We start from the raw sequence: 132,472 nt of genomic DNA on the forward strand, positions 1-132,472 counted from the left end.
GCTCTGGCGAACCCATTCAAATATCTCCCAGCAAATCACTGTGGCCTACAGCCAACTCCTTTTCCGCTCATTGGCCGACTGGAAACTTCAACCACTCCACGCCTCCCGCCTCTCATCGGGAGCCAATAGGAAAGATTAGTTTTTCGTAACTTAGCGTCATCAAGTACAGTACTTGCAACTGGCTTTTGGAGCTACAGATCGAGAAGTAGGCGGGGCCGTGCCAGCCGGCCTATATAAGAAGAGGACAAAGGCGGCGCGCCGCCTGTGTCATCCGCCATCTTGTGCGAAGCAAGGTGGCCTCCACGTTCCCTGAACGTCTTCTTCGCTTCTGCCTCGACCGCCCCTTGATCACAGACATGTCTCGGGACCGGTTCCGAAGTCGGGGCGGTGGCGGTGGCGGTTTCCACCGACGCGGAGGGGGAGGCGGCCGCGGCGGCCTCCACGATTTCCGCTCCCCGCCACCCGGCATGGGCCTCAATCAGAACCGCGGACCTTTGGGGCCCGGCCCGGGCCAGGGTGGCCCCAAGCCTCCGATCCCGCCACCGCCTCCGCACCAGCAACAGCAGCAACCACCGCCGCAGCAGCCGCCACCACAGCAGCCGCCGCCGCTTCAGCCGCCGCCGCACCAGCCGCCGCACCCGCAGCCGCCGCATCAGCCGCCGCCGCCGCCACAGGACTCATCTAAGCCTGCCGTCCCTCAGGGACCCGGCCCGGCTCCCGGAGTAGGCAGCGCTCCCCCGGCCTCCGGCTCGGCGCCGCCCGCCACACCCCCGACTTCGGGGGCCCCCACGGGGCCAGGCCCCACCCCGACCCCGCCGCCCGCTGTCACCTCGGCGCCCCCCGGGGCGCCCCCGCCCGCGCCGCCGAGCAGCGGGGTCCCCACCACCCCCCCTCAGGCTGGCGGCCCGCCGCCTCCACCCGCGGGGGGCCCGGGCCCCGGGCCTAAGCAGGGCCCAGGAGCCGGCGGCCCCAAAGGCGGCAAAATGCCAGGCGGGCCGAAGCCCGGCGGCGGCCCGGGCCTAAGCACTCCTGGCGGCCACCCCAAGCCGCCGCACCGAGGCGGCGGGGAGCCCCGCGGGGGCCGGCAACACCACCCGCCCTACCACCAGCAGCACCACCAAGGGCTGCCGCCTGGCGGGCCCGGGGGCCGCGGCGAGGAGAAGATCTCTGACTCCGAGGTGAGTGTCTCCCTGCGTTACGGGTCGGTTTTCCTAAGATGGCGGCGGCCTCCCCCTTCCGCCCTCCATTTTGTTGGAGACCGGAAAAGGCGCCTGCGCGCGGGGGTGGGGGGGCGGGGCCGGCTGCTGGAGTGAGGGGCGGACGGCCCGGGTTTCCCGCCGGCCCCCCCCCCCCCCCCGCCCCGGGTTAGGCCTCCCGGCTGGCGGAGAACTGACGGAAGGAGGCGCTGAGAAGCTATGATGGGCTTTGTTAAAGCTAGTGGATCCTGGGAGCCAGAATAGGGTGGAGTACAGCGTGAAATATAGGATTGGAGAGATCGAGGTAGTCCTGGTCTTACACGCGCAGGCCCAGGGCTTGTCGACAACGGAATTTTGGTCGTTTTCTTTGTTTCATATCCCACCACCATTTTAACTTTTGCCTACTATGATTTTGATTTTGATACTAAACCGCTGACGAGGTTCCTGATATAGAGTCTACTCTATAGAGAGGTTTGTGGCTGTTCTCGAGAGTGTTCTGGATGGTTTAGGCTCTTTGATGTTCGGACTAATTACATTGGAAATCCCGTAAATGTAATAGCATCTTTGACTTTAAATGGAACAGGAGAGCAACTTGACTGTAACATACCCAGTTTGGGAAAAACGAAAATTATTATTGGGTCTTCCTATTTGCAGAGGTAACTGGTATCTGAAAATTCCTTTCCTTTTTCACTAGGGGTTTAAAGCCAACTTGTCTCTCTTGAGGAGGCCTGGAGAAAAAACTTACACGCAGCGTTGTCGGTTGTTTGTTGGTAATCTACCTGCTGATATCACGGAGGATGAGTTCAAAAGATTATTTGCTAAATATGGAGAACCAGGAGAAGTTTTTATCAACAAAGGCAAAGGATTTGGATTTATTAAGCTTGTGAGTTTTTTTGTTTTTGTTTGTTTGTTTTGGGTGGAATTAAAAGGGTCTTTTTTTCCTACAACAAACATAGTGTTTTTTAAACCAACAAGAATAAATTAGTTTTTAAATTTTTCATCACTCACACAAAAGTTGCAGCTGCTGTACAGTGCATAATTGTTGGTATCTAAGAAAGGAAGTGAGTGGGTGGGTAAGGTATTTACCTCCCTCCCCTGAATGGTGTCAGGGTGGGCTGCCTGGAGATAGTTGAGCTGAGAGCTGTCAGAAGAATAGGATCAGGAGTTAGGCTTATGGCAATTTTAGGGTGGGCAGTAGCCAGTTTTGAGGTCATTAACGTGACTGTATGTCTTGATGCTTTCAGGAATCTAGAGCATTAGCTGAAATTGCTAAAGCTGAACTTGATGATACACCCATGAGAGGTAGACAGCTTCGGGTTCGATTTGCCACACATGCTGCTGCCCTTTCTGTTCGAAATCTTTCACCTTATGTTTCCAATGAACTGTTGGAAGAAGCCTTTAGTCAGTTTGGTCCTATTGAAAGGGCTGTTGTAATTGTGGATGATCGTGGAAGATCTACAGGGAAAGGCATTGTTGAATTTGCTTCTAAACCAGCAGCAAGAAAAGCATTTGAAAGATGCAGTGAAGGTGTTTTCTTACTAACAACGTAAGTTTTTATGTTTATTCGAATAACTTTTATTTATTAACTTGTATGAAGAAAATGCAATGAAACTGGAACAAAATTAAGATGGAACCATTTTTGTTGTTAGAACTCCTCGTCCAGTCATTGTGGAACCCCTTGAACAGTTAGATGATGAAGATGGTCTTCCTGAAAAACTTGCACAGAAGAATCCAATGTATCAAAAGTAAGATCTGTTGAACTTTTGGGCAGTTCTTAATTTAAGTGTAAACGAGAACTTGCTAGAGTAATTTTTCAATTTTGCTTAAAATATGCAAAGTTCTTTGAAATGGATGGGCATAATGAAAACCTCAGGCTCAGAAAGCTAGAGGTTTTGAAGCAGTTACTCAAATACCTAGTGTTGTTTCTGAGGTAGGTATATTTCACATGCATTCTTGTTTTGTTCTTAATGGTTGTTAGGATGTGTTGTAGGGATCCTCTTTTTTTTTTTAATTAATTTATTTTTGTCTGCGTTGGGTCTTCGTTGCTGCATGCAGGTTTTCTCCAGTTGCGGCGAGTGGGGGCTGCTCTTTGTTGCGGTGCGTGGGCTTCACATTGTGGTGGCTTCTCTTGTTGTGGAGCAGAGGCTCTAGGTGCACAGGCTTCAGTAGTTGTGGCACACGGGTGCTAGAGCGCAGGCTCAGTAGTTGTGGCGCACGGGCTTAGTTGCTCCGCGGCATGTGGGATCTTCCCGGACCAGGGCTTGAACCTGTTTCCCCTGCGTTAGCAGGCGGGTTCTTAACCAGTGTGCCACCAGGGAAGCCCGGTATCCTCATTTTTAAGGGTTGAAAAAATATTCCTTGAATCAGAATTTGGCTAGGGAAATGAGTTAGAAAGTGAGGAAGGTAGGATTTATCTTCAGTGCCCATGTTACTGTTGACTATGTCGTTCTGGAACATGTATTGTTTTTGCTGTAAAAATACCTTATTAAGAATCAAGGTGATCTGTACCTTTCAGTATTTCTTAGCAGTAACAGGCCAGTGAAGTGACCAGTGTTTTTAGGGGAAATCAGATATATTTCTTGTGTGCATCTATAAATTGGTTCATATTTAAATATTGTCAGGGAGAGAGAAACCCCTCCTCGTTTTGCCCAGCATGGCACATTTGAGTATGAGTATTCTCAGAGGTGGAAGTCCCTGGATGAAATGGAAAAACAGCAGCGGGAACAAGTTGAAAAAAACATGAAAGATGCAAAGGACAAATTGGAAAGTGAAATGGAAGATGCCTATCATGAGCATCAGGCAAATCTTTTGCGTCAAGGTAAAGGACTCTGTGAAATATTACCGTTAGGGTCGTTTGCCTTTTGAACTTACTAGAATTTCATTAACATGAATGTATGACAAAATTTTCCAATGTTCAGATCTGATGAGACGCCAGGAAGAATTAAGACGCATGGAAGAACTTCACAATCAAGAAATGCAGAAACGTAAAGAGATGCAATTAAGGTAAAATCTTGTTAAATTAAGTCTTTGCTTCTGCATTAAATGTACCTAAATTTTGCAGGTGAGTCAGATGAAATACAGAGGTGTTAAATACTATGGCAGCTTTGGTTTAGTGCTTAAATTGAAATAGAGTGTAAGATTTTTGTTATAAGGCTCACTTACTTTGCTGAAATACCTTTAGGGCTCTTCTTAGTCACTGTCCCAGCCTTTGTGTGTATTTGCTCTAACCTAGACTTTGTAATGCTCTTAAGCAAACTACTAGTTTTTTTCAAATTGAATTTTTAAAATGTGGATAAAACTTTAGTTTTTATGTTTGATGAATGTTTCTAGGCAAGAGGAGGAACGACGTAGGAGGGAAGAAGAGATGATGATTCGTCAACGTGAGATGGAAGAACAAATGAGACGCCAAAGAGAGGAAAGTTACAGCCGGATGGGCTACATGGATCCGGTAAGTAAACTTCTTTTGCAGTATAATTGGAGTTTTCTACAAAGTTTGTAGACATCTAGGATGAAATTTTATTCAGTTAAATATAACCTTTCATATTATAGCTATTCTGCCATTTTTTCTCTTTTTAACCCAGGTGGTGTATTATGGTTGATACGCCTTTTCCTTTGAGTTTTATCTTTTCGTTGGGTGGGCCAAAAGATTTCATTCGTTGGGAAGAAGCTTGCTTTATAGGTCTTTTGATGATGGAGTCTCACCTGGTTTCAGGATACTGATTTTTAAAATTACCTTATTGTTGTTTTCCCTTAAGTTGAAAAACAATTTTTTTTTTAAGCTTTGGAAATTCTTTTGTATTCAAGAATGCTTGGTATGGGTTTAGTACAGGTGTATGAACGGGTTTTTTTTCTTTCAGAGAGAAAGAGACATGAGAATGGGTGGTGGAGGAGCAATGAACATGGGAGGTAAGAATGAAAATTAAATTAGTAATACCACTGAAGAGCAGTATTCTGGTTGAGTTGTAACCAGCATTTTTGTTTCCTAGATCCCTATGGTTCAGGAGGCCAGAAATTTCCACCTCTAGGTGGTGGTGGTGGCATAGGTTATGAAGCTAATCCTGGAGTTCCACCGGCAACAATGAGTGGTTCCATGATGGGAAGCGACATGGTAATGTATCCCGTGGGACATAGTTCAAAAGGAAATTCTCGTTTTCACAACTTATGTGTGTGTGTTTTTTTGTTTTTGTTTTTGTTTTTAAGTAGATGACTGGACCTCTTTTAGTTCCCCTATCATGTAAATCGTAGTATTAAGGAATACTTTGGCAACATAGAAGAACTCAATGTGGTAACCTAAACAGATAAGGTTGCCAACAAAAAATCAATGCTTTTAGTAGTATGTTGGAATTATCTTTGGCAATAAGTAGACTTAGGTGCTTTCCATTATATTGCTTGTGTACTTTTGCACTATAGCTCATGGCAAATCCAAATTCTAAATGTTAGATAATGTAACATTATTCTACATCCACGTGAGAGTAATCAAATGGCAAGCTGTCATTCGTTAAGCTGGTATTTGCCAAAAGTGTGAATCAGACTTGTTTGTAGCTTTAGGCATGTTTTAGCAATGTGTAGGACTTTGACCTATATTTGGTGTGACTTCTACCCATGAAAAAGGAATTGTTTAGTCTTCGGACTCGTCGTTTCCCACCTGTTGGGCCTGCCTATAGGTGTACCTTCTAAAATAAACTGACATCTCTGTTTTGCTACAGGGTAGCAAAAGTCAATGATAATTTTAAGCATACTAGTTGTGTGCATTTGATCTGAACCTTCTTGATGCTGTCATATTTTAGCTGTACAGGTAGTCTTCAGGATACTTTAGAACAACCAAGTGAGTTGGTCTGAGTGGCTGTATTAGGACTTTACAATCCTTAGAAGAACTGAGTATTGGCTGTAGAGGTGGGTTTGGAGAAAAGTACATTGTCACAACTGAATTGAATCTGATTAGTTCACCTACAGGCTTTTGGCAAAGGAGGGAAGCTGCAGCATATAGCTCACTAGATACATTTTACAAATAAGAACATAAGGATTTAGAATGGGGCCTCATCTATTTAAACTCTACTTAAGGCTTTTGAGAATTAGAATCATAAGTAGCCGGTTGGGTTAAACGTAGTGCTGTTAGCTTTCTTCAAATTGAATTTTAAAAATAATGTGGGTAACATTTTGGTTTATATCCTTCTTAATAGGCAGGTGTAGGTATGTATCAAATTTGTAACTGTAATTTGACATGATGTTCCCACAGTTCAGATTCTGTAGTCCATGGGACATGTAGCTCCTGGGTTCTAAGATACTGTAATAACATAATTGTAAAACCCCCAAATTTCCTCTTTACCTTTTTGAGATAAAACATACAATACAACGCGCTGAAAACCTAAGAATTTTAGGATTTTGAAATAGTTTGAAGGATTAGGATTTAGTATTTTTATAGTAACCCTGTAGTATTTTGTAGGAAGCATGCTGAAATCATTTATAGGAACATTTAAACCCTGATGCCGTTTTAGTTTCTGGGGGGTTTTTGTTCTGGTTTTCGGGTTTTGTTTTGTTTTTTTCCTAGCAATACTCAGAATAACTGGTCTGTTTTAAATAGAATTTGAAAGATAGTTCAGGCTGCTGTGTTTTTGCATATCTGTAGGGTTTTTCTGTTTGGGAACATAGGTTTCTAGGACTAGAAGTACCTAAAACTAGATGGAATAATGAAGTCCTGCTTTATTGCAGTCACTTAAGCTTGGTGTTAATGCTGTTTGGGAGACACCCAAAACACGGAATCATAACTGTCAGTGGACTTTTTACAGACCTAAGGGGAAAGTTGGGCTGTTATGAGGGTGGGCTGTATATTCAGTCAATTTGCAACTGTAGAGAACAGTACTGTGAACATAATTGTCTCTGGTTATACAGTGATGGCTCTGAAGGTGGTATACCTGTGAGAATATGGCAACACACTTTTAAATCAAGTTACTGTGCCGGTTAAGTGACTAAATCTATTAGTCTTTTATTCTTTTTCTTTTTGTAGTCTGGTAGCATTTTATTAAAACTTTGAACCTTTTAAGATTTCTGCAACTTAGCAGATGTGTCTTAAGATCTTGAAAAGCACAAGGTTTCTTACGCAGCACATACCACTAACTGGTGAGTAGGTCTTTGTCACTTCATTGAGTGAATTGAATCTGTCTGGTTGGGCTTGTTAGGCTTACTTGGAAATTAAATTTCCTGTTCAGACCTTGAAAGTGAGAAGTGTGTAAGCTTTTCAGTGGGTTAATCTGATGTGAAATTTCTTAAAACTCATTTTGGAATGGGTTTTCACATCTGCACTAATTCTTAAATTTTTTAGCACTACAGGGAAGATCTATTCTTTGAAACAGGTGTATGAGAATGGCTCAAGTGGGAACATACCACAAGGCATGTATTATCGTAAACTAATTTTCAAATTACCCTTTTTTCCTTTCTATGTTCCCGGTACCTGTGGATCGACTCATTGGTGATTGTATCGACGAACGTTGACTACGGAACCTTCTAAAATATTTACTTAACACACATGGACATCAACTACATATAATGAACTGTTACTTAACTGTTCCAATAGCGTACTGAGCGCTTTGGGCAGGGAGGTGCGGGACCTGTGGGTGGACAGGGTCCTAGAGGAATGGGGCCTGGAACTCCGGCAGGATATGGTAGAGGGAGAGAAGAGTATGAAGGCCCAAACAAAAAACCCCGATTTTAGATGTGATATCTAGGCTTTCATTCCAGTTTGTTTTTGTCTTTTCTTGTTTAGATAGCAATCTTTTAAATTCTTGCATTTTAGTAAGAAAGCTACCTTTTTATGGATGTTAGCAGTTTATTGACCTAATATTTGTAAATGGTCTGTTTAGGCAGGTAAAATTATGTAATGCAGTGTTTGAAACAGGGGAATTTTTTTTTCCTTTTTTTCCTTTTTTTTTTTTTTAACTGTATAATGTCCCTCAATTTATGGCAGTGTACCTTGTGCCACTGATTTCCAAAGTGTACCAATTTTTTTTTTTTACTGTGCTTCAAATAAATAGAAAAAATAGTTAAGATTTTGATCTTCAACTTTGCCATTCATGCTTCTATGCACATTAGGCTAGGTGTTCCACTTGGAAAGCATAAGAGTGTCTAGGCCTTTGAATGGCATATGCCATTTCTGGGAAATGTATTTGTAGGCTAAGTATTGCTTTCTACATTTAAGTACCCCCTTGTTTTAAAAAGAAGAAATGCATATTGAATAGTTTCATGATTTGATTTGTTTGGCATTATAGGAAGCAAGCCGGTGCTAAGTATTTTCAAATGGCTATGTAAGCAAAGCTGAACTGTAAATCTTCATTCAGGAATGTGTATTAAGATTATGGAATGGGTGTAAGGCTATTGGTAGGGGGAGAAAGTGGGTATGACTTAAATGGATCTTTTATGGCCCTATGATCTATCCTTTCCTTGAAAGTTTCTGAAGAACAAGTGGAAAGATCATTTTGTTGCATTCCTCCATTCTTGTTTTTTAAAGAACGAGTCCCAAGCCCTATGAACGGCTTGTATTGAACATTCACATCTGAATTAAAGATTGTTAAACATGAAGTCTTTTCATGTATTACTTCAAGTGATTTATAAAGATGGGGTTTAGTCTGAATAATTAAACTCGAAAGTAAGGTATAGTCATCATAAAGTAGGTTTGGCTATGTATACATTTGTACTCTAACTTTTACATCTCCTTGTGGTACTTCTGTTGGGCAAAAATCTGTAGGACTATAAAAAAAACTCATTTTCTTTTCTAAGAGCTGGTAGTGACTTAATAACAAATAGGGTTGCAGAGAACTATACTTACTGTGAAATATTTTTAACCTGTTTTTCCATAGTTTCCTTTTGATGTAGCACTAAATCTGGAGAGTTGCTTGTGCTACACAGTACAAATATCCCTTCCTCCCATCATAAAGCTTTGGAGCTTTTCGATGGTGTTGTCAGTTTATTGTCAACTTCATTGAATCTCCTTTCATTAGAGACATTTTGACTTATTAATAAAATAGATCGTTACTGTTGTCTGTTAGTACAATGGGAACCTGCTTTCCCATGTTTATATTGTTAGCAGAGGAATAACTTCCTAAAAGTAGTAGGTAAGGTAACTGAATGGTTTGGCTTTGTTCTTAGTTATGTTTCCATTCAAATTTGTACATTATAGAACTCTTACTATGGAATATGTCTTCCTCCTTTTCACCTCTGTTGGTGTTAATTGGCAAAAGTAAAATTCTAAACCAAATCTTTGTTTAAATACTGAAGGCTTAGTATTGTGCCTGAGTACAAAGGGAAACCTGTTGTTGAAACAATTGAGCACTCGTGCATAGGAAACCTGTTAATACTAAAAGTAAAACACTAGTGGAGTATAAAGGCATGCCACCGAATTCTGGTTGTGTGACTGACAGGTACCTGGTGTGCTAATTAAGGGAGAGAATCTCATTAGAAAATGTTCATTATTTCTGTTCACCAAGACACTTGGAAATGAGTAGTTCTACCAGAATTATATCAATGAGGAAGTTTTGTCCCAAGTCAAGTTATTAATTGGTGATAATGTATGAGATTTTCTGTACCGGAAACAAGGGTCTTGATTTGAAAGGAGTCCATTACAATTTGATTGAATTGTATGGTAGGGAGTCCACTAATGATAAGAAAATAAGGGGTGTTCATGGGACACCCACAGAGGGTGAACTTGAATGTGTGGGCGGGGGCTGGTGGGGAAATGGAAAAATCTGCCTATAAAATTAATGTTTCAGTTTATTTTTCAGATTACATGCCTTTCTTTATAAGGGATGCTGGCACAGACCCCTAAAATAAGCTTTTGGTAGTACTGTACCTTTGAAGAGTGGTGAAGGATGCTAATGGATAATCTCCTGAAAGTTGTGGTTTTGATAGCCTTATTGTGTAGAATTGCTAAACGTTGTTTAGCAAGTAATGTTGCTTAGTTTCAACTAAGTTTTGACTTTAATCACTGAAACAGCAGCGTACCAAGGGTCGTAAGCTACTCAAATAGACTTTCAACAAGTCTTGGAATGTATATGATAGTTTTTAGCCTAATGGGAATTTGAATCATCTTTAAAAGTAGATTCCTAAAAGCTGATTTATGAAACTTGGGGTGGGAAAGGGAAAGTAGTACTTTTGAAGTATTTTAGCCATTTTTCTCATTTGAAGAAGCCACCTGCCCCCGTTTCCTCTTCTCCACTTTCTCTCATAATTTTGTTTTAAGAGGAACACTGATTGTTTTTAAACTTATTACTCTTCTTATAATTCCTAATCTTTAAAAACTGCATTCTCTAAGAGATCCCAGTGTATTTAATAGGTGTTTTAGAAACTTAACCCATTGGCTCAACGTTTAGTGAAACCATAATCCTCTTTGCTTAGATAAACTTCTAAGAAATACTATAAGCCCCACCACTCTTTATTAGATGTATTATACCACTAATATAAACATAATAATTTGGGAAATTGTAATGTTACGCCTGTGCAATTTTTATAAGTGGCATATTATGGCAGATAAAAATTTAGATACTTGGCTTTTCTTGGGCAAGCCACTAAGTTGTGGCGGAATATTTTCTGGTGTTCTTGGACTGCAATTATGCACTATTAAAGTAGTCGCCTGCTACATAACTGCATTTAGCCAGCATTTCTGCAGTGCGTAACTGTGAGGAACGTAGTACCGCAAATGGCAATGGACATTAGGACCCGGATGTAGTATTCCTGCTTGCTCCGAGATTCTCATTGCCGACTGCATACAGGTAGGTAACAAGCAATATAATCTAACTTGGTGACTTGCTATGTACTTTTATTCCGTGGGCATTCTGACATCATACTTCTGACAATGAAATTACAGTGCAGCACCTAACACCTGTATGATAAAGCTAGCTTATATCAAAACTGCGTGGGTTTGGGTTTAGAGCTGTAATTTGTCAGGCAGAATTCAGTGCTGTTGCAGTTCTCAGATAAAAAGTGCAAACTTGATTATTTGGTATGTCTGATTCAGTTGTGTGGTTTTTAGTTGCATTGTAACTGAAGATAACATGAAATACATCAGTGGTGTGGGGGAGGGGACCATACCATACTTCGGAAGTAAGAGTGCTTTTTAAGCATCTCGACACAGACTGTATAGCATGTGATAATTAGTTTCTGTTGTAGCAAACTGACCTGCTCATAGGTCAGCAATATCAGTTTGAGTGTAATCTTGGTAATTACTCTGCAGGTTGAGTGAATTAAGACTAAAAGTACAGTTTTTTTTGTAATGTGATTTAAAAATCTTTTTAAATGGGCTCCATCGGAACACCTCTGTTACTAACTTGGGGCATAGATGGGAATCTAACATGAATAGTTCAAGTTCTGTGATTTGTCTAAATATGTTTATACTCTAAACCTGGGGGAAAGTGGTGTGGCATGTTGACTTGCCTATTGAATACATGTTGGGAATCATTTCCCAATCATAAGACTTCGTCGTATTCTGTAGGATAACTGCAAATGTTCAGAGTAGCTTTTTGAATTTGGTTCCCTTAGCTTTAGGGATGTGATGTTACAATCCAAACTGTTCGACTACCAAAACAGTAAGTCTTCAAAAGCACCTTCCTTTGTTGCTTAGGATTTAAGCTTTGCATCGACTGTTGTTCCAGACCTCAATTCAACTGAACTTTGGTCTATGAACTGGTTTTTAGCTAGCATGCATGAGAAACAGCTTTCGTGTATAATACTTTCTGCTCTGTAACTGGAAAGTTTGGTTTATTTTGCATAAATGTTGGTAAAACTCTTCATGACTATGAGAATTTTCTTTCATTGTATCAAGACAAATGGCTTGTTCTTTGGCAAGCGATTCACATGGTGGGGACAAATTTGTACTTTAATACGTAGTCCATTCAACCAAATGACTTGACTCTCCTGCTAGATGAAAGAGCAAATGGTGACTAGTTTAGCTCTCTATATTAGTAATACAGTGCACATCAAACATAATGCTCAGTATTAGTGACAAGAGTGTCACTAAATTGGCATGCATCCCTGATGGGGTTTTCCTGTGGCATAATCCATTAAGTCGGTGGCCAGCACTTGCTACCGTGGTTCAGTGATTGTTTAGAAATAAAAGCGCAGGTTTGTTTCTTAACAGTCAATAACAATTTTGAGAGAATGTACTTGTTACAATATATGGACATCATTGGGGTGGGGGGGTAATTTTGCTTCATTCTGCTTATCTCGAATAGGCTTTTGCACTTTCGATGAGAAACCTGTGACTTTAGTCAATTCTTACTAGTTTTGATTTGTATGTAGCTGTAATTTGTGAATCTTAGTGCAGAGGGTCTTAAAAAAATCACTCAGTCAAAAAGCTGGGGATAAATGGGTTTCAGTAATAACTCTATATACCGAGGTGCTCGCATTGTATTTCATAGTCTTTTCTTGTAATAAACCAAAATTATTTTTAATGAGAATGGTCAGAAGTTCAGAGGTGTGATGCCAGAATGCATTTTCGTACTGTTAGGCCCTTGGAACAGGTACCGGTGCTTTATGAAAGATAAAAGAAATGCAATGGGTGCTCTTCACATAAGGTTGCAAAACCTACAAAGAATGCATAATAGTTTCACTTTTCCCCAATAAAGAGATGCGTGTGACTAGTTTTGGACTTTTAACCTTAATGGGGGTTGCATGTTTCCTATTGTTAATCATTGTCAGCTGCAGTGACATGATACACAGTCCTGCATTTACTGCCTTTCCCTTAATGATTTTGGACAGGTTTTAGAGAGCCAGGATGTTTGTTCTGGGCCTTTATTTGGTTTTGGCTTTAGCTGATAATGTTTCAGTGCTCTGTCAGCTAGTGCAGTTCTCAAATGGCTGCCTATTAGGGAAAGAATTCAGAGGATTTGGCTGCTCCCAATCATCTGTCATTGCTGCTAGATAATGATTGGCAATTTTTAAGACTCAACTGTGGAAAGCTCACAGTTGGTAAACCATCAAACATAAAAATGTTGCTTTTGAACACCAGTGCTGAAAAGATTTATTTGGAGGGTGAAAAAGGGGCTGGATGCAGCATAGGATAATCTGGAGAATGGAGGAAGAATGCAAAACGATATAGTATCCCTTATGGATGGTACATGTGCAACAGGGAACTATTTCATATACCCTTGGCAGTCGCTGATAATCAGGGAGGAAGAAAAACCTGGAATTTGAATTAAGGCTGATCTTTCTGGTTTTTGTGCACTGTGGCCCTGCCAGGCATATATAGTGAAGGTGAATGTCTTCTCCCTCAGAAAAACTCAGGTTCCTTGCTGTCCCGATAAGGCATAGCTTCCCTGCCCTAACTTAAAACTCAGTGAGGACTTACGAGGGAAAGAATGAGGCAAATATATAGGATTGCAGGATAACAACTGCATTGTTGTGTACTGTGGAAGGGGGAGGGCTCTCTTGGTGGACTCCTGCTGAAGGTGGTCAGTCCACCTGAGAATGGAAGACATGCTTGGTGGGGAGCAGGGTACGTGCTTTTATATGAAAAGAGCCGATGTTAAAACTCATTTGGTAAGGTAAACGTTGTCACATACCTTCACATAAGGGATAGTATATTTTGGATTGCAGTCAAACTTCATTGTGGTCAGACTGGTGAAAATGCAGTTAGGCTTTTGTATTTTAAAGAGGATACAGTTCTCATTCGAATTCAGGTGTCTACTGCTACCTTACGTCAGAATGATTTTAGATTTTTCCCCCCATGAAGTCTCTTCCTATTTTTTATGCTGTAACTTGCCCCCAATCTTTGTCTCTGGAATTTACTCTTTAAATTTTGAAATTAACTAGCATTTTCAAATCTTTATGCCCTTGTCTTTTATATTAACTTTTTCTTATTATTCTTTAGGTAAGAATGATTGATGTTGGCTGATACTGGAGTGTTCATTCCGTTGAAGTAAGTTTCCTTGGAAGGTTTAACCTGTAGAGGATTTTGGGTTTGACTTCTATTTAATGGTTAAATAATTTGATTTAGCTATGTGGGGTGAAAACTGTTTGACTTTTTTTTAAGGTGTTCGCCTCTCGTAAGATAATACCCTTATTTATTATTTTAATGTGTGTGCATGCGTGTGGGTGTATGTGAGTTGGAAAGAGAAAAGATTGGGATTATTTATTACAAAGATGTCAGACAATAGAAGAAAAAGATGAAAGATTTAGATCAGAAAAGAAGGCTTGAATTAGTAGAGACATGTATTTTCAGTACTCTTAAAATGAACTTTGGACCAATTCAAAATCCCATTCCTTTTTACATAATAAATTGTGAGGAACAGTTGTCTAGTCATTGGTAGGAGGGAAAACCTGTTTTCAACAGGTTCATTCAACCTGTTGATGTCAGAATAAAATGTACATGTTAAAAATTAGTAAAAATGTAATATATGCTGAATATGTTATTTTAACACAGTTAATATTTTAATGATAGGTGGATAAGATATTTGTTCTCAAGACATCACACAGCATGAGCTGATCAAGAAGGAAAGCTACAACTTGTTAGACTGATGAAATATCTAGGTGAGTTGAGTGATTCTTACTCTGTAAACTGCCTTCAGGAGGACTCTTGGGTGGTATAAAAATAACTACTCGTGTGGATATCTCAATTTATTCTACATTAAAACTTTCTTACAGGAAATATGTTTTTATAGCACACACTTAAATATTTAAACATTTTTACAGCCTTCTGAGGTGTGGTATTGTCTGTTTGGCTAAAGCCTCACAAAAACAGGACTTAAGTTTTAAATAAAAATATATTATCTGTATTCACCTCTGGGTCCATAAGACCATGTAGAAGAAGGTTCAGAAGATTTGAAGTTCCCTGTTTATCAGATAGTTAAATGGTGGGATTACCTATAGTTGAGAATAGATGGAAGATAAAATAAATATAGATGATGATCTAGAAGGGTTGACAACTCAACTCTGCTGTTCTAGCTGGAAAGCAGTCGTAGACAGATGGACATGACTGTGTTCCAATAAAACTTTTTTACAAAAGTGACTTGTAGATGGTACCTTACTGTCCCTTCATCTTACAGAAATTGCATTCGTTCAAGGTATCACTTAGGTATAAAGGGCTGTCATAATCAGTTTGAAATTAACAAAAACGGAAGGATTGAGGCTATATCTTACAGCTAGAAAGAGGGTGCCAATTAATGGAGTGTCTTGAATGGTAGAGATCTGCCTTGTAAGAAAGTTCTTGTAGAAAATGGAAGTAAAATTTAATAAACTCATTGGGTGAGTCTGATATTAAAATCATTTCTGCTTCTTTAATCCTTAGTTATCTAAAGATCATTAAATACTATTACTACCACATTCCTTGATTAATGTTACTTTGCTGTTAGGAAGTTTACTTGGTTGATGCTGATAAATATTTGAGACCTTGATATGTGATTCTTAGGTCTTTTGGAGTAATTGTTTCCTTTAATTGACAGGATCAGGTGAACTATGTCCCGAAAACCAGTGTGGAAGAGAGCAAAGAGGAATAAACAACCTGTTGTTTAATAAAGACATTTTAAAATCAGATTGTCCTTCCATTTGTTTTGGTTTTGTTTTTAAGTAGAGGACTCTTCCGTTTTCCAGAATTTTCTGTATATGTCAGCAACTTGTTTCTAGGTGACATTAAAAAAGTCATTCCATGTTGTAAGTATAAAACTACATAATTTAGGCCTCTACTTCTTGAGGCCTTTTTGGCAGAGCTGCTTCAGCCTCTTAATTACTAATCAACCTGATGGCCCTACACTATCAAACTCACCTGATTTAGCCATCAGTATTTTAAAATTGCCTTCAGTCTTAGTAAGTTTTATTCCTGAGATTACCATGTGATTAGCAGTTAAAAAGCATTTTGTATATTACAAAAGGATTATCAGATTACAGTTATGGGTAGTCAGACATTACTTCACTAACGAGTAGAGACTGAATTGCGTCTTGCCAAATAACGATATTTTGGTTACCCTGAGTAGCAATTTCTTTAAAGTGGAGTTGAATTTTATACACAGTGTAAAATTCTGGAATTTGCTATAAAATCTGCTTGCCCCCTCCATTCTTGAAGCTCTCATTAAAACTTGACAAACTGCTAAAGGGATCTTTCACACCAAATTAATATGAGGTGCGTATTAAAAGTAATTCGGGGTTTGCTTTTTGGTGTTTTTTTTTTGGTTTTGTGATTTTGGGAGCCGTGCCACATGGCCTGCAGGATCTTAGTTTCCCTGACCAGGGATCATACCTGTGCCCCCTGCAGTGGAAGCACAGAGTCCTAATCACTGGATCACTGGGGAATTCCCTTGTAACTGCAAAGGGAGAGAGTTGAAAGCCACAGCAGTCACTGGTCCCATGGAATTTGCTTTGAAAAGCTGTGTGTAGTCAGTACCAGGGACGAGACCCAAGATCGTGCTCTAAGTGTTCATAATCATTCTGATTATCTGTGATTGGCGTATCTTCAGAGAGGCAAATGAGAGATCCCAAATCAAGAATCATCTGAGTCCATGTTTTGGTTCAACTGTTACTCCTTTCTGATTGCCAGCTTGCTTAGCATCTTTATGGGTCTCAAGGCAAAAATCTACAGTATAATATATTGGTTAGGAGTTACGGGGTCTTGCTACTGGAGTTCAAGTATTCTGAAATTTGCCCAGTTGCATTATCTGGCAAGTTGCCTGAATTGCAGTTTGCTCATCAATAGGATGAACATACTACTTTTTCTTCATTGGGGTAAAAGGTGGGTGTACATAAATGAAGTTGCACGGAGACAAAAACAAAAGGAGCATGTGGCATTTTCAAATAAATTTACTCTTCATCAGGGTTCACAGGCAACAGGTCCAGGATTTTTATATTTTATAGTGAATAGGAAATTGTTAATTTTGGTAAGCTTTTAGACCGTGGAGTCCATAAGGGGAAATTAGTAATAGATCCTTAGGACTGAGGATTGGGATTCGTGGGAGAGACCATTTAACTTGGACAAGTTGTATATTGGTTTGGCCAAAAAGTTTTTTTCCATAACCTCTTAACATGATGTTATAATAGGATTAAGAATCCCTGCCTAGGGGCTTACCTGGTGGTCCAGTGGCTAAGACTCTGCACCCTAAATGCAGGGGGCCCAGCTTCCATCCCTGTTCGGGGAACTAGATCCCACGTGCCACAACCAAGAGCTTGCATGCAGCAACTGAAGATCCTGCATGCCATAACTAAGACCCAGTGCAGCCAAAAAAAAATTAAAAATTCCCTGCCTAGCAGGGTTGTATGTTGACTAGTTGGTATTTTAAGTGTGTTGGGGAGTCGAGTGGGGAGCTTAAGCTCAAAACAAGTCCTCAAAGATTTTTTTTTTTTTTTTTCGGTATGCGGGCCTCTCACTGTTGTGGCCTCTCCCGTTGCGGGGCACAGGCTCCGGACGCGCAGGCTCAGCGGCCATAGCTCGTGGGCCTAGCCGCTCCGCGGCATGTGGGATCTTCCCGGACCGGGGCACGAACCCGTGTCCCCTGCATCGGCAGGCCGACCCTCAACCACTGCGCCACCAGGGAAGCCCCAGTCCTCAAGATTTTTAACAAGTGGTTTATCAGGCATGTAATGTTTTGCATCTAAAGTGGGTTGGGTTCTAAACGTGCTTGAGGTTAAGAGGGAATGAGGGGAAAAAGACAAAGATCCAAATAGAAATACATTCCGTGTTCATTGACATAGCATTCCCCAAAATAATTTACTCATTTACCATGTTCCAGCTGACTTATTGAAATTGATAACGCTGATTCTAAGTTTCATATGGACCCTTACTTCACACCTATACAAAAGTTAACTAAAAAAGAGTGAAATGCCTAAATGTAAGAATGAAATTATAAAACTTAGATTAAATGACACCAAAAACATGAACAACAAAAAAGGCAAATTGGATTTACCAAAATTAATCACTGCTTCAAAGGACATCAAGAAAGTGAAAACTCATGGAATGGAAGAAAATATTTGTAAATCATAACTGGTTAGGGACTTGTATCCAGAATATGTAAAAAACCCAATTGAGAAATAGGCAAAGGATTTAAATAGAAATTTCTGCAAGGAAGCTATACAAAAATGCCAATTAAGTACATGAAACGTTGCTTGGCATCATTAGTCAATAAGAAAGTGCAGGGAATTCCTTGGTGGTCCAGTGGTTAGGACTCTGAGCTTCCACTGCAGGGGTCCTGGGTTTGATTCCTGGTCGTGGAACTAAGATTCCAAAAGCTGCTCGGTCTGGCCAAAAACAAACAAAAAAAGCAAATCAAAACCCTGAAATACCACTTCAAACTTTCAGCTATAAGATGAATGTCTGAGGATCTAATGTATAACATGGTGACTCTAGTTACCAACACTGCTTTATAGAATTGCTTCGGTCACTTGATAATCAAAATTGCCTTCACTAGTTCAGCTGTCTTCATCATATACTAGATTTCTTTATATATCTGGCCCAGTGAACTATCCATTCCTACATAGATGTCATATTTTAAATTTCATTGCTTTATATGAGTTCCAGTTTTTTTTTTCTAAAGAAAAGATTTTCTTTGGTTTTCTATGGACTCATTTTATTTAGTGGAATAAGTATATACATCTTAGGTTTCTTCAGAGAAACAGAAGCAATAGGTTATACACACACATATATATTTTGGGGGGCATACTTTTGATTAAAAAGCAAAATATACCTTCCACATATTTGGAAGAAAACCAACTAACATTATAACTAGCATTAAGGAAGAACTGAGCAGATACTAATAAAGGTAATAAAACAAGATGGGTGTAAAAGCAAAGGTCTCTGGGGCGTGAAAGTGGGTAGTCCATGGAACTGGTATAGACTTCTACCGAGAGACATACTGGTGGACACTCAGGTGGAGTCAAGAGAAAAAGAAGAGAGGGCTTTTGGTTTTGTATGCATATATAAATTTAAACATGCGTGTTGGAGAACTTTCAGGGTATTGGAGCTGTGCTGCTTCTCCTGAGAACTCAAGTAATGTCATTTTAATTAATAAAGCACATAATTGTATACCCACCTTGTTTTGACTGTTTGCTATTTTGTAAGTATCACTGCATGAAAACCTTGAACTAAAGAAAAGGGGCAAGGAGGCTCACAGGGAGGCTCACTACCACTGTCCCATGTGAGCTGGCCTGGGATTGTAGTAATCTAGAAACATTTTTCAGCGTGCTTATTGCCCTTGCCATCTCCCTAGAAGATTTTGCCTGCCTAAAGAGGGAGCAGAATGAAGAGTTAACACCATTTCCTAGATATAAGAATGGATTGAGATAAGAAGTTTACTTTCAATACTTTGCTACTTTTTAACGTTCCTAGTAGATGGTAAGCACTCGGGAAACTGGTAGATACTTAATACTGATAAGTTTAATTTGGCATTGCATACATTCTAACTCCTCTGCCTTCCTTCTGCTTAATTGAACTCATCTGCCAAAAATCAAAGTCATGATAAAATCCAATTCTCTGTCTAATCCATATACATTGACTGTCTTTAAAGTCTGCTTACTGATCTCTAGGGATCCCTTTTTGCTGCCCAGCAATCACAAGATTTTCATCTTTATTAAATTCTATTTCATGCCGTATCCTCTTTCTTCAAAGCTCCAATGCCTCTTCTTTCATCCTCATTTTCAGAAGATGACCTTTTCTGTTTCACTGAGAAAATAGAAACACTCAGAACTTTCACAAGCTTCTACAGTCATATCTCCCCACCTACCTACATCTGTACCTACATATTCCTTTTTAAAAAAAAAATATACTTATTCATTTTGGCTGTGCCGGGTCCCAGTTGCATCATGTGGGATCTTCGTTGTGGCATGCAGGATCTTTAGTTGTGGCGTCTGGGCTCATAGTTGCAGCATGCGGACTCTTAGTTGCGGCATGCATGTGGGATCCAGTTCCCTGACCAGGGATCGAACCCCAGCCCCCTGCATGAGAAGTGCAGAGTCTTACCCACTGGACCACCAGGGAAGTCCCTGTACCTACATATTCTTTTTCTTCTGTTATAATGGATGAACTGTCCATATTTCTAGCTGAGGCCAACTTCTCCACCAAAGAGGATGGCAAATAACCACATGGAAATATTCCCAACATCATTACCTTAAGAGAAATGCAAATTAATGGGGGTATATCTATCTATCTATCTATCACCATCTATCATCTTATCTCCAGTGGGATATAACTACACACCTATCAGAATGGCTAAAATAAAAAGTAGTGACATCATCAAATGTTGCAAGGGATGCAGAGAATCTGGATCGCTCATACATTGCGGGTGGAATGTAAAATGGTACAGCCACTTTGGAAAATAGTTTGGCATTTTTTTTGGTTGGTTTCTTTTTTATACCAGCAATTTTTTTTTGTTTTTTTGTTTGTACCAGCAATGGTACTGCTGGGCATTTAGACTAGAAAAATGAAAATTTATGTTTACACAAAAATCATGTATACAAATGTTAATAGCAGCTTTATTTGTAATAGTCTAAAACTGGAAACAATCCAAATGTCCTTCAAAGCGTGAACTGTAAAAAGAAAAAATAGTGAACTGTTAAACAAGTACATCAATAACATTATTCAGGGACAAACAGGAGTGGACTATTTAGACACGTTAACAACTTGGGTAGATTTTAAGGGTATTATGCTGAGTGAAAAAAGCAGTCCCAAAAGGCTATATGCTCTATGATTCCATTCATTCTTGAAAAGACAAAATTATAGAGATGGAGTATAGATTAGTAGTTGCCAATGGTTAGGGATAGAAGGGAGAGAGGAAGGTTGGTGTACTTATAAAAGTATCACAAGGGAGCACTGTGTTGGTGGAATTGTTTCGTATCTTGACTATAGTGGTGATTACATAAATCCATACATGATAAAACTGCAAAAAAGTAAACACAAGTACACGAGTACATGTAAAACTGGTGAATCTGAATAAGATCAGTGGATGGTATCAATGTTTAAATTCCTGTTGTGATACTGTATTATAGTTATGCAAGATGTTACCATAGGGGGAACGATATATGAGATCTTTCTGTATTATTTCTTGCTACTTTATCTAAAAATATCTTAATTTAAAAGTGTTACGTAAGATGGTTGATAGTATCTATGGCTTGTTTCTGATACTTTTGTGGTAGTGCTCCTAATATTTCACCTTTAAGCATGATGTTATACATACTATTGTCTAGGTCTATACATACACATTAATAAATATATTACCAACATTTTATTGTTAACAGAAAAAACCTTTAATTCTAATTTTACCAAGGTTTTAAAAATCAGGCACAAAAGTTAAAGCTTTATCAATGCTTTTATTGTATATATTGATATCATTTTCTTAATTTGATATATTTTGTTGCATTTCATAAATAAATTTCCTAATATTGAAACACCTTTACATTCTTGACATGAACTGCAATGGGTAATAGTGCATCACTTAAAAATTTTTTTATAATAGAAAACTTCACATGTAAAAGCTGAGTAACAGGGACTTCCCTGGTGGCGCAGTGGTTAAGAATCCGCCTGCCAATGAAGGGGACACGGGTTCGAGCCTTGGTCCGGGAAGATCGATCCCACGTGCCGCGTAGTAGCCAAGCCTGTGCGCCACAACTACTGAGCCTGTGCTCTACAGCCTGTGAGCCACAACTACTGAGGCCCGTGCACCAAAACCCCATGCTCTGCAATAAAAGAAGCCACTGCAGGGAGAAGCCCGCTCACCGCAATGAAGAGTAGCCCCCGCTCACCACAATTAGAGAAAGTCCGTGCGCAGCAATGAAGACCCAATGCAGCCAAAAAAAAAAGCTGAGTAACAATACATTGAATCCCTATGTACCTATCACCTAGATTCAACAACTATGAAATCACGGACAATCTTGTTTCATCTTGACCCTCAAGTACTCCCCCTCTCCCGTTATTATTTTGAAGCCCTAGATTTCATGTAATTTCATCCACTAATTCCTGAAGTATTTTTGTCTAAAAGTGACTTTTTATTTATTGGCTGCGTTGGGTCTTCGTTGCTGCACCCGGGCTTTCTCTAGTGTGGCAAGGGGGCTACTCTTCGTTGTGGTGTGTGGGCTTCTCATTGCAGTGGTTTCTCTTTGGTGCAGAGCATGGGCTCTAGGCACGCGGGCTTCAGTAGCTGTGGCACGCAGGCTCAGTAGTTGTGGCTTGTGGGCTCTAGAACGCAGGCTCATTAGTTGTGGTGCACGGGCTTAGTTGCTCCGCGGCATGTGGGATCGTCCTGGACCAGGACTCGAACCTGTGTCCCCTGCATCGGCAGGCAAATTGTTAACCACTGCACCACCAGGGAAGTCCCTAAAAGTGACTTAAAAAAAAACACATAGCCACAACGTCATTACAAATATCCATTGTTCACAGTTGCTTAAAGATCTAAACATGGTTTACACACTGCAATTCATTGACATGACTCCTACTTCTTTAATCTATAGGATGCTCTGCCATCTTATTTTTTCCTTGTAAGTTTTTGTTAAAGTTTTTTGTTTATCCTGTGCAGTCTCCTAGGATTTGGATTTTGCTGGTTAATCCCATTGATGTTGTTTAATATGTTCCTCTGACCCACTGTATTTCCAGTAAACATGCAGCTAGATCTAGGGTCTTGATAAGATTCAAGATCAAATTATTTGGCAAGATTACTTCATAGGTAGTGCTATATCAGTCAAAGTCCAGCCAGGAGACTGGAACCACATGTTATTTGAACTATAGAACTAGAAGGCTAGAGCACTAAGGTATTACAGCAGCAGCAACTGTAGGAAGCTGCTAGGACTGGGAGGAAAAAGAGAAGTTGGAATTATTAATACTTAGAAGCCTGGAAGAAGAGTCCTTAATTCAGACCTCTGAGAAGGATGCATATCTCAGCTGGTGAATATGTCCATTAGAAGTACACAATGTCTGGCTGTATTAGCAGCCATTGATGATCATTGCCTAGATGCATTAATTAAACAAGGTACTATTTTAATTTTATTCGTCATTTAATACTTGCAAAACTTTACCATGCTTTACATCAATGCCTCTCAGTCAATCTGGTTATCTGAACCTTATTCTAATACATTCCTCAGGTAGGGGTCATGGAAACAATGTTCCATGAATTTGCATATTGATGATAGCCTGTGACTCTTACGCTTTAAAGTCCATTTGGTTGGATATAAAATCCTGAGTAAGTTCATATTACTTCATTGTCTTTTGGCATAGAGCGGCATTATGGAAAAGTGTGAACATAATCGGATTTACCTTCCCTATACCTGCTTTTTTTTCTTTTTTGGCATGGACTCTCAAAGGACTTTTTCTTCAAAAAACCCTTTATAAATTTTTTCATTCTTTTTTTAGGCCATTACTCAGCACTGACCATCCTGGGTCAGTGTTCCTAGGTGCAGTGTGTCTTTTCAATACATAAAGTCTTTCTAATTTCAAGCAAGTTCTCTTGAATTCAGTGCATCAGCCAGGGTTCAGTCAGGAAGCAGAAGCCATACTAGTTATCTGAACAGAGAGAATGTAAAAACACATTAAGTATAAAGTTAACTAAGTTACTGAAAGGATAAAGAGAACATCAAGATGTTATGGAGGTAGCAGCTAATATCCTGAGATGAGAGAACAAAGAAAGGAGATAGGAATTTAAATTTAGAGGGGTCTCATGGAGCTGGAAGTTACAGCTCTGAGGAGGGATGATGCTGGTGCTGGTCTCTGAGCTTGGGCCTAAGACCTAGATCCCTGAAGAGGGGCTGTGGGTGTCTCTGACAGAAGGAAGCATGACGATAAGGCTTCTGCAAGTGTAATAGAAACTGCAACCAGATTTAGCTGCTGCTAGGGAAGGAAGTGCTGGATGAAAACAGCATTGCTGGCATAATGCTCACAAGAACCACAAGCAGACATAAAGCTCACAGAAAGTAGACAGGATGGAACAAATCCTTTCCTTCAGACTTGCAGTCTCCCTCTAGTGACTCCTATTGGCAGAGGCTAACATGAATCCTGCTAAAGCAGAAATGATCACCACAAAGCCGAGTTATAGAGGGGTGGGTGCATAGACAATAGCATAATAACTGGCACATAGTTTTTAGTATTTGCTCTTTTCCATTGCTTTGGATTTCTTTGCAGACTCTATTTATATGGATATCAGGTTTTCAATATGTGATATCACTCTTCTCTTGATTTAAAACATTTTCCTTCTTTCCATTCCCACCCTCTACTTCTCTTAGGGATTATCAATTGTTTATTCACTTTTGAGTTCCTTCTAGATTAGTTTTCACTTTTACAGTGACTTTTCTTTTAATTTCTAATGCTTTCCTGAATTCTTGTCATTTATCTTTTTAAACCTTTCTTTTATCCACTCATCTGAGTTTTTCTAATTCTTGTTTATAGTTCTTTTATAGCTTTTATCATTTAATTTCTTTTAGCTTGGTTTGAAACAGATTTTTGTTTTGTAAGGATTTACTGTTCTTTATTCTTATAATTTTGTATATTTCACAATTCTTTTCTGTTGCTAAGTTTTAAGTGAAACGTTTACCTGTACTTTTGAGACAGAATTAACTTTTCCATCTTCAAGGTTCATGAAATACTATTATTTTCACAAAGTGACTAAAATAAATGACCTAGTTCTGAGACCTGCTTCCTTTGCCTCTCTCCCTCACTTCAAACTATACATTGTCTTTCCTTTGACCCTATTGTCCCTGTCCTGCAGAATTTGGTGTATACAGCCAGCAGTTTCTCCTTGAAAGGGTTTTGTTTTGGAATGAAGCTTACACTTGTTAGTTTCAAGAGCTCATAAGGACCTAGATTACTCCAACAAATTTGGAATTTAGCACAGTCCCCTTAACTCACCTGCAAATTGGCATCTCCAGGTCACTTTTTGGCTGCAGTTTTCAAATTGGCCAGCCATGCTTTCCAGTGGAAACCTGTTGATTTGGGAGATCTATTCTCAAGGCCATCAGACGTCCCACTGATTTTCATCCATGACCTTCCATACAGATAAATGGCACTACTCAGGTTTTACAGTTGCTTTTGAGTTTGTCACTATCTAATTTTATTTTGGGATTGTGCGGATACCTTGTCACCAAGACTTGCTATAAATGCCATGCATGGGTTTTTGCTTTTATGAAGGGATTTGGGAGATTAAAAAAATACACTGCTATTTCTGTCATCTTCTATTCTTCAATGTACTTCTGGTAGTTAATTTTTTATTTAGGAATATCTATGATAACAGTTCATATAAAAGGTAGTATAGCACAGTGATTAGAAGCATGAGCTATGGAGTCACACTGCCTGGGTACAAATCCTAGATTCACTGTTTACTAATTATGTGATATTTAACCTCTGTGTCTTAGTTTCTCCCATAAAATAATAGGTTGTGAGAAGTGAAATAACATAAAGCACTGAGAAAAGTACTAGGTTACATAGTAGGTATTCAACAAAGAAAGGTGGTGTTTTTTTTTTTTTTTTGGCCACACTTGCAGGATCTTAGTTCCCCGACCAGGGATTGAACCCAGGCCCCCAGCAGTGGAAGCACTGAATGCTAACCACTGGACCACCAGGGAATTCCCAGGAAGGCTGTTTTAATTACTGTAGTTATCCTTTTTTACTTTTTCAGGTCTAGTTCTTATTTTACTGGCTTTATAGTAGACTATTAAAAAAGTGAAAAAAAAAAGGGAAAAAAACCACCCTACCTCTTGAAATTAACTCTTGCTTCCACAGTAAGATAGAAATCACAAATGTGAATAGCTAGAAAATAATGAAAATGAGAAGAACACATGGTAGGCAAATGTCACTTCAGAGGAAAGTTCATAGTGTTAAGCACTTTCATTACCAAACAGAAAAGAATGAAAATGTAAGCAATAAGCATTGAATACTAAAGATTAACTGCCTTCTATTAAAGTAGAAATCAATGAATTTTTTAAAAAGAGTAAAATGACCATATTAAATGTTGGCAAGGATGTGGAACAACAGACACAGATATTGTGGGTGGGAGTAGAAAAATGGTAGAACTGAGAAGTCTAATTAAAGTGGAATATGCACATAGCCTTGGCCCATCAAGTCCACCTCTAAGTAAGTACCTTAGAACAGACCTTCCCAACTTGTGGGCCAGCAGGGTAAAGCCTCAGGTGGCCACAGCTCTCAAAGCCTCATCTTTTATGCTATGAAGCATACAAATATTCTTTTCTGTATTATCATCTATCTATCTACATGAAGAGTTGGTAAGCAACCTCTTCTAATATCTTTCTTGGATTTCCACATTAGAAAGCCAAGTTTCATTGGAGTCAAGGCCTTATTTATTCTCTGCTGGATATCCAGCAGCTAGAATAGCATCTAGTATATTGTACTTGCTCAATAAATATTTGTTCAATGTGCATACTATATAAAAAAAAGGATCACTGGAATATTATAAAAATGCAAAATCAGACATATAAAATATCCATTTAAATAAAGGATGTCCACCCTAGAGGAGTGGGATAGAGGGTGGGAGGGAGACACAAGAGGGAGGAGATACGGGGATATATGTATATGTATAGCTGATTTACTTTGTTATACAAAAGAAACACACCACTGTAAAGCAATTATACTCCAATAAAGATGTTAAAAAAAAATTTCAGCACACACACAAAATAAATAAATAAATAAAGGATGAACTTGTATACTCATATAATGGAATGGTATTCAGCAATTAGAATAAACAAACTAGAAATCCACATATAAATCTCAAACAACACTGAGTGAAAGAAAGCAAATTGCAGAAAGATAAGCACAATGCAACTTAAAGTTTTATATAAAGTTTACAATCATGTGCAACAAGGCTATGGTATTAAGTACAAAATTATATAAGCATGGAATGATGCACACTAAATAATCATTGCCTCTGCGGAAAAACAGAAATATTATCAGGAAAAGATTTACAAGGGAGCTTTAACCCAATCTATAATATTTTATTTCTGAAATAAAAATCTGGAGCATGGCAAAATGTTAGGATTTAATAGAACTAAATGTTAATTCTTACGTTCTTTTAATTTTATGTTAAAAATCAACCATAATTAAAAAGTAGAGTAGGACTGATAAATAAACCTAAGAATGTGTATGGAAAACAACTAAATAAAATAAATCACTAGTTTTGGCCTAATCAAGAAAGAAAATGTGTATAGAAGATCAATGAAGAAAGCAAGTATAGGTATATAGAAGAAATTAAGAGAATACTTTCTACAACTCTATGCAAATTCATTTGAAAGAAGGACTCAATGAAATAGATGCTCTTTCTAGAAAAATTACAAGTTATAAAAGAAAACCAGCCTCAGATATATCTACCACTAAATTCTTTCAAATCTCTGAGGAACACATTTCCCTTGTTATCTAAACTTTTCTAAAGTGTTAAGACAGAAAGAGTTCTTTCTTTCAGAATTATTTGAAAATTAGTCATATTTTCATAAAGTAGATTAGGAATTCCTATTGTGTCACCCAGCTAAGTCAACCAAAACCACAGCAATATTTAGAGTTTTAATGTTTAATATATGAGGTTTCACAGAAAAGGAAATACAAATGGCTCAAGCAGATATGCAACCTTATTTTTAAGTGAAAATAAAAAATTCTATTGAGATTTAATCTCCACAGAGATTAACATATCATTATTCAACTAACAGACTGGCAAAGATCAAAATGTTTGTTAATACTTTATAAAGATTTGAGGAAATAGGAACTCTCACACGTTGGTGGGAGTATAAAACGATACAATCCTTACAGAAAGCAATTTGCCAGTATCTATGAAAAATAAAAATGTACAAATCTTCTGACCTAATAACTTGAGTTTAAAATTTTATCTCACAGCAACTCACTAATGTGCAACATGACCTATGTACACGGTTATTAAATGCAGCATTATTTGCAAGAGTAAGAGACTGGAAAGAAAATGTTTGTCAGTAGGGACTGCTCCAATATATTATGGTACATCCATACAATTAAATCTTACGCAGTTATTAAAAAAAGAATCAAGAAACTCTATGTACTGATATGGGACAATCTCAAAAAATCATGTTAAGTGAAAACGGCAAGCTGAAGAACAATGTGCACTGCACAGTACATTTATGATTAAGTATCTCCAGAAGGATATTTAAAAAACAGTTAATACTTCTGGGAGGGGAAACTGGGTACTAAAAAAGGGAAGGAGACTTTTCACTGTATATCATTCTGTGTCATGAATTTTGAACCAAGTGAATGTTACATGTTCTGATGAAAAAACTTTCTTAAAAGACAAAAATTTGAAATAAAAACTGATAGCCAACAGAAATACAAAATTCTTTCAGGTAAATTCAAGTTAGCAAGTTTTATATTTCTTTCACCTGTAGGATAAACTTTTCCACAGTTCCATTGAGTCTTTCAGGTTCCATCAGTTTATTTACCAATTCCTGCTCAACAGCCATTAGGGCTAAGCCACTAAGCTTTTCTTGTCCCCTGGTATGACATAAATATGTTTTAAGACGAGACAGTGTAGAAAATGAATTTTCAACACTTGCTGAAGTAACTGGCCAAGACAAAGCAATATATAATAGCACTGATATGCAAGGAATATTATTGTGAAGACCATGCTGAATAAACAGATGGCCAAGACTGCTGAAGCTGATGCAATCATAATCTAGGACAAAGTTGAGCTTTGCATATTGCCGATAAAATCTAAGTTCTGGGATGATGTCTGCATCAAGTTTATAAAATTCTTGGACATCTTTAGCTGTTGCTTCATTTAACGGTTCATTCCATTTAAGTAACAGTTCTGAAATCTGCTTCATTTTACAATAATCAAACTCTGAAAAACACAATTTTAAATTTTGTAATATAGTATCCAAGCCTTGGTAATAAATATTAATTTTATATTGTTCTTCTGTTGAGGTAGGAAAAAACATACTGTCTGAATTGCTAGGATCTATTGTTTTCTGAATTTTTCTTCTTTTCTGAAATGAAGGCCTTTCAACTTCAAAACCTTTACAGGTTATTTTTTGACATACTTCCTCTGCTCCATCCCAGATAGTTTTGAAATAAGTATCATTTCTTTCAGATGATAAACATTCCAAAATTGCTTCTATTTTTGAAGACAAAGAAAAAATGTCTATGGTTTCACTTTGAAGCTCTTTGGAAAGAATTCCTGTAACACTTAGTACTCGATAAAGAAATTTCAAACAAAAGATAAATTCAAATTTGGAAACCAATGCCAACAAATCACTCAATTCATCAGCTAAACTTGTGTTTGAAGAATGGCTTGATAGAACTTCCAGTGTTTCAATAACCTCTGGAAGACCCTCAATCACAGATAGTAACGTACGATCATGGACTGTCCAACATGATTGTGATGTATGTTTTTTGCATGTTTTGTTTTGACTTAGCTTATAAATGTTTTGAAAATTTACAGACATTTCCCCATGAATAGTGTTGAACAAAGAACTGAGAGTATTTAGAGCACTTCGGAGCTCTTTTACTTCTTTGCAAAACCTAATCACCGCTAAATCCAAAAAATGTGCATAACAATGCAGGTATAAAGCTCTTGGCTCTTCCTTCTTGAATTCTGCTGCAATTTTATTAAATTTTCCCCTCCAGTTACTGGTGCTATCATAGGCCTGGCCTCGTATTTTATCCAAATCAACTCCAATTTGCTGCAGGTAAGTTTTAATACTCCTGTGTAAGTTGGTCCCAGTCATCTCCTCAACATCTATGAAACCCAAAAATCTTTCTTTAATTAATATAGCCTTTGATGTTTTCTGTGGGTATCTTACACAAATTGAGAATTGCCCTTTAGTGGTATTATCAGTTGTTTCATCACATATTATTGAAAAAGCTGAGGAGACATTGATCTCATTTACAATATCTTGTAACATTTCAGTCTTTATTATTTCAATAATATCATTTTGAATTTGTGTACTATTGTAGAAGTCAACTTGTGAATTCGTAAGTCGAAATATTTCTTCTCCTTTATCTTTTGCTCGGATTTCTAACAATTCTAAAAAATTGCCTTTATTCACAGATGAAACAGACTGGTCATTTCCTCTTAAGAGTAAACACTGCTTTCCAAGAAATAAAATATTTTCAATTATAAGCTTTAGGTACTTTTTATTTCCCTCAATCTGTTTTGAATGATTAGATAAACTGTCATTAACGGCTTCATCACAAAACTGGTATTCCCTCCAAAATTGCAATGACTTTGAATGCATTTCACTTTTTTCATGCTTTCTGAATTTTTCCAGAGTTTTTTTCCAATTGGAAATTCCTTGGGCTGCAAATGACTCTCCTCCATAGCTAAATTTTTTTTGGCAGAACAACTGACACGAATAACAGAATATCACATCCTTTTTAATACTGTTTTCTAATTGCTGAAAATTTGAACACCAAGATTTTTTAATACTTCGTGATTTACCTTTAACTTTTTGTACTTTGGATGTAAATTTTGGGTGACGTAGTCCATCTCTTATTTTCATGGATTTCATACTGTTTGTAGCATCTTGGTTTGACACATGATCTTTTTGTACTTCTATACTGGAGCCAGTTGTATGCTGACTGAGTACTGATGAAGATGGTGCAAGGCTTGGCTGTTCCACATTACTATTAGCAACACCATTACTTGATTCACTGGGTGAAGTCTTAGAAATCTTGGGAGAAAATGACAAAATAACATTTCTTTGAACAGTTTTCAAATAATCAATTAAAATATCGAACATATCCATTCTAATAACAAAAAAATCAATGGGTGAGTAACAGTATGAGCTCCACTAGGGGGAAACATTAACAATTATTTATAACTTAGTATTCTTATTAATAATTTCAAGTCAAACTTGAGATTTGGGAAACTGAACGTGAATAACAAAAGGTGTTTATTGCTCTACATTTTTGAGCTCTATGATCAAATCAGGAATGAATATGCTCAAATACACACATGCACAATATGTTTAAAAAAGAAAGATTAAAAAAGACAGTAATAAAAACAATTAAGAATAAAACTTACATCCTCAACATTTGCTGTTACTGAAGAAACTGTACCTGTTAAAATAAAGCATAAATTCTAGATCTTATACCATAATCTATAAAATAGCATCATTAACTATATAATTGCTTATTTCATATTAGGCAACCAAAAGAAAACTTAAAGACAGATTCTATATTCTAATCAAGCATGGCAAAACAGTGTATATGTCAAAGAACGTCACATCAATTTTTACCTTGTAATACATCAGAGTTCATGACGGGCAGGGCTTCATGAGTATCTGCCAATGACACTATATTGCTTATAACTGGAGTTGTATCTTTCTTCGGAGAAAGGAGATCTGTTGAAGCATCATGCACCATGGAAACATTTACTGATAAAAATTAAAAGATATCTAATAAACCAGGCAGAATCAATCAATCAGAAAGCACTGTTTAATTGCAAGTGTTTCAACGAATAACGCAAATATCTATCAATAATTGCTTTAAGTATTAGTGGGTACTGTAGTAATTTTTATCAGGGCTTAAGAATATCCAGGTTCTTTAGGATAAGATTAATATCAACATTAAACAGATAATTTACATTTCCCATCATTTTATATCTTTTACCTTTGCACGCAGTTTATCAGTCCTTTTATACTATTTGCTTGAACTGTCAAGCAAATCTTTACTGTGAAATTAATTACCCATGAAGAACACTGCTAGAGAATCTCCTAATGGGTATCATTTCTAACCATTCCAGGATTCATAAACTCAATATGAATGGAGCTGAGTTGGTGTCTAAGCTAGTATTAAAGAGCTTTCTATAATAAGCCAGTCTGCATGATGCACAAGCCCCAGGGGAATCATTCATTCCACCGTCTATGAAATTAGCACCACTGGTCCTATATGAGGCTCTTTGATAGAATACACAGTTGGCTCTGGATTCTCTGCCCCTTTCTATTAGTGAACATCAAAGTATTTCCGACTAGCTCTACTCCATGTGAAAAATGTAATAGCCTTGTTTTTACAAAGCAGGGCTAACTAGAAGATTCTATATTCTAATATGACAATCTTTACAAATAAATATTAAATCTCTGGTGATGAAGTAGCCTTCCTTTTATGCAAAAATACTGGAAACTGTTCTTTGAAACAAGTTTTAGATTGTTTTGACTTTTAAGTCAGTTTAATTTAGAAATGAATCAAGGTTATAAATTAAAGGAAAGCAGTAATATTCTTCAACAGTTACTAAATCTCTGGTAACTGCTAAAAAAAATAGTACCTGTAGAAGATTCCATCTTAGCTTTACTGTAAGCAGAGAAACAATGAACAGAGCAGAAAAGCTCTGTCTTCCCCGAGTCATTGGTAGTCTCAATCATTTCGTCTGAGGGTTTCAATGATTTGCAAAGAACAGATGTAAGTGTTCTGGCTGGTTTCTGTTAGAGAGTAAAATAATATTCATATTCCTGGTATATGACATATGCTCACAACCATTGCTTAGTTGAAACATTATAATAACAATGAAGTCGTATTTTTGCACTTTCTTAAAAACAGAAAAAAGGCACTTATAGATTGTAATGACTAAAATGAAGGAAACTGATCAATCTATTAGGTAACTGTTTGTATTATTTGTCAGGTATATTAATAGCTATAACAATACATATGCAAGCAATGAAGAAAGTGGTCATAAAAGATGTTCATCATCCCAGGCAACTAAAGCCAACTGGACAAATCAACAAAAGTCTTATAATTACAGGTCTGTCTTTAATGCCAACTTGGGCATCAACTAAGGAAAGCCTTTTACTGGTGCTAAGGAGGAGCCAAAAAAGGGTGCCTAACACACATTACAAGATGCTGTGGGAAACACTGTTTTGCTAGCCTAGCTTCATGGTGAAAATTCAAGCACGTTGTAAGAAAGCAGCACACAAGCGGTAAGAGGTACAGAACATAGTGCATTCTGTAAGCAGTAAGGTTGCAAAGGAAAAGGATAGAAAACGGGGAGGTTCACCACCTACTCTTTCGGGTGAAACAGGAGCCATCATTCCTGGACTTAATACTAAGTTAACACTAACGACAATGATGAAATGGAACAGCTTTTAGCGGTACACAAAGTGCAAAGACAAATGAAAATACATTACACAGATTTTCTTTTTCTGGGAAAGAATGGGATATTGGCAAAGGAACAATGAAACAAAAAGTAGAGTGTAATTTTGAAAATTACTATTTTTGTCCCTTATTAGTAGGAATTTTCATATTTTACGAAATATAACAACTCACCAATGTTTACATTTACCAACAATAGTGGTATAATTTATAACTAATTTATTACTCATGTGGGAAAGCTAATACTTAACTAATGTACTCTAGTAAGAAGATATATGGCCAGGGACTTTCCTCCTGGTAGCACAGTGGTTGAGAAGATTCACAAAACATTAATATCTATCAATATTTAAAGTATCCCTGTATATTGACCCAGAAATTTATACTTTTAAGAATTTTGGGGGCTTCCCTGGTGGTGCAGTGGTTAAGAATCCGCCTGCCAATGCAGGGGACACAGTTTGAGTCCTGGTCTGGGAAGATCCCACATGCTGCAGAGCAACTAAGCCCATGCGCCACAACTACTGAGCCTGCGTGCCACACCTACTGAAGCCCACGTGCCTAGAGCCCATGCTCTGCAACAAGAGAAGCCACCGCAATGAGAAGCCCGCACACCACAACGTGCAGTGAGTAGCCCCCGCTCACTGTAACTAGAGAAAGCCCACACGTGGCAGTGAAGACCCAACGCAGCAATAAATAAATAAATAAGTTAATTTTTAAAAAGATGTGGCCAAAATAATTACAATTATACCAATCAACTTTTTAAAATAAAAAGCCACCCCATTTTTGCATTTTTGGATTCATAAGTTTGAGTGCTTTACTAATTTTTTTTTTTTTTTGGCCACGCTGTGCGGCTTGCAGGATCCTAGTTCCCTGACCAGGGATTGAACCCAGGCCCTTGTCAGTAAAAGCGCAGAGTCCCAACCACTGGACCGCCGGGGAATCTAATTCTTGATTACAGTTCACTAACAATATGGATTTTCTACATTATCACAATCACACAACATCTTAAATGCAGCAGGGCATAGTGTTAGGTGGTGCTTCTTAACTCATCGAGCCAAATAAGCCGTGCCCCATCACATATGCTGAATAACTGAGTACTCAAATACAGGCTCTTAAAAACAGGAGAAGGTCTATTTATTGAGTGTGAGGGGTAAAGAAAGAAAAGAAGGAATGGCATTAACTGCTTTCAGACAAAGGGTCTATGCTCTCTGTTCTCCCATTTCTGGTCCCAAGGCAGGGTACTCTCATGGTGTGGGCATTCTGTCATAGAAAAGCTGTGGCTCACAAATGACCTATTTGAACTGTGGCTTGTTAAGACTCCCATCTTCAGTTGCTTGTTTTTAAGGAAGAATTTATAGGGATACAATTGGGTCTCAAAGCGTCACCTGAACGAGCAAGACATGGGACAGTCCACCTCATGTAAGGGGCTCAGACCACTATTGTGTTCAGCTCACTTAGTCCTGCAAAGCAGGGCCAGCTTCTCTGCTCTCAGAGCCACCCATCCAAGGCTCTCCTATCAGAAATAGGGGATTATTTCTCATTGGTTTATTGCCTACTAGGACTCCTGATTCAGAAAAAAGCATGCGACATTCTTGATTTATCTTAACCTTGCTTAGGTGTAAGAAATACATGGAATTAAAAATAAAAAACATTTCTGTGGTTGAGTCCTACTGACCAATAGACTATTGTTATGCTTGCTATCTAACTTATAAATAAGCTTCCCTCTGATTGCCTTTTCTTCAAGACAAGATCATCACCCTGAGATTCTTTAGGAAAATCTCCATGCAGCATTTATCATGAATTGTTATGTGAAAAACAACTGTCAGAAGTCTTTTTTTTTTTTTTTTTTGTCAGAAGTCTTTTATATCATCTCCTTCATCATCTTACCAACGAAAAATATTCCCAATGGTACTAAAATCTATACCGCCAGTTTCCTAAAGTGGAAACATTCACAAGCCAACTAATGGAAGGAATTCAACCTTCCATTTTTCATTTGAGTCTTATGCAATCAAATTCAAATGGAGTGGTCCTCACTTTATGCAATAGATCTTTATTCATACCTGCTTATATGCTGTAATACGCTTTGAACTATTAAAGTAATGAGACTGTGCTTCCATGTGAAGTATATGGAACAGACTAGAGCTAGTGGAACAGTAAGCTCCACAGTTCTCACAACAGTTCATGATGAGGTTGTTAGCAGAGTGAAACTTTGAAAAACAGGCATTACTGCAAAGACTACGTTTCATGTTCTGGTATTTTACTTCATACTGAATCTAGGATTTAAAAAAAAGACTTAGTAAAAACTCTGATATTTAAGCAGAATAATCAGAGTCCCTCAAGGTTAAGAAATACTGCAACTTACAACAGTAGTCTTCTGACACATGCTGCACTTGGCTGGAATGCTGTTAGTACATATGGTATCAAATGGTTTTCTTTTTTCTTCATATGATGAAAGACAAGATTGGCTGCAAAAAGTTTTGCTAGTGGTAGTATCTTCCAGCTGCATACTGATCACATCCTTTAGATTTACAATGTCTCTAAAAATAAATAACAAGGGCACCATTAAACTCTTTTACCACAAATATTTCTTTCTTTTCATAAGCGAAATCACTCCCTTAAATAACCCTCTCCCCTGTTGTTTCATTTACCTGAAGAACTGTGAAATAGTAGGAACATCAGCCTTGAAATAAGAAAACCTGAATTTGGTATCTAGTTCTATCACTTACATTAAGTAACAGTGATTAAGTCATTTATATTCCCTACATGTTAATTTCTTCATCTATAACGTTAAGGATCATAAACACATCTGATAGCACAGTTTGAGGATTACCTTTCCTGTATTAGTTGGTGCTAGTGATTATAGAGTGATGATGAGAAATCACATATTCATACCTGACAAACTTTGGAATCTACAAGACAGAGGATTTAGAAGTTTGATCTACAAATTCCTGGGGATTCTCCAGATACTTTCAGGAGGTCCACAGGATCAAAACTATTTTCATAATATTAACATGTTATTTGCCTTTTTCACTGTGTTGACATTTGAACGGATGGTGCAAAAGCAACGGTGGGCCCCTGCAATTCCACTCTTAGGTATATACGCCAAAGAACTGAAAAAAAGTACTCAAAAAAGTACATATACACAAGGGTTCCTAACAGTTACAACAGATAGCAACAGCCTAAATGTTCATCAACAAATGAATGGATAAACAAATTGTGGTATATTATTCGGCTATATAAAAAAAGAATGAAGTACTGATACACATGCCACAACATGAATGAATCTTGAAAACACTATGCTAAGGGAAAGAAGCCAGACATAAAAGGTCACAAGTTGTGATTCCGTTTATATAAAATATTCATAATAGATAAATCCATAGATAGAATGCAGATTGGTGGTTGCCAGGGGTTGAGGGGAGTGAAGATAGGGGAATGGGGAGAAACTCCTTAACAGATAAGGCATTTTACTTTGGGATGATAGAAATGTTTTGGAACTAGGTAGAGGTGGTAGTTGTACAATACTGTGAATGTACTAAAAGGTACTGAAATGGTTTTTGTTATATGAATTTCACCTCAATAAATTGGGAGGAAAAAAAAAAGCGATGGTGGGTAAAACTGCCAGAGCCTTATTTAGCATAAATCAAGGCAGTGGCGCCAAAAGGTACCAGTATTCGCACTATTCACAACCATGAATTTGTTGTAAGTTATTTACTTTATTAAAACTCAATCCTTCAGTACATCTTTTTAATATTCTGTGAGATGAAATGGGACGTAGGCATAAATTATTTCTCCTGCACACCAAAGTATGATGGTTGTTTCAAGGAAAATCTCATGTAGGAATGTTAAGAGTTAAAACCTGAGTTAGGGGACCTCCCTGGTGGCATAGTGGTTAAGAATCTGACTGCCAAAGTAGGGGACATGGGTTCGAGCCCTGGTCCGGGAAGATCACACATGCCGCGGAGCAACTAAGTCTGTGCGCCACAACTACTGAGCCTGTGCTCTAGAACCCACATGCCACAGCTACTGAAGCCCAAGTGCCTAGAGCCCATGCTCCGCAACAAGAGAAGCCACCGCAAAGAGAAGCCCCCGAGTAGACCCTGCTCACCACAACTAGAGAAAGCCCACGCGCAGCAACAAAGACCCAACGCAGCCATAAACAAACAAACAAATAAATAACTGAGCTACTTTTTTCATGGAAGCTACCTATTTATTTCAAAGAATGACTATCAGGGAAACTATTAACCAGAAGTAGGTATCTGGCAGATATTTTCTCAAAAATGAATAAAGTAAGACTGTTACCTCAAGGAAAACAACTGGCAGTAGTTACTGCCGATGATAAAATATGAGCTTTCACTGAAAATTAGAATTTTGGAAAACCTCCAGCTTGATAGCTTCCTAATATGTAGACTTTCTTAGTGAGATTAGTGATTTCTTTTAAAATGTGATTTTTAAAATATTGCATAATGAAACACGACAACATTTAGATCTGCATACCTCAGGGAATCAATATTTTCCAAATGATGATAGCATGAAGCAAAAATCAGTTGTGGGTAGAAGAACAATTCAAAGTACAAATAGACCAATACATTTTTTTTTTTTTTTTTTTTTGCGGTACGCGGGCCTCTCACTTTTGTGGCCTCTCCCGTTGCGGAGCACAGCTTCTGGACGCGCAGGCTCAGCGGCCATGGCTCACGGGCCTAGCTGCTCCGTGGCATGTGGGATCTTCCCAGACCGGGGCACAAACCCGTGTCCCCTGCATCGGCAGGCGGACTCTCAAACATTGCGCCACCAGGGAAGCCCTAGACCAATAAATTTTAACGTGACAGTACAAAAAATTCATTGATATGGCTTCAGATTCCACATTAACTAACCTTTAAGAAACTGTAGTATCCTTTAAGAAAATTGTAGTATCAAAGAACTTCCACAATTATATGAAATGCTATTAAAACACTCCTCCCTTTTCCAAATACTTATTTGTAAGGTCAGCTTTTCTTCAGACTTCAACCAAAACAACATTTTATAACCAAGTGAATGCAGAAGCAGATATGAGAACCCGGCCAGACAGTAAAGCAGTTTGCAAAACTAATAAAACAGTGCTCACTAAATTTTTCTTAAAATTTCTCCTAAATTTTAAAAAACGCTATTATTCAAAAAAAAAAATTAGGTCAACATGCAGAGTTTATTACTTTTAAATGAGTTAATAGTTAAAAATTCCTCAGTTTTAATTTCTAACACAATATATGTATAGGTAGATGTAAGCTACATAAACTAAAGCTCTTCGGGTCTTCAAAAATTTTTAAGATTGTAAAGGGGTCCAGAAACCAGAAAATGTGAGAACTGCTACTACAGGAAATACCAAGATATCTGGCTACCTAGATCCCTCAGAATATCAATCTTTCAGGATAATAGTTTTCCAGATGAAATACTCCTGAAATCAACACTATTTTAAACCTCAATATTTACAAATTTTTAGTGTACAAATCTTCCTTGACTTACATTGGGGTTATGTCCAGATAAACCCATCTTAAATTGAAAATATCATAAGTCAAAGGCGCATTTAATACACCTAACCTACAGAACACCATAGCTTAGCCTAGTCTACCTTAAAGGTGCTCAGAACACTTACCTTAGCTTACACTTGGGTAAAATCATCTAGCACAAAGCCTATTTTATAATAAAGTGATGAACATATCATGTGGTTTATTGAATATGGTACTGAACATGAAAAACAGAATGGTTGTACAGAATGATTTTAAGTGTATGGGTTGTTTACCCTTGTGATCACGTGGCTGACTGGGAGGTGGGGCTCACTGCCGCTGCCTGGCATCATGAGAGTATCATACTGCATACTATCATACTAGCCCAGCAAAAGAACAAAATTCAAAATTCGAAGTAGGTTTCTACTGAATGTGTATCACTTTAGCACCGCTGTAAAGTCGAAAAATCATTATGTAGAACAATTGTAAGTTAGGGACTATCTGTACTATAATCTTTCTGCCTCCTTAAACAGCACCAAAATTACAGGTTAATTTTCATTATCACAACACCAGTCATTTTACTGGCTTAAGATGTAGCTCTACATGCAGTATCTGAGTTGTGACAATTTTTTTTCTAGGATTCACTGTGTGCCAAGCAGTGTTTAGGCCTTGGGGACATAAAAATGAGTATAATCTGGTCCCTAATGTCAAGAGGTTCATAGTCTAACTGTAGCATTATCAATTCTTTAATAACGTTAATTTTACAATCAATGTTTTGGGAGTTATGAACACTATGGAAACACAGACCATGGAACAATTATCTGGGTGGCTGGGGGGAATAAGAGGAAGGAATGGTATGGGAATAGACAAAGGGTACAGATATTTGAGGCAGACCTTTAAGATAGTAAGAAATTAGCCAGATGGGAAGGAAGGCAGAAGAAACAGCACTGGCAGAAGCACTGAAGTCTGAAAATGCTTATTGGCTTTTACTGCTATTAGCATATTAGATTGCTAGCTTCTAATCTACTAAGGCCTTATTTAAAGAAAAAAAAAATCAAAAATGAATTTTGTTAAAAGTGCCTAAAATTAGCTTAACCAAAGGCTGAGCATAAGTCTGAACAACTTTCCTACAAATAAGTGTTACATCATTAGTGCATAGGCCTATTTTAAACTCCACTAATTTCTTTCAGGACCTCTGGTTAGCTTCAATTGGGATACAGAAGTACAGAAATACACCTAAATACATAGCTCTCAAAAGAACAGTCTTATCTTTCTAACATGACTTAAAATGTCATTTTCAAAGTTATCTTTCATTTGGTTCATGAAACATAATAAAAACTACATTGACTCTAACACAACATTGTAAATCAACTATACTTCAATTTAAAAAAAAACCTATAGCGACTCAGAACAGATTTAAAATCACTGCTATTAAAAAAAAACCTCATCAAAAACCTCAACTGATAATTAGCTAAAATCTTGAGAACTACATAACTAATACAAGAGGCTAATGAATGTACAGTAAAAAGTTCTGAAAACAGTAAAGGTTACTCTGAACAATGGACAGCCTCTCGCAGCCTACGCATCACTGTACCACATTTCCACCAACCTATAAAATAGTATTTTCTATCAAAACATTTTTATTCCAAAGGAAGTAAAGCTTATTTCATGTTTTGTTCATATTGGATTTCTTTGCCTTAGAGAACAACTTACACACTAAATCTTTCCTGCTTCAGCCTTTTCAATCTGTCATCTGTCTGGGAGCTCCGCTGAAGATGTATAATGGGTAAACTCCAAACACAGCAACATGATACTTTAACTTCTCAGAGCCTCAGTTTCCTCAAAACCAAAAGAAAATATTTGGACTGGATGATCTCTAAGGTCCCTTCCAGTTTTATGACTCTGCAGAGAAAGAAAGCATGCTGAAGAGAGTGCCATACAGCGCACAGCAAAAAAGAAAAAGGACAAAGTATAGTGTTAAAGGGTTTACAAAGCACAAAAGAAAGGTAAGTAGAGTTCTGGGGAGGAAGACTTGAAGCAAAGGTTAACTCCTGAAGCAGCAGCCAAATGAGGAGCTGAAGCAACCAGTATAAAGGGTATGTGAGTTTGTTAAGAGAATAATAGTGACAGCCAACATTTACTGGGTTCTTATTACATGCAAATATTATTCTGATCACTTAAATATATTATTTAATGATCAAAATTCTTACGTACATTTAACAAAATAGATGGGAATACTAAAAAAGAAGTTCTCAATGCTTTTCGAACTTTAGCACGTATATGAATCATTTGGGGATAAATGTAGTTCTGATTCAATAGGCCTGGGTGACACCTGAGATTCTGCATTTTTAACAAGCTCCCAAATGATGATGCTGTATAGTTGCTCAGGGATCACATAGAGTAGCAAAATGTAAATTGAGGAAGCAAGATTCAAATTGTGGCAATCTGATTCCAAAACAAGATATTATCTGAAAGGAATTTATATTTACTGGCAAAATTGGTAGCCTATGCGTTTTCTTGTTCTGAAACAAAGACATTTAAACTTAACACTAGCATTTAATGAGTGCTAACAAACCAGAATTATAATACTATGGGACTCTCAAAGCACTGATCCTTTAGACATCTTAGTGTAGTGTTCAAAGTTCTGGACATTATGAAATCACTACTACTTCCCTTCTTCTCATCTAAATTGCTTTACATATGTAAAAACGTTAGCAAAAAAGACCCCAATAATAGTTCACAGAAAACGTAAAAAGATTACATACATACATCTATGTTTACCTAAGGCTATTCAATTTTCAAAACAATTAAACTACTTCACTTGCCATTACAAGAGAAACATTAAATAACTTTACACCTTGGAAGGTCAAAAAAATAACTGTTATATGATTAAATTTTTAGTAGGTTGCTCACTATACAGTTAAATGATAAAATATAATGGGCACGCAATAACCCCACTTACAGAGAATTTCAAATGAAAAGAATAGGAAAATAAGTTTCAGAAGTCATTATTTAAAGGTGAAGAGAAACACAGCTCCTATCATTTTAATTTCTGGAAATCGCTTGATAAAAAAAACTATTTCTGAAGAATCTATTAGAGGAACTAAAAGCAGAAGTAGCTTCTTTTACCTAAACCAAGGTGATTACTTCTTCAGAAAAAAAAAAAAAAAACACGCAGAAAATTACAACCAAGATTCTGATCAAGATCTATGTAGGGAAGTAAAAGGGGCCATAATTTAAAATTATATACTTTGAGCAGTTTGAACAAGTTCTCTTCGGAAGAGCTGGTGAATTGAGAGATGAAATGTATTCAGTGATGCATGGTGTGGAGCAGAAAAGCTGAGTAGACCCTTTCCTCTGATAAGCAGTCTGCCCCTTTTGAAGAATTTTTTTACAGCCAGAACAGGAAACCTGAATAGCTGTGGTTGAAACTGAGGGAAGCATCTTATTCATGCCAGATGATGCCAGAGAAAGCTGAATGCCTGTAGTCATCGGAGAAGCTATAAACACAAAACAGGAAGGAAAAAAATTAGTATTTACATAAAATTAAGCATGCATTCTTCCATTATCTCATAGAGGTTACTTCTCTTGGACTTGAAACCCAAAACAATCAATGCACTATTCAAAGGCATTCTAAAAAAGCAGAATAAACTGGCTATCACATTGGTCAGAATAAATATGATTAACTTAAGTAATTCTATTACCATTGTCTGAAAACGTAGTGTTTATTTTCAGGTCATTCTCCTGAGTTTTGGGCTGTTGGGCTTGACAATACTCCTAAAAAAGAGTTGAAAAATAATGAAAACGACCAGTCAATCAATAGAAAATGATATATTATGCTCAAGTCTGTTCAGTGAATTGCATAATTGAATTGAACCATGGTACATAAGTAAGCACTACCCTTTTGGTGACCTTTGGCTGATAACACCCATCAATTACTACAATATTTCCTACTGTACCTAGATATGACTTTATAAGTTTTGTTAACACAGTCCCTCACTAGCTACTACAAAAAGAGAGTAGACATACTCAATGATACCTATTTTCCCTTCTTGTTCTGATCACCAATAGCTAATTGTCTTCATAAAGTCCTTAAACACAAAAATTGTTAGGTTAGGCTGAATGAGTCTAACGAAGGAGGATTTTTTTCAGAGCAGCAGGCAATCTACCTAAACTTGATCTATGTCTTTGAATGTCCAAGGGCTGAAGGAGCAACGGGTACTTCCTAGATGGACAATATTCCCATTGTCACCAACTCAATGGGAGTCATACCCTTACTTGGTATTGATTTACTTTAGCTATTTCTAAACAGAATACTAGAAATTAATTAAAAATGAAATTACTTTTCATTTCACTATAAATTTCAGCTGGTTCATATATAAACATTCTAAGGAAATTTGGCCCTACTTACAAAACACTCACAGCTTGATTCAGTTTTTCCTTTATAGGTTCTTTAGCATTTGACATGTTTAAAGAAGTTTAAGGATAAATATGAAACTAATTTGGATAAACAAATAATAAAGAAAAATTCTAAGAATTTAAAATGTACTAAATAATTCTACTACTTAATAGAGACAGCAGCATAAAAATATATAAGTAATTATTTGTATTGTTTCAAGTTAAGAAAAATGAAAACAAAAATGTGTTAACCTCAGTTAGGCCCATAATACCCTAAGCAATCCTTTTATCAACCCCCAAAAACCCACTTCCAAACAGTCCAACCTTCTCTCATATTCTTGCATATGCTCACTACAGCACTTACTGCACACCCTGTTGTTACTTGGTCAACTGCTTTGGGGAAGGAATTAAGATTTTCAACTGATAAACCAGCACCTGCATAACTAAAATTTATAATTAAATGCTACTCTAGAAAATAGAAAATAAGGTAAAATATTTACCTGAGCATTGTCAGGTTCTGCCTTAATTTCATCTAGCCTCTTCAGTTGTGGTGCCACTGCCTTGTCACATTCACCATCTGTTGTTGATTCTTTCATCTTACTATCTGATGCAAAGAAATCCTCCAGTTCCAAACTAATGGGTTTTTTCTTGGAGAACAGTATCCAGATTCCTAAAATAAAATATGAACTGATAAAGAGTCTGATTTTAATTTTATTTATTTTGGCTGCGTTGGGTCTTTGCTGCTGCACGCAGGCTTTCTCTCTAGTTGCGGCGAGCTCGGGTGTGCGGGCTTCTCGTTGTGGTGGCTTCTCTTGTTGCGCATCACGGGCTCTAGGCGTGCGGGCTTCAGTAGTTGTGGTGTGCGAGCTCAGTAGTTGTGGCTTGAGGGCTCTAGAGAGCAGGCTCTGTAGTTGTGGCGCACGGGCTTAGTTGGCTCTGCAGCATGTGGTATCTTTCTGGACCAGGGATTGAACCTGTGTCCCCTGCATTGGCAGGTGGATTCTTAACCACTGCACCACCAGGGAAGTCTCAAGAATCTGATTTTTAAACATTAGTCCCTTCAAATATAGTAATTTTCTGGAAGCACAAAATGTTCTTTCACAACACTAGCTTCCTTCCCTCATCCATTACTCCCCAATATAGCTTTGCTTTCTGCCTTCTCCAGTAGATAAACCTTTATGCTTTTTTCTTGCATAGAAACTAGTCTCTATTGCTATTCCCTCAGGTCGCCTCTTCCCCTCCTTATTGGTTTCTCTCATAGAATCATTTAAATACATTCAAAAATTTCTAAAGCTACTGCCCTCCCTCTGACTGTTCCTTCACTTGTCTTTGAAATTGGGGCCTCTCCTTCCTTGACTTTTTTTTTTTTTTTAAAGGCGAAGGATTTCTTTTATTTATTTTCTTTATTTGTTTGGCTGCATCGGGTCTTAGTTGCAGCATGCAGGGGTCTTTGTTGAGGCTGCAGGATCTTTCATTGCGGTGTGGGCTCTTTGTTGTGGCGCACAGGCTCCAGAGCACATGGGCTCTGTAGTTTGTGGCACGCGGGCTCTCTCCTTGAGGTGCACAAGTTCAGTACTTGTGGTGCATGAGCTTAATTGCCCCGCAGCACGTGGTATCTTAGTTCCCCAACCAGGGATCCAACCCATGTCTCGTGCATTGGAAGGCGGATTCTTTACCAATGGACCACCAGGGAAGTCCCTCTCCTTCCTTGACTCTTAAGACTCCAAGACTTATCTCTCCTCCTACCTCTTTGCCAGTCTTTTTCTCAAACATTTATTTCACCTGCTTCTGAATATCTGTGTTCCTCCAAAGCACAATTCCTCAGGACTCTTCTTGCTTGCTCTATGGGCACAACCTGGGATTCAACTATCATCTATAGGCTATTTTTCCCCTACATACCTGAGCTCTAGCCCATATACACAATTGCCTATTAAATATCTCCACTTGTATGTTCTACAGGTCCCTCAAGTCCAGGAGATTTAAAATCATATTCTTATATTATCCACATAAACCTGCTTTACACATGTTCCCTTTCTTGGGAAATGACACTATGGTATATACTCAATTTCCCAAGCCAGAAATCTAGGGACAGTCCTAAATGCCTCTTCTCCCACATCTAATCACCAAATTAGATCAAATATACCTTCTAATTATGTCTTGAAGCTATTTCCCCATTATACTTAATGCCCCCCCCCATCAACGGATTCCTTTTTGGTAAATAGTGTTAAGAAGAAACAACAAGCCCAAGCTGGCCTTAACTGTGCTAAGCCCCGCCAAGACTTATTGATAATTCCTAACAGAACTGTAGTTTCAGTCTCTCCAAGGAGTGGAATTTTAAGCCAATCAGTTTAATTTCCTGGTCAGCACTAGTGAGGTAATCTGCCCAAGACCCCCTGCTTTCCCCTAAGGGAAGGTGACCCTGTCTAAACTAGTCCGCTCTTTTAGCTTCCTTGTCCTACCCTCTTTCTGCCTATAAAAACGTTCCATCTTGTACAGTTCCTTGAGTGCCCTGCTATTTACTAGATGGGATACTGCCAGATTCATGAATAAGGTCAGTTAGATCTTCAAATTTACTGGGTTGAATTTTGTTTTTTTTTCTTTTTAAACAACAGCTAAGGACTTCCCTGGTGGCTCAGTGGTTAAGAATCCACCTGCCAATGCAGGGGACACGGGTTCGAGCCCTGGTCTGGGAAGATACCACATGCTGCAGAGCAACTAAGCCCGTGCGCCACAACTACTGAGCTCATGTGCCACAACTACCGAAACGTGTGTGCCTAGAGTCCGTGCTCCGCAACAAAGAGAAGCCACCGCAATGAGAAGCCCACGCACCACAACGAAGAGTAGACCCCGCCTCAACTAGAGAAAGCCCGCGCGCAATGAAGACCCAATACAGCCAAACAACAAAAAAAAACTGCAAAAAAACCCCCCCAAACAATAGCTAAAATCCAAAATCAATATAAAAGATTGCTGTGCATTCAAGCTTAAAAAAGAATTCCATTTTATAACTTTTGAGGAACTACAGGAGCCTTGGATTGTGTAAGCAGATAGCTCAGGGGGTCCCTGGAGAAAGAGAACCAGGAATGGCTTTCCTGACATAAGAGAACCCATTTTGGCCTAAGCCATTTTGTGATCTAAGCCTGGCCTCAATGCTTGGCCTTGAACAGGTCTCAGTAATTAATGATCTTGAGGGAATGCAGAAACAAGGGAGGAGCAGTCAAGAAACAACAGTGCAGCCTTGGGGCAAGGGTCCTGGTTCCTCAAGGGAATAACAATATATCTTTCAGTTCTGCAAGAGCTAAGGCTCCCACCCAGGTGGAGGATGGAAAGATGATGCTGAGCCTCCAGACTTCAATCAACTAAAGCTTGGACTCTGTCGACCTTTCCCCCAATTCTATGCTGAATTCTCCTCTGCTCAAGTCCCTTCGTGAACAGACACGTACCTTAGCTTAAAACTTCCCCAATTTTGCTGTTGGGGAGATACTGTTTTGGTAAAGATCCCCAGTGTTCTCCTTATTTGCTGCAAGTAATAATAAATAAATCCTTCCTTCTCCAGATCTTTGGCTTGGTTGCATCTACTGGCTTGACGCCCACCAAGGGGCAAACCCAGTTTTCAGGTAACAACTGTTCAGCTCCAAGGTCTCTTCTCTCAAGGACAGACTGGTTCCTTGTGTTCTTCTTTTTCCTTAACTGAGGTCTATTTTCCATTTTTCTTGTAGCTGCCACCTCCAATTCTAAATCCTTTGGAACTCTTTCCCTTCCTGCAATCCTAACTTGGCTGCAGAGGACAAGTCTCCTGGATTCCTCTTACATCACCTCCAAGAGAAAAGGATACTCTTTTAAAAAAAGGGCTTTACAACTAATGATTATGGAGGGTAGGAGATAAGTAAAACAGATATGGTTAAGATAAAGTTCTTACTGGAGTAACTCCAGGTCTGTGGTTTTATTCTGAGTTAGTACATTGAAAACCCCGAAGTTCTGTAATTGTCTTTTATTTTTGAGGTTGGGACTCTGCCACTCAACTCACTGATCTTTAACTCAGCTCTTACTGAAAGCTCCTGTAGACTTAAAAAATGCACAACGTAAGAGTTGCGAGTTAAGTTTTATTTGGGGCAAAATGAGGACAGGGAGACAGCATTTCAGATAGCTGTGAGAAACTGCTCCAAAGAGGTAGGGGGGAAGGTCAGTATATATGTGACTTTGCTGAAGGGGGAGTATATTTCTGCTAGTCAGAGGAGCAGTCATCACCACGAATGATTTTAGTGCTTTTCTAGATATGAGGAGATAACAAGAATTGGGCTCATAAAATCGGCTCCTGAAAACATCTAACTCTCTGAAGACCTGTTCTGCCAGTTTTTCGCAGAGCGCAGAGGGCCTCATGTCTGCTCTCCACCTGAACTCCTCTCAGGGGGTGTTGAAGGTCAGCAGCTGCAGCAGCACATGATCTAATCCTTGTAGAGGTAGTTGGCAAGTGCCAACGGCAAGTGCTAATTTGTAGTTGATACTCCTATCCCAAGGCAGAAAATTAAATAAGGCCTGACTGTGAAGTGCAATAAAAGCTCATAGAGTCTCTGCTCAACCCATCTGAGTGTTACATACAACCAGCAAAGCAAAACTCACTGGAAATTAACTACTAGATTGTATATTCCCTTCATCTGAAAGTAAATATGCTATGTTAAGTCTAAAGATCAATTAAAAATAAAACATCTAGGAATCCCTTCATACATGTCAGTCAACACATAGGCAAAGAATAGAAAGTACCCTGAAAGTGTAATTAATCTAAAATATATTTCTGGGACTTCCCTGGTGGTCCAGTGGCTAAGACTGCACTCCCAATGCAAGGGGCCGGGCTGGATCCCTGGTCAGGGAACTAGATCCCACATGCCACAACTAAGAGTTCACATGCTGCAACTAAGAGTTCGCATGCTGCAACTAAACATCCCAAGTGCCACAACTAAAAGATCCCGCAGGCCACACAACGAAGATCCTGCACCCGGCAATGAAGATCCTGCGTGCGGCAACTAACACTTGGCACAGCCAAATAAATAAATAAAGTATAAAAAAAGGCAGAGCAGTTAAATATTAAAAAATATATATATACTTCTGAGGTAGAGGAAAATGGTATATAACATTTCTTTAGCTACTAAAAAACCAAAAAGAGCAAAAGACATATACGAATAACAAATTCATTACTTCCTTTTTCAATACAATGAACAAAGGGGTAAAATAAATCCTAGAGACCTCTTTTTAACATAGTCGCACCCTCTTCCCCAACTGGGGCTAAACTATATATGTTGGAGACTATTAGCCGTCATAGGATAAATATCTTTCTGCTAGTTAGTACTACTTGGTAATAAGTAATTTAAAACATTTTAATTTAAACCAAAGAGGGATATATCATGGAGCAGAAAACAAAATTCACATGTTTTTAAAGGAAAACATGAGTATCAGAAAGAGAAAGTTAAAAAAAAAATCTCATTCAAAATCATGTTAGAAACTCCCATAAAACCTTAAGGAATAAATTTATACTAGGAAATAAAAGACCAATACACTGAAAACGATATAACATTGATAAAAGAAACTGAACATGATTCAAAGAAATGGAAAGCTATTCCATACTCTTAGATTGGAAGAATTAATATTGTTAAAATGGCCATACTATCTAAAGCAATCTACAGATTTAATGTAATCCCTATCAAAACACCCATGACACTTTTCACAGAAGTAGAACAAATAATCCTAAAATTTATAGGGAACCATAAAAGACAAAGAACAAAGCCAGAGGCATAAATGCTTCCAGATTTCAGACTATACTACAAATCTATGCTTATCAAAACAGCATGGTATTGGCACAAAAACAGACATACAGATCAATGGAACATAATAGAGAGCCCAGAAATAAACCCACACACCTATGGTCAATTAATTTATGACGAAGGAGGCAAGAAAATACAATGGAGAAAAGACAGTCTTTTCAGCAACTGGTGTTGGGAAAGCTGGACAGTTACATGTAAATCAATGAAATTAGAACACCCCCTCACACCACATACAAAAATAAACTCAAAATGGTTTAAAGACCTAAATATAAGACGCCATAAAACTCCTAGAAAGGAACAAAGGCAAAACATTTTCTGACATAAATCGTAACAGTATTTCCTTAGATCAGTCTCCCAAGGCAAAACAAATAAAAGCAAAAATAAACGGGACCTCATCAAAAGCTTTGGCACAGCAGAGGAAACAATCAACAAAACAAAGACAACCTACAGAATGGGAGAAAATATTTGCAAATGATGTGACCGACAAGGCCTTAACTTCCAACATATAAAAACAGGTCATACAACTCAATATCAAAAACCCCAAACAACCCAATCAAAGAATGGGCAGAAGACCTAAATAGACATTTCTCCAAAGAAGACATACAGATAGCCAACAGGCATATGAAAAGATGCTCAACATTATTAGAGAAATGCAAATCAAAACTACAATAAGGTATAACCTCACACCAGTCAGAATGGCTATCATCAAAAAGTCTACAAATAATAAATGCAGGAGAGGGTGTGGAGAAAAGGGAACTCTCCTACACTTTAGTGGGAATGTAAATTGGTGCAGGCACTATGGAGAACAGTATGGAAGTTCCTTAAAAAACTCAAAATAGGGCTTCCCTGGTGGTGCAGTGGTTAAGAATCCGCTTGCCAATGAAGGGGACACAGGTTTGAGGCATGGTCCGGGAAGATCCCACATGCCACGGAGCAATTAAGCCCATGCACCACAACTACTGAGTCTGCACTCTAGAGCCCACGAACCACAACTACTGAACCTGTGAGCCACAACTACTGAAGCTCGCGTGCCTAGAGCCTGTGCTCCTCAACAAGAGGAGCCACCACAACGAGAAGCCTGCACACTCAACGAAAAGTAGCCCCTGCTTGCTGCCACTAGAGAAAGCCGGCGCACAGCAACAAAGACCCAACACAGTGAAAAATAAATTAAATAAATAAATTAATTAATTTTAAAAAAACGCTAAAAATAGAGCTACCATGTGATCCAGCAATTCCACTTCCAGGCATATATCAGGAAAAGATGAAAACTCTGATTCAAAAACATACATGCACCCCAATGTTCATAGTAGCACTATTTACAATAGCCAAGATGTAGAAACAACCCAAGTGCCCATTAACAGATGGCTGGGTTAAGAAGATTGGTATATATATACAATGGAATATTATTAAGCCATAAAAAAGAATGAAACATTGCCATTTGTAGCAACAAGGATGGACCTAGAGAATATCATACTAAGTGAAGTAAGTCACTCAAAGACAAATATTGTATGATATCACTTATATGTGGAATCTAAAAAATAATACAAATAAGTCTATACACAAAATAGAAACAAACAGACACAGAAAACAAACTTACAGTTACCAAAAGGAAAGGGAAGGGGGAGGGATAAATTAGGAGTATGGGATTAAGTAATACAAACCTCTATACGTAAAATAGCTAAGCAACAAGGATTTACTGTATAGCACAGTAAATATATATATATATATTCAATATGTTGTAATAACCTATAATGGAAAATAATCTGAAGAAATATATATATAAGTGAATCACTCTGCTGTACATCTGAAACTAACACAATATTTTAAATCAACTATACTTCAATAAAACAAACAAAAACCCTTGAGACTGCAAAGAAATGGCAACCTACTAGCAGTTACTTCTAGACACACAGACAGACCTCCAGACGGAATGTATACACTTTCCTCCTGGAAAATTAGTACAATATTGCATATATAAACTTGTGGATGAAAGATTAATTAATTGTCAATCTAAGAAAGAGAGAATTTCGCTCCCCACTACACTTGTGCTCTTACTGTTCTACTTGCAAAGTCATTTCTGCCTATTCAAATTCTACTCAGCTTCTAAACCAACTCAGCTCTAGATTTTATCAAATTGGCAAGAATTAAAAATAAGATATGCCTACATAAGATAAATCTAGGTATAACAGAATAGCTTTTAGTATGCTAAATTCTTCCACTGGAAACAATTATAAAATTAACAGGCTTGGGCTTCCCTGGTGGCGCAGTGGTTGGGGGTCCGCCTGCCGATGCAGGGGACGCGGGTTCGTGCCCCGGTCCAGCAGGATCCCACATGCCGCGGAGCGGCTGGGCCCGTGAGCCATGGCCGCTGGGCCTGGCGTCCGGAGCCTGTGCTCCGCAACGGGAGAGGTCGCAACAGTGAGAGGCCCGCTTACCGCAAAAAAAAAAAAAAAATTAACAGGCTTTACCTCTGAGGGCAACTTCCAGGATAAAGGAAAATGCCCAAGCAGAGAATAGCAGCATAGTGAGCTACGGAGATAGGAGTTCTGGGTGCCTAAGTAGCTGAAACTCAAGAGGCACAATCTGGGAGGAATGAACCTCAGAGAAATAAGCCCCCAAATTTGCACACAAATATTCCCCATCTCCACTTATTAGCTAACCCTTAAACTGCACATCTACAGAGCAAGACTCCAAAAAACCTAGTAGAAAACAGCAGTTGGGAGGCTAAAAGAGATTACAGTAGCTTTGCAAAGCTAAGAACAGTTGAAATTTAAGCCCAGATAAGGAAGAGGGGACTTGGTAAAGATGTGGACTTTCAGTTGAGACTCCAGGAGGCCAAGCCCTAAGAGTAAGGGCCACAACCCAGGAGAAAAGACTACTTCCTAGAAGAAAGGGCAAACCTAAATAGATCAGCCCTAATTAATACCTAACAGAATCCCTCAACAGGATCAATGTAATCTGCTAGTACTATTTGCACACCTAAATGAACTGCAGTCCTCTCTGGAGGAGTCTTTCAAAATTTTCACCCACAATGTCCAGAATAAAAATGTATGAGCAAACTCCCCCCAACCCCCCAACAAACAAAACTGAAGGGACTTCCCTGGTGGTGCAGTGGTTAAGACTCCGTGCTCCTAATGCAGGGGGCCCGGGTTCAATCCCTGGTCAGGGAAGTAGATCACACATGCATGTCACAACTAAGAGTTCGCATACTGCAACCAAGAGTTTGCATGCCGCAACTAGGGAGCCTGCCTGCCACAACTAAGACCCAGTGCAACCAAATAAATAATCAAACAAAACAAAACTAAAAACCAAGGGGAAAAAAGACAACAGAAACAGACCCACAGTGTGGCTCATACTGATGTTAGTAGGCAAGAACTTTGATGTGTTTAAGAAAATACAGAAAAAGATGGAAAAGTTCAGCAGAATCCTGGAATTCAATTTTTTAAAAAATCGTGGGAATTTGAGAATTGGAAAGTAAAATAGGGAAATTAAGAATTCAACAGATGAATTTAATATCAAATTAGTGAACTAGAAGACAGGTTAGTAGGAAGTAGTCAGACTGATACATAAAAGGATACAAATAATGTAAGCAACATGTGGGAAATAGCAAAATGGTCTGACACACATGTAAACTGAGCCTGAGAATAAGAGAAAACAGGCAATGAAACAGGAGCAACATTTAAAGAAATACTGGCTGGACAATTTCCCCAAAATGAACAAAAATTTCAAACCACACGAATTCAAGAAGTTCTGTGAATAAAAATAAGATAAACATAAGGAAAAGACAACTCTGCACATCATAGTCACACTGGTGAAAACCAAAGATAAAAAGGATGTTAACATACAGGGTAACAAAAATAAGAATGAAGGCTGTCTTGTCAGAAACAATGAAGGCCAGAGGCCAATGGAATAACTTTAAAATGCTGGGGGGAAAAAAAAATCTATCTAAAATTCTATAGTCAGTAAAAACATCCTTCAAAAATAAAAGTGAGGGCTTCCCTGGTGGTTCAGTGGTTGAGAGTCCGCCTGCCGATGCAGGGGACACGGGTTCGTGCCCTGGTCCAGGAAGATCCCACATGCCGCGGAGTGGCTAGGCCCGTGAGCCATGGCCGCTGAGCCTGCGCGTCCAGAGCCTGTGCTCCGCAACGGGAGAGGCCACAACAGTGAGAAGCCCGCGTACCGCAAGAAAAAAAAAAAAAATTAAAATCATCATTACTTATAGATGACATATTGTGTACATAGAAAATCAAAGGATTTCCAAATAACTACTGAAATTATTAAGTAAATTTAGCAAGGTCAATATTAAAAAAATCAATTATATTTCTTTGTAGTAGAACAATTAGAAATTTAAAAATTTAAAATAACTATTTTCTATAGTGTCATAAAACATCAAATATTGGAATAAATCTAAAGAAATACGTCAAGATCTCTAGACTGAAAACAAAACAATGCTGACAGAAATAAAGTAAGATCTAAATAAATGGAGAGAGACAGCGATTGACTCAATATTAAGTCAGTTTTCCGCAAACTGAGCTACAGATCAAAATCCCAGTTTTTGTTGAACCTGCAAGATGACCATAATGTACATAAAATGTACAACCTCGAATAGGCACTACAATCTCAAAAAAGAAAAAAATTTGAGGACTTACTAAAAAGCTACAGTAGTTAAGATGGTATGGTATGGACATAAGCAAAAATAAAATGAGTAATGTAAGAGTCCAGAAGCAGGTATACTCTTATTTCTTTGCATTACAGCTACTTCTTTACGCATTACACTTTCTAAAGATTTGTTTTATTCGTTGAGTTCTGCAAGCTCTTTTACTGGAATGATAGGAAGACTGGAGGCAGAAGGCTAAACGCTTCTCAAACCAAACTAAAATGTCCATTTTTAGTTCTGTAGGCAATGGGGAGCCACTACTGATGAAGTGCATAGGTGCTGGGGTTATAGAGATAATTACCATGTGCAGACTCTCATAACACTCTGCCTAGCACAATGTAAGCATACATGAGGTACAAAGCAGAAATGAGGTAGGAGAAGATGGTCAAAGAAGTCTTAGAAGGTTATATTTGAGCTAGGTTTTCAAGTAGGTGTCTATGAAGCAATCACGGGGGATATTCCAGATATAGGGACAGTATGTGGAAAAACACAAATATATGGGAACTATAAGAAGTGGAGTTATTGATGAAGATAAAATGCAAGAGTGCTAGTGGAAGGAAATGAAGTTGGAAAAGCAGATGTGGTTCATATCCGGAAAGTCCTTAAATACCAAAAACCTTGAACTTAAGTCTTGTACATCAGTAGCTTTTGGGGTTCAGCAAACACTTCATATTTCTTTAAGTAAAAATTCACTTTAAAAAAACTAATAAAATTATGAGATACACTTAACTGTGTTACATACCAAATGTGAAGTATTTTGGTGACCTCCAAAGCATTAATTTGTGCTAGATTAACAGAGACCTTCAGAAAATAGCTTTTCCTGCCATCAGGGTGAATATAATTCAATGCCTTGTAGCTGTGTCATTGATGAGGAAGTTTACAGCTTTGAACTTACACTTTTTGGGTTCTGAACTGTATATGTCCACTCACAGAAAATCCTAGAAGTGAATACTGTTTTAGCAAGGGCATCTACTCCTTTAACTAATACTCTTGCCTCAACCTAAGAGTTAAATGTGCAAAGTGTTAGGACTAAATGTAGTTCTTGTTATAAATTTCGGGGGCTTCTTGTCTTATATATTTGTGATGAGGAATACAAGCTATCGTCAGATGTTATCAGTGATTCAACACTTAAAGAGAAAATTCTCCACTTACCTACTTTCCAGTCAGTTTAATTTAAAAGTATGATGAGATTGCAACCTGAGAAAGTTAAAAAAGTCACCGTTTGTAAACATTAGTCCATGCAATCAAGATACTTTCGATTCAATCTTGTACACAAAAGCAAAATACTAACATAAAATGACAAAGACTGTACCTTCATCTAATCAAAATTTCAATTCCCATTTCATGACGAGCCAAACATTTATAATAATTTAAAAATACCTTTTATTTAAGATCCCATGTACAACTCTATTTGCAAAAGGAGTTCCATGATTTTTTTTTCAGTTTGAAAAAAAATCACTGCTTAACGAGGGAGAGCCACAGGTGGGATCAAAATAATGTTTTAGAAACGGAGGCCATGGAGAAAGACCGAAGGCTGAAGGCAGTTACGGCGCAGGAGCAGAGTAGGCGGTGAGAAACGCAGGAAGCTGGCGGGGGGGTCGGAGGGGGGGCAAAACGCCCCGACTCTCTGCGGACTAGGTTAAAGGAGACGACAAACACTATCCAGGGGCCTGACCCCGAATTCCCGGCCCCCACATGGCGGCATCCGCACGCAGGGCTGAGTCCCTAGAACCCCGGCCCTCCCAGACATTTCAACCTTCCTCCGACTGGCCAAACTCGCCGCCCGTCTCTGGTAAAGCACAGAAATAAAGACCGACACTACAAGCGCTTAAGGAGGCTTACTAATTTCTCTCACCGACGGTCGCCGCGCTACGTTTCTCAAAAGAACTTCAACGGGAAACGGTCGCGCAGGCCCCACCCCTTCCCCGTCGTTCTCTGCGGCCGAGCATGCGCAGTGCATCCGCCGCCCACCCCCGCCCACCCAGGCTCTGGGCCACTTTTCCGTCAATAGGAAAAGGCAACCTTGGGGGTGGGTGAGGCGGCTGTTCAGATCCCTGACTAGGGACTAGGAGTTTAGCCCTGAAGCCCTATCTATTATAGGTGGCAGCCAGATTTGGACATTTCTTTTTTTATTTTTTAAAATAAATTAATTTATTTGCTGTGTTTTTGGCTGTGTTGGGTCTTCGTTGCTGCGCACAGGATTTCTCTAGTTGCAGCGAGCAGGCTTCTCATTGTGGTGGCTTCTCTTTGTTGGGGCGCACGGGCTTCAGTAGTTGTAGCTTGGGGGGCTCTAGAGTGCAGGCTCAGTAGTTGTGCGCACGGGCTAAGTTGCTCCGAGGCATGTGGGATCTTCCGGACCAGGGCTCGAACCCCTGTCCCCTGCGTTGGCAGGCGGATTCTTAACCACTGCGCCACCAGGGACGCCCCAGATGTCCAACTCTTGAACTTTCAAATTATGTGAGACATTAGGTTTTTTTTGTTTGTTTTTTTTTTTTGCTGTACGCGGGCCTCTCGCTGTTGTGGCCTCTCCCGTTGCGGAGCACAGGCTCTGGACGCGCAGGCTCAGTGGCTATGGCTCACAGGCCCAGCCGCTCCGCGGCATGTGGGATCTTCCCGGACCGGGGCGCAAACCCGTGTCACCTGCATCGGCAGGCGGACTCTCAACCACTGTACCACCAGGGAAGCCCTAGGTTTTCTTTTGTACTTAACCTATGTTGACTTGGTTTTCTGTCACTTGCAGTACAAAGTCCTGTCTTTTTTAAAAATAAATTTATGTATTTATTTTTGTCTGCGTTGGGTCTTCATTGCTGCGCATGGGCGTTCTCCAGTTGCGGCGAGCAGAGGCTACTCGCGGGCTTCTCGTGATGGCTTCTCTTGTTGCGGAGCACGGGCTCTAGGTGCATGGGCTTCAGTAGTTATGGAGCGCGGGCGTCAGTAGTTGTGGCTTGCGGGCTCTAGACCGCAGGCTTAGTAGTTGTGGTGCATGGGCTTAGTTGTTCTGTGGCATGTGGGATCCTCCCAGACCAGGGATGGGACCCCTATCCCCTGCATTGGCAGGCAGATTCTTAACCACTGTGCCACCAGGGAAGTCCACAAAATCCTGTCTTTTAATAAATGTACTCATGAGCAATTCCTAACAATAAATGTGTTTTACTTTCTAGGTTCATAAAGTTTGTCTCACTCAGCAAGATAAAGCAGTTGAGCCTATAAGATGTATAGGCTCCTGTTTCTAATGAATGACTCTTACAAGTAAAGAATATCCATGAGACAAGCCTTACCTTTTGTGTAGAAACTTTAAGAGAACTGGAGCAGTGAGTGCATACCCCTGCTTCTGATAACAGGACTGAGGAAAAAGAAAAAAAACACTATAAAAAAATTGAATCCTCGTTCTGGGTGAGGACTTCCATCGGGTGTGCAAACTGCTTGTTCATGGGGCAGTTATCTAATTTTTTTTTTTTTTTTTTTTTGCAGTACGTGGGCCTCTCAGTGTTGTGACCTCTCCCATTGCAGCGCACAGGCTCCAGATGTGCAGGCTCAGCGGCCATGGCTCACAGACCTAGCCGCTCCACGGCATGTGGGATCTTCCCGGACCGGGGCACGAACCCGTGTCCCCTGCATCGGCAGGCAGACTCTCAACCACTGCGCCACCAGGGAAGCCCCAGTTATCTAATTTTTGAGATATTAATTTGTGTTATTTGTTGTACCCTTTTCCTCCCTTGCATCATTATCTCAGGGATTTTAGTAGGACCAAAAGCAGAAGCTGTTGGAAGTCAAGAGCTGGTCTCGTGTTTTGTGAAAATTCAGTCTGACTGAAAAGAGTATGAAGTTATCCAGGGAGGGAGGGAGAGAGAGAGAGTTGTTTGGGGAGACAGGAGGCAGAGACATGCCTTAGAGGAAACCAAGGAAGAAAAGATTTCAGAATTACAGGAAGAGGATGAAGGTCTACAGTTCTGTGATTTTAGGGGACCTGCAACATGTTCTTCAACCGCATTATGGGGAGAGTGCTGGACCCTGAGAATAAGGAGTTACATCCTTGCCGAAGATACTCATGATCAAGCCACTGGTCCTGATGAGAACCTGCAGACTGGGGCAATGGTCATCTCTGATGTAACCAGTCTGGACTACTGAGCTAATAGCTGCAGAGATTCCATGATGCTTTGGTGGCGAGTAAGACCCACCATGGGACCTATACATACCTCTGGTGGCATTCTTCTTGGGAACACCAATAATGACTGAGATTAAATTTTCTGCCAGCGTAAGCATGAGGTCTCAGATTTAGATTTAAGCTGATTATGAGAAAACAAGCAAGTTATTTCCTCCATACTTGCATATGCCCTAAAATTCATACCTGTTACTTTTGGATGAAGCATGGGAACCCAACTTGTTTCCTTGACTTACCTCTTTTAAATAAGTATCTAAAGAGAGAAGCCCAGTAGGAGTCAAGCCATAGTCCAAGAAAAGCCCTCAGGATCTCATCCATAATCAATGACATCCATACCGTTAGGAAAACACCCAGATATTAAGAGTATCCTGCTTTTGGCCCAAGAGTAGGAGTTCAGAAAGAATGGGAATTAATACCACAACTTTATTCTTTGTATTCTATGCCCCCCCCCAAAAAAACAGGCTTCATTTATTTTTTCAAAGTCTAGTGCTAAAATTGCTTCATTTGATTATCCCATTTGGGTAGTATATCCATTTAGCATGCTTGTTTGCAAGAATTATATAACTCAACTTTAACAGGTTTAAACAACAAAGGGAATGCATTGAGTCATAAAATTGAACAGTATAGAAAGAAGATAAACTCCATACTTGTCTGGACTAGGTTGTATTTTTCTGTAATTCTCTCAGCTCTATCCTCTTTTTTTTTAGTTGAAATATAGTTGATTTATGTACGTTAGTTTCAGGTGTATTACATAATGAAGCTCTGCCTTTTTAAAAGATTTTTAAACATCTTTATTGAAGTATAATTGCTTTACATTGTTGTGTTAATTTCTGCTGTATAACAAAGTGAATCAACTATACATATACATGTATCCCTATATCCCCTCCCTCTTGTGTCTCCCTCCCATCCGTCGCGGAGCACAGGCTCCGGACGCGCAAGCTCAGCGTCCATGGCTCACGGGCCCAGCTGCTCCGCGGCATGTGGGATCTTCCCGGACTGGGGCACGAACCCGTGTCCCCTGCATCGGCAGGCGGACTCTCAACCACTGTGCCACCAGGGAAGCCCCAGCTCTGCCTTCTTTGATTGACTTTATTTTCAAGCTGGCCTCCTTCATGGTAGCAAGCTCATTACCATGGAGTATACTTTCTCATTCACAACCAGCTGGCCTATCTGGGATCTTGTGCTGATTTTGAACTAATTAGTGTGGTAAGGAGTCTAGGATACTGTTACTGAATTATATCAGGGACAACCCTTGGAATTGAGTGGTAGTATCAGTCCTCTTTGAAGCACATGGCTACCACACAGCGAGGACAGTTGGAATGGAGGATTGCATAAGTAGCATCATTTCAAATACATTTAAAAAAATAACTCACGGAAAGAAGATAAGGGAAAATATGCTAAATGTAAAGAATTGCTGTCTTTGAGACAATGAGACTGAGGGTAGATTTCTATTTCCCTTACAACTTAAAATATTTATTTCTTTATTTATCTCCCCCACCACCTCAACCATAACCTTGTATCACTTTTATAATGGGGAAAAATCCTCATAAATTTGCTGGGAAAAAAAAATCAAGAGTCAAAGAACGATGTAAAACTGTAGTGTGAGATTTCACCAGCTTGTGAGTACGTAGCTAACTGGCAATATGTGGAACAATGTGCCACAGGGAGAATAAGAATGTGTCAATTCTGTTTGTCTCCTTGAAGAGCCCTTCTCCCTCCTCAAAGTTCTTTATGCTAAAAAAAAAATTTTTTTTAAAAGCACCTTAATTATGTGTCTCAGGACAATTCTTTGAAATACATTTTAGATTTTATTTGCTGGTTATCACACAAACAAACTCAGACAAAACTCTTTGTGTGAGTCTTGCTCTGCATCTCTGCCTCACTTGCACTTACTCTGTTTCTGAAACTGGGTGTCTTTGCCTCTTACATCTTATTTCCTAGCACTTAACACAATAGTGGACAAGGAGTCACTGGATAAATGTTTGTTTAATGAATGGATCAGTGAATGTATCATTTCTGCCTCAGGATGTCTTTGTTTCTATTTCTCATTGTTACTGTCTCTGGACTATGAATACAAATGACCAAATACTAAATAAATTCACCTTGAAATTGGCTTAATTTTTTCAGCTGATATTAAATCTTACAGGGGCCTGGCATTTGGCACTGTTCCCCAGTGTTTCCATCATGACCTCCATGGAACTCTTGGAGTCACTTAATCTGGGCCAACCTAGTTGGTAATATCTGAAATAATAGTATTCTTTTCCTGCTAGCTCATCTTCCCATTTTAAAGATCAGCATATAACAATACTATCTTTGGAGTCAGACAGCCCATGTGTAAATTCTGGCTCTCTCATTTACTAGTTGAATGACCTTGGGCATTAACCTGTGTGAGCCTCAGTTTCCTCATGTGTAAAATGGAAATGACAATAATACTTTATGGGGTTGCTGAGAAGATCAAACGGGACAATGTATATAAAGCATAATATCTGCCCAAAAGTAAGTGCTGAATATCAGTAATTATTATTATTAATTAACAGATATCTGTTGAGTGTTGTTTATGTGACAGGCACTATACTAGATGGTGGGGATTAAAAAAAGCACCAAGATAGACACAAATTCCTGCCTTCATAGAGCTGGTCTAGTGGGGGATTTTGACACGTAACTAGGTATTACCAACATGACCCTATGAGAGTGGAAGTATAGGATGCTGGGAGGCCCATAAAAGTTCCCATCTAGCTCAGGCTTGGAGGTCAAGGAAGGCTTCCAGGAGAAAATAACATAAAAGTTGATATAAGAAGTCTGAGTAGGACTTAGCCAGGCAAAGAGAAGGGGGAAGAGTATTCTAGGAACAGCCTGTTCAAAGGCTGAGGCAAGAAAGAGCTTGAAGCATTTGAGGAATTGAAATAAATTCAGTATTATTGAAGCCTATTATACAAAGTGGAAGGAGTAGCTAGAATTGAGGCTGGAAGTAGATGGGGGTCACATCATGTTGGGCCTTATAAACTAGGTTAGGGAGTGGGAAGGGTAGTGGGAAGACAAAAGAATTTTAATCAAGGAAGTTACTTGATCGGATTTACACTTTAGAAAAATTGCTTTGGCTGGTTGGGGGTAAGGGTAGGAAGGGCAGAATAGCTGTAGGTACAGAGACCACTTCTGAAGACCAGTTCAGAGACTGCTGTAGCAATCCAAATCAGAGATGATGGTGGTCTGACCCAGGAGTAGAAGTGGGGATGGAGAAAAAAGGACCTATTAAAGAGATGTTTAAGAGAAAATCACTGTGGATTAGTATGAGATGAAGGAGTTAAGCATGATGATCAGAAAACCTGGTAGGGAATTCCGTGGCAGTCCAGTGGTTAGGACTTCGCACTTCCACTGCCAATTGGCGGGGGGCGGTGGTAGTGAAAAGAAAACCTGGTGGATGGTTGTATCATTCCATGAAATAGGGAACACAGGAGAAGGAGAAGTAGTTGAGGGGGTGGGGCACTGGGGCAAATAATGGGTGCAATATTAGATTTGTTGAGTTTCAGGTCCTATGGAATATCCAAAGGAAAATATTTAATAGGCAGCTGGAACAGTTCAGAAGAAATATCTGGGAAAGAGTTATAGCATTGGGTCACCACAGTGTTGATGATTATAGCCACAGAGGTGGGTGATGAGAGTACACCTACTGTGGGTACAATGAGGTGAAAAGGAGACCAAAGAGAGAGACCTTGAGGAGCACTGATAATTTAAAAATCAGTACAGATATGGGAACATAGGAAAGAGATTAAAAAGAAATGACCAAGGCGTACGAGAATATGGTATCACAAAGCAGTGAATATGGTATCATAGCAGTGGATTGAAGAGTGGGTGTGATATGAAGAAATGAAAACAGTGAGTATAATCAGCTCTTCCAAGAGGTGTGTTGTTATGACAAAGAAGATAAAGTGGTAGCTGGTGAGACACTCCCTCCTTTGTAATTGGAGGAAAGAGAGAATGGTTGGTATAATTGCAGAAAACCTTGTGAGTCTGGTGCCAGGAACTGAAGAAGTTCTTATTTAATGGCTTCTATGGTATTTTCTCTATGGACTAAGAGGTCAGGTCATCTGCCATGAGTGAGATGAAAGGGTCACAGATTTGAAGAGAAGGGAGAAACTCTGAATAGTCATTGTGAAGAATGAAAGAGAGAACTGACAAAAAAGGCATGGGAAGATTTCTGGACAATACCATTAGCACAGTTGAGGTTGAGGAACTTGAATGTATATGCATGCCGGCCTGGTAGGCTGTATGATTTTTTTACCAACAATAGTAAGCAGCCCAGGTGTAGGCATGGAAAAGTTGATTCAGGGTTGTTTTTTCCAGGTAGGTACAACAGAAGGGCCACAGGAGAAAGGTGAGTGTATTGGCAAGTGACTAGTACAAAAATCTAAAAGGAAGAGAAGAGAGTGGAAGGTTAATAGGATGAAAATAGACTGATTAAGGAACCAGATGTCTTCATAAGATAGATGTATAGCTTTAGAGAGAGAAATTGAGTGAGAAAATAGAAAAGATAGAAGGCTGTAGTCAGAAAGTGGGATATCTTAATATATTATTTCACAGGTGGAGCAAATTTAGGTGGTCGAAGGATTCAGATTGTGGCCATTGGATGTGAGGTTTCCATGATTTTGGTTACAAACATCTGGCCAATTTCATAGTATTTTATTATGTCTGGTATGTAAAGGGTACACAGGTTGAGTTAACTTCTTTTTTTTTTTTTTTGAGTTAACTTCTCTTGCCTTGTGCTCCCAGAGTATCTCTTCTGTAATACTCACCACACTGTAGACTAATTATCTGTTTGGTTGTCTGTCCTTCTCAGAAAGTGTATGTGGCACAGTTTCCCTGATTCTTTCAACCAACCCTTTATTCCAGTCCCCCGTTTATTACATTCCCTTCTTCCTAAGGAGTAGTAAAAGCATATTATCTACTTTGTGACTTATGATTCAGTATTTGCAGCCTCAGCGGCCATGGCTCACGGGCCCAGCCGCTCCGCGGCATGTGGGATCTTCCCAGACCAGGGCTCGAACCCGTGTCCCCTGCATCGGCAGACGGACTCTCACCCACTGCGCCACCAGGGAAGCCCATGATTCAGTATATTTGATGGATTCTTTTACATCCAGGGGACTTTTGTGCCTGGGGAAGAATACTCAACAGCTACTTGTTTGTTGCTTAACACCCAATTTACTAAAGTCATATTTCTAATAAACAGTATGTTGAAATCATTTTTTTCTTGAGCATTAAACATGGAATACACGTTTGATTAATTTCCTTAAACAATTTAAACTGCAGTTACAAATTTAATATGGCTGATACTTTATTTATTTTTGGCTGCTTTGGGTCTTCCTTGCTGCGCGCTGTCTTTATCTAGTTGCAGCGAGCGGGGGCTACTCTTCGTTGTGGTGCGCGAGCTTCTCACTGCGGTGGCTTCTCTTGTTGCAGAGCATGGGCTCTAGGCATGCGGGCTTCAGTAGTTGTGGCTTGCGGGCTCTAGAGCACAGGCTCTGTAGTTGTGGTGCACAGGCTTAGTTGCTCCATGGCATGTGGGATCTTCCCGGACCAGGGCTCGAACCCATGTCCCCTGCATTGGCAGGCGGATTCTTAATCCCTGCGCCACCAGGGAAGTCCCTGGCTGATACTTTTGAATATCTCATATGCCTTAAAAATCAGCAAAGCATGTACAAATGCAAAGATTACACAATTGACTACACTTATATTTAACCTATTCAATGCCATAGGTTAAATATTACTGCATTATTTTTGCACTGTTTTTATACCTCTTAAGTTTATACCTATATTATACCTATACTTCGTTATCTTCTTAAGGTTTCAGTAATATTATTTTAAATATTTCTGGGATTTCAGAAATATTACCAAATTCAATAGAAAAAAATTGCAATTTTAGACCAGTTGAGGTTCTGGGATCTGCGATATCAACTAATTCTTTCTTAGTTGGGACTTAAGACCTAGTTTTGCTGTTCAAGGTAATTTAGACTAATTTAAAAGCCTTTTCTTAAGTAATAAAATTTAAAAAAATATCATAAGACATAACTCTCTGTCGTCCTTATGGTTTTTAATTTTCGAAGCTTAGTGTCTATACTGGAAACTTTGTAAGCCCTAAGTTTTGCATGATCAATAGTCCCTAATCAATCATCCTGCCATTACATAACATCATTCTGCTTGAAAACGTAGGTATTTCTAACCAGTATTTTATTATAAGTAGTAGGGCCATTTAGTTGTTTTATCACCTGAGAGATGAAAGTTTGATTCACTTTTCTCATCTTTAGAATATCTGTTGAACTCTATTTTTACTTGCTTACTGTTAATCTGGTGCTGAGTAACTGCTGGACTGTCTTTTATCTGGTCATGATAATTTTATGAAATCACTAGTGCTGATGGCTCCTTCCTATACTTGGTACTTTTAATTTTTTTTATTTAAAAAAATATTTATTTATTTGGTTGCGCTGGGTCTTAGTTGTGGCAGGTGGGCTCCTTAGTTGTGGCTTGCCAGCTCCTTAGTTGCAGCAGGCGGGCTCCTTAGTTACAGCTCAAGGGCTCCTTAGTTGTGACGTGCAAACTCTTTTTTTTTTTTATCTTTATTGGAGTATAATTGCTTTACAATAGTGTGTTAGTTTCTGCTTTATAACAAAGTGAATCAGTTATACATATACATATGTTCCCATATCTCTTCCCTCTTGTGTCACCCTTCCTCCCACCCTCCCTATCCCACCCCTCTAGGTGGTCACAAAGCACCAAGCTACCTCCCTGTGCTATGCGGCTGCTGCCCACTAGCTACCTATTTTACGTTTGGTAGTGTATATATGTCCATGCCACTCTCTCACTTTGTCACAGCTTACCCTTCCCCCTCCCCATATCCTCAAGTCTATTCTCTAGTAGGTCTGTGTCTTTATTCCTGTCTTACCCCTAGGTTCTTCATGACATTTTTTTTCTTAGATTCCATATATATGTGTTAGCATACGGTATTTGTCTTTCTCTTTCTGACTTACTTCACTCTGTATGACGGACTCTAGGTCCATCCACCTCACTACAGATAACTCAATTTCGTTTCTTTTTATGGCTGAGTAATATTCCATTGTATATATGTGCCACATCTTCTTTATCCATTCATCTGTTGATGGACACTTAGGTTGCTTCCATGTCCTGGCTATTGTAAATAGAGCTGCAGTGAACATTGTGGTACATGACTCTTTTTGAATTATGGTTTTCTCAGAGTATCTGCCCAGTAGTGGGATTGCTGGGTCATATGGTAGTTCTATTTGTAGTTTTTTAAGGAACCTCCATACTGTTCTCCATAGTGGCTGTACCAATTCACATTCCCACCAGCAGTGCAGCATGCATGTCCCCCTGACCAGGGATTGAACCCGGGCCCCTGCATTGGGAGCGTGGAGTTTTATCCACTGTGCCACCAGGGAAGTCCCCTACTTGGTACTTTTTAAAGGTGCTTTGGCTTATTCATAAATTTTTGGTTCAAAAAAATATATATATATATATACACACACACATACATACATACATAGAACATAAACATAAGTAAATTATATGTAGGTATATTTAAATCAACATACCCTTTACAGAAGAAAAAATACATGTGCATTCACACCTCTACTTGCAGATACACATGTAACTCATTATTAAATGTATCATATTGTATTCATCCTTTTATTGTATTAAAGCTATTTTTCTCTTTTCAGTCTTAGTATGGATGTATAACCTTTATAGATTTGAATTATTCCAATTAACCCAAATTATGATGTTTTACAATCAAATTATTACAAGTTGGTCAGAAGAAAACATAGGCATAAATCATAGCAATATTTTTGGATGCCTCCTAAGGCAAAAGGAACAAGAGCAAAAATAAACAAATGAGACCAAATTAAACTTAAAAACTTTTGCACAGCGAAGGAATCCATCAACAGTGAGAAGACAACATACTGAATGGGAGAAAATATTTGCAAATGATATGACCGATAGGGGTTAATATTGAAAATATACAAACAGCTCATATAAGTCAGTAACAAAAAAACCCAAAAAACAAACCAACAACCTGCCTACAAATAGGCAGAAGACCTGAATAGACATTTTTCTGAAAAATATATATCAGATGGCTGAAAGGCACATGAAAAGATACTCAACATTGCTAACAGTCAGAGAAATGTAAACCAAAACCACAATGAGATATTAGCTCACACCTCTCAGAATGACTATCATCAAAAAGTCTACAAATAACAGATATTGGTGAGGATGTGAAGAAAAGGGAACCTTAGCACACTCTTGGTGGGAATGTAAATTGGTGCACCCACTATGGAAAACAGTGTGGAGGTTCCTCAACTAAAAACGGAACTACTATATGATCCAGCAATTCCAATCCTTTGGTTATATATATGAAGAAAACGGAAACACTAATTCAAAAACATATATGCACCTCAAAGTCTATAGCAGCATTATTTACAATTACCTAAGTGTCCATCAACAGATGAATGGATAAATAAAATGTGGTATATATATACAATGGGTTATTACTCAGCCATAAAAAAGAATGAAATTCTTGGGAATTCCCTGGTTGTCCGTGGTTAGGACTCAGTGCTTTCACTGCTGGGGCCCAGTTTCAATCACTGGTGGGGGACTAAGATCCCATAAGCTGTGTGGCATGGCAAAACAAAAACAAAAACAAAAATACCTAGCCAGTAGGGAAATTGAATCAGTAATAAGAAGAAAATCCTCAACAAAGAAAAGCCTAGGACCATATGTCATCACTGATGATGAAAAAAAGAATGGAATTCTACCATTTGCAATGGCATAGATAGACCTAGAGGATATGATGCTTAATGAAATAAGTCAAAGAAAGACAAATACTTTGTGTTATCACTCACATGTGGAATCTGAAAAATAAAACAAACAAATGAATACAAGAAAACAAAAACAGACTCACAGTTATAGACAACAAACTAGTGGCTACCAGTGGGGAGAGGGAATGGGGGAGAGACAAGATAGGGGCAGGGAATTAAGAGACACAAACTGAAAAGTAAATAATTTAAAATAAAATAAAATAAAATAATTGCAAGTTGGTCAGTGAGCACATCTTTAAGCTTTGGCCTTTTAGCTCTGCCCCTGACATCCTTGAAACACTCTTGACACAACAGAATGTTCCAAAGCCATACTGATTTTTCTCCTGCCCCATAGAATCATCTATTCTGCAATGAGTTCCAGATTCTTTTGGTGGGAAAAAACCACCAGAGACCAAATTTAGGTTTCAAGGTTGTACACAAGAGTAAATGTTGGGCAAAAATATTAGAGCTGCTATTGGCCTCTTTTAGTATTGAAAAACCTGGAAAAATATATGTATTTTAAGCTTATGGCAAATCTGTAGTCATCAAAACAACATGGTACTGACATAAGTATTGACATATAGGTCAATGGAAAAAAATTGTGAGACCAGAAATAAACCTTCACGTCAATTCATTTCCACAAGCATTCCAACATAATTCAGTGGAGGAAAGAACAGTCTTTGTAACAAATGGCGATGGGACAACTGGTATCCACATACAAAAGAGTGAAGTTGGACCCCCTACCTCACACTATATACAAAATTAACTCAAAATAGATCAAGACCTAAATGTAAGAGCTAAAACTATAAAATCCTTGAAGAAGACATAGACATAAATCTCTGTGACATTGGATTAGGCAATGGTTTCTTAGATATGACACTGAAAAGCACAAGCAACAGAAGAAAATAAATTGGACATCAGTAAAATTAAAGATTCCATCAAGAGAGTAAAAATGCAACCCACAGAATGGGATAAAATCTTTGCAGATCACATATCTGATAGGGGCATTGCAATAAGAATATATAAAGAACTTTTATATCTCAATAACAAAAAGACAAGCAAGTTAATGGACAAATGACCTGAATAGACATTTCTCCAAAGAAGATCAACAATTGGCCAATAAGCACATGAAAATATGCTCAACATCATTAGTCATCAGGGAAATGCAAATTAAAACCACAATGAGATACAACTCCACACCCACTAAGACAGCTATCAGCAAAAAGAGAGATAATAATAAATGTTTAGAGGATGAGAAGAAAATGAAACTCTCATACACTGCTAGAGGGAATGCAAAAAAGGTACACCACTTTGGAAAACAATCTCAAGTGGTTAAACACAGACCTACCATATAATTTAGCAATGCCATTCTTAGGTATATACCCAAGAGAAATAAAAACCTATGTCCACATAAGAACTTGCACCTGATTGTACATAGCAGCATTATTCATTATAATCAAAAGTCCATTAAATGATAAATGGATAAATAAAATATGGTAATCCATCCATATTAATTGGCAATAAGAATAAAATACTGATACATGCTGAAATGTGGATGAACCTTGAAAACATGCTAAGTGAAAGAAGTCAGTCACAAAAGACCACATGTTGTATGATTCTATTTATAAAAAATGTTTAGAATAGGCAAATCTATAGAGAAATAAAGTAGACTGGTAGTTGCCTAGGAGTTGGGAGGAAATGAGGAGTGATGGCTAATAGATACAGGGTTTCTTTTTGGGGTGATGAAAATGTTCTGATGTTGATTGTGGTAATGGTCGCACAATTTTGTGAATACACAAAATCCATCGAATTGTACATTTTATTTTTATTTATTTATTTATTTATTTATTTGGCTGTGCCATGTGGCATGTGGGATCTTACTTCCCTGATCAGGGATCGAACTTGTGCCCCCTGTAGTGGAAGCGCAAAGTCTTAACCACTGGACTGCTAGGGAAGTCCCGAATTGTACACTTTAAATGGGTATATTGTATGGTATGTGAATTATATCTTTTTTTTTGTGAATTATATCTTAATAAAGCTATTAAAATTTTTTTTAAAAAAAACCCATTCTGTGAGAGCCACTTACGAGATACGCCCAATCTATTTATTTATTTATTTATTTATTTATGGCTGTGCTGGGTCTTCGTTTCTGTGCGAGGGCTTTCTCTAGTTGCGGCGAGTGGGGGCCACTCTTCATCGTGGTGCACGGGCCTCTCACTGTCGCGGCCTCTCTTGTTGAGGAGCACAGGCTCCAGACGTGCAGGCTCAGTAGTTGTGGCTCACGGGCCCAGTTGCCCCGCGGCATGTGGGATCTTCCCAGACCAGGGCTCGAACCCGTGTCCCCTGCATTGGCAGGTGGATTCTTAACCACTGCACCACCAGGGAAGCCCACGCCAACTCTTAGTTGCGGCATGTGGGATCTAGTTCCCTGACCCGGGATCGAACCCAGGCCCCTTACATTGGGAGCACAGAGTCTTAGCCACTGGACCACCAGGGAAGTCCCCTGCCATTTCTTATTTTGATGATATTGTGCTAGCTGGAGAGACTGTCCTGGACCCTTTATATTTTGTCTAATCTCTGCTTGAAAACAAAATCGTTCCTTCTTTAGCTTATTTCTCTTTTACAATAGCTTATCACAGATGGTTAAAATAAATCAATAGGCACTTTTAGTATTCTTTCTGGAAATCCCCTAATCTAGGTCCACAAGTTCATTAAGTACATTTTCTATCTTCTAAGTTAGTACAGGTGGCAGCACTGCCAAACATTTTGTCACTACGTAACACTGGTTAGTCTTTTTCTAGCCTCCAATAACAATTTCTTGACTGCTCTTCCAAACTCCACTAAGAGTCTCCTTGCTGTCTTTCCAGACCCTGCCTGCTGCCTGGTTCCAAAGCCAATGTTGTATGTTTTAGGTTTTAGGATTGGCAGTACTCCACTTCTAGATATTAATTCTGGAACAGATACCTATTGCTAAATAACAAAGCACCCCAGAAGTTACTTACTTAAAACAAAAACCATTTACTTACTTGTGATTCTACAATTTGGGCTTAGTTAGGCAATTCTTCTGCCTGAGCTTGCTCATGAAGCTGCAGTCAGCTAGCAACCTGGGGGATCTAAGATGGTTCCACTCACAGGTATGGGGCCTTGGTGCTGGCCATGGGGCCACTCTTTGCATGACTTTTCATCATTCAGTAGTTTAACCCATCTAACTTTGATATGTTGTAGGAATGTTCCAAGAAAGTAAAAGCAGAAGATGTGGGACTTCCCTGGTGGCACAATGGTTAAGAATCCGCCTGCCAATGCAGGGGACACAGTTTTGAGCCCTGGTCCGGGAAGATCCCACGTGCCATGGAGCAACTAAACCTGTGTGCCACAACTACTGAGTCTGCATTCTAGAGCCCACGAGCCACGACTACTGAGGCTGCGTGCCACAACTACTGAAGCCCGCAGGCCTAGAGCCTGTGCTCCACAACAAGAGAAACCACCTCAATGAGAAGCCCGCACACTGCAACAAAGAGTAGCTCCCACTTGCTACAACTAGAGAAAGCTCATGTGCAGCAACAAAGACCCAATGCAGCCAAAAGAAAAACCAGAAGCTGCGAGGACTATAAGGCCTATGCTTGAGAATTCACATGACATCGGTTCTGTAATACTCTATAAGTCAAGATAATTCACAAGGCCCAGCCCAGAAACAAGGGGTAGGGAAATAGACTCCCTTTCTTGATGGGAGGAGTTGCAAACAATACAACATATTTAACCCCCCACAGGTGACTGCAAAAATTCTAAAGCAAATATAGTATTTAATGATTTTATGTTGAAAGCAACATAGCAGGAAGAAGATACAGATGCCCAATGTCACTATTTCCATTTAACACATTGCTAGAGGTTTTAGCCAGCACAATAAGGCAAGAAAATTAAATAAATAAAAGTTATCTGCTTGGAAAGGAAGAGATGATTTGTCATTATTCTCTACATAGTTGGAAAACTAAAAAAATTTTAAAAAATATATAGATAAACTGTTAGAATTAATAAATGAATTTAGCAATTGTGCTGGCTTCAAGACCAACATACAAAAGTCAATTGTAGTTCTACAATTGAAATGAACTATTAGAAAATGAAATTTTACCATTTAAAATGGCATAAAATATCAAAGATCCAGAAAAACATCTTAAAAGGATGTTAGCTCTCTATACTTAAAAACTACAAAACATTATTAAATTACAGGCATTTAAATAAACGGAGAGATATACCATTTTCATGGATTGGAGGAGTCAACCCTATATAATGCTATCTTAGTTTCCTGGGCCTGCTGTCATAAAGTGTTACTAATAAAAATTTATTGTCTCATAGTTCGGGAGGCTTGAAGGCTAAAATCAAGGTTTCAGTAGGGCCATTCTCTCTTTGAAATCTGTATGGGAGAATCTTTCCTTACCTCTTCTAGTTTCTTGTGTTTAACACTAATCCTTGACATTCCTTGGCTTGCAGTTGCAGCACTTCAATCTCTGCCCCAATTGTCAACTGGTGTTCTCCCTTCATGTGTCCATCTCTACATCTCTTCTTATAAGGACACCAGTCATACTTGATTAAGGCCAACCCTGCTCCAATATGACCTTGTCTTAAATAATTACATCTGCAACAACTGTATTCCCAAATGAGGTCACATTCTGAGGGTTAGTACTTCAACATATTTTTTTGGGGGAAACAATTCAACACAGTGAATAACAAATGGCAATTCTCCAAAACAGGTCTACAGCCTTAGTGTAATACTAAACAAAATCCTTGCTGATTCTAAAATTTATAAGGAAAATTTTGTCACATTTGGCAAGATGATTCTAAAATGTATATAAATATGCAAAGGACCAAGAAAAGCCAAGACAGTCTTGGAGAACATAATGGGACAAAGGACTTTTTCTACCAGATATCAAGTTTTATTATAAAGCTACTACAGAAATAAAGACAGTGTGATATTTCCACAAAAAGAGACAAAAGGAATAGATTACATAGTCTTCAAACAAACCCGCATTTATGACAACTTATATATATACAGGTGATGATAAAGAACAGTGGGGGAAAGCACAGACGTTTAAACAACAGCACTTAATCAGTTTAACATTCACATGGAAAAATGAAACCTGACTTACTTCACAGCATACAGAAGATACAATTTTAGATGGATTGTAGATCTAAATGAGAAAGACAAAGTAATAACAATTCCATAAGTCAATCAGAACCTTTGGCAGGAAAATATTTCTTGACAGGACACAAGAAACACTAAGCATAAAGGTCTTTTATGTTCATCAAAGGACACCAGAATTTATATCCATAAGAAAATGGCAGACAGTCCAATACAAAAATGAGTAAGAGACTCGAACAGGCACTTCATAAAATAGGCTATCCACATATCAAAAAACATGAAAATGGGTTCAACCTCATTAGAAATCTGGGAAATCCAAAGTAAAATCACGAGATACCACTATACCCCCACCAGAATGGTTAAAATTAAAAAGATGTACAGTAGTAATTACTGGCAAGGATGTGGGGCAAATGGAATTCTTATAAATGGCTGGTGGAAGTACAAACTGAAACAACCACTTTCTAAAGTTGTTTGAAATTATCCACTTAAGTTTCATATGTACACAACAAGCAATTTCACTGCTAGGTATAAACCTTAAATATGTGTCACAAGAGGCAGGAATGTTCACAGCACTATTATTCCTAATGGCCAAACATTGGAAATAACTCAAATGTCCATCAGAAGTAGACAGTTAAACTGTAGCGCATTCATAAAGTGGAACACTATACAGCAGTCAAAACAAATAAATGACAGCCTCACAGATCATAGATGTATCTCCAAAACAATGTTGAGTGAAAACACATCAAATCTTGACTTTGAACAAGTTGATGTCTTCATTTACAGCTCCCAGACAAAAATTGTACCTCTTGGAGTTGTGGTGAGCATTAAGTGGAAAGATTCATATCAAGTCTTTACCAAACACTCGGCTTAATAAATATCAGCTATTATTTATTCATGTTCTCTTGGCAGGTCACCTTTCCAGACATGGGCAATAAAGAATGGTGCAGGGCACTTAACAGCGTCATCTTACGCCCCTTAGTTTCCTCCCAACCTCTTCCTCTATCTTCTCACCATTGGGTTTTGGTCTCTTTAAGAAGTCAACCATAACTGAGGAAAGAGGAATGCTGGGAAATCCACTCAGCTCAGGTCTGGAGCATAATGGGAAAGGGGGCGGAGACCAGGGTTGCGCACGCGCAGTTGTCCGGGTGTTGCGTTGCGATGGATTAGGCGGAAAAATTCCCGTAAGAGAAAATAATCTTCGTCCCAGGGTGGGGGCCTTGGGTTCTACTCCCCCTTCCCCGGTCGGTGCTCCCCGGGAGCAGGGAAGCCACCAAAAGGTGAGCGCGGCCGGTAGCAGCGGGAGGGGCCGTGTGGGGCGGGGCGGCGGCCGCGCCACGTGACGAGGCGGGCGCTGGGCGGAAGCGGCGCAGTCGGGCGTTGCGGTTTCGCTGCAGGAACACGCTGACAGGCATTTGCGGGTCGCGTTCTCTCCAAAAGATACAACGTTGCAGCGTTTGTACCCTGTGACAGGCGTGGGAATTATTGGTGCGGACGAGATTTTGAGAGCGATTACGACACGAGAGCCCATAGATTGTTGTAACTGTGGCAGGTAGTCCTAAATTCTCATCCCTCGCACCGGTTATTAAGCCAGTTGCCCATTTCCATGTCTGGCTTGCCTGTTTGGGTAAAGACAACTTTGGAGAGTTTCCTTTTTGCTTCAGGTGTACTACGTCCTGTTTAGGGGAAGGGAAGTCCGCTGAATGACTAATCTTGTTTACAAGAAGGAGATTGGGAAGCGGATCTCAGAGGGGCTCATTCCTGGGCATGGCCTTCATGAGACCCTGCAGGTGGTCCACTTTAAGTAAGGGCATATCTGTTCATTTGTGGTGGCAACTTGCGCTCTCATCTATCTTTAAGCCGAGAGTTGGGGCCCTTATGGAGGCCTCTAAGTGAAGGCTGAGTTAGAGGTGGGGGTGGGGAGTTTGGTGTGCCCCATTTTGAGAAATATAAGCTGAGGTGGGCCTCCAAGTACTAATTCTCATGGACTCAGAAACAGTATTTCTGAGTCCTTTCTTCTAAGAGCTTGGTAACGTTCTCTCACGTGTTGGTCTGCCAGTCTAATTACCTCAGTAACTTTCAACATATAAAAGACCAGAGTATTTGTCTTTAAAGCTATTAGGGAAGTGGGAGCTATTGCTGTAAGACTTTATGTGAAGGCAGCTACCAAAGAAGCAGAAGGCAGGAAGAAAGGAGAAGAGTCATGGCCCCAGAAGAGTTGTTTTTTTTTTTCAAATGCTTAGCCCTAAAACCTTGTGCTCAAAACAAAGCTTTTGATATAGATAAACATGGAAAAAAAAAAAAAGCCTGAGTACCAATCCTTTATGTTGTGTTTTAGGAATCCAACTATCCATCACCAAGAAGAAATCTATTAGTTTTAGACCGGGGAATTCCTTTACCTAAAAAATTAGAATGAAAGAACCTTTGGATGGTGAATGTGGCAAAGCAATGGCACCACAGCGGGGGCTTCTGGACAAAATTAAAGAAGAACCTGACAATGCTCAAGTAAGCATTTCATATTTATTTTAAAATTTAAAAAATTTCTTCTTTTCCACCTGGTGAATTCAAATTTTTAGTTAGTTTCTGACTTGTAAGGTAACCCAAACTGATTTTTTCCCCATTAGATGAGTAAATCACCTATTCTGCTCTTTGAATGAAAAAAGATCTTGGTAACTCTATTATATTTCTTTTTGTGAGAAGAAAGTAATGTGTATTACCCTTTTTCCATCTTTTTAAAAAGTTCTCTTGTATCTGATAGTAGTTTCCATTTATTCTGTAAGTATTTGTGGTCTACTCTATGCCAGGCTCTGGGGATCCAGGAGTGAGCAAAATCAGTTTAGTCCCTTCCTTCATAGAGCTTGCAGGTTAGTAGAGGAGATAGACATTACACAAGTAATTGATCACATGATATATATAATTACAAACTAAGACAAGTGCTGTGGAAGAAAAGCCTGAAATGGGGAATCTGACCTAGTTTTGATTGGGGGCAGGGGGCTAGAGAAGGATTTGTCAGCCAAATTATGAAGAATGAATTGACTAGGTGAAGGCATGGAGGAGAGTGTTCCAGGTAGAGTGATCTGCATACAGGAAAGCTCTGATTTGGGAAGATGCTTGGTTCTTTTGAAGGACTGCAAGACCAGTGGGCCTGGAACAGAAGAGGTGCAAAAATGGTGATGACGATGATAATGATGATCATAATAACAACACTAATAGTGATATTAATATGTCAATATGTAGAGTATATTATATCATAATAACATGATCTTATAAATACTAACTTATCACTATTAACACTTATATGTACTTAGACTGTGCCAGGCACCATTCTCACAACCATATTATTATCCCCATTTTAGAGATGAGGAAACCAAGTACAAAGAGGTCAAGCAGTTTACCACAGATCATAGCTCATAAATAGCAAAGATTGGATTCAAACCCAGGTATCAGACTTCAGAGCCTATGCTATCCTACTTCTAGGATGAGGCAGTGTAGGTAGTTTGGGGCCAGATTATGCAGAACCTTGTGGACCTTGTTACGAATTTTGGTCTCCTGAGAGCTTTGGGAAGCCATTGTAGGGTTTTACTTGGGAGGATAAGATAAACATGTTTGGAAAGATCATATGGCTACCTTTTAGGGACCCAGATTGGAAATCTGTGGAGATTAGTGTGGAGAGACCAGTTAGTTGTTTTGGCAAAAAATGATTTTTTTTTTCCTTCATGGACAGTTCTTTTGCTTTATACTCTAGTTATTGGCTTCATTGCATAAGCAAATCAATAATATTGAAAATATAAATAATAAAATAAGTAATAGTGATAATACTCTATTTCTCTTATTATCTCAAAGGCAGTGTCATTCCAGGACAGGGATGTCAAGTAGATGTTATCTTGTTCATCCACTCCACGCCTTCCTAAAATGCTGTGCTGCGAAGGGTTCTGAGGTAGTGTCTACAGGATGTGGGGTGCGGGATGGTGGTATACATGACACTTATTTTCCCTCCAGATGGTAAATTCTTTCTCTTCTTTTGCCAGAAGTAACCATTTGTTTGTCAAGTTTTGTGGGTTCTACCTTTTAAGAATTTTTTTTACCTTGCCCTTTCCTCCCTGTTTTATTATTTCTCATCTGGACTTTTATAACAGTTTCCTATTCATCGTCATGTCTTCAGTCACATATCTCACCAAAACTCTGTATAGTGATACTCTTTTTTTTTTTTTTTTGAGGAACAAGAGCCAAGTTTTTAATTTGATCATTTCTTCTATTAGAAGTACTCCTTAATGACATCCTTGGTCTGAGACTCTTTGCTTAACCACCACACAACTGCAACCATCCGCTTTACAGGGTTTTTCCTGTCTGTCAGTTTTACAGAGGCCTACCCATTCCCCTAGTTTCTTGTTACCATCAACCTTAATTAGGTTGATTTGTCATTCAGCACAAGGGCCTTTACCAACTTGACATAAGCTCATCAGAATTGGATGCAAGCACACAGAGATGGGATTGGCACTTGTCTAAGGCTTTGGCAGCTTCGGAATCCCACATGCTAGGCTGTCCTGGATGAGGGTGGTCTTCAGCACCTCTTGTAAAGCAGTATTAATGTCCATTACACCTCCAGTGGAAATGCTTTCCTCCACCAAGGCGGTGGGTTATGGCCACAGCAATGGGTTATGGGTGGAGCCGAATCTTGAATGCACCGGGGCCTCTACCTCCCATGCAATTCCCCAGCAACAGGGAAAGAGCACTATGGTGCTCTTTATAGATCTGATGACACTGCTCTCTTTAAAGACCCTGTCTCCTCATGCGGGATAAAACATAAACTTTTTAGTGTGGCATCCGAACTATCCATGTTTAGGCCTTTGTTTTCCTCTTCAGTGTCGTCACTCATCCTTCCCACCTTTCTTTTCTTTCTTTTTTTTTTAACATCTTTATTGGAGTATAATTGCTTTACAGTGGTGTGTTAGTTTCTGCTGTATAACAAAGTGAATCAGCTATACATAAACATATATCCCCATAGCTCCTCCCTCTTGCATCTCCCTCCCATCCTCCCTAACCCACCCCTCTAGGTGGACACAAAGCACCAAGCTGATCTCCCTGTGCTATGTGGCTGCTTCCCGTTAGCTATATATTTTACATTTGGTAATGTGTATATGTCAATGCCACTCTCTCACTTCGTCCCAACTTACCCTTCCCCCTCCCCATGTCCTCAAGTCCATTCTCTATGTCTGTGTCTTTATTCCTGTCCTACCGCTAGGTTCTTCAGAACCTTTTTTTTTTTTTTTTTTTAGATTCCATATATATGTGTTAGCATACGGTATTTGTTTTTCTCTTTCTGACTTCACTCTGTATGACGGACTCTAGGTCCATCCACCTCACTACAAATAACTCAATTTCGTTTCTTTTTATGGCTGAGTAATATTCCATTGTATATATGTGCCACATCTTCTTTATCCATTCATCTGTTGATGGACACTTAGGTTGCTTCCATGTCCTGGCTATTGTAAATAGAGCTGCAATGAACATTGTGGTACATGACTCTTTTTGAATTATGGTCTTCTCAGGGTATATGCCCAATAGTGCTTCCCACCTTTTCTAATCTATGCTCCTGCAAACTATTTGCATTTCACAGGAAGGTATATTCTGTTGATTTTTATTTCCTTGCCTTTGCACATGCCATTTCTTCTGCCTGTGTATACTAAACTGGATACTTTAGCTTGGCAAAAAGTTCCTCCTCTTTTAAGATATAGTTTAACTGTCACTCAGGTAGAATTAGCCATTCTTTCTCTGTCTTTTTTTTTTTTTGTCTTTTTTTTTAAATCATGTAGTGCTTTTACATTTATTATGGCATCTGGAGGTCAATGAATTTGGTTTCCTGGGTCTGGTCTTATTTGATCTCAATTCCTTGCACAATGACTGGCACATGCTCAATAATTAAAATAAAAGAGGCTGTGTTTCACAGATGAGGAAACTGAGCCTGAAGGAATAAGTGACTTCACCAAGGTCTCATGGCAAAGCTGGGATACAAAACCAGTTTTTTAAAATTCCAGATCCAATATTTCTTTCATCATACCTTGCCTGTAGTATAAAAATTTAAGAAATATTGTACTGTGAGTTAATTGAGTATTCTTTCTGTATAAAAATTGTGATAATGAAAATCCCGTTAACAGCTTACATTGTAAGTTTAAGTGGATAGGGACCTACTTAGTTCCTTTTGGTTTATATTAATGCTTCAAGGTGAATAGGCTATAATTTTTCATGATTGAGAGTGTGACCTATGGTGGAAAAGCCAATTGAACAAATAGTATGTGCAATTTTTCATGTCATATTTGAATATTGGAAAATAGACAAAAAATTGAAAAGTTGAGTATTTTATGATATACTAAGGGTCTGTTCTGGATATTAAAGCTATAGTTGAGCTCTCATTCAGTCGTTCAGTGACTTTTATTCCTGTTTATATAACCTAAAGCACTTGTTGAACACCATTGTAAGCAGTTTACATGTGACGCTTACAACCCTACGAGTTAAGTATGTTATTATTCCCACTTTACATACAAGGATACAGAGACACAGATGGTAACTTGCTAAACTAAATGTAACACAACTAGTAAATGGGTGAGTTAGCATTTGAACCCAGGCAGTCTGGTTCAAGAGCCCAAACCCTTAACTAGGATGCTAAGCTTTGTTAGTTATTTTGTTTTCAGAGGAGCTACAAAGATGAAAAGATAGGGCCTCTGCTCTCAAGAGAATTGATAGTGTAAGGGGGAATAAAGGTATGGAAATGGGAGAGGTAATTATTTGCTGGGTGACTTCTCCCTGCCAGAAGGTATGCTACGTATGTCTTACCTATTCTCATTTAAACTCTACAAACATAGGAGGGAAGTATCCTTACCCCATTTTACAAAGGAGGGAATTGAGGGAAGGACAGGTTAAGTAACTTACAAACTCAAAGGAAGCATCAGAGCTAGAATAGGAACTTAGTTTTGACTGGCTTCAAGCATATATTCTTTCTGTTGCTTTGTACCACTTCTATACAGATATAAAATCACAGTATTATGTAATTACTGTAATTTTAAATATTGTATAAGGTGCATTGGGAGCACAGGGAAAGGATCCCTTATGTCTGTCTAGGGAGGAGAGGAAGGCTTCACAGGGTGGGTAGCGCTTGAGTTATAGCAATTGATGAAGATCTTCAGACAGAGAAGAGCATGTGCCAAGTCATGGAGGGGTGAGAGAATGTGGTGTGTTTAGTGGTTGAGTATTTCAATAGTAAAGTGGGAGAAGAGAATAGATTTTAGATGTTCAGGTAGAATTGATCCAACTTAGAGATAGCAAATGAAGTATGAGGGTCAAGGAGGATCCAGGAATACTCAAGAGGTTTCTGGCTTCAGTAAGTTGAGTTTGTGACAATACCATTTACTGAGGGGCTAGGAACAGGATTTGGGGGGAAGTAATAAGTATTGGAATCTGTTGTGTTAAGGGGCTCGTGGGACATTCAAGTGGTAATTTGCACTGGGAGGCATTTGCCCATATGGATGTGGTATTTAGAGATTAGAGAGTTATCTACCTGTAGGTATAGTGTTGCCAGATAAAAATGTAGAATGCTCAGTTAAATTTGATTACCAAATGAGCAATGAATATTTTTTCATATAAGTATGTTGCATGCAATGTTTGGGACTTACTTATACTAAAGAATTATTTGTTGTTTATTTGAAATTCAAATTTAACTGGTCATTTTATATTTTTATTTGCTATATCTGATGACCCTATATAGGTGATAGTTGAAGTCATGAAGGTGGATGAGATTGTTCAGGGAACAAAAGTAGAGAAAAGAGAGTAGAGCTCAGGATAGAAAGCTGGGAACTAGATTAATTTAGTGCTTCAAAATGGCTTCAAAGTAGTCCCTCAAGCAGCAGCCTCACCATTACCTGGGAACTTGTTAGAAACGTATATTCTTGGGCCCTGGTCCAGACCTGCTGAATCAGAAATTCTGAGGCTGAAACCCAACACTCTATGTCTTAATAAGACTTTTAGGGGCTTCTGATGCCACTGAATTTGGAACCATTGACTTCAGGGGTGAATATAAGATCAATGAAGGATACTAAGAAATAGTAATGATGAATTGAAGTAATAACATAATCCGAAGACAACCAGTGGAATCATTGGCAGTGTCAGATGTATCTGAGAAGCCAAGTAAGATAAAACCTAAAATTGTTTGTTGAATTATACAATAGTGAGATGATTGGTTATCTTAAAACACCTTCAGTTGAAGCAGTAGCCTGATTGCATTGTGTTCAGGAGGGAATCAAAGTGAGGAAGTAGAGAAAGAATGGAATACTTTTTCTCTAAGTTCGGTTGTAAAGGGAGAGAGAAGAGAGGGCAGTAGTTCCTTAGGGAATAGGTTCCTTGTAAGCCGAAGGGAAGAAACCTATATGGAGGTTGTGAAAGGAACAAAGGCAAGAATGACTGAGACTGTCTTGAGGATCTCCACATTTGCTGCCCATGCTGAACTTTTGCTGAACTCTCTAACATAAAACTGCTGAATAGTTGCTGAGTTGCCAAAAGGAAAGAACAATGCTGAGAACTGGACTCTTTCTGGACTAAGGAAACCATACCTTTCCCTAGTAATGGATGAGACGTGCTTGATAACCCAATCCTATGAACAGAACAGTTTTATCGTCCAATCCAAATTCTTGGTAAACAGCTTGTGTAAGCCTGTGTGAGCTTCCTCCTTTTCCCCATAAAAACCTCTACCCATTTTCCTCCACTGGGACACTATTCTGGGTTCTTCCAGAATCTGTGATCCCTGAATTACAATTCTAAGAACCTAAATAAACTACCTTTTTGCCTCTTTACAGTTCATGCTGCTTTTAGTTGACAAGGTAGAGAGAGGCTGAGGATACACAAAGACAGTATGAAGTGCTGTAAGAAGGGAAAGGGAAAGAGATCCTGAACATAAGCGCTGTTTTAGTCATGACTGAGAAGGTTGCCTTTTCCTGTAAGGTTCAAGGACAGTTTGCTGATCAGTTTGTAGGCATGGTGGAGGGGGGGGAATCAGAATGTTGCAGGAATTCTTACTTAGCTGCTTCTATTTTCTTGGTGAAATAGAAACATTACTGAGCAGGAAGTATGTGGGGTTGGGACTTATGAGTGATGGAGGTGTGGAACAGTTACTTTATGAAGTAAAAGAAACTGACTAGGGAAATGTAACAGGCATATTAGAAAAATACTAGAGATTGAATTGATGGTAAGACAATTTTTTATTGAGTCTTAAGTGTTCTTTTTGGTAAGTTGAAGTAGGTGTATATAGGTACTTTTAACTTCCTCCTCTTTTTGCAAGTGCCAATAAGTAAATATTGTTATTTGAGTATAATGTTTAAGAACATTTGAATTGAATGAACTTGAATGTCCACTTTGAATTGAATTAACTTAGATTCATTCATTCAACAAATATTTATTCAATGTCATAATTATGAAAAGAGTAAGAGCTAGCATTTTTGTTCTTAAATCATGTTTAACTTCTGGCTAACTGTAAGGCATCACACTACATACTTTATTTGTATTAAATCATTTATCCCCCATAAATCTAGTCCAGTGGGTTAGATAATATTATCTTTATAGATAAGGAAGTTGAAACTGAGAAAGATTAAATAACTTGTTTAAGAACTGGGATCGCTAGTGTTCTGGCCTTCCTGCGGCATACCCCTTTCCTTTTCTCTCCTTCTTGGGGCCTTGTGGTCATGGGCAGCATTCTGTATTCTGGCTGGTTGGCGCAATGCTTGAGTGGCCTGGCAGGGGAGTGGGCCACATGCGCGTGGAGGACACTGTGGACCGGAGGGAGGCACACAGCATGGCTGAAAATCGAGAGGCCCGTGGGGCCGTCGAGGCTGAGCTGGACCCGGTTTAGTACACCCCGTGGAAGCGGCTTCCCCACTGCCTGCACCGGAAGCCCAATGACATTTCTGTCAACATGAAGACTGACGTTAAGGCCCAGCTGGCCCACTGCCAGAAACTGCTGGACGGACGGGCATGGGGTCAGAACTCATGCACTGAGATCTACATGCACTGGCCATCAACTGCACCATCAACATTGCCCTACAGCTTCAGGCTGGCAGCTTCAGGTCCCTGCAGGTGGTGCCAGTACCTCCACTGTGGAGCTTGTCGTTGAGCTGGAACCAGAGACTTACACGTGAGCACTGCTGACCCAGATCTACAACAACTCAGCCATCCACATCTGTGTCTTCAGGGTCGCACCCAAGTAACTGAAATGAGGCTGTCCTGTCTTATCCACCCACCACATACAGCTAGGCTCAGATGTGGCTCTACTGAGCACTGTCATGGACCTTCTACCAGAGGCATGTAGGAAAAAGCCTGTCCTCCTTGCAGCCCCGAGGACTATGAATTCAGAGGGTGAATATTGTCTTTTGTTGGGCCCAAGCAGTGGGTCTTTCTGAATCTTTGTGTTCTGTAACCATTGTCCTATACAGTCAAATGTATCAAGTTGTGTTGGTGCCCGGCCACGCCACTGCAAAAAAAAAAAAAAAAAAAAGAACCAGGATCACACCTGTTTCTGTCTGCTCCTGGAACCCATAGTCTTCTTTGTTATGCTGACTGTGCTGGGTGTTGAATGTACAGAGGTGGAAAAACAGATATGGTCCCTGTCCCTAGTGGACATGGTCCTTTTGGTCTAGTGTATGTGTGGGGGAGGAGGAGGGGTGTTAGACATTAAACAGATTATCACCCAAATAAATATGATATGATGTATTATGGCAAGTGCTGTGAGTGAAAGGAGATGGGAGAAGCTACAACAGGGGAACTTAATTTCCATTGGGGACCAGGGTTTGAATTCATTATAGTAATTATGTTATATTGTATTTGTACATTTAGGAGGGAGACAGCATGGATTTTGAAACAGAGAGACCTGGGTTTGATTCCCATCTGTGCACTTAGTATCTTTGTGACCTTGGACAAGTTGATGAACATCTCTAAGCCTCACTTTCCTCATCCATAAAGAAGGTTCAATAATTCTTACCTTACAGGCAGCAGTTTGTTTGGTGCCATAATGTACATCATGGGAAGTGGTAAATTAATGCAGTGGTTCTTAATCTTTGGCATTTAATATTCCAAAGAAATTCCAAAGTAACTTTGGGAACTGATACATTTGTCATTTATTTTGCTAAGTACAGGGAGATTAAAAATACAACTACCATTTATTATCACCATTGTTTCAAAAAACTTTGAGGGCGGTCTTCCCTGGTGGCGCAGTGGTTGAGAGTCCACCTGCCGATGCAGGGGACACGGGTTTGTGCCCCGGTCCGGGAAGATCCCACATGCCGCAGAGCGGCTAGGCCTGTGAGCCATGGCCGCTGAGCCTGCACATCTGGAGCCTGTGCTCCGCAACGGGAGAGGCCACAACAGTGAGAGGCCTGCGTACCGCAAAAAAAAAAAAACAAAAAAAACTTTGAGGGCTTCCCTGGTGGCGCAGTGGTTAAGAATCCGCCTGCCAGTGCAGGCCACACGGGTTCGAGCCCTGGTCCGGGAAGATCCCACATGCCATGAAGCAGCTAAGCCCGTGCACCACAATTACTGAAGCCCGCGTGCCACAACTACTGAGCCCATGCACCACAACTACAGAGCCCGCGAGCCACAACTACTGAAGCCCACGCGCCTAGAGCCCATGCTCTGTAACAAGAGAAGCCACCGCAATGAGAAGCCTGCGCACTGCAACGAAGAGTAGCTTCCACTCGCCACAACTAGAGAAAGCCTGCGCACAGCAACGAAGACCCAACGCAGTCACAAATAAATAAAATACTATAACTAAAAAAAAAGAACACTGTCATTTAAAAAAATAAATAAACTTTATTTGAAATATGTAAGGCTGTTTTAACAACCCCCCCCCCGCCGCTCCAAAATGTAGGGTAGTTCTGATCTCAGAATAAAGGGCACTCTTTTTTTAAGTTAGATATATGTATTTTAATTTCTTTCATGATTACGTGTCATTTTAAAGCATTTTGAAGAATACATTAAAGATAAACCTGATTTAGGCTGTGTTGATTTTTTGTATAATGAGCAGATTGCATTGAAACTCGTGTCTTCTGACATTAAGAGATATGCCACTTGCAAATCTGTTGGCTAAAATTACTAATTTGATCCAAACTCTAAATCATTCAGATTTAATTTCATTTATTGCTCCGTTGTAAACGCAGCCTATAAAAGGGGTAGTGCTCAGCATTGAAATAGCTGTGTATTACTCCCATATAACAAGATTACATTTGAGAAGTAGATATAACTATCATAAAAGATTCTTCAGTTCTAAAGATCCTTTTTGTAAAGATTAAGTCTAGGGCTTCCCTGGTGGTGCAGTGGTTAAGAATCCGCCTGCCAATGCAGGGCACACAGGTTTGAGCCCTGGTCTGGGAAGATCACACATGCTGCGGAGCAGCTAAGCCTGTGTGCCACAACTGCTGAGCCTGTGCTCTACAGCCCGCGAGCCACAACTACTGAGCCTGTGTGCTACAACTACTGAAGCCTGTGCACCTAGAGCCTGTGCTCTGCAACAAGAGAAGCCATCTCAATGAGAAGCCTGCCCACCGCAACGAAGAGTAGCTCACGCTCGCCGCAACTAGAAAAAGCCCGCACGCAGCAACGAAGACCCAACGCAGCCAAAAAAAAAGAAAGAAAAAGATTAAATCTAGTCTAATAACTTGTAAATTTTGACTTTTGAGGTATTTGAAGGCGATTACGACTGTAATGTAGAAGAGATGAATATGACAGTTATTTTTTTGTTTGAATTTCTAGTTTCCTCAGTACTAACACTGTATTCATTTCTCTCTCTCTTCTTTTTTTCTTTAAGGAATATGTACATGCTTCAAAGCCAAAAACTCAAGAAAGTGAACTGAAAATTAGTGCTGTCTTTTCAGTCAGTGACAGTCCTCTTGGTAAGATACAGAACTGTAAGTTAGTTAGAATCAGTATTTGTTATATTCTGACCAGTAGAATTGAGGGAAAGTACCTCATGTAAGTCTTTTTCTTCCTTTAGACAAAGCAGTGCTTTTCAAACTGGCTAGCTGGTCTTGACCAGTATTTTAAAAAGTGGAATATAATTACAGTTGGTCCTTGAACAACATGGGTTTGAACTACGCAGTTCCACTTACAGGTGATTTTTTTCAATAAATATAGTACCTGTATTTTTATTCCACAGATCTGTAAATTAACTAAGTGTGGGGACATTTTTATGTTCTATTGGAGATCACAATATGTGGAATCAGAAGAACTAGGGTTTGAGTCCTGATTCTATCCAGACTGTTTCAGCTTCCTGCCCTTGGATGAGTCATTTATCAATTCTTTAGTTTTTGAGACAGAGATAGCAGGACACGGATTTTTGACTGCGTGGGGTCGGCGCCCCTAACCTCTGAGTTGTTTAAGGGTCAACTGTATATCAGAGTGTGGTGCATACAGTAAGGAAGCATATTATTTCATGAAACTACTGTTTCAGTTATTAAATTTTATATACATATACACACACATGCACATACAGATGTATGTGTGTGTCTCTTGGGTTATAATGTGAAATGTAGTTCTAACTATGTGTCATGGTTAAAAAGTTTGAAGCTGCCTGTTTTAGAGTGGTTATTGCCTCAATATTGGATTTCAAGACTGAGGGAATTTGTCCTAAAAAATAGAGAATGTATATATGTTCATGTTGATGTGAAAACAGTTTTTGTTGTTGTTGTTTTTTCTTATTTTGTTTTTATAGCCCAACAGTTGACCCCAGGCTTTCAGCTCTCTCTTGCATCATCTGGCCCAAATATATCGCTTCCTTCAGTTCCAGCCGTAGCTATTCAGGTTTTTTGTTCTGGTTGCAAAAAAATGCTTTATAAGGGGCAAACTGCATTTCATAAGACAGGATCTACTCAGCTCTTTTGCTCCACAAGGTGCATCATCGGATATTCTTCACCTGTCTGCCTACCACCTCCTCCCAAGAAAACCTGTGCAAACTGCTCAAAGTATGAAATTCTTAATTATATCCCTTACTTTTTAAGTGTTTTTAGTTCAAATATGCTATTGCTATTTTAAATCTCTTTAGCTCATTTCCCTGGAAATACTTTTTAGCTAATTGAGAAGTTTGCAAATTCTAAAGTTTTGTAAAGTTAAGTAAGTGACTTGATGTAAAAAAGTATTGTTTAGACCAGTTTTCCTATCTCTTTCAATTAGAAAGAAATAAATTATTTGTGAGAAACTATAGGACCACTCCTATATTGTACGTCTACTGTAATTGTAGACAACAATATTCAAAATTGTTATCTTGAATGTTATTGAAGTATAGAATGAAATAATATCACCCGTATAATAGTATATGAAAGTTATTTAATTCTTTAGAAGGTAAATGGCCACAAAAATAATGCATTTATTCCTGAAAAGTCCTTGTGAGCTTTTGTTGGGGGTCATTGTTACTTTATAATAATGCATAGATGCAGAGAGAGGAAGAAATAGCAATGAAGTTATATAAACTTCTTTCTCTACCTCAGTAAGTTTGAAGAATTTGGCACGTTTTACCTATTTGTGTGGTAGTGCAATTCTAGGAATACAGTGTGTTGTCAGTAGTCACTAATGTAGCGCAAGGAAAGTTAAGAGCTTGGTTTTAGATTGTAGCTCTGTCACTTGCCAGCTATATGACCTTGGGCCAGATATTTAACCTTTCTAAGCCTTAGTTTCTTCATTGGTAAATAGTATCTACTTCCTCAGGTTTTAATGAGACAGTGTTGGCACAGGACCTAGCACATAGCAAATGCTTAATAAGTGGGATCCTATTATTTTTAATAATAAATTTGGTATTACGTATATTTAACATATAATTTATAGGCCTCTATTTTGTCTTTGGTGATATATGATAGTTTCTTTATCTGCTTGGTGTGTTGGCCTTAGGTATCTAAAAGTAGATCCTGTTAAAATGGAAATCCCCAACTAAAAGTAAAGAGGCATTTAAAACATTTTACTTAAATATTCAAATTTAGTTTTGTTCCAAAATGCCCCTCTGATACCTTACTTTAACTCTTTTATGTCATTCTCATGAAACTGATCTGGAAGAGTAAATTTAGTTTTTTGTTTTTAGATATTCAATCTCAGCATATCAAATATCAAAAGGAAATTAATTAAATTTTAAAGAACATAACACTGCCTATACATCCAAATACATGTTCTCTTTAGAGACTCTTGTCATTGGCTTTTTACCACAATGCTGTTGTTATTCAAAATTTTTTTTTGTCTCTTGATTTTGCATTGCCTTCAGAGGCTGTGAAACATTCCTTTAGACTAAGTTAGGTGATAAATCTATCTTTCAAGCTGGGGTTTGATTTTTGCACATTGCCAAAAGTTACTTGATGTCTTACCAGCTGACTGCTGTAGATGATTAAACTGAGTCATACTGTTAAACATGGTCTCTGACTATAAAATTAAAAAGTGCTTAGAGTTCTTGTAAACTAAAAGAGAAATTAGAAAAAATGTTTGAGCCATGTTGTTGGGAGAGGTATGGTTTCTCTAAGGTGAATGTTAAGATGTAACATATATTTGGATGTATAAAGTTTAGAATGCATTTATATTTATGTGCACAGATTTTCATTAAAAAGTCATTCTCATTGGTTTACTTATATATACATAGCACTGGCAGATTTACATTATTAAATAAAATTCTTAATTGCTTTGATTTTAGTAGAAAAATTACTTTTCAAAATTAATACTTCATCTGCATGTAGGCATATCCACTTGGTTTCCAAGATTCACTGTCATATTAGTAAGGCTAGGTGAGTTTTAGAACATTAAAGTAGTGCTCTATTGCTGTTTTTTTATATTTTTAATTTTTTTTTATTTTGGCCGTGTGGTGCGGCATGCAGGATCTTAGCATGCGGGATCTTAGTTCCCTGACCAGGGATCAAACCTGAGCCCCCTGCATTGGGAGCACAGAGTCTTAACCACTGGACCACCAGGGAAGTCCCTGTTGCTGTTGTTATTCTTTTGTAGTTTACCATGGAGTTCTGTATAATAAAGGTACAGGATGGAAGGCAGAGTAGTGGAATGATGAAGTCCATGGACTGTAGAATCAGACTGCCTTGATTTGTATTCTGGCTTCACTGCTTACCAGCTGAATGACTTTGGCAAGTCATTATTTAACCTTTCTGATTTGGTGTCCTAATAATACTTACCTTACAGAGTTTTTTGATAATTAAATTGGATAATTTGAGTAAAGAGACCACTGTGTGGCACATAGAAATTACCCAGTACATTATTGTAGTACATAATATTATTGCCATTAATTTTCTTTACTGTGTGGTCATTAATTAGAAACTAGTGTTTCTAATTAATGACTATTTCCTTCAGTTTTTATACTTGTCAGAAGAATGGCAATAACTTAGTCTCTGTTTTTACTGGCAGTGCTTATTGTAACAATTAGCTCTTACAGAATAACTCTACAAGTCTCATAGAACAACTCAGTTATTTGTATTCTTTTTGTTTCATTCTTGTTTCCATCTGTCCTTTGATACCAAAGCCTTAATAGTGCTTTTGTCTGTCATTTGTTTCTTTGGTCTCTTCAGTTATAGTGAAGATTTATATACCATGCTAATTTTTAATGCTAATCTTTGGTAGTTCATCTGTTTCCCAAATCTTACATTTAAATAAAAAGTTTTTTCATTCCTTATTTCATTCATGTTTCTACTCTTGGCAGCTACTGGCTAGTAAGAGGACAAGTGTTTTGTGGTCTGGAGTTGTGGGATGGCCACTTGTTCTGTTGGCTCCAGTGGATGAAAGTTGGTTGGAGCTGGAAGCCTCAATGTTTTTTTCATGAGCATCTGGCTAGATATATTTTAAATGTAGCTCTCCTTCAACACATCTATGAATTCAGTATTATAAACTCCATTTTATACATGAGGAAATTGAGACAGTAATTGCCTCACTCATTGTCACTCAGATGATAAGTAATAGAACTAATCATCAAACCCAGTTTTCCAGATGCCTTTTCCAGGGCTACCCATTTACTACTATACAATAGCTGCCCTTACTAAATGTAGTTATTTTAGCTCACAAAGAGGAAGAAATTACAATTACGAAGAACACATTTCATTTTGCCTTTGTTATTTATTTTTAGAGACATTTTAAATCCAAAGGATGTGATCACAACCCGATTTGAAAATTCCTCTCCTAGCAAAGATTTCTGCAGCCAATCATGCCTTTCTTCTTATGAGCTAAAGAAAAAACCTGTTGTTACCATATATACCAATAGCATTTCAACTAGGTGCAGTATGTGTCAGAAGAATGCTGATGTAAGTTGAATTTCACCTTTATTGGGATTCTCTTCACAGATTAGATGTTTTTAACTGGCTTTGCTTATTTTGTATCTGTATGTGTTTTTATTTCCTAGATTCGATTTGAAGTTAAATATCAAAATGTGCTACATGGTCTTTGTAGTGATGCCTGTTTTTCAAAATTTCATTCTACCAACAACCTTACCATGAACTGTTGTGAGAACTGTGGGAGCTATTGCTATAGTAGCTCTGGTCCTTGCCAGTCCCAGAAGGTTTTTAGTTCAACAAGTATCACAGCATATAAACAGGTATGAATATCAGTCTGTTGTGTACAGTTGGGCTTACCCCTTCTGAGATGGCTGCACAGGGATGAAGTGCAGAGTAAAAGAGTGAGCTCTTCCCATCAGTTGATCTTGGTGTGTGATTTCCCCTCCTGAAAAATGGGATAGATTCTGATGCTGTAAGGGTTGATTTGACAGTGAGATGATATAGGTGAACTAGGTCATTTTTTAGGGTTTCCTTCATGGCCAAGAATTCACAAATGTAATTTCATGATTTGCTATGAGTCTGAAATATTCTGTGACATATTGATAGTGAAGAAAACCCCATATTATTGTGAATGAACTATGACCAAGAGTTAAAAGATGATACAATCAGCAAATATAAAACATCTTTTTCCTTTTAGAAAAAATATATTTTAAATGTGTTTTGGAAAGAATTGTAATTATTCTGGCAACATTGCCTTATTAGAATACTGTAGCTTTTTTGTTTTCTTTTTTCTATTTTCCAACTGCCTTTTTAAAATTTTAGCTAATTTTTATTTATTAGTTTTGTTACTAAATATATTAATTTGTGTCAGTTTAATTATTGCTGAATAATATGGGGTCTTTAAAAAGTTATTTTTTAAAAAAGTATAAATGATAATTAAAAGTTTCTTTCAGTTAGGATGTTTGGTTTATTTTTAATTCCTTTGAGCAGTTGGTAATAGATATTCATCTTTGGAAAGTATCTCTTTTCTAGAAACTTAGCCACTTTTTGCAGTCTGGCTACTACTTTCACAAGAATAAAATCCATGTTTTATATATATATGTGTGTGTGTATATATATACATATATATATGTATTCCAAAAATCATTTCCATTCCTGATTTTGTTACTGGTATTATACCCTATCAACTGCATGAATGATGTTCATCTTTTACCAGGAAGATTATGTATTGTAACTTTGCAATTTATATTTTCCTACCTTTTACTTCCCTATTTAATTCATTACTAAAAGACCTTATATTGTGTCAGTGACAGGGTAGCAGTTAGGAGCTTGGACTTAGCCAGATGAAGTAAGTTTAGTCTCCTACTTTATTGTTTATTTGTTAATTTAAAGTTTGTTTAAATTTTTAAAAAAAATATATAATTTTTTAAAAGTATCTCACTATGTTATTGAAAGGATTTTATGGTATAGTGTATATAAATTGCTTAGTGTGGGGCCTGCTCATGGTAAGCACTCAGTAAGTAATAACATTGGTAATTTATATAAATGGTAGCATTATTATTGTTGTTGTTTCTTAAAACATGAATAACCTTACAGGCAAATTTTATTATGAAACTCAGCTTGAACTACAGGTAGTTCTGTAGAATCTCCTAATATACATTAAACATCTTTTCTATCTCCTGATAAAGAGTCTTCCTAGTTAAGTAACCGTCAAGGTGGTAGACTCTATCCTAGATTGATGTCCAAGTCTGTCCTGAGGGTGGTCCTTCGGTTCATGGATTACTTGGTCCTCTCTGATTATTTGTGATGAGAGAAGTATGTTGTGACTAATTAGTTATTACTTTTAATGTGTTTTGTTGTTGCTAATATAGATGAGTAGTTACTAATTTTTTTCAGTTTACATTTTACAGGCATATCTCAGAAATATTGTGGGTTTGGTTCTAGACCACTGCGATAAAGCAAGATTATATGTATCAATTCTTATATACACATACACACGAATATAATTTATATATATACATATATATATATAATTGATATATATTCTTGGTTGAAAGAGGTATGTTTCAGGTCTGTGTGGGTCCTTTCAAAAAGTAAAGAGCTAATCCTTAAATAATTCTAAAATAGTGTTTATAGACATTTCATCAGTTAAGAGTTTTAGAGACATGTGATTGAGTTCATCCAGTTTCTGTAGCTAGGAAAGCAGCTTACTAGATAACTAACTTAGACAGATTATGTCTTTTCTTCACCTTTAGAAAGAGAGGGCATTTATAGACATACCTCAGAGATACTGCATGTTCAGTTACAGACCACCACAATAAAGCAAATAATGCAATAAAGTGACACACAAATTTTTGGTTTCCCAGTGCATATAACAGTTATGTTTACACTATACTGTAGTCTGTGAAGTGTGCGATAACATTGTCTTAAAAAAACAATGTGCATACCTTAATTTAAAAATGCTAACATTCCTCTGAGCCTTCAGCGAGTTGTAATCTTTTTGCTGGTGGAGGGTTTTGCCTCGATGTTGATGACTGCCAACTGCTCAGGGTGGTGATTACTGAAGGCTGGGGTGGCTGGGGCAGTTTCTTAAAATAAGACAATTAAGTTTGCTGCATGGATTGACTCTTCCTTTCATAAACGATTTCTCTGTGGTATGCAGAGCTGTTTGATAGCATTTGAACCTCAGTAGAACTTCTTTCAGAATGGGAATCAATCCTGTCAAACCCTGTTGCTGCTTTATCAACTAAATTTATGTAATATTCTAAATCCTTTGTTGTCATTTCAACAGTCATCTTCACCAGGAGTAGATTCCATCTCAAGACACCACTTGTTTTTGCTCAGCCGTAAGAAGCAACTCCTTGTTCATTAAAGTTTTGTCCTGAGATTGTGGAAATTGAGTCACATCTTTCGGGCTTCACCTCTAATTCTTGTCCTCTTGCTATTTCCACCAACCTGCAGTTACTTTATTCACTGACGTCTTAAACCCCTCAAAGTCATCCATGAAAGTTGGAGTCAACTTCTTCTAAACTCCTGTTAATGTAGATATTTTGACCTCTTCCCATGAATCACTTATGCTTTTAATGTCGTCTAGAATGGTGAATCTTTTCCAGAAGGCTTTTAATTTACTTTGTCCAGCTCTATCAGAAGAACCACTATGTATGGCAGCAATAGCGTTACGAAATGTATTTCTTAAATAATAAGACTTGAAAGTCAAAATTACTCTTTGATCCATGGGCTGCAGAATGGGTGATTTGTTAACAGGTGTGAAAACAACATTAATATCATTGTACATCTCCATCAGAGCTCTTGGGTGACCAGATGCATTGTCAGTGAGCAATAATATTTTGAAAGGAATCTTTTCTTCTGAGGAGTAGGTCTCAACAGTGGGCTTAAAATATTCAGTAAACCGTGTTGTCAGCAGATGTGCTGTTATCTAGGCATTGTTCTTCCATTTATAGAACACAGGCAGAGTAGACTTAGCGTAATTCTTAAGGGCCCTAGGATTTTTAGAATAATAAATGAGCATTGGCTTCAACTTAAAGTCACCAGGTGCAGTAGCCCCTAACAAGAGAGTTGGCCTGTCCTTGAAGCTTTGAAGCCAGGCATTGACTTCTCTCTAGCATGAAAGTCCTAGATGGAATCTTCTTCCAATGGAAGGCTATTTCATCTGCATTGAAAATCTGTTGTTTAATGCAGCCACCTTCATTAGTTATCTTAGCTAGATCTTCTGAATAACCTGTAGCTTCCGCATCAGCACTTGCTGCTTCACCTTGTACTTTGATGTTTTAGAGATGGCTTCTTTCCTTAAAACTCATGAACCAGCTTCTGCCACCTTCAGACTTTTCTTCTGCAGCTTCCTCATCTGTCTCAGCCTTCATAGAATTGAAGAGAGGTAGGGCCTTGCTTTGGATTAGGCTTTGGCTTAAGGGAATATTGTGGCTGGTTTGATCTTCTGTCCAGACACTAAAACTTTATCCATATCAGCAGTAAGACTGTTTTGCTTTCTTATCATTTGTGTCTTCACTGGAGTAGCACTTTTAATTTCCTTCAAGAACTTCTCCTTTCCATTTACAGCTTGGCTAACTGGCACAAGAGGCCTAGCTTTAGGCCTCTCTTAGCTTTCCACATGCCTTCCTCACTAAGTTTAATCATTTCTGGCTTTTGATTTGAAGTGAGAAACGTGTAACTGTTCCTTTCACTTGACTACCTAGAGACCATTGTAGGGTTATTAACTGGCCTAATTTCAATATTGTTGTGTCTCAGGGAATAGGGAGGGCTGAGGAGAGGGAGAGAGACGGGAAATAGCCGGTCAGTGGAGCAGTCAGAACACATACAACGTTTATCAATTTAGCTAGTCTTAAGTGGGAGTGGTTTATGGCGCCCCAAAATAGTTACAATGGTAAGATCACTGATTACAGATCACCATAAAATATACAATAATAATGAAAAATTTTGAAATATTGCGGGAATTACGAAAATGTGACACAGCGAGCAAATGCTGTTGGAAAAATGGCGCTGATAGACTTGCTTGATACAGGGTTGCCACAGATCTTCAGTTTGTAAAAAATGCAGTATCTGCAAAGCATAATAAAGTGAAGCACAATAAAATGAGGTATGCTTGTATTATTGTCTGAAAGAACTTATTTTTCCTACATCCCAACTTTTAGGAAAGTCTGTACTTAGTGTAGCTGCTATCATTGTCATGCTCAAATATTTTAGCCAAAGCCTTTGGTTGTAGGTAGCTTTTCTTTTTCTTTCCTTAAACCATATATATATATACGTGTGCTTGTACTAGGTATCTAAATCTTATTTTATTTTAATAGAATTCAGCCCAAACTCCTCCATATGCCTTGGGGAAATCATTGAGGCCCTCAGCTGAAATGATTGAGACTACGAACGACTCAGGAAAAACAGAGCTTTTCTGCTCTATTAATTGCTTATCTGCTTACAGAGTTAAGACAGTTATTTCTTCAGGTAATGTTTAAGTTTGATAAATTTATAGATTTCATAACTATTAAAGAAGAATGTGACTGCTTTTCTTTCACTTCGTTACAAACTAAACTGATCTATGTGGTTAAATAAAGACCCAAGGTTATTTTAGTTTCAAAGAGCTGATTTTTATTTTTATTTTCTTTGAAGGATCCATGCAGTATTTTTTTTTAAGTAATTAATTTATTTTAGGCTGCATCGGGTCTTAGTTGCGGCATGTGAGATATTTTGTGGTGGTGCGCGGGCTTCTCTCTAGTTGTGGCACACGGGCTGAGTAGTTGTGGCACACGGGCTGAGTAGTTGTGGCGCACAGGCTTAGTTGCCCCGTGGCATGTGGGATCTTAGTTCCCCCACCAGGGACCAAACCCATGTTCCCTGCATTGGAAGGCGGATTCTTAACCACTGGACCACCAGGGAAGTCCCACAAAGAGCTGATTTTTTTTTTTTGTGTGTGTGTGGTACGCGGGCCTCTCACTGTCGTGGCCTTTCCCGTTGCGGAGCACAGGCTCCAGACACACAGGCTCAGCGGCCATGGCTCACGGGCCCAGCCGCTCCGCGGCATGTGGGATCTTCCCGGACCGGGGCACGAACCCGCGTCCCCTGCATCGGCAGGCGGACTCTCAACCACTGCGCCACCAGGGAAGCCCAAGAGCTGATTTTTACGTGACAAAGTTTTTCAGTGATTCTCTTGATTGAAGTGTTTATTTTGTAATTTCATATGTGAAAAGAGAGAAAAAACGTGTATAAGTTCCAAGTTAATTTTTGCTTAAGTGGGACTTAATTGAGGTTAGCTTTACATATTATTGTAAAGTTCCTTCATTTTTGTTTTGCATATTACTGAATATTTGGGTTTTTTACTCTCCTAATACATTTTTGGATCATTTGTTCATCTGTGTAACTTACTCATTGGTTTTTATTTTTTGCTACCAAGGTGTCCAGGTTTTGTGTCATAGTTGTAAGACCTCAGCAGTCCCTCAGTATCACCTAGCCATGTCCAATGGAACTATATACAGCTTCTGCAGCTCCAGTTGTGTGGTGGCTTTCCAGGTATGACCTAAGGTAGTACTTTGCCCTTGCAGTTCTCTTAGGCGTTGGTCTATGGCAAATGTTAACTGCTGAAGGACCATGCTTATTAAGTTAGAAAGAAAAAAATTCTATTCAGCTGTGATCCAAGAGGTCATTTCTGCAAAATGTCTGAGCCCAAGATTTGACCCTCAGTCCTTCTTAATTCAGAGTGCTCACCTAAACTACCTTTCTCTCCCGCTTTCTCCCTTGGCTCTCTCCCTTTCAAAAGAATGGAAGCTAGGCTATGGTTTGGATAGGTGGCATGGTGATGTGCTCATGTGTCCCTTCGTTTCATCCTGGGCCAGATACATAATGACTCCTGGCGTGGATATGGAAGCTTCCACTTACTTGTCCCATTCTCTTCTCTCTGATACACAGGGAAAGGGTAGAGTTTCCCATCCTCCTGGGTGGGAAGATGCCTGCACCAGGGAGAAAGAGACTACTGGTGGCCACTGTGCTCTTAATAGTCATGAGAGGCTGGTTGGTAATGGGAGTGCAGGTGAAGGGGTATCTTGGGGGGAAAGGAGAGGCCTGCTCTAATTTATTAATTAGTCATGTACTAGAGATCTTTGTCTGGAAAGCCTGAATTTTAGTCCTCAATCTTTTAATGTTGCATTTCTCAGTCCTATTCTGGAAGCATGCCATTTCAACTCTTTCTGTGAACTACTCAATAAAATTTTCAAGAAACGTTTGGGGGGAATTAATTTATTAAAATGAGAAAATGAAATTGATCAAGTTACCTTATTTCTCAGTTGATAAAATCTTTGCCTTATTTGTATTCATTCAGAATGTATTTAACAAGCCAAAAGGAACAAACTCTTCAGCAGTGCCCTTGTCTCAGGGCCAAGTGGTTGTAAGTCCACCCTCTGGGTCAGCAGTGTCAGCAGGAGGAGGTAACACCTCTGCCGTTTCCCCCAGCTCCGTCAGTGGCTCTGCCGCAGCCAATCTCCAGCCTCCTTCTGCTCAGTCCCAGCAAGTTGCTTTAACCCATACAGTTGTTAAACTCAAGTGTCAGCACTGTAACCACCTGTTTGCCACAAAACCAGAACTTCTTTTCTACAAGGTAAAGAGAGGTCGTGGAAGGGATTGAATATGAGTTTATCTAAAGAAGTATTTTTGTCTTTTCATCTTTGACAGTCCCTTGGTTTGCTTTGAAATGAGAAAGAAAAGGATTTCTTAACAATAAAGCAACTGTTTAATTTAATTAGATATTAATGACTGTTCTTCCTCTGCAGGGTAAAATGTTTCTGTTTTGTGGCAAGATTTGCTCTGATGAATACAAAAAGAGAAATAAAGTTATGGCAATGTGTGACTACTGTAAACTGCAGAAAATTATAAAGGAGACTGTACGATTCTCAGGGGTTGATAAGCCATTCTGTAGTGAAGGTAAAGAAAAAAGCTCAGTTTTGGCCACAGAGCATATGGTTGTTATGAAGTAATTCATGATGAGTTGAGCTGTTAATCCACAATTAATTTTCAAGTAATTTCTTTTATGAAGTATAATTTGAAGCTTTTTTATTGAGTTTATACTTAATTCACTTTAAAGTCTATCCTTTTAAATGTTATAATAATCTCAATAAAGAAAAACTTTCAAAATATAATTAGGTCAATGGTATTCGTATATAGAAAATCTCTTCGTAAGTTTAGCTATGACTTCAGAGATCTTTTTGTTTTTGCACCCATTCATAAAGAGGGTACTTAGGCAATTACTGCTTCTTGGCTTAAGAAACTTTTATATTGGGTTGGCCAAAAGGTTGCTTCGTTTTTTTCTGTATGATGGCTCTAGTAGCACTTAGTTTTCTTTAACTTCATTCGAAACAATTTTGTTAGATTGTATGTGACAGCTGTCATATCAGCGTGCATTTAAAAAAAGACTTATCAAAATTGGTGAATTTTGGGGGACTTCCCTGGTAGTCTAGTAGTAAAGAATCCACCTTTCAACGCAGGGGGCACGGGTTTGATTCCTGATCAGGGAACTAAGATTCCACGTGCCACGGGGCAACTAAGCCCATGCGCCACAACTACTGAGCTTGCGCACCTCAACTAGAGAGGCTGTGTGCCGCAAACTACAGAGCCCACGTGCCCTGGAGCCTGTGTGCCACAACTAGAGAAGAGAAAACCCGCATGCCACAACTGGAGAGAAGCCTGCGTGCTGCAACGAGAAGATCTCGCATGCCTCAACGAAGATTCTGTGTACCACAACTAAGATCCGACACGGGCAAAAATTTAAAAAATTGGTGAATTTTTATGTAGCCATTTTAATATTGAAGATGGAAGAAAAAAAGCATTTTTGGCATATTATGCTTTATTATTTCAAGGAAGGTAAAAATGCAACTGAAACACAAAAAGATTTGCGCAGTGTATGGAGAAGGTGCTGTGACTGATCGAATGTGTCAGAAGTGGTTTGCGAGATTCGTGCTGGAGATTTCTCTCTGGACGATGCTCCACGGTTGGGTAGACCAGTTGAAGTTGATAGTGATCAAATTGAGACATTGAGAACAATCAACGTTATACCACGTGGGAGACAGCTGACATACTCAAAATATCCAAATCAAGCACTGAAAATCATTTGCACCACGTTGCTTACGTTAATCGCTTTGATGTTTGGGTTCCACATAAGTTAAGCGGAAAAAAACCTTGACTGTATTTCCGCATGCAATTCTCTACTTAAACGTAAGGAAGACGTTCTTTTTTTTGTTTGTTTGTTTGTTTGTTTGTTTTTTGCGGTACGCGGGCCTCTCACTGTTGTGGCCTCTCCCGTTGCGGAGCACAGGCTCCGGACGCGCAGGCTCAGCAGCCATGGCTCACGGGCCCAGCCGCTCCGCAGCATGTGGGATCTTCCCGGACTGGGACACGAACCTGTGTCCCCTGCATCGGCAGGCGGACTCTCAACCACTGCGCCACCAGGGAAGCCCTTGTTTTGTTTTTTTGAACTTGGCTTTTTTCTCTCTTTTTTTTAAAATAAATTTATTTATTTACTTATTTTTGTCTGCGTTGGGTCTTTGTTGCTGTGCGCGGGCTTTCTCTAGTTGTGGTGAGCAGGGGCTACTCTTCGTTGCGGTACGTAGGCTTCTCATTGCACTGGCTTGTCTTTGCTGCGGAGCACGGGCTCTAGGCACGTGGGCTTCAGTAGTTGTGGCTCACGGGCTCTAGAGAGCAGGTTCAGTAGTTGTGACGCATGGGCTTAGTTGCCCCATGATATGTGGGATCTTCCCAGACCAGGGCTCGAACCTGTGTCCCCTGCATTGGCAGGCAGATTCTTAACCACTGCACCACTAGGGAAGTCCCAGTGTTCCATTTTTAAAACAAATTGTGACGGGTGATGAAAAGTGGATACTGTACAGTAATGTGGAATGGAAGAGACCGTAGGACAAGCAAAACGAACCACCACCAACCACACCAAAGACCAGTCTTCATCCAAAGAAGGTGATGTTGTGTATATGGTGACATTGGAAGGGAACCCTCTATTATGAGCTCCTTCTGGAAAACCAAACGATTAATTCCAACAAGTACTGCTTCCAGTTAGACCAACTGAAAGCAGCACTTGATGAAAAGTGTCTAGAATTAGTCAACAGAAAACGCATAACCTTCCATCAGGATAATGCAAGACCGCATGTTTCTTTGATGACCCGGCAAAAACTGTTACAACTTGGCTGGGAAGTTTTGATTCATCCACTGTATTCACCAGACATTGCACCTTCGGATTTCCTTTTATTTTGGTCTTTACAAAATTCTTTTAATGGGAAAAATTTCAATTCCCTGGAAGACAGTAAAAGGCACCTGAACAGTTCTTTGCTCAAAAAGATAAAAAAGTTTTGTGAAGATGGAATTATGAAGTTGCCTGAAAAATGGCAGAAGGTAGTGGAACAAAAGGGTGAATACGTTGTTCAATGAAGTTCTTGGTGAAAATGAAAAATGTGTCTTTTATTTTTACTTAAAAACTGAAGACACTTTTTGGCCAACCCATTACCTCTGATGTTTCTGAATATAGACGACCTAATATTTAGAGTATATGTTTCAAAAGTGATATGTTTGTTTTGTGAATATAGATAAGACTGTCTTTTAACCTAGAGGCAAATAATTGTGTCAAGTATTTAGAAATTAGCTTAAAGTTGCTATCTAAGACTGTAGAAACTCACTTTACTGTCTTCAAGTTTATATAAACTTGATGTTTCTTGCTTTTATCCCTCTGGCTCTCAGTTTGCAAATTCCTCTCTGCCCGTGACTTTGGAGAACGATGGGGAAACTACTGTAAGATGTGCAGTTATTGTTCACAGACGTCCCCTAATTTGGTAGAAAATCGATTGGAGGGCAAATTAGAAGAGTTTTGTTGTGAAGATTGCATGACCAAATTTACTGTTCTATTTTATCAGGTAAATGTAATATATCTCTTTGGCTTTCTGAAGTTCGTACAAATTATTTTCTATTTGAAATATATTCAGATTATGTGAAGAAAAATTGGGTGTTTAGAATTGGGTAAATAAATTATGGGCTCCTAAAGCAAAATTCAATTGAATATAAACATGAAATCTTTGGGGTAAAGAGTATAGAATTAAAAAGAATAAATAAATAAGAAAAAATTAAAAAAGAGTATAGAATTTTGGGAGACTTTGTTGTTGTTTGAAGATATGTTCCTTTAATTTTTGCTTTCTTATAAGGCACATGGACCTTATTTATAACTTTGGGTTTTTTTTAGTTAGAACTTTACATAGTTATGTTGCCTTAAGTTGCTCTCTCATTCAGAAAGTTACTCTGAGAAATTTGAAGTCAGACCTTGTTCTCACTTCATAGGACAAATGACTCTGACCTCCTTACCCCTCACCTGCCTTCTTTAAAAAAAATTTTTTTTTGAAAGGCTAACAACGAAAGCTATAATTAATTGAACCACTAATACATGTCCAGTACTTCATAAGTGTTATTTCATTTACTCCTCACCACAATCCTAACAGGTAGGTATAGTATTACCTGTTTATAAATAAGGAAAAAAAGTAAGGTCCAGGGAGGTTAAGTAATGTGCCCCTGAAGAAGCTGGTAGGTGATGGACAGCACCTGTAACATTCCAGTGAAATCACCTGTTTACTTGTCTACCTTCCTAACATATAACTTTCTTTGGGGGTCTTTTTCATAATTATATGACCAAGACCTATCTCAATGCTCAAGACGAAGGATATCTAGTTAGATATTTGTTGAATGAGTCAAAATCTTTATGACTCCAAAGCCCATATTCTTTATACTGCAGTAGGCTACCTCTTAACGTTAAAAAAAAAAAAAAAAGCCTATCTTTAAATTCCTTCATCAGTAATTTTGAAAACAGGAGATAACTTTTATATCCTCTCAGTTGAGGACATCTATACAAAACAAATAGTGTATATATTTTTAAGTACGGTGTCTTAAGGTAGAAACCTTACATTTTGTGATCTCAACTGACTCATGTATCCTGTTTTCATGGTTCCTCTGATTTTATGATTAGTGTTATATTTTCATTATTTTACAGTTTTAAGCCTATCCTGTTTTACATTTCTTTCTCAGATGGCCAAGTGTGATGGTTGTAAACGACAGGGTAAGCTAAGTGAGTCCATAAAATGGCGAGGAAACATCAAACATTTCTGTAACCTATTTTGTGTCATGGAGTTTTGTCATCGTCAGCAAATTATGAATGACCCTCTGTCACAAAATAAAGGTAAAGTTAAACTTGGCTAAGGGGGTCTTTATGTCAGTCCTAAGTTACTGTCAGCACACACAGTTGTAAATAATATAATAAAACAAATTTCACTGGAGTCAAATAGCCTGAATTTCCTTAAATTTTCCTGTAAGAATTCTTAAAGATTGCTCTTGAGGGAAAATTAATCCTGATGCCTTTTGTTATCAAAATCAAACACACCAAGGAATCAATAAACATATAAGCACTGATTTTGTAGGAAAATTAGATTTGATTGCTTTTGACTGACTTATCTGTACGTAAGTAACTTACACTAAGGGATATATGCTATTCAGTTAATAAACCAGAAATAAAAACAGAACATCAGGGCAAACAAAGGAAGAGAATATAAGTATGTTAATATGGTTGCTGTGACTGGTGTCAGATTTGATCCAGAGCTTGCGTGTAGCCAAGGAAAAAAGAACAACACATTAATTATATCAGAAAAAATAAAGTAGACCAGTTCTTCACAGGTAGCGAAGTTTTTCCTGGCTAAGAATAAAATAATTTTGCAAGTAGGACAGCTAATGTGGCCAGAATATCCAGATGAATAGATATGTGGCATGTTCTGAAAGTAGCTCTCTGAAGTAGCACTTCTCTGAGTTAGACTAAAAACATCTGATGTTATGTTCTCTCCTCAAAGCCTGGCGTGCTGCTGAATTGACAGAATTCCTGTGCTTTGACGTTAAAGTCTGGCCTTTGTCTGCCTTTGCAGTCTTATTAATCATCACCTTAATCACATATGCCTTGCACTAATCTTTTGTGTTATCATTCATTCCGTAAGACCAGTCAGGGTGGTGGTAGAATTTTCATTGTATAATGTGGGTTAACAAAGTCACTGTTTTTATGTGGATGGACAGCTACATCACCAACTTACTTATAAAAATTAGCATGTTAAATTTTTATTTGAATCAAGCTTAGGTGTAGGAATTTTAGTATTCACTAATGGAAAAGTCTGGTTAATCCTGAAGCTGATACCTGTATTTTCAACTATTAAGTATCAGTTGAAGTTTATAATTTTAGAGAATCAGGTACCCTTTAAGTCCTAATGAACACTAATCTGAACAGAATCACCCAACCCAACACTATACAGAGTTAGATATTTGCATTGTACCTTGAAACTTAGCTGTTAAACAGGGTTTCTTTAATGTGTGTGTGTGATCCTTTTGTTTATACTAGGTCTTACCTTTTTGTCTATTTTAATCAGTAAATATTTCTAAGGCACAAACTGCTTCAGTGGAGCTCCCTTCTGCAAGGACAAATACAATACCAGTTATAACCAATGTGGTGTCATTGGCAAAAATATCTCCTGCCCAGCTCACAGAGAATGTTGTTTTAAAAGGTATGACTTGATGTAAAGGCATTTGGGTAGACTGTAGAGGTGAGTGTTGTCTAGGGTAAATAGCTCTTATTGGTAATGTTTACATATATGTTTATATGAGGAAACATGCCCCTCTGTCTCTGAGGGAAGTGGGTAGCAAGCAGGGTGGCATGTATAGGGAAGGAAGTGACATGTATAGTTTATTTTTTTAAGAACCCAGTTGATTCTATTTATTTATTTATTTTTCTCTTTTTTTTGATTTTTTTTTTTTTTTTTTTTTTTTTTTGTGCAGTACACGGGCCTCTCACTGTTGTGGCCTCTCCCGTTGTGGAGCACAGGCTCCGGACGCGCAGGCTCACCAGCCATGGCTCACGGGCTCAGCCGCTCCGCGGCATGTGGGATCTTCCCGGACCGGGGCACGAACCCACGTCCCCTGCATCGGCAGGCGGACTCTCAACCACTGTGCCACCAGGGAAGCCCTTTTTTTGAATTTTATTTTATTTATTTTTTTATACAGCAGGTTCTTATTAGTTATCCATTTTATACATACTAGTGCATATATGTCAGTCCCAATCTCCCAATTGATTTTAATATCGCTGCCTTTACCTTCGGAGATTCTAATACAGTAGGATGGGATTAGGCCCAGGAATCTCTACCTTTACCAAGCACCCCAGGTAGTATTGATGCCAAGTTTCCTTGTACCATTTTTTGAGAAATTCTGGACTAGGCTGTGGACCATCTTAGCAAGAGGAAAGTAACTTCTTGGTTTCAGTGTTTACTTCTGTATATTCTAGGGATAATGTTATTCTAGGGATAATGTATGTTTTAATTCATAACAGGTGCAGTTAATACTAAAGAGGCAGCAAAGATCATTGAAGATGTAAGTTTTATTAAATATTTTCCTGATTAATGCCCCTTGGGTTTAGTTTCATTTTGGATATAGCCTTCTAATGTATGTCTGAGTTCATGTCTATTTGCTGCTTAGTCTTTCTAAAAAGTAGAGTAATATATTATACACTGATTTTTGTTTTTGAATCTTAAAGTTAGATCATTAATAAGAATGCATTCCTGATTTTATTGTTTGTGTTCTGGTTCCTTAGTTTCTTTAAATACTTGTTAATTCCGTCTGGTTGCTTATTTTTCTCTTTTACTACATCCAAGTATTTTTCTTTTACACTAGAAGGTCTCTTGAAAAAGTTCAGTATATTGTTGTTTTATGCATCTTTGAATTATGTGAGGCTGAAAATAGTGCAAAATAAAAATATATTTAAATTCCCACTTCATTGTGAAATTTCCCAAGATTAAAAAAAAATTTAAAGAAATATATAATTTCATATCTGGCAGGCTGAAAGAATTGCAGACTATCTCATTGTTGTCCTATGTCAGCATCACTTTAGCAGGAAAACAAAATTCCTATCATCCTTTATCAATATCACACGAACCTAATGTGTCAGATCTTGAGTTAATGTTTTCAGTGACTGTTGTGTTGCTCTCTTAACATTTCCTTTGTTACAATTCAAATCTTTTTTTAAATATTGATATAACAGTGTCATTCAGGTTCATTAAGTGGTGTTGCTATACTAAAAAGTGTGCCCCAAATTCTAAATTTGGAGCAGAAGTTAGATGTGATAAAACTTTGTGAAGAAGGCCAGACCATTGCTATGATATCTCATGCTGTTAATTTAGGAGAGTGCACCCTGCAGAGTATTAGAGATAATGCTCAAAAAACCCCAAAGCAGTATTAAAGCAGGTACATTCTTTAGTTCACAAAATTATCTTGTAACCAGGCAAGGATAATGGAATAAATGGAAGAAATCCTGGCAACACAGCTGCAAAATCAGTGCTGCCATAATGCGTCCCTAAGGCCAAGCTATCATCTGTGCTATGGCATGAAGTATTTTTGATGATTTGAAAGGAGGCAACACTGAGACAAAAAGGTTTACTGCAAGTCATGGCTGGCTTTCCAATTTTAAAGCCCACCAAGGTTTTAAGAATATAAAAATGAGCAGGCCAGCTATATCTGCTAACACTGAAGCTATCAAAACATTTCAGCTTTACCAGAATTTAAAGAGGCTTTAACTTGGAAGACACCATAACATCTGCTAATAAAGAAGCTATAAGGGACTTCCCTGGTGGTGCACTGGTTAAGAATCCGCCTGCCAGTGCACGGGACACGGATTCAAGCCCTGGTCCAGGAAGATCCCACATGCCGTGGAGCAGCTAAGCCCGTGAGCCACAACTGCTGAGCCTGCACTCTAGAGCCCATGAGCCACAACTACTGAAACCCTCTCACCTATAGCCGGTGTTCCGCAACAAGAGTAGCCACTGCAATGAGAAGCCTGCGCACCGCAACAAAGTAGCCCCTGCTCGCCACAACTAGAGAAAGCCCGTGTGCAGCAACGAGGACCCAACACGGCCAAAACTAAATGAATTAATTTTTAAAAAAAAGCTATGAAAATGGTAAAGAAGGTAAATTTGTGCAAGGTTGTTGAAAGGAATGTTGAAATTTTGCTTGGGTTGTTGCCCAGGGATTAATAAAGGAAGACTTGCTAGAATTAGAAAAACAAAGGTAGCAGGAAGAGGGCCCCAGCAATTAGCCTGGGCCTTTAACACATCAACTAGCAGTGAAGTGACTGGCATAGACTTTTGACCATATTTCAGCAACCAGTTGCTATATTTGAAGATGATCCAAATGTGGATTGCGGTTCCATAGTGGCAAGGCGAAAGACGGACAGTGTGTCTGCATATCAAGAAATCCTCAGTGAAAAAAGAAAAAATGAGAAAAAAAACCAAACCACGTTAGATTCATTAGATTCATTCTTTAGCAAAAGTCTTCCAGGGAATCAGACCAGCTTTCACCATAATGTGGAGAGATAGTTTATCCTACTTAGTTCGATATCTCTTAACTCTCCCATTATTAGTGTTGTTGGAAGATGGTGATAACTCTACTTAATTATTTTCAGGCAGTATACTACATTAGTTAATGAACTATCATTAAGTTAATTTTGTGTCTATATGTGTGCTATGTATTGTACATTAAGTTATATCTTAAAATTACATTATTAATAGATCACCATGTTGTAGAATTAATAATTTTGTTATTAACTGCCTAACTGTATAATGAATCATTGTTAATGTACCTTATATTAGTAAGTATTATTAATATGTATTATAAAAATATTCTATATTGGTTATAGGCTTATGACTCTGATAATGCATCCCTCCTCTACTTTATATGTATGGGACAATTAGTCTTGAATTATGTTGGTTTTGAATTATTCAGGATTTTCAGGAACATATCCCTCATATTAAATGTGACTGCCCTATATATGTTTTCCCTATATGGAGTATTTCTGTAATTCACCAATCATTTAAACTATGTTACAGAATAGTTCTGATTAATATTTTCAGTTTAGTCTATAAAAAGTATAATAATAATGTAGTATTTTTATGATTAAAAAAAAAACCTGACAGTTTTAGAATTTTTTCTTTGTTTCTCTGGGACTTTGGTCTGAATCTCTTCAGGTTATTTAAGTGGTCTTAAATTTGGGGGAAAGGTGAGATACAGGGAAGTGCAAAGAAGAGAATATACTGCAAATGTCAGCAAACTTTTTCCATAAAGGTCTAGAGAGTAAATATTTAGACTTTGCAGGGCATACAGTCTCTGTTACAACTCCTCACCTCTGCCATTGTAGTGCAGAAGTAGCCATAGACAATACATGAGTGAGTAAAACACTGGAACAGTAAAACTTTATTTACAAACACAGGTGGTGGGCCCATGAACCATATTTTGCCAACTCCCTGTTCTACTGTATTCCCTCCATCCAGAATTAACCATTGATAGATTTGGCTTATTAGCTCACAGTTTTTTTGTTTTTTCTTCTACCCTCCCTTTTTAAAAAACGAATCACTACCTTCAGTCCTTTTTCACAACCCTAGATGCAACTACTGTTCTGAGTTTGGTGTGTGTCCTTTCAGACCATTTTTAATCTTTCACATTCATATATACACATCCATGGAAAATAATTAATGTTATTTTTTAAAATATCCATGTGATATTTAATAGATTTGGTACATTCCTATTGCTGCTGTATAATATTGTATATAGGTACCATATTTTATTTATCTATTGCCTATTGATAAACATTAGATTGCTTCACTATCAAAAATATCTGCTACAGTGGACATTCTGCGTCTCCTTGTGCACGTGTGCAGGTGTTTGTCTAGTGTATACGTGGAATTATGGAATTTTGGCGACAAAGTGCATTTGCATTTTTAGTTTTCAAATTGCCCTATAGAGTGGCTGTCCAGTTTTCATTCCCACGAGCAGTTTATTTTTGTACTCATTTCCCACAGCCTTATTGTTATTTTATGTTGTCAGATTTAAACTTTTTTTTTTTGCCAGTCTGTTTAGTAATATCTTGTTTAATTTTACATGTCACTGATTACTAGTGTGTTTGCTTATATTTCTGTTTTTGAACATTTGAATTTTCTTTGAATTTCCTGTTTTTAATTTTTCCCCATATTTGTGTTTGTCTTTTTCTTATGGATTTCTTTTTTTTTTAATGTAAATTTATTTAGTTTTTGCTGCATTGGGTTTTCATTGCTGCACGCAGGGCTCAGTAGTTCTGGCTTGTGGGCTCAGTAGTTGTGGTGCATGGGCTTAGTTGCTCTGCGGCATGTGGGATCTTCCTGGACCAGGGCTTGAACCCGTGTCCCGTGCATTGGCAGGCAGATTCTTAACCACTGCACCAGGGAAGTCCTGGGTTTCTTTATATATTCTGGATTTGCCTTCCTTTCTACTTATAATTTTTACCAACACAAAAACATGCAGTAATCTTTCCTACCTGAAAAAAATCCTTCTTTAACACCATGACCTTTCAGCTACTGTCCCATTTCTCTGCTCTCCGTTTTGGAAAAACTCCTCTAAGTGTGGCCTCTACTTGCTGCCACCATTTCCTTATCTGTTATCTTCCCTTAGCTCACTCTAGTCAGGCTTTTGTCTGCACCACTCCACTGAAACTATTCTTGTCAAGATCTCCATCAGTGTTTATTTTGCCAAATCCAGTGGTCAATTTTCAGTTCTTATTCTACTCATCCTTTCAGTAACATTTGATACAGTTGATCTCTCCTTCATTCCTTGAAATACCTTCTTCAACTTCTAGGTCAATCATTTGTTCCTTTTGTCAATCTACATTTCTTTGTAGGGGACTCATTATAGTCCTGTGGTTTTAAACCACCTAGATGGTGGCTGATTACCAGATTTATTTCTCTTGCCTTGACCTCTGAGCTCTAGATTCACGTATCCATCCAACTGCTTGCTTGACATTTACTCTTAGATTGTGAATAGCCATCTCAAATAAAGCAGAGCTGTTTTATTTCCCCCACACTTCCTCTCCAGTGTTCCTTCTTATCACTCCTGTTGCTGTCTTCTTAGTCTGAGCCACCATCACCTTTCTTCTGCATTGCAGTGACCTCCTACTTGTCTTCCTCCTTCCATTTTTGCCCTTTGCAGTTTTTTTCTCCACAGTATTGCCAGAATGATCATCTTAAAATGCAAATCAGATTGTCACTCCAGTGCTTTAAAAACCTTCAGTGAAATTCTGAAAAAAGAATAGAGAAGGGGAAGAGCTAGTTCCCAAAACTATAGGATAACTACAAATTAAAAAAAATGTTTTTTAAATTTTTATTGGCATATAGTTGATTTATAAGGTTGTGTTAGTTTCAGGTGTACAGCAAAGTGAATCAGTTATACAACAAATTTTATAAGGCTACATAGTTGAAACAACAAGAAGCTGTGGATAGACAGCTCAATAGAAAAGAAGTCTGGAAATAGACCTAAATATATATATATATATATGCGAATTTAGAAACAAACTAGGTGGCAGTTCAGATCAGTAGGAGAGATCTAGATTATTCAGTAAATAGTGTTGTGACAACTAAGTAGACATATGGAAGAAAATACAGTTAGATTTCTACCTCTTAAACCAAAATGATGTCTAGATGGAGAAAAGTTTTAAGTTTTAAAAAATAATGAAAGTACTAGGAAAAAGTATAGGAAAGAATTTTAGTGCGGAAGTGGGGAAAGTCTTTCTAAATATGTCACAGAACCCAAAAGCCATAAAAGATTTGTAAGGAAAATTCAACTACACATGAAAGACACATGAAAAAAACAAGGTTGCAATTTATGCCATAAAAGGCTATTTTTTTCCATATGTAGAGAGTTTCTGTGAGTCACTAAGAAGACCCAACACCCATTAGGAACATGGGCAAAAGTATGATCCATCAGTTTACAGACCAGGAAATAATAGTTCTTAAACACATGCAAACATAATTCAACTTCAAGATTAGAGAAATGCCATTTAGAACTACAGTTTTATCAGATGGCAAAGATAAAAATGATGAATTACACTGTTAAGGCATTTTTACATATTGCCAATGGCAGTTGGTAAAACTGCTACAGAGGGCAATTTAGTAAAACCTATTAAAATTTAAAACATAAATACCGTTTTACCCAGGAACTCCACAATTTTAAGAATTTATCTTTCAGGTATATTTTGCACATTCATCGTCCTTACTGCCAGTCAACCAAGAACTCCCAGACTGGTCAGAATTATTCCACCAAGGTGGAGGCCTCCGTTAATCGCCTGGTCAGCCTGCCTCTGCTGGCCTCCTACACGTACCACTCTCTGAGCGTCCATTTCCGCCATGGTCATGTGGCTCTGGAGAGTGTGGGCCACTTCTTCCGAGTCTCCTGAAGATGCAAAACCAGCGCAGTGGCTGTATCCTCTTCCAGGGTGTGCAGAAACTGTCCCAAGATGAGTGGGGTAAAACCCTGGATGCCATGGAAGCCACCATGGTTGTGGAGAAGAGCCTGAACCAGGCCCTTTTGGATCTTCATACCCTGGTTCTGCCTGTGCAGACCCCCATCTCTGTGACGTCCTGGAGAATCACTTCATAGATGAGGAGATGAAACTCATAAAGAAGATGGGCCACCACCTGACACACTGGCCGGTGTTAGGCTGGGCTGGGCGAGTATATCTTTGAGGGGGCCACCCTCAACTCAAGAAGGGCTAGGAGCCTCCAGCCCAGCTGCCTTTGAGGGGCCCCTCTGTTATCCCCCGGTGTCAGGGCTTCTGTCTGAGCCTCTTCCTGCAGCCACTAGGCAGCTTTTTAACCACGCTGGAGCCCTCTCCCAAGCCATGGACCCAATGGAAACAAGAAAGCTTTTGCAGGAAAAGAGAAAGACCTTGGTCTACGGATATACTAGCACATGAAGAATCAATTTGTATGTAAGGATATTTATTGTAGCATTGTTTGTAATAGCAAAAGATTTGTAACATTTAAATGTTTAGCAGCAGGGACTCTTCAAATTACATATAGTACATTCAGTGTATAAAGCTGTTACTAGGCAGCTTTGTATAAAGTTTTATGAAAATACCTCCAAGATAGTTCGCTAAGTGGCAAAGCAAGGTGCTGAGCCTTGCTAATAATATGCTACCATGTGTAGTCAAAAGCAACTTATTTAATTACATAGCCCATCTCTAGAAGGATGTATATGAAACTGGGAACAGTGTGTTCAAGACTGAGTCTGGATAGATGGCAGACAGGTGTGGAAAACTTAACTTTTCATGTATACACTTTTATACCTTTTGAATTGTTACATCATTCAAAATTACTGCCTCTGTCACCTATTTAAAAAGTAAATTTAAATAACAGTAGTACTCCCTTATCCGTGGGGGATACGTTCCAAGACCCCCAGTGGATGCCTGAAACCATGGGCAGTACCGAACCCTATATATACACTATGTTTTTCCTATACATACATATCTATGATAAAGTTTAATTTATAAATTAGGCACAGTAAGAGATTAACAACAATAACAAAATAGAACAATTATAACAGTATACTATAATAAAAGTTATATGAATGTGATCTCTGTCTCAGAATACCTTATTGTACTGTATTCACCTTTGTGGTGGTGATATGAGGTGATGAAGTGAGGTGAAAAACGTAGGCGTTGTGATGAAGTGTTAAGCTTTTCCCTTTGCACTTGAAGGACACAGTTTAGGGCTTTTCTTCGGCATATCTGAATTGCCAGCATCACTGCTCTTGCACTTTGGGGCCATTATGAAATAAAATAAGGGTTACTTGACTAGAAGCACTGTGATACCCCGGCAATCAAGCTGACAACCAAGATGGCTACTAAATGACTAATGGGCAGGATACGCTGGACAAAGGGATGGTTAACTTCCTGGGCAGGACAGAATGGGACAGCAAGAGATTCCATAGTGCTACTCAGAATGGTGTACAATTTAAAACTTATGAATTGTTTATTTCTGGAGTTTTCCATTTAATAGTTTCAGACTGCAGTTGACCATGGGTAACTGAAACGAAGGAAAGCAAAACTGCAGATGAGGGAGGCTGCTGTGTACCGTTCGGTGGTTTCCCATCATGCTTAAAGTACAATCCTAATTTTCTGTTTTTTTTTTTACTAAGACCTTCCAGGTCCTATACAAGTTGGCTTCTGCCGACCTTTCCAAATGTATCATTTTAGCCCTGGCTTAACTTTATTTCAGCCTTGTTCTTGTTGATGTTCCTTAAGCATGTCACGCTCTTTCCCACTTCAGGTCTTTTGCATCTCAGTCCCTCTGCCTGGAATCCTCTGACCTCAGGCATTGCATGGCGTGCTCTTTTGAATATTCATAAGGTCTTTGCTCAAATGTTTACTCCAGAATTACCTCTGCTCCACGCTGTCACTCTCCATTCCCTTATCCTGCTTTATTTCTTTCATAGCAGTTATTACTACCTGGAATTATACATTATGTATTTGTTTTACTTGTTTATATTCTGTGTCTCCCTCTAGAAGGTAAGGCCCATAAGAGCAGGACTTTGTCTTGTTTTCTGCTGTATGCCCAGGTCTAAGGACAGTGCCTGGCTTGTCGTAAACGTTCAGTAAATGTTTACTGAGTGAAAGAACATGTTTTAAATACATTCTCCCACTCTGTTGTTTATCCTTCACCCTTTAAGACCTTTGTTTGCAAAAGTTTAAAACTTCAAGGTGGTCAGTTGTATCAACCTTTTCTTCTTTATTTTTAACTCTTTTGTGTTTTATTTAAGAATACTTCCTCTGAGTTCTGGTTATTTGAAAATTCTCCATTGATTTTAAAGTTTTATTTTTTTCACGTTGAGGTCTTTAATCGATGTGGAATATTTTTTTGCATATGGTCTGAATTTGGATCTAAGTTTTCTGAATAGCCAATTGTCCTAATCAGATTGTTTTCTTTGTTTTGATTGTACTTATTATTGGCAGAGTATTTTTTTTAAATCAATAAATGGTACTGATACTGATTGAAGAATTAGGAATTAGTATATATTTTCCAAAGCAACTTTCTTGTACCACTCTTTTAGAGAATTATATTTCTCTTGATATATGTCACCTTTCAACTGATAGCAATATTAGTCAGTGAGAAGGTACTAAAAAAAAATCTCTCTGGTTTCTGGATTTTTTTAACTAGGGAAGTACACAGACAGATGCCATGAAACTTCTGTCTTCCCAGTCTTTGAAGCTTTTAAAGAACAAAGCATTATTGTGCAAACCCGTCACACAGACCAAGGCCACCTCTTGCAAACCACATACACAACACAAGGAATGTCAGACAGGTATGTGTTGTTGTGCTTTCCACATGTAGTAAGTTTGTTTTCTGTTTTGTGTGCTTGTTTTTGATTTTTTAAGAAAGGAAAAGAAAGTCATTGACAATTTCTTAAATGTGAAAACAATTCTTGGATCACATACTTTGAACATCTAATTGATTCCTTTTGTATTTATTGTCATTAACACTAATAACTACTGAATTGAATCCATATGCACGCAAAGCATTATGTGTAGAGTGGACAAGCATCTTCTGTACATGTGCACTGCTTTTCAAATGTATAGACAGGCTATTATAATTACTAAGATACGAATTTAGTTTAAAGTATTAGTGATTTAACCTTGGTTCTTTTTTTAAACACTGAATTGACTTACTAAGAGTATAACTATATGTCTGAGGTATTGGTGATTAGGAAAATTATTTGAATTCATGCTTGAAAATATTGTATACTCTTGCCCCAATCCATGTTAACTGCTTTTAATCCCACTACCCTTATGTTTTCAGTTACTTTTATAGGCTACTCTGCCCAAAACATTTTTTGATTTTTGTTTTTAATGCTACTTTTACTTCATAGAATATATTTAAAAGCTTAGTCTGGGGACTTCCCTGGTGGTCCAGTGGTTAAGACTCTGCGCTTCTAGTGCGGGGGGTGCGGGTTCGTTCCCTGGTTGGGGAACTGAGATCCCACATGTGCTGTGTGGCGCAGCCAAAAGATGAAAGTAAAAGCTTAGTCTGTCAACAGCTAACCATGAGTTTTTATGTAGGATGCCTTTCTTTTGGTAGGAGTCAAGGAGAATTCTGTTTTCCTTCCTCAGTAAATTTGATTGTTTTATATTCCTGTAAAAATGATACACTCTTTGTTTACATGAATTTATATTAAATACACATTCACATGTGGAAGGTAGTAAGGGATCTGTGGACAGCTATATATGTGGGTATGTGTGTGCTTATACATTTTTGAATTTCTAGATTAAGTATTAGGATGTTTTCTGTATACTGTTGTAAACTACTTTTTCACTTGACATTGCACGAAAACATCATTCCACATCAACGTAAATTTAAATATACGTTGAGATTCTTAATGGATGCATAGATTCCAATGTATATAATGTATGGATATATATAATGTATATCCATCCACCTAAGGTTGACATTAGATTGCTTCTAGTTTTTTAATATTATAAATAGTATTGAGTTAAGCTGTATAAATGGATCTTTCTCCACTTGTCTAATTATGTCCTTAGGATAAATCCTAAGTAGTGGAATTACTGATTCAAAAGCTCTCATAGAATTTTAAGGCTTAGATTTTGATATGTATTGCAAAATTGCCCTCCTGAAAAGTTATATGAATTTATGCTCCAATCAGTAATGTTTGAGAGCATCCATTTCTCTACACCTTCACTGACAATGGGTATTAAAATTAATAATTAACCCCCTTCCCCTCAACTTTAATTTTGAAAAATTCAAAATTCAGAAAGATTGTAAATAAAGCACAATGTACACCCTTAGATGAATATACATAATGAATATACCCTTCATCTAGATTCACCAAATGTTAACTTTTTGCCAAATTTTTTTCTCCTCTCAGTTTTTTTCCCCATATTTTAAAAAGTAAAATAGTATATTCTTTTTTTTTTGGTGTTAATTAATTAATTTTTGGCTGCGTTGGGTCTTTGTTGCTGCACACAGGCTTTCTCTAGTTGCGGTGAGTGTGGGCTACTCTTCATTGTGGTGCGTGGGCTTCTCATTGCGGTGGCTTCTCTTGTTGTGGAGCACGGGCTCTAGGTGCGTGGGCTTAAGTAGTTGTGGCACGCAGGCTTAGTAGTTGTGGCTTGGGGGCTCTAGAGCGCAGGCTCAGTAGTTGTGGCACATGGGCTTAGTTGCTCCGCAGCATGTGGGATCCTCCCGGACCAGGGCTTAAACCCATGTCCCCTGCATTGGCAGGCGGATTCTTAACCACTGAGCCACCAGGGAAGTCCCTGAAATAGTTTACTCTTAACTTGGTGTATTCTATGGACATCAGCCCTAATTCCACTAATCTACTGAATACATGGCACTGCTAGGACACATACCACTGCCTACAGTTTTACTACAGTCAGTGACCAAGCTTTGGGCAAAGAGAAATTCAGTTTTTTGTTTTTTAAAAATATTTATTTATTTATTTAGGCTGCACCGGGTCTTAGTCTTCATTGCAGTATGCGGGATCTTTTAGTTGCGGCATGCGGACTTATAGTTGTGGCATGCGGGCTTCTTAGTTGCGGCATGTGGACTTTTAGTTGTTGCCTGCAGCCTTCTTAGTTGCCTCATGTGGACTCTTAGTTGCGGCATGCATGCGGGATCTAGTTCCCTGACCAGGGATCGAACTCTGGCCCCCTGCATTGGGAGTGTGGAGTCTTACCCACTGGAGCACTAGGGAAGTCCCAAGAAATTCAGTTTTTAATGGCATCATGGAAATATTATGGTTTGTGTTTAAACCTTAATTACTGTATGCTTTTGACAAATATAAATAGTAACAAAATATAAATTTTAAACGTGGGGGAAAAACATAAAGAACATTGCTTATTCTTGAAAATAACAGTGATTCAAATATTTCATTCAGATTTATCTATGCCTAACGAGAAAAATGATGTGGAACTTGATTCTCCACCTGCAAAGAAAAAAAGAATAGGTTTTTTCCAGACTTACGATGTGGAATATTTAAAAGTTGGTTTTATTATCTGTCCGGGATCAAAAGAAAGCTCACCAAGGCCACAGTGTGTCATCTGTGGAGAAATTTTATCCAGTGAAAACATGAAGCCAGCAAATCTTTCTCATCATTTGAAGACAAAGCATTCAGAATTAGAAAACAAACCAGTAGATTTTTTTGAACAAAAATCTCTTGAAATGGAATGTCAAAACAGTGCTTTAAAAAAGTGTTTACTAGTTGAAAAGTCACTTGTGAAAGCTTCTTATTTAATTGCTTTCCAAATTGCTGCCAGCAAAAAGCCATTTTCCATTGCTGAAGAAGTAGTTAAACCATATTTAGTAGAAATGTGTTCAGAAGTTTTGGGTTCCAGTGCTGGAGACAAAATGAAAACCATTCCTCTTTCTAATAGTACAATTGGACACAGGATTGATGAACTATCTGCAGACATTGAAGATCAGCTGATCCAGAAAGTCAGAGAGTCAAAGTGGTTTGCCCTTCAGATAGATGAGTCATTAGAAATCTCAAATACCACCCTTCTTTTGTGCTATATTCGTTTCATTGATTATGGTTGTAGTGATATAAAAGAAGAATTACTATGTTGCATTGAAATGCCTTCTCAGATGACTGGTTTTGAAATATTTGAACTAATAAATAAATATATTGATAGTAAATCTCTGAACTGGAAGCATTGTGTTGGTCTCTGTACAGATGGGGCTGCAAGCATGACTGGTAGGTGTTCTGGTTTAAGGGCAAAAATTCAAGAAGTTGCCATGAATACAGTGGCATTTACACATTGTTTTATTCACCGTGAACATTTAGCAGCAGAAAAGTTGTCTCCGTGCTTACATGAAATTCTTATGCAGTCAGCACAAATTTTAAGTTTTATAAAGAGCAATGCGTTGAATTCACGAATGTTAACAATTTTGTGTGAAGAGATGGGGTCTGAGCACGTGAATTTACCACTTCATGCTGAAGTACGTTGGATATCAAGAGGGAGAATTTTAACAAGATTATTTGAATTACGACATGAAATTGAAATATTTTTAAATCAAAACCATTCAGATTTGGCCAAGTATTTTTTTGATGAGGAATGGGTTGCAAAGCTGGCCTACTTATCAGATATTTTTTCACTTATAAATGAACTAAATTTAAGTCTCCAAGGATCTATGACTACTCTCTTCAATTTGTATAATAAAATCGATATACTTAAGAAAAAGTTAAAAATGTGGTTGAAGCGCATGCAAGAGAATGATTATGACATGTTCCCTTCATTTTCTGAATTCTCAAACTCATCAGGCTTAAATATGAGCAGTATTGCAAGCATTATTTTTGAGCACCTGGAAGGACTTTCTCAAATGCTCAATGACTGTTACCCACCAGAAGAAGACTTGTGTTCAGGAAATTTGTGGATAATTAATCCTTTTATGAATCACCAAAATAGTAATCTCACGGACTTCGAAGAAGAAAAACTAGCACGGTTATCGTCAGATTTAGGATTACAATCAGTATTTAAATCAATGTCTGTAACTCAGTTTTGGATAAGTGCAAAGGCAAGTTACCCAGAACTCCATGAAAAGGCACTGAAATTTTTATTGCCTTTTTCAACTATTTATTTATGTGATGCTACATTTTCAGCTTTGACTGAGTCAAAACAAAGAAATCTGTTGGTTTCTGGCCCTGCCCTACGACTTGCAGTCACATCTTTAATTCCGAGGATAGAAAAATTAGTAAAGGAGAAAGAATAGTAATGTGCATATTGCTTATTATCAAAGTCTATACTTTTGTGTTAAATTTTGTATGAGATAAGTATCCTAAAATATAAATTCCTAATGTGGATGTGTGTTCTCGGTGATTAAATAAGTGTTTTAATAATTTTTCTCTTTTCATTGAGGAATTTAATAATTATGCATTTATACATAATTATATATAATAGTCCAAGGTAGAGAACTTAGCTATTTTATTGACTGATCAGATAATTTGGATTAGTGACAAAGATGTAGGTAATGAAAGGCCCAGTTTATAATGTAATAGCTAGCACACCTGGATGTTGAAACTGCTTGGTCTTTAGAAGCACATAGGACATTTCAGTCTTCGGCCTGCTGGCTACTTACCCAGCAGGTTGTGGGTAGGTAGAAAACAAAGATCCAAGCAGCTCGGCTATCCGGAAGTGGAAGCAGCAGGAGAGTTTGAGACCCCTGTTAGGGGCCTCTCTGGCTCTCTAGACCAGGCCTTGGCAAACCTTTTTCGTAAAAGGCTGGGTAATGAATATTTTAGGCTTCGCAGGCTGTAAGGTGGGAACTACTCAATTCTGCTGTTGCAGCACAAAAGCGGTAGACAATACGCAAAGTGTGGTTCAATAAACCACATTTATGAACTTATTTATGAACACTGAAACACGAATTTCATATAATTTTCATGTGTCATGAAAGCTGCCTTAAAAATTTTTATTACAAAATGTAAACAAACAAACATTGTTAGCTGAGGGAGGGGAAGGGAGTAAAACCAGAGCGCTTTCTGAATTTGTCATAGTTTTCTCATCCAGGTCTAGATAGATTTCCAGGTAAAAGCAGATGGGCCAGGAGTGGCCTGTAGGGTTTTGTTCAGTGAAAGCCTCTCTACCCATGGCTGTAAGAACCTGAATTTTCAAACACCTTTCCCATTTTAATTTCAGCTGAGAGATATTAGAGGGAAAATACGTTTCAGGCAATGATAGAAAAGAACAACTTATTTTAAAATTACTAGTTATTGATTTATTCTTAATAATTTCATAAATTTACTAATTTACAAATAATTCTGAGTTCTTACATGTGCCAGGCGTTCTGCTAGGCCTGCTCTAGGCTCGGAACTGATAACGGCATTATCCCCATTTACAGATGCAGACGCCACTGAGGCCCGCAGAGGTTAGGTGACAGCTCAGATCGCCAAGCTAGTGTGGCAAGGGCAGGAGCGACTCCCTCCTCCCCTACCCCCCTACCCCCCGCCGCGCAACGTCTTTTGACCATAACAGAGCTCTTCTGCACGTCACGTCCATATACCCATGTTTGATTCTACTCTGTCCATACTAGCTGGGAGACTTTCCCTGAATTCGGAGGGGCCCGTTTAGTTAAGAGCAAGTGGGCCTCAGTATCCCCGTCTGTGAGATGGGGCTGCCCTGCCCAAGCGCCGTCTCCTCCCTCAGCCGGTGCTGGCCCAAAAGAGGGCGGCAACCCCCTTGGGGGCGAGGAGCGGCGTCTCTGGCGCAGGTCTTCCGGCCGCCCCGGGAGGGAGGAAACGGACGGGCGGCAGGGGGCGGGTTTTCGGCGGGGCCTACCCTGAGGCGGGCGAGTCGCGGAGGCCTGCGCGGCCATGGCGCTCCCGCTCGCAGCTCTGCGCGTCCTGTTGGGCGGCTTCTTCGCGCTCACGGGGGCGGCCAAACTCTCGGAGCAGATCTCGGCTCCGGTGTCAGAGCAGATGGTGAGCGGCGCGGGGTGGGCGGCGGACGGTTGGGCGGGGGACTGGCCGCAGGGCGGCGGGGGCTGCGACCCCGGCCGTTACCCAGGTGCCTGGCCGGCCCCCGCCCCTCCCTGCCCGCCCGCGCCCCGCGGACCCGCCTGTCTTCGGGCCAGACGGCGCTAGAGCTGGGGGGAGCACCTGGACAGCTACTTAGGCGTGGGCCCCTGCCTGGGGAGTTCCTCCGAGTTCACTGGATTTTCCCTGGAAGGGGACGGTCACATTCCCTTCCATTCGGGCATTTTTGGCCCCAGGCAAATCTAGAGCCGATGAGGAATACTCTGGGACCCTTGGGGAGGGAGAGGGACCGAGCTCCCTTTGCGCCCTCCTTCCTTTGCTTGAGTTCTTGGGGGTGTTCATGAGACAGGGGGTTATTAATCCCCGCTTGTCAGAGTAGGAAACCTGCCCTGAAGGTGAAGTGTATCTGCTAAAGGTTACACAGCTAGTCAAGAAGCAGGACCCAAACTTTAGATACTCTCCTAACTTAGAATCCAGAGAGCCCTTCCCAGAGCCTGAGAGGAAGGCCTAGAAGTCGCCCTTCGACTTCCTGTCTAGTTCCAGACTCTCCGAAAAGCTGTCATGTCCTTCTACCCACCAATCTGCCCAGTCCCTCAAATAAGCCAGACTTCTAGATCTCTGCCAGTTTCCTTCTTCCAGGCCTGGCTTAGGGTGGGGGGTTGTTTGGGGAAGTACATCCTCAGAACCGGACAGCTTAGAGTTTCTTCCTTAGAGCACTGAGTAGGGGAGGTAGAGCTGAGGTGGGAGAGCCAGCAAAGGTAGCCAACCTAAGGGTCCAGGTGAAGTTGTCATGTGGCCCAGGACGGAGCTTGACTTAGCGAGCGAGCTGAGTCACTCACTTTGACCCCCTCAACTCCCCTTCTGTCTACTGCAATGAGAGCCAGGTCCCAGCATATGGTATTGAGTAGAATCTGTTTAATGAACAAGAATCTCCCCTTCCATTCCCTTCCTCCTCACCAAATATTCCCTGCATAGTAGCCTGAAGAGAAACCAGGCCAAACAGAAAGAGAAGCGCCGGAGTTCCCAAGGCCTTGGCACTAGATGAGAAAGCCCAAGCCTAGCTTCCTCTTCCCGGAATTTGGGGCTGGGTTGTAATCTGGTGAGAAGATCAGTCCATCTCTGTACCACCATCCCACCCTTCTTGGAGCGTAAAGCCTGTTTTCTGATTCCAAAGCTCAGCCCCCCAGGGAGGCCGTCTCCTTTCCAGGCTGGCTGACCTTAGCCCTGGACCTGGCCTAGAGTAGTATCTCCTTTGCTGGGGGAGTTGAGGGCACTGGCACAGAATGCCTCTGTGGAGCATCTGGGCAGTGGATCCTTGGTGACTCTGGCTGACAGGCATTCCCTGCCGCCCCTAGAAAGCCCTGTTCGTGCAGTTCGCTGAGGTGTTTCCGCTGAAGGTGTTCGGCTACCAGCCAGATCCCATGAGCTACCAAGTGGCTGTGGGCTGGCTGGAACTGCTAGCTGGGTTGCTGCTGGTCCTGGGCCCACCGATGCTTCAAGAGATCAGCAACTTGCTTTTGACACTGCTCATGATGGGTAAGGGGGGTGCAACTGGGCTGGTGAAATGGGGACTTCTAGGCGAGGGTGATAGCAAAAAGTCTGACTCTTCTTGTTACTTTTGCCACTCTTTTCCTCTGGAACCAGAAGCATTTCCTGCTCTATTGCAGTTTCCATGGTCTTCAGACTAGGCTAGGTGCTTTTTAAACTTAATATACTATAACCCTCTTCTATGTCAGATATACCTTCTATGTCATCAATTCTATTGGCTGCATGGTATTTCCATTATAAGGATATACTGTAACCTAAAAGCCCCTACCCCTTTCTCATTACCTCTACCCTGAGATGAGGGGATGGAGTAGCAGCCGCCACTGGACTCATGTGTCTGGCAGGTGGAAACAGAGAGCAAGGAAGCCGGGCCCCCTGACCAGAAAGGCAGAGGATTTCCCTGGGGCAGGCATTCCTAGAGGGCCCCCTCTTAGTGGCTCTGCCCACAGACAGCTGCTGCTTCAAAGGCCAGACATCTTCAGGCTCTTCTATGTCCCCTGGCCTTGTGTCACCATTGCTGCTGCCACTACCACCCTTCTTCCAGGCTTTCTTTCCATTTCCACAGCTTCCTTCATTTTCAGATCTTTCCCACTACCAATCCCTGGGCCTTCTTCCCTCCACTAGGATTGAGAAAGGAGAAGGATCAGGGAGAATCTGTTCCAAAATGCCCACCTACTCACCTTGCCCTGTTTGGTTGGATTGTTGCTGTTTCTTGCCATCTGAGAGGGTCTACGTTAGTTCAAGAAACTTCTGATTTCTGGTTCTGCTTTCTCTGGGAGGTCAGAGAGATGAGTGTAGCTAGTTTAGGGTGTGTGTGTGTTGGTGGGGGGCAGTGTTCAAGAGAGGGCTTAAGGTGGAGTGGGTCAGCCTTGGCTGGAGGGCCCTGAGCTCCTGGATCTCCTGAGCATTCCCAGGGAGCCTCAGGGACCTCATTTTCCATTCCAGGGGCTATCTTCACTTTGGTGTCTCTGAAAGAATCACTGAACACCTGCATCCCAGCCATCGTCTGCCTGGGGCTCCTGCTGCTGCTGGATATCTGCTAGCTCTTAGTCCAAACTAAAAAGATGTTCAGACACCCTAGGAGGAAGTCTCCAAGTGCATTCAAGGAATCCTGGGAGTAGAGTCTGTCTTGCCTCCTCATGCCATGTCACTGCCAAAGCAGGAACATGGTGGAACACAGAGTGTCACCTTGTTACCAGTACACCCAAGGTTGGCCAGCGTTGAAGTAGACATCTGGTCTACCTGGCTCTGCTTTGTCTCTTGGACATTTACTGCTCTTTTTTGAGGGGTACATGTTACATATTCTAGCATTCCTCATGTCATGTGAAAATAGAAAATAAATTTAAATCACCCAAACTTTTGATGCCCCCAAATAACTACTTTCAATTCCTTTGTATAACTGTACCTCCCAGTTTTTTTCTGTGGCTTTATACAGATTTTTTTAAATGAAAATGAGACCATATATACTACTTTATTATCTGCTTTTTAAACCTAATACACTGTAATACCATTCTCTGTCTGTTTTACCTCATTGATGTTAATGGGTGCGTAGTATTCCATTGTAAGGATGTACTGTAATGTATCTATACAAGCCCCCAATGAGAAACATTTGGATTATTCCCAATTTTTTAACTATTGTAAACCTCACAGTTAATCATCTCTGCATATTTATTTTCTTTCCCTAGAAGTGAGGGTGCTGATTCAAAAGGCATGCACGTTTTTAAGGTTTTTATTATATGCTCAGAATTTACACATCGAGTACAGCAGAGTACTGAGTATACCTGCTTCTGCCTGCTGAGCCACGTGAGGTACTCCCCATTCTTTTTTTTTCTTTTAAATTTTATTTGTTTTTGGCTGCGTTGGGTCTTTATTGCTGCACGCGGTCTTTCTCTAGTTGTGGTGAGCGGAAGCTACTCTTTGTTGTGGTGCACGGGCTTCTCATTGCGGTGGCTTCTTGTTGCGGAGCACAGGCTCTAGGCGCACGGGCTTCAGTAGTTGGAGCACGCAGGCTTAGTAGTTGCGGCATGTGGGCCCTAGAGTGCGCGGGCTCTAGGGCGCGTGGGCTTCAGTAGTTGTGGCATGGGGGCTCCGTAGTTGTGTCTCATGGGCTTAGTTGCTCCACAGCATGTGGGATCTTCCTGGACCAGGAATTGAACCTGTGTCCGCTGCATTGGCAGGCAGATTCTTAACCACTGTACCACCAGGGACGTCCCTCCCATTCCTTTTTTTAATTAATTAATTTACTTTTGGCTGTGTTGGGTCCTCGTTTCTGCGCAAGGGCTTTCTCCAGTTGCGGCAAGCGGGGGCCACTCTTCATCGCAGTGCGCGGGCCTCTCACTGTCGCGGCCTCTCTTGTTGCGGAGCACAGGCTCCAGATGCGCAGGCTCAGCAGTTGTGGCTCACGGCCCCAGTCACTCTGTGGCATGTGGGATCCTCCCAGACCAGGGCTAGAACCTGTGTCCCCTGCATTGGCAGGCAGACTCTCAACCACTGCGCCACCAGGGAAGCCCCCTCCCATTCCTTTTTATCTTGTGCACTTGAGAGTTGTAAAGCTAACAGAGATGGGCATTAAGTCATTTTACAGGACCTGAAACTGCCAGGGAAGTGCTCCTTGGACACCTAGATGGAGGCAGGGGACAGCCAACTCTAAGGCATGCTGCATGTTAAAGCAGTGCCAGAACCTGTGATGAATCCCAGAGGTCCTAGGGAGTCAGAAGGGTGTGTGTGAGAGACAATTCTCGAGGGCAAGTGACCATGTTAGGGTACCTACTATCACATCACCAACCATCTTCACCTCAGTGGGGTTCTTTTGGGAAGTGATGTACCTCCATAAGGGAAAATAGTGAAGAAAAAGAAATCATTTATTTATGCAAATACTCTAGCCACCAGCCTACAAATTGCTTTGGGGGTTAGGGAATGGCTTTTGGGAGCCCACAGGAGTGAGAGAAGTCTATGTATTTACTCCATTTCATCTTCACTATAGAAGGGTAATTTCTGCTCTGACACTGACGAGCTGGGAACCTCAGGTAAGCTAGCACTCTTAGTTAGGTCTTCTTGTGTCTGAAAGCACAGTGATGCAATCTCTCTATAGTTAGGGGGGTGTGTGTGTGTGTGTGTGTGTGTGTATGTGTGTATACATATATATGTATATTAATACATATATATGTAGTAGTATATGTATACTACATGTACAGTGTGTCAAAACAATAAGGAAACTTTCTGTCACATAAGAGGTCCAGAGATAACATAGCTTCAGTTTCTTTTTTTAAAAAAAATAAATTTATTTATTTTTCTCTGCATTGGGTCTTCGTTGCTGTGCGTGGGCTTTCTCTAGTTGCAGCGAGTGGGGGCTACTCTTCGTTGCGGTGTGCGGACTTCTTATCGTGGTGGCTTCTTTTGTTTTGGAGCACGGGCTCTGGGCGCCTGGGCTTCAGTAGTTGTGGCTCACAGGCTCCGTAGTTGTGGCTCGTGGGATCTAGAGCGCAGGCTCGGTAGTTGTGCTGCTTTCAATTTATTGACTTCTGCCCTCAGGGTTACAAAATAGCTGAAGCAGCTCCAGACAACACATTTGCACATAATATCCAAAGGTGAAAAGAAAGAGGAAAGCTCTCTTAGAAGACCCTAGGTTTCCCCTTGCATCCCACTGTACAGAATTATGTCACATTTCCATTCTTAGACCAATCACTGGCAAGGAGAATGGAATTTCCAAGTTGGACTTAGACAAGTTAAGATTTACCCACACTGGTCAAGTGGTCAGCAAAGAAGAAGGGAGAGAGTAGATAGTGCCACTTATTAGCTTATTTGCAAATATGGATAATAATGGCAAATATTTTCATAGAGTTGCTGTGAAGATTTAGTGAGTTAAAGTGTTTACAATAGTGCCTGGTACATAATAAGTGCTCAGTAAATGCTATTATTAAATAGTGTTTGTTATTAAATAGCAGTTCTGCAGATGAGAAAATGGATTCAGAAAGCTTAAGTGCCTATGTGTCAGACCTGAGACTAGAATTAAGACCTGGTTGACTCCAGAACCCACACTTTACACTGCACCAGTTGCCAAAGTTGGAAGTGGGCAGGTGTGGCACCCCTGCTCTTCAACTTGAAGGTAGATGGGATGATCGGTTCAATGTAATTAAATCTCCATTGCTTCCCAGAATTGCCCTTCTGCATGAAAATTTTGAAGCCCTTGAAAGTAGAGCCTGGAAACCCTGGGATCTTGGCCTCTTACCATCTCCACCCCTTCCAGGATTCCATAGCCAGCTTGTCTCCAACCAGGACTTTGAGTAAAACCTCACACAGCTGGTATTAGATTGAAGGCTCCTATTTACCGAGGCTTGGCCTGTAAGCTGATTTAGCAGCTACAGGGCCCTTCAAGCTTGGCTGTAGGGCCCACCCAGCAGCTTCAGGAAAGGCAGGGTGCTGGAAGAGTAGGCTGGCCAGCTGGTATGGAGGAGCAGTTGGGATTGACAGCAGCAGGAGTATCTTCAGCTTTAGCTGTGCTGCCTCACCCCAAGGAGAAGCCAGGCCTTAGGAAACGGGCCCCCCCAACCACAGCCTAAGGCTTGGTCAGGTCGGCACAATGACATTCAGCTGCGAGGCCTTCCTTATACTTTGCTATCTCCCTCCCTGTGCCCCCTTGCCTTGCAATGACATTCCCTTCCCTTGGGGCCCTGGCTGCACCCCACAAACCCTGCTCACAGCTGCCACAGGTGGACTCCAGCCCTTCCAGCTGTTGAGCCCATTCTTCATGTCGTGTCTGGGGATTAGTCAGTTGATGGGAGGGCCTAGGATATGTGGGTGGCAGTGGATTCTGATCTGTCTCAGCTCCTTAAACCCAGGCCCCCAGGAACCCAAAGAGATCTGCAGCAGCCAGAGCAGCAAGAGGTAAGAGAGGAGTGATCTGGTGGGAAGGTGGGGAGAGGTTCAGGGTGGGATGGTTAGGGCCAGAGCCATGGTGGGCCGAGCTGAGCGCGAGGGGCAGAAGGGAATACACTCACTCAGGGTCCCAGAAAGGACTGGAGCCTGAGAGATTCAAAGGTGGAAGTACAAATTTTGGTATTGGAGGAACCATGTTTTGGAACACCCTAGGAGTGTGACTATGTGCCACAAATAGCAACAGGACATTGGCTTGTGCACTTATCCCCCTTGGGGAGAGGGGGAATATGCCCAGATGTGTTTGTGCTGTTGTGTTTGACTGGGGTGTCCGTGTCTCTAACGCTGTGTGTGTGCCTGTGTGAGTGTACACATTTATCTCTGTGCTGCCTAGAGGGGAAGGGAGCGTATCTCCCCAGTGTCAGCCAGTGCTCAGAGTTTTACTTATGTTTTCTCATAATCCCCCCAACAACACTGTGAGGTAGGTGTTTTAATCTCCATTTTACAGCAGAGAAGACAGGCTCAGTGAAGCTGAGTAATCTGCCCGAGGTCATATGGCAGATAAATGTGTGTATCTAGGATCTGCCTGATTCCCGGGTCTGTGCTCTTTTTGATTTGCTGTCCAAAGTTTTAAATCAGACCCAGGACCTCTTTGTGGTCAAAAGGCAAGGGGGAAGGAAACAAGACTGGCAGGCCTGTGAGATGCGAAACCTTTTCAGCTCTGCCCAGGGTGCTCCAGGCAAGCCCCAGGAGAGGACCTCCACCAAGGTAAGTCCAAGGTCACTGTGCCTGGGCCTGCCTCTGGGTCACTGCATCCTAAGTCCATAACTCTATCCATGCCTCACTCTCCCCCTACTGATCTGGATGGCACTGGGGCAGGGAGGCTTGGGCTTTTTCTAGGAAGGACCCTATATTCCAGCCTGGTTTCTCCATAACTCCCTGTTGGCTCAGCCTTGCTTAGGCTTATTAATGCACATACCTGGGCACCACAAATCAGAACCGTACACCATCTGGGAGGGACACCTTCACCCTCCCAGTCACCAGGGTTGGAAATTTCCAAACTACCTGGGATTCCTGTCTCTTCCTCATTTTCTACATGTTGTCACCAAGCTCATTCTACTTCAGATAACTCTGGAGCCCATCCCCTCCTCTCCATCCCCAGCTGGTGCTGGCTGTGCTCAGGCCTCAGCCCGTCGCCGGGCTTCCCACCACCACCGACTGAGGAAAAGAGGACGGGGGTCGGGTGGGGGAAGGCGGGATGGAGGGCTCTTGTATGGCTAACCTCCATGGTGACCTCTCTTCCTCTTGCTAGCCCAAGGTCCGAGATGAACAGCAGCGCTGGGGACCTGGGTGTTGGTGCTGGTGGCCGCAGCCCCTCGGGTGACCCTGCTGGCTTCATTGTGGTGCCCACAGCCTACGCCTTGGCGCCGGGCCTGGGGCTGCCGGCCAACGTGGCGGCCCTGGCAGTGTTCGTCCGCCGCGGCAGGCGCCTGGGCCAGGCCCTGCGTCTCCACCTGCTCAACCTGGCCATGGCCGACGTGCTCTTCATGCTCACACTGACGCTGTGGCTCACCTACTACCTAGGCCCGACCCACTGGCCCTTCCCGGAGGCTGCCTGCTGCGCGGCCGGGACCACCTACTGCGTATCCACCTATGCGGACTTGGCCTTCGCGGCGCTCACCAGCGTGTGCCGCTGCGGCTCGGTGTGCCCGCCCAGTCCTGCGCTGCTGGGGCCCCGCCCGCGCCACGAGTGCTGTTGCCCAGCTGGCCGGCCAGGCCTGTGCCGCACCCTCGGTGGCCACCCCGCATGCGCTGCGCCCCAGGCCGGGCAGCGCCAGCGCGGGCCTGGCCTACGCCACCGTGGCCTTCTTCCCCGCCGCCTTCCTGCTGGTGCTTGCGGCCTATGTGAGCTTGGCGCGGGTGCTCGCTGCGCCCTCGGGCCCGGGCCCGGCCCTCGCCCCAGCCGGTCCAAACCGGCGCGCGGCCAGGACCATGGTGCTCGGGCACCTGTTGGTCTTTGCCCTCTGCCTGGCGCCCTACCACCTGCTGCTGGCGCCCTGGGTGGCCGGGCAGGAGGGCACCGTGGGCCGCGACGACAGAGGGTGCCAGGCCACCTCCACGCTTGACGTCCTGCACACCCTCAGCCTGGCGCTGCTGAGTCTCAACAGCTGCCTGGACCCGCTCATCTACTGCTTCTCTGTGCGCAGCTTCTGCCAGGACTGCTGGGCGCTGAGCTGCCTCCCGGGGGTAGGGAGGTCCGGGGCACACTCGGTCTCCTTGGCCTCCACGGCCTCCTCCTAGAGAGCCCCCTGGCCTGCTGCCTGCTTCACCCCTGCCACCCTCCCAGTGGCGTCCTGGGTGGTGAAAGCTCTTTGCAAGGACCTGGACTCCAGTCCTGACGCAGCCACATACTAGCCGCCTGTAGTTGTAGACCTCCGGGCTCTGTCAAAAGGGGAAAGAACATTCTTTGTTGACCCGAATGTTTCCTAGACTTTGCCAGTGTTTGGATACAGATAATATGCCATTGCTTTCAAAATCTCTGGGGATAAACCCCAAAGTCCTAAACAGGGCCTACAAGGGCTAACTGCCTCCTGCTTCTCTCAGCATCCTCTCATCCTCATTTTCCCTCTTCTCCTCTACCACATCTGCCCGTCTCCGTGGGTTGAGTCACCTTATCAGTCCCTGGAACAGACCAGTTTCCTCCTCTTCAAAGCCTTTGCAACTGACTGCCAGGAATGATGTCCCTCTGTCTCCTTTGCTAAGTTAATTCCTTTCCATTCTCACTTCTTCAAACATAGCTGTAGGGAAGCCTTTCTTGACCAGCACCACATACACCATTCCCTAGACTGGGTTAGATCTGGTTGCTCCTTTATAGCTCTTTCCACAATTGCAATCAAGCAATTAACTGGTTAGTTCTTTTTTTTTTTTTCTGTTGTTCTTTTTCTCTGTATTTATGTCGATCCATAAGAGAGTGCCATTTTTGTAGACCCAAAAGGGTTGAATAGTGGCAGTTTTATTTTCATCCAATTCAACTTAATAAATTCCATGTTTGTCTTATTTACTGCTTGCTACTGTGCCTTGCACGTAGTAAGACCTCAGTATGTCAGATGAATGCATGAAACCTGAATATCATTAGCTTAAAATGCTCAAGGACTCACTCAGACATTCTAGTCTCCGGTAGATTTTCCTCAAGTGTTTGTGGGATTCTCCAAGCTTGTATTACCAGATGCATTCTTTTTGTTTGTTTGTTTTTGTTTTTGTTTTTTTGCGGTATGCGGGCCTCTCACCGCTGTGGCCTCTCCCACTGCGGAGCACAGGCTCCGGACGCGCAGACTCAGTGGCCACGGCTCACGGGCCCAGCTGCTCTGCGGCACGTGGGATCCTCCCGGACCGGGGCACAAACCCGCGTCCCCTGCATCGGCAGGCAGACTCCCAACCACTGTGCCACCAGGGAAGCCCCCAGATGCATTCTTGAACCAGTCCTGATGATTGCTTCCGTCTGCAGTTGCTGGTTACCCACGACTCTGCCATCACCTCCACTGTCCCAAGAGTCCTGTGCCAAGACTTGGTGATAACCAAGCTGGAGATCCATCCTGCCATTAGCTGGGACAGGGGTCCGCCAGACTTGCTGCCTTCCGCTTCAGCTGAGCCGGGACTCTGTCACTGGGTGCAAATCCCTGGCAATGGTTCTGGGCACCAGTGCTTTTCCTCCTCGTGCCTTGATGACTTAGCAGTTGGCTTCAAGTGGGGGAATGGAACCACTCCCTCTCCTCGGCCATGTTATAGGGGGCCCCATAACAAGACTACTTGGGTCTCAAGCTTAATGAGTGAGGGCAGCGTGTTCATGTTGCCAAGTCAGATGGGTCAGGAAGGGTTCACCAGTCAGCTACCATGTCTTACTGACCTCAGGTCCTATTGCTGAATTTGCCTTCTAATGGTAAGTTTGAGAAATTTCTTTAATTTTTGATACATTACCTTTCATTGTTCCCTTATTCCTTCTTTAACTGTTTTCTTTTACATTTTAAAAATAATACATGTTCATGAAAAATTCAAAGCAGTAGAGAAAAATGCAAAATCAAAAATAAAGCTTCCCCCAGTGGTAGCCACCATTCACAGTTTCTTGTATCTTTCCAGAGATTTTCTATTACAGTACAGATATAGGTATAGTCAATTTCCTTCAGAAATCCACAAATGGGATAGTGTTACAAGGCTCTTCTGCACTTTTCCTCATTTAATGTATCTTGTACCTCTTTTTATATCAGCACGTATAGATCTACCTTATTCTTTTTAATAGATGCAGAGTATTGATTTCACTCAATTGGTCCCCCTGTTGATGGGCGTTTTTTTTTTAACATCTTTATTGGAGTATAATTGCTTTACAGTGGTGTATTAGTTTCTACTGTATAACAAAGTGAATCAGCTATACATATATTCCCATTTCTCCTCCCTCTTTTCGTCTCCTTCCCACCCTCCCTGTCCCGCCCCTTGGGCATTTGTTTTACTGTGATAAATAATAATGCAATGAGTGTCCCTGTCCACAAATCTTTGCATACTTGTAAATCTGTAGAATAAATTCCTGGCAGTGAAATTGCTGCATCAAGGAGTATGTGTGTGCACTTAAATGGTTTAATTAAATCACCAAATTGCCTCCAAAAATGCAGCACCAATTACACACCCATCAACAGCTCGTAACAGTCCCTGTTTTATCACACCCTCACTAGGACTGGATATTGTCACCTGCCTCCTTCTTGAATCTGGACTCCTGTCTGCATTTCAACTGTGGGCATGGTTAATTTGTTTCTTTTTCCTAGAAGGCTTCTCAGTCTCCTCCATATCTGAAACCTGCCAGTGGGGGCAGAAGTGGGAAGGGAAAGGGTATCACCTGAGACCTCATACCAGCCAAACGCCTGTCTTGCTTGCTAGAGGAATTAAACAAAAGCCCAAATACACATTGGTAAGTCCACAGTAATTGTCATCTCTCCTTCCTTGGGAATTAGGTTGGCTCATTCCATGCAACACTGACCATCATCTCAGGCCAAGGCCAGGAGGCAGCCTGGGCCCATGTCATGAATTCACTTGCTCTGGTGGAATGAATTGCTTGGCCCCAGGGGCTGTGCAAAGCTGGGTCTCTGAGAAATGATCTCGTGTCCACGCTAGAGCCAGCTGAATCCCCTGAGGTCAAATTTGATTCTGTTCAAATAAAGAAATGATTCCCTGTGGCATCATCCATCCCCGTGGTCTTGTACTATCTTGCTTTTGATGTGACTTTTCCCTTAGTAGTCAGCTTCCTTTGGGAAATGTCTAACTTAGTCTTCTGTGTCTGACCTGAGGAAAAAGAACATGAGAGTCGATTGCCTCTGGGAGCTCAGACACAGTGGAAGGAAGGCCTCTGTTTGGAGTTAGTGCATTTGGGAATCACCCTCCCCTCTCCCTGGTGATTCAGGAGAGTAGGAACCTGGGGTGAGGACCCAGAGGCAAAGAGCCTGAGGGATGAGAGAGAACAGACGGCTTTGTACTGTCAATCCTTTTGGATTCTTTTTGCCTTGTTTATTCTAAACTTTCAAGAATTTGACCCAAGACCCTCCCTCAGTCCAGGATGGAGAAGAGGGAGCCCAGGTTGGTCCTTGATTAGATGCTGGACACCCTCTTTCTCCAGGATCCAGGGAAAACTCATCTGCCAACTGTTCCCAGCAGCTGGGGGAGTCTAGGATATGTTTTCAGTATGCCCTGCACCCTGCTACCTCTTGTAGGGCCAGGAACGCCCAATTCCCACCCCTACCCACCCAGGCCACACCCTGTAGCTGTGGGGTCCAAACGTGGTGCAGAGAAGATGCTCCTGACACAGAAGGAAGAACGCTTCCTTTCCTGCCGGAACCCGCTCTCTCCTTCAGCTCAATTACTGTCCAGGTCTCTGAACCCAGCCCAAGCCCGTTCCTGCCTTTGGCTAGGGTTGGTCCAGGTCCTCGGCTCTGCACATGCCAGCCTAGGGCCCCTCAGCCAGCCGTGCTTCCTCAGTGACTCTGCTTGCTCTTCCTGAGTCCGCCCCTCCGGACCAGCCTCGCCTGTTCCCTCAGCCCCTGCAGGAAGCCTGTCACACCTCAGCTTGATTTCTCTATTGTATTCAGGCCCTGGCCCCAGGCGCTCTCTCTGCAGCTGATTCTTTGCCTTGACATCTATTTCCTTCTCCTCTAGCCTTGGAAGGAGGATAGTGTTTTCCCTCTGGGTTTTGCAGATACCCCTGTGGCTGCAGCTGTCTTTCACTGGTCCTGAAACCAGCTCCATGGACTACATTCCAGCTTCAGGGACTGGGACCTCCTCCCCAGACCAATCACTCCAGCGCTCTCCCAGGCCTGCCCTTTCCCTCTGCTGTATGGAACATGCCCACCATCTGGCCCTAATGCTGTCGTTAAATCATGCTTCTTTGCCCCTAATTTTCCGTGAGCACCAGGCTAGCTCTGAAATGTACTTGTGGTTGGGGTGCTGGGCTCACGCTGGCCCCTAGCATTGGTGGGGTTCTGGGTGAGCGTGCAGAAGGAGGCCCAGATACTATATGTCTAAATATTTACAAGTTATAAATTAAGCAAACACATTTTTAAATGAAATGCATTCCATTCATCTTCCTTGAAAAATATACCTTCATAATGACAGAATAGAAAAATACATTTAAAGTTGTGGTTTTCAAGACTGAAAATCAGCAAATTATCAAAGATGAGAGAATCTAATTTTACATATTATGTTCAAACATTGTATTTGGGTGGTGTATGATAAATTATTATTACAGAAAATATTATTTTAATTTCATATAAATCACCGTTATTCATAATATAAATATTTTTTACCATTTCTTCAAGCCATTTCTATACTCATACAGAAATTCTTAAGTTCTTTTCTTCAAAAATTTCAATAATTTACTGTTATTTTATTTTATTTATTTAATTTTATTTATTTATTTATTTATGGCTGGGTTGGGTCTTTGTTGCTTCACCCGGGCTTTCTTTAGTTGCGGCGAGCGGGGGCTACTCTTCGTTGCGGTGCACGGGCTTCTCATTGCGGTGGCTTCTCTTGTTGCAGACCACGGGCTCTAGGCAGGCGGGCTTCAGTAGTTGTGGCACTCGGGCTCAGTAGTTGTGTCTCACGGGTTCTAGAGGACAGGCTCAGTAGTTGTGGTGCTCGGGCTTAGTTGCTCCGTGGCATGTGGGATCTTCCCGGACCAGGGCTCGAACCCTTGTCCCCTGCATTGGCAGGCGGACTCCCAACCACTGCGCCACCAGGGAAGCCCCTATTTCACTTTTAAAACTAAAACATATATCTATACATATCAGAAATGTTTTTTTTGAAATTGAGAAACACTGCATGTGAAATATACAACCAAAGTGAGATTTCAATAAAATATGAGGCAATTAGAACAATGAAAGGAAAATGTCTGACAATGAATAAGATTCACAGACATAAAATCTCAAAACTAATTTTTATACAGACTACTTTTTGGGTACTATAGATTGAGGTATAATCTTGATTGAAGAAAGATCTGAACAAATTTAGCAACGAGTCGTCATTTTCTGTTATTTTAAAATAACAGTCCAGGGACTTCCCTGGTGGCACAGTGGTTAAGAATCCGCCTGCCTATGCAGGGGACACGGGTTCGAGCCCTGGTCCGCGAAGATCCCACATGCCGCAGAGCAACTAAGTCCGTGTGCCACAGCTACTGAGTCTGCGCTCTAGAGCCTGTGAGCCACAGCTACGGAGGCCTCGGGCTGAAGCCCGCTCGCCACAACTACTGAAGCCCGCGTGCTTAGAGCACGTGCTCTGCAACAAGGGAAGCCATGGCAATGAGAAGCCTGGGCACTGCAACAAAGAGTAGCCCCTGCTCACCCCAACTAGAGAAAGCCTGCGCGCAGCAACAAAGACCCGACGCAGCCAATAAATAAATAAATAAAAGTGAAATAGTTAACTCTTATGTTTCTATAAACTTTTACTAACATTTTTTTTACTAATATCTCTTTAAAATTAATATATTTTTCCACCAATGAACATGGTTTGTTCTTTATTGGAGAATTTTATTTGTTTCATTTAACTTTTCTGATACATATCATATCTTAAGTAAATTAAATGTAATTGATTTAATGGCATTTAGTTGAGATTTCTACCATGCGTCTGAGAGTGGTTCTGAGGTCATATTTGATGTG

General features: G+C 39.9%; 5 protein-coding genes and 2 pseudogenes across 24 annotated transcripts; 5 read left to right on the forward strand and 2 right to left on the reverse strand.

The window, feature by feature from the left end:
- The first annotated feature begins 266 nt into the window (after positions 1-266).
- On the forward strand, positions 267-15,710 carry SFPQ (splicing factor proline and glutamine rich). 2 transcript variants are annotated; one of them, XM_029230710.1, is made up of 13 exons: positions 267-1,178; positions 1,891-2,079; positions 2,441-2,742; positions 2,846-2,941; positions 3,818-4,014; positions 4,115-4,199; positions 4,527-4,644; positions 5,054-5,102; positions 5,183-5,304; positions 7,768-10,954; positions 14,050-14,097; positions 14,620-14,708; positions 15,620-15,710. In XM_029230710.1, exons 1-10 carry the CDS (start codon positions 357-359, stop codon positions 7,903-7,905), a joined length of 2,118 nt encoding a protein of 705 aa, XP_029086543.1. In that variant the 5' UTR covers positions 267-356; the 3' UTR covers positions 7,906-10,954; positions 14,050-14,097; positions 14,620-14,708; positions 15,620-15,710. The 2 variants fall into 2 exon arrangements, with proteins under 2 accessions (XP_029086543.1, XP_029086544.1); XM_029230711.1 differs by lacking the exon at positions 7,768-10,954 and having other exon boundaries at positions 275-1,178.
- Positions 15,711-15,873: 163 nt separating this feature from the next.
- ZMYM1 (zinc finger MYM-type containing 1) lies at positions 15,874-55,420 on the reverse strand. 14 transcript variants are annotated; one of them, XR_003794638.1, is made up of 13 exons: positions 55,381-55,420; positions 54,678-54,722; positions 43,556-43,725; positions 42,362-42,434; positions 41,908-42,157; positions 35,543-35,717; positions 35,241-35,453; positions 32,363-32,516; positions 31,338-31,475; positions 31,124-31,158; positions 30,539-30,770; positions 19,673-20,090; positions 15,874-18,398 (listed from the first exon to the last, which is right to left on the reverse strand). XR_003794638.1 is itself a non-coding variant. In XM_029230707.1 (12 exons), the coding sequence occupies exons 3-12, from the start codon at positions 43,649-43,651 to the stop codon at positions 19,957-19,959; spliced, it is 1,500 nt and encodes a 499-aa protein (XP_029086540.1). In that variant the 5' UTR covers positions 43,652-43,725; positions 54,678-54,722; positions 55,381-55,420; the 3' UTR covers positions 15,874-19,956. The 14 variants fall into 14 exon arrangements, 11 of the variants coding, with proteins under 11 accessions (XP_029086540.1, XP_029086541.1, XP_029086542.1 ...); XR_003794639.1 differs by adding an exon at positions 24,982-25,117 and having other exon boundaries at positions 15,874-20,090; XR_003794640.1 differs by lacking the exons at positions 15,874-18,398; positions 19,673-20,090 and adding exons at positions 20,648-20,681; positions 24,982-25,117.
- Positions 55,421-72,547: 17,127 nt separating this feature from the next.
- Positions 72,548-116,499, forward strand: ZMYM6 (zinc finger MYM-type containing 6). Of its 4 annotated transcripts, none has more exons than XM_029229008.1 (16): positions 72,548-72,956; positions 74,015-74,181; positions 84,515-84,614; positions 85,418-85,667; positions 88,802-88,976; positions 89,075-89,266; positions 93,773-93,923; positions 94,870-94,985; positions 95,791-96,066; positions 96,239-96,389; positions 99,204-99,376; positions 100,533-100,683; positions 101,909-102,043; positions 102,862-102,902; positions 111,542-111,686; positions 114,276-116,207. In XM_029229008.1, the coding sequence occupies exons 2-16, from the start codon at positions 74,089-74,091 to the stop codon at positions 116,105-116,107; spliced, it is 3,981 nt and encodes a 1,326-aa protein (XP_029084841.1). In that variant the 5' UTR covers positions 72,548-72,956; positions 74,015-74,088; the 3' UTR covers positions 116,108-116,207. The 4 variants fall into 4 exon arrangements, with proteins under 4 accessions (XP_029084841.1, XP_029084843.1, XP_029084839.1 ...); XM_029229010.1 differs by lacking the exon at positions 72,548-72,956 and adding an exon at positions 73,073-73,228 and having other exon boundaries at positions 84,515-84,599; positions 114,276-116,499; XM_029229006.1 differs by lacking the exon at positions 72,548-72,956 and adding an exon at positions 73,073-73,228.
- On the reverse strand, positions 75,846-76,313 carry LOC114898899 (annotated as a pseudogene).
- On the forward strand, positions 79,855-83,059 carry LOC114898873 (annotated as a pseudogene).
- Positions 116,500-117,679: 1,180 nt separating the features above from the next.
- TMEM35B (transmembrane protein 35B) lies at positions 117,680-121,388 on the forward strand. Of its 2 annotated transcripts, XM_029230578.1 has the most exons (3): positions 117,680-117,815; positions 119,225-119,405; positions 120,360-121,388. In XM_029230578.1, exons 1-3 carry the CDS (start codon positions 117,708-117,710, stop codon positions 120,455-120,457), a joined length of 387 nt encoding a protein of 128 aa, XP_029086411.1. In that variant the 5' UTR covers positions 117,680-117,707; the 3' UTR covers positions 120,458-121,388. The 2 variants fall into 2 exon arrangements, with proteins under 2 accessions (XP_029086411.1, XP_029086410.1); XM_029230577.1 differs by having other exon boundaries at positions 119,225-120,523.
- Positions 121,389-122,789: 1,401 nt separating this feature from the next.
- Positions 122,790-129,499, forward strand: LOC114899627 (relaxin-3 receptor 1-like). Of its 2 annotated transcripts, XM_029230576.1 has the most exons (3): positions 122,790-124,298; positions 124,915-125,054; positions 125,599-129,499. In XM_029230576.1, exon 3 carries the CDS (start codon positions 125,612-125,614, stop codon positions 126,410-126,412), a length of 801 nt encoding a protein of 266 aa, XP_029086409.1. In that variant the 5' UTR covers positions 122,790-124,298; positions 124,915-125,054; positions 125,599-125,611; the 3' UTR covers positions 126,413-129,499. The 2 variants fall into 2 exon arrangements, with proteins under 2 accessions (XP_029086409.1, XP_029086408.1); XM_029230575.1 differs by having other exon boundaries at positions 122,790-125,054.
- The last annotated feature ends 2,973 nt before the right edge of the window (positions 129,500-132,472 follow it).

The sequence above is a fragment of the Monodon monoceros genome, unplaced genomic scaffold, assembly GCF_005190385.1.
Source record: "Monodon monoceros isolate NGI ecotype Baffin Bay Population unplaced genomic scaffold, NGI_Narwhal_1 Super_Scaffold_18, whole genome shotgun sequence".
Lineage (NCBI taxonomy): Eukaryota > Metazoa > Chordata > Mammalia > Artiodactyla > Monodontidae > Monodon > Monodon monoceros.

Bases quoted from the DNA above. Each gene is read 5' to 3' on its own strand.
- ZMYM1 (XM_029230698.1), bottom strand. From the start codon at position 43,651: ATGAAAGAATCAACAACAGATGGTGAATGTGACAAGGCAGTGGCACCA. The intron at 42,435-43,555 runs GTAAATATTTTA...ACTCTTTTTTAG, and splicing joins CAGAACCTGACAATGCTCAG to GAGTATTGTCAAGCCCAACA. The intron at 31,159-31,337 runs GTAAAAATTGAT...TTATTTTAACAG, and splicing joins GAACTCTGATGTATTACAAG to GTACAGTTTCTTCAGTAACA.
- LOC114899627 (XM_029230575.1), top strand. From the start codon at position 125,612: ATGAACAGCAGCGCTGGGGACCTGGGTGTTGGTGCTGGTGGCCGCAGC.
- TMEM35B (XM_029230577.1), top strand. From the start codon at position 117,708: ATGGCGCTCCCGCTCGCAGCTCTGCGCGTCCTGTTGGGCGGCTTCTTC. The intron at 117,816-119,224 runs GTGAGCGGCGCG...TGCCGCCCCTAG, and splicing joins CTCCGGTGTCAGAGCAGATG to AAAGCCCTGTTCGTGCAGTT.
- ZMYM6 (XM_029229008.1), top strand. From the start codon at position 74,089: ATGAAAGAACCTTTGGATGGTGAATGTGGCAAAGCAATGGCACCACAG. The intron at 74,182-84,514 runs GTAAGCATTTCA...TTTTTCTTTAAG, and splicing joins AAGAACCTGACAATGCTCAA to GAATATGTACATGCTTCAAA. The intron at 96,390-99,203 runs GTAAAGAAAAAA...TCTGGCTCTCAG, and splicing joins TAAGCCATTCTGTAGTGAAG to TTTGCAAATTCCTCTCTGCC.
- SFPQ (XM_029230710.1), top strand. From the start codon at position 357: ATGTCTCGGGACCGGTTCCGAAGTCGGGGCGGTGGCGGTGGCGGTTTC. The intron at 1,179-1,890 runs GTGAGTGTCTCC...CTTTTTCACTAG, and splicing joins AGAAGATCTCTGACTCCGAG to GGGTTTAAAGCCAACTTGTC. The intron at 2,743-2,845 runs GTAAGTTTTTAT...TTTTGTTGTTAG, and splicing joins GGTGTTTTCTTACTAACAAC to AACTCCTCGTCCAGTCATTG.